The sequence below is a fragment of the Anas platyrhynchos genome, chromosome 10, assembly GCF_047663525.1.
Source record: "Anas platyrhynchos isolate ZD024472 breed Pekin duck chromosome 10, IASCAAS_PekinDuck_T2T, whole genome shotgun sequence".
Taxonomy (NCBI): Eukaryota; Metazoa; Chordata; class Aves; order Anseriformes; family Anatidae; genus Anas; species Anas platyrhynchos.
The window spans coordinates 23306970-23428865 of NC_092596.1; the positions used below are offsets into that span (position 1 = coordinate 23306970).

The 121896-nt window shown below is 48.8% G+C and overlaps 5 protein-coding genes and 1 long non-coding RNA gene across 9 annotated transcripts; 2 read left to right on the forward strand and 4 right to left on the reverse strand.

Annotated features, from left to right (window-relative positions):
* Positions 1-14052: 14052 nt before the first annotated feature.
* TBX22 (T-box transcription factor 22) lies at positions 14053-20663 on the reverse strand. Its single transcript, XM_038184645.2, has 8 exons — positions 20315-20663; positions 20074-20203; positions 19742-19843; positions 19492-19666; positions 19249-19413; positions 19088-19152; positions 18924-19009; positions 14053-16431 (listed from the first exon to the last, which is right to left on the reverse strand). Exons 1-8 carry the CDS (start codon positions 20448-20450, stop codon positions 15821-15823), a joined length of 1470 nt encoding a protein of 489 aa, XP_038040573.2. The 5' UTR covers positions 20451-20663; the 3' UTR covers positions 14053-15820.
* Positions 20664-58924: 38261 nt separating this feature from the next.
* ITM2A (integral membrane protein 2A) lies at positions 58925-68205 on the forward strand. Its single transcript, XM_038184377.2, has 6 exons — positions 58925-59090; positions 62174-62305; positions 62529-62717; positions 63218-63328; positions 64466-64616; positions 67098-68205. The coding sequence occupies exons 1-6, from the start codon at positions 59007-59009 to the stop codon at positions 67184-67186; spliced, it is 756 nt and encodes a 251-aa protein (XP_038040305.1). The 5' UTR covers positions 58925-59006; the 3' UTR covers positions 67187-68205.
* Positions 68206-72923: 4718 nt separating this feature from the next.
* On the forward strand, positions 72924-78522 carry LOC119717878 (uncharacterized). Its single transcript, XR_005268197.2, has 3 exons — positions 72924-76823; positions 77511-77615; positions 77848-78522. It is a non-coding gene; the product is annotated as an uncharacterized lncRNA (long non-coding RNA).
* On the reverse strand, positions 78498-86593 carry GPR174 (G protein-coupled receptor 174). The gene is made up of 2 exons (XM_038184375.2): positions 86435-86593; positions 78498-81678 (listed from the first exon to the last, which is right to left on the reverse strand). The coding sequence occupies exon 2, from the start codon at positions 81079-81081 to the stop codon at positions 80095-80097; it is 987 nt and encodes a 328-aa protein (XP_038040303.1). The 5' UTR covers positions 81082-81678; positions 86435-86593; the 3' UTR covers positions 78498-80094.
* Positions 86594-91362: 4769 nt separating this feature from the next.
* Positions 91363-98577, reverse strand: LOC119717898 (putative P2Y purinoceptor 10). Of its 4 annotated transcripts, none has more exons than XM_072042926.1 (2): positions 96195-98577; positions 91363-93592 (listed from the first exon to the last, which is right to left on the reverse strand). In XM_072042926.1, exon 2 carries the CDS (start codon positions 93236-93238, stop codon positions 92015-92017), a length of 1224 nt encoding a protein of 407 aa, XP_071899027.1. In that variant the 5' UTR covers positions 93239-93592; positions 96195-98577; the 3' UTR covers positions 91363-92014. The 4 variants fall into 4 exon arrangements, with proteins under 4 accessions (XP_071899027.1, XP_038040442.1, XP_038040443.1 ...); XM_038184514.2 differs by having other exon boundaries at positions 91363-93180; positions 96195-98572; XM_038184515.2 differs by lacking the exon at positions 96195-98577 and adding an exon at positions 94490-95700 and having other exon boundaries at positions 91363-93180.
* Positions 98578-100580: 2003 nt separating this feature from the next.
* Positions 100581-109238, reverse strand: P2RY10 (P2Y receptor family member 10). The gene is made up of 2 exons (XM_038184516.2): positions 108669-109238; positions 100581-103832 (listed from the first exon to the last, which is right to left on the reverse strand). The coding sequence occupies exon 2, from the start codon at positions 103828-103830 to the stop codon at positions 102814-102816; it is 1017 nt and encodes a 338-aa protein (XP_038040444.1). The 5' UTR covers positions 103831-103832; positions 108669-109238; the 3' UTR covers positions 100581-102813.
* Between the last annotated feature and the right edge of the window lie 12658 nt (positions 109239-121896).

The following is a 121896-nucleotide window of genomic DNA, read 5'->3' on the forward strand; positions in this document are numbered from 1 at the left end:
CGCTTGACCTTTACTACTCTTTATTAAGGAAGTCATGCTGAATCAGCTGTGATATACAGTTGGAGATAGGAAATCGATGGGCTGTAGGACCTGAGCGCTTTCCAGCTCTTTGGAAAGCTTTGCGGGGTCTTCCAGCAGTGCGGGGCTTAAAGAAGAGAGGCTGCTTTCAGGCTGTTACGTACAAAGGGGTGATTTCAGAGTGTAAAACAGCTTAAGCCTCACATTTTTAAACCAAAATGGTTTGCTGTTCAGACAGGCTGCGTGTATTGGTGAGAATGGTCTAAAATGGTTAATTCCAAATGAAGCAATTATTTCACAAAAGTCTAAAGTAATAAACGTTGCACAGTAACAAACACATATCTGAGGAGATAATAATCAGCTTAATTTAATTTCCCTGCTATCTGATTCCTAATACTTCATTATAATCAATTTCTGTCAGAAAGAGCTGTCAGAGGAAAACATTTCAAAACTTCATTTAAAGATATTCAATATTCTTTTTTTGTGCTTTTATTGTTCGCTTTTCAGATCTGTCTTTTTTTTTTTTTTTTTTTTCAGAGATTACTTCAAAAAGCTTTAACATAGCTTTGGAGCTTTTATAAGGGAGATTTCACTTGGTGCTTAGAGAAGTCAGGACTTTACTTTTTGTCTCTTGCTGGGAAAGGGGCTAACGCCAGAGCCACTCAGTGCTGTTGCTGTGATTTTGCAGTTCCAGGTACCCGCACGGAGCCCCAGCGTGGGACTTGAAGCTTGCAGGCATGGCAGGCAGGCCCGCTCCGAGTGTTGTAAATTAGTTCCAGTCTCCCCGAGACTGCTGTAACTAATTGATATGACCTGGAAGTGGATAAAGTCCATAACAGTAAGATCGACTTTTCCTCCAGTAATTTGACAAACAGAATCTTTTTTTTTTTTTAAAGCCCTGTGTAGATGACATCCCCCATTTGTTCACTGGTGATGGACGTTGTTTCCGCATGGAAGTGATAATGATTTTCCAGATTTCTGCTGATTTGTATAGCAGGTGCCTTAATTTATTAATGCCAGAAGAAGGGAAGGATTCAATAGCAACAACAAAAAAAAGGATTCCTGGCAGTGACCGTATATCAAAGCCTTTGCTGATCCAGTTACGTTGCTGTGAGCATTTTGCTGCTTAAAAGCTTGATATCTCTATACAAAGTGTGTGGTTGTAGCAGTTTCTTCTGCAGAGATATTTCTATTTGTAAAGACAGTTAAACATAATAATTACCACTAGGTAATATATATTAATAATTCTGTCGTTGCTTTTTTAAACAAATATTTAAAATATGTATTTTTTTATAATATATATTTAAATTATACAGTACTGGACAGGCTAATGCTGGAACGTTTATTGTGATGCCTGGGAAATCTGGATGTTTTCTCAGGATGCTGTTTACAGAATAGCACAAATATTCTGCCTCCTGCTACACAAACAGCCATGTAGGAAGGCTGCTGGGCTGTCACTGGAGCTCATTGACCATTTCTAGCTCGTGGTAATTAGGAAACCTCAGCATTTGTACAGGGTTGGACTTGCAGGGTACAAACTGATGAAACGGGACCTGTGTAATGGAAGCTATTAGGTGCTCAGCATTTCAGTGCCTCATTCATTTTAAAATGAATAATTTTAGGATGTCACACACAGGAAAGCACACACAGGTTTCTGTACGGGGCTTTCTGTGGTTTGGAGAATCTCTTGGCATGCCCACGGCCCCCCAGCAGCTCCAGCCGCCCCTTCCCCAGGGCTGGTGGGACGTGAACCTTGCTCTCCAGGGGTGAAAGGTTAGGGGACGTGTGTCTTGTTTACCTGCGCTTTTCAGATAAAGTTTTCGTTTAATCTGTTAAGCAGACACACCATTTTGTCCCGTGGCGTACAACGGGATCACTAACGATGCGCTTAATTACCACCAAACCCCAAATGAGTGACCGATGCCAACAGACAAGTGTCAAAACAGTTTGTCAGCCCGGAGGAATTCAGCGAGGCTTCTCTCCCCCCTCTCCCCTGTCTTTAATAGAAACATCTTTAGACAAGTGCTCTAGTGTCTGCCTGACTTACAAACAGCTTCAGCCGTGGGATTAAATCCTGTTGGGTGGCATTTGTAGGAACCTCGACTAATGACGAAGGGAGAAAACAGGTATTTAAGAGTAGGAATGAATGAGAGCATTAATTTGATTCTTGTGAAGGTTATTAAAGCAACAACACAAAACTGCACAAAACTACAGCTGCAAAGATTTAATTCAACCATTTTCTCCACTGCTGACTTTCAGCACTTTTGAGGCTTTTTTCCTTGCTGGAACTATGACGTTTCGACATTTGCATGTCGTTGCATACTGAAAGAGGCATTTGGACTTAATTTTTGGCCCTGCTGCCGAGCTGTTGTGTACATTAATCAGCCAAGGTACGGCTCGGTCGCATGCTGCGCCCGGGCTGCTCTGCAGACACAATAGGATGGAGAAGATACAGCAACACAGCTGCTAAGCATATTTAGCATCGAATAGTTAGTCACACTTCTGGCTTTTAATTGAATTACCTTTGACAGTGAACAGCAAACCTGGTGGGTGATCTCCTAAATTAAACTGATGAATGGGCTCCCTAAAATCAATTAGCATCGAGGGCTGCGAGCATGAACACATCCTGCTGCTCTGCAGGGACCCGAGCGGGGTTAGAATGACAGCAGCAAATGTGAGACAAAGTGAAAGCATGCAGCTCCTCCCGCTGCTGACCTCTGCTACCGACATGAAAGCAAAACAGGGGGCTAACAGGAGCTGAAAGAATCCACCAGTAAATCATTTAAGCTCTGGTTTGCAGAGCCGATACGGGATGCTTCCAACCCGTTTGATTAATGCCGGGCAGTATATTAGAAGCAAGACGTGGTGGAGCAGGGAGGATGCTGCCAAGCACCAGCCCTGGTGCACCGAGCCACAAAAAATTGCAGCCGGCTGCCCGGTGTGCTTCAGGTGCTCAAGGCCAGGAGGAACTGGCTACTTGCTTTTTTTCTGCTGGAGTGAGAGGGTCCTGGTGGGCGGCACGGAGCAGCGTTTGCTCTTTTGGCTGGCCGGTGTTGCTGCCTCGTGGCACAGCCGGGCTGGAGGCGGCTCTGACCTCTGCCTCCGCGCAACCTGACTCCGCGCACCGCTCAGCCCGAGCATGTAATGAGCTGCAGATGCTGCAGATAGGATAATTAAATACACCGAAATAGTCGAGGGGCTCTCAGGTTGTGACAAAGCGATAGAGGCAGCAGACTTGCTGGGGGATGCTGTCCTCCTTTCTGGGGGGGAGGCGTTGGAGCAAGCAGCGCCCTGGCCAGGGTGGCCAGGTGGGCACTGCCGTGGGACAGAGACCGTGATGAAGCTCGATTTATTTGGTTTGAGTATTGAAGAAGACTCACTTTGGGCTATAAGCAGGTGAATCCCCCTTCCCTGCAGGTTCCTGCCCCGCACTCCCCTTCCCATGGGTACCACCCTACGGGCTGTTCTTGGGTCCGTGGAGGGCACAGCAGGGCTTTGCTCCTCACCTTTGTGAGAGAAAAGCATGGCAATGCCTCCTCCAGATTTTTTTTTCTAGGTGAAATGTTATAAAATAGTGCTTCCTAAGGAAAATATCTCAGGGAAGCCCCTCTCGGGAGCTCTGAGGTGAGCACAGCGTGGTGCACACCAGGTTGCTGCCCCTTCCCTCCAGGCTGGCATCGCCTTGCGGCCCTGGCACGCTGCTCCAGGATAAAACCACGAGCTGTCACTTCGTGCTTCCCATGGCCGTGCCATCAGGACACAGTTGTGCCTGGAAGCCATCCCTGGCTCTGGGTTTCAAGCTGGCTGTGGTGGTGTGGGGAGAGCTGGAGGAACCTCAGCCAGGAGCCGAGAGGAGCCGGGACGAGCAGCCTTCCCCTTCCAAACGCAGCTCCTGGGGCCCGTCCAAGTATTTGGCTTAAAAGGGATAAATGGGAGCACGGAGCCGAGCAGCGGGATCAGCCCCTCAATAGGATTTCATGCGTTTTCGAGTGATATCTGTCTTGATTCGGAAAACAAAAAGCAACGAAAAGACAACAACCGAAAACCTTCGCGGTGCACAAAGTGAGAAATGTGGCTTTAATTTGGGCAACTAATCGCTTCCAGCTGAACCAGCCATTAAAAACAGTTGAAGAATTACAATGTAAATAGATTAATGCAGACAAAGCAACATGTGCACTATTCCATGTCTTCTTGTTACCTACAAAATACTTCAGCAGTGACACACTGTTAGTCTAAGCCACTTGTTAGGTTCTGTGCTAATCAGCTAAAATTAAATAAACATGACTGATAAAAACGAATGTTGTGTTTGAAAATTGATGCACCAACAGAATTTACTCCAGGAGATAATTACAGATGATTAAGTAACAAAGAAATAATTCCCCCAGCAAAGGGGAGAACCCTGCAGTGCAGCCAAGGGCCGCGTCTGCGTGCGCCTTTCCTTTTTTCCGAGGGATGACCCCGAGCAGGAAGCCCTGTGGGCAGGCAGCGGGGTGTGGGACATCGATTTCCAAAGCAGAGCCACAGCTGAAACCCTTTGGATGCTCTTCACTGGATTCTCAACCATCACTTGTTTTGCTTATTGCTGCCTCCTTGACGTGCTGGAGCTTTGTAGACCTTGGTGTTCACCTGCATATGGCATGCTTGCAATCCGTTCATTAAATTTTGTCCTTTTAAATTCTTGGCGTTGCATAGAAGTGAACACAGGTGAATCAGACAGGCGAGACATACAGCATATTTCTAAATAATAGTGTTAATTTTAAAAATAAAGCCAATTTCCTCTGTCTTCAGAAGGAGAGCAGATTAAGGTTGGTCTTCCAAAAGGGAAAATATTCTTCAGGCACTTTTTTTTTTTAAAGCATTCATTCTTAAAGCAATTTATTTTTAACACAATAATATTGACTGGATGTTTAAGAAAGGGCGTATTTTCCAAATTAAGGAATGAACTCTTTGTTTGTTTGTTTGTTTTCCATTTTTTTTGCAATTTTTTTTCCTCCCCACAAGGCGCCTTGGCAGTAGCTCGGTGGCGACAGAGCCATCCAAGCAGTTGTCAGGCTGACAGAAAGAAATAAATGCAAGCCGTCATTTGCAAAGCCCGGGCCCTTAATTAATTGAACGAAAAGGCCCTCATTAGTCACAAGTGAACTTTATCATCGCCTCCCAGACGAGCAGCTCGTCCCGGGAAGGGTAACAAGACACCCACCCAGGCTGGGGTCTGTGGAGGCGCCGTGATGTGAGCGAACTGATGGCAGCTGCACGCTTTGCTCTCCCCCTGTCCCTCACCAGGGGCCAGGGGCCAGGGGTCAGCTCCTCTCCCAGCAGCGAGGATGGGATGCTTACGGCCACCTCTGTGTGCAGCATCACCGATCTGCACGTTTGGGTTCAGCCCAGCCCCGTGGGGACACCGAGGAGCTTTGGTCACTCGGAGCAACCTCGATGTCTTCTCAAAGTTTGGCTCCGACCACGTGCTGACTATTTTGCTTAGGCTGCACATAAAAATATACATTATTTGCTGCTGTAGCACCCTAACACATGTGTGAATAAGATAAAAACCCTATTAGCATTTTTTTTTTGGTGTATTTTAGCTATTGACCCCCCTGAGGAGCCCCTTGAGATGCCCCCAAGCACTTGTCCAGGAGAGGGGGTGAGGAGCCAAGCCCCTGGCAAAGGGAGGTGTGAGCTGGGCACGTGCTGAGCACGTCGGTGTTTGCAGGGCTGGTGCAGCTGAACACGTGCTGGATCCGAGGGCAGGGAGCGGTTCCAGCTGCCGTGAGTGCCGCAGACACCAAGAAGGGTTTTTCACACATTTCACTGTGTTAAGTGAGATGTTTTGTCACAGCTCCCTGCTGCATTAAATCAGCTCCCTCGCAGAGCTTAACGCAGGCATTTCTGTGTCACTTCTCTGCTGTATTTTCTTTAGCACGTTCATATCCTTTAGCTTAGCACCAAAACTCATGTCCACGTTGAGCTCAGCCCCCATAAAATGAAAATCACTTGGGGTGCAGAGGGGGTAGTGGAATATTATTCTTCACCCTGAATGGAAATGCCAGAAGCTGACTTCTGAGCTATACTTTGGGTTACTGAGATATAAATGAGATTGAAACTGGCCCACTGGTCCTGGAGCAGCCCGAAAAGGCTCATTCCTGCAGGACCCATCCCTGCCTGTGCCGAGGAACTCCCCAGCCACCCCAAATCCCACCTCTCCCTGTAGGGCAGCGGGCAGGGAGCGGGGCCGGGCGGCGGGAGCAGCACGAGGGGCTCTCCCCGAGCTCTGATTGACGTGCGGGGTCAGGATGTGGAAAGCATTTGTTGGACCCTGTCAGATCCCAGGGAGCTGCTGACAGCTCGTGCCGCCGCTCGCTTCCTTCCCTCGCCGGCGAGATTTACGCCGCGATCGGCGGGCGCTAATTAAGCTCCGCTTCGCAGGGATAAGCACCCCCTCCAAACCCGCAATTGCACATTTAATTCTGGCCTTTTATTCTGCAGATTCTGGACAGTCGGACTTCTGGGGGGGAGCACTGCTCCGTAATGATTTGAAATATTAAAGCAAATCCGACGTGACGCGCTGCGAGTGTGCACGCCTGGAGCCAGCGTCACGCAGCGGCACTCAGCGCTCCTCTGCGGACCATTAGCAATTAGCAGTCAGCCCGGGATCGCCACGGATTGCCCATGACAGACGATATTAGGGGACATCTGATGCGAGGTGGGTCTCGTGCAGCTCCCGGGCTGGCCGAGGCAGAGCTGCGGGGAGAGGTTTTCGTGGTTTCTTGTCCAAGTGCAATTCAGAGCGTGCCAAAAACCCGTCAGCCGTGCCTGCGGACAGCGGGATGCCTGTGTGCTGCGGTGGGAAGGACGGGAGAGCTGCCCAAAACGGTGGGTTCACGGCTAATTTGGGCTGCTCCCTTTTCGCTTGATGGCGGCCGGGCTTAAAATACATTTGGGGAGGTGGTGGTGGTGCCAGGTAGGTTGGGGAGGGGGGATGCTGCTGCTGCTCCAGCTCAGACGGAGGCACCCAAGCTGCGAACTCATCCCATGGCACGGGGACATTTGGTCACAGGGACGCTTTGGGCCCATGCAACAGCACCCATGGGTGCACTGACAGTGGTGGTAGCCAAATGCTGCAGTCCCAAATGCTATGGTGCAATGCAGAGCATGGCAGGAGGCATTTCCCATGGCAGGATCAGGCCCTTCCCTTTGCCAGGAGCTTGGGGCCAAGCACAGTGGGCAGCCAAAAACAGGCTCTGAGCCCTCGCGTGGCTCAGGTCTGCCCTGGCTGCCTCTTGCCCTCACCTCGATGCTGGGACTGCTGCTCGTCTCGCAGAATGCCTCCAAATCTGCAGATGCCTCAAACTCCGCAGAGTTTCTCTGTGAAAAACAGAGCTCCTCTGTAAATCAGAGAAGCATTTACCTCTGGATTTCTGTGCCAGGGAAGGTAAAGGTCCTCTATGAAAAATCAATGCTGAAAGCTCGAATCAATATACTCCAAGCCTGTATTTCCAGGCTGCTCCTGCTTTAACAAATAAGTTGGTTTTATCTTTCATTTGCTAGCACTGTGGATAGATGCATTTTAACAAAATCGGTGCAAAAGAGCCTCTTAATAATAAACTGCTGCTTTTATTTCAGTGGACAGCGGTGTTAATGGTGTGCTGGGGGAGAGAGAATGGGACAGAGAGCTGCCAGCAGAAGTGCTGGGGGCAGGCAGGACTTGCAGACACCATTCCTCACCCTTCTGATGTCCCGGCTCCTGGGGGTGCCAGGTAGACAGGGGGCAGGTGCACACCCTGGGAGAATTACCAGCTTTAATTAATTTGCTGGAGCTCAATTTATCGATGGGTGCAAACAAGGAAAAAGTGTGTTGGGCTGAGATGATTGAATGCGATGGGGTCCTTTTTTTTTTTTGGAAGCGGTGAAAAATAGCAAAAGCATGACCAACGCATTAATATGCAGCTCATAAACACGCTGCGGGGAAAAGCCAAGGGGAAGCAAACAAAAACCGAAATAGATTTATCAAAAAATGTTCCGTGAAGCCAAGGAATCTGCTGATGTAAACACAGTAATTGAAACTGGCCACATGAAACAAAGCCTCGCTTTCAGTGGCACCTGGGAATGGTGAGATGGAAGTAATTCCTCTTTAATGAAGATATTGTTATGTGTTTGAGGCTTTCGACAGAGCAGCAATCTCCGCTGCCTGGGAAAAGCGTGGATTAAGTTACTGCGCAGTCCTGCTGGAGGAGGAACTCGCTGCTTTAAGCAAAACCTTAGCTTGCATTATCTGTTTAATGTGTTGCACGCCATTTGTGGCATAAACATTTCCAGTTCATTTTAATTTCATATCATAGGAGAATAATAAAGACAGCGGAGTTATTGGTCACAGCTGCGTGAATGTGGCAAATGTAACTTGAAGAATTGTTCTGTCAAAGAGACAGAGCCAGATATTATTGTGTTTTTTTTTTTTTTTTTTTTTTTTTTTTCCCTTACAGTCTTGCCAGCAGTTAAATGTGGGATTTTATTAAAAATATTTATGTAATTAAAATCTATATTCTTGAAAGTCTTTATAGCAACTGGAGTTAAACCAAAATAACACATTTACATTCAGATGTTGTCGGCTTGTAACAATATGACTCTGGTTTCGGTTTAGAAAGCAAAAGAAGAGCTTTTTAGCTGAAGTCTGAAGGTTAATATATCGGTAGCTTTGAAATGTGCAGTGATTCGAGCAGCTTGGAAGGATGGCTTTTCTAGGAAACGCTGAGTTTGGTTACAGAAAGCTGTGTCACTTGTGGTCTTGGGCACGGTGCGTTCTGAGACCAAAAAATGAGTTTTATCCAATGCCTATGGAGCTTAAAAACAAACGACCAAGATCTCATCCGCTGTCTGTCAGCACGATGCGTCGCCCTTTGTGCAGCCTGGTCCTTCCCTTTCCTACCTCATTTATTTTTAATTTATTTTTAATTTATTTTTAATTTATTTTTAATTTATTTTTTTTACCTCTAATTTTGGGGAAGGCGGCGGCCGGACCCTCCCCGCCTTCGCCGAAGCCGAAACAGGGAATTCTGCGCCGCTCCCAAAAGTGAAGGAAATTCCCCTGGCAAAAAAGCAGACTCAACAGCGATCCAGAGCCACGTTCTTCTTTCTTTTCTTTTCTTCTTCTTTTTCTTTTTTTTTTTTTTTTCTTGAAGCTTTGTCCAGTAATAAACAACTGTTTCAATCTGCTGCTCTGATCAAAAGAAATGTTTTAATCAGTCCCAGGCAAAATATCATGCTATTATGTTATCACTGGAGCAAATCATCAAAAATACAAAACAAAAATATCAGTTTAATACGCTCCAGATCAGGAATGTCTTGAAGAAACTCGCCTTCCTCGCAGGTGTGTCCTATTTTAAGAAAAAAGCCAGCAGAATTAGAGCGTGCGGGCTGGCTTTGGGGTGAGCGTGGCTGTCAAAGCAGAAACTGCGAGATCAAAACTGACCAAGCACAATTACTGGAAATAAAGCGCTCAGAGTGCTTCCCCCTGTCCCGTGTATGTTTTGATTATTTTTTTAAACTGACAAATTGTCTTAAAATCACCCATCCGTGTTTTCACCTGCTGCACAGCAAATCCTCCTCGTGGCGAGGCCTCTAATTTTCTTTCCTGCCATTAGACAACGAATTTGCTATTCCCGGGCTCGTTCTGCCTGTCAAGGGGAAAACGTTTCCGTGCTCTTTGGCGTTTAATCCTCCTGCTGATGCGCTACCAGGGGGTTCCTGATGCCAGCAGGAGGGAGGGAAAAGCTTTGGGTGAGCACCGGCTCCGTGCTGCCAGCTTTGGGGTCGGTTTCACCCCACGAGGGGCAAACCCACCCCCGTTTTTGGGAGCCATCCCTGCCACCGAGCTCGAGCAGAGCTGCAGCTCGTTTTCCTTTACGGGCTGTTCTGCGTCCAGGAGACCTACCCGGTGAAATTCCTCCTTTTTATGGCCCATGACTCCAGCTGCACGGGTGATACTCAAAAACAATTTAGCAGTACGTTATATTTCTATCACTGGGGGAGCGCTGGCTCGGAGCAGCCTCTCGCATGTGTCTTCGCTGCCGGGGAGCTGGCAAGGCCCGTTTTTGGGATCGGCAGCTAACAGGAAGGCTTTCGGGGGCTCACATCGTGCTGAAGGGCTCCTGACTCCTCTTGGGGTCTTCCCCACGCGGGGAGGCACAGCCCCCCAGCACCACACAGCATGGCTTGACCCAAAACCACTTTAGAAAGTTGGATTATCAGCCTGGGGAGGAGAAACCACCGAGGCGCCACAATTCTAGCCAAACCAACCCTTCCCCATCCTCCTTCTGAAATATCTCGTGGCAACGTCTTCTCGTCCACAGTTCTGCCGAAAAAAACACCCAAGCCAACACGAGGAGCGTCGGCGCTTCAGAGCGTGAAGGCCCTGGAGATGTTGGCTTTTGGGTTGAGATGAAGTCTCGGGGCTCGCTTTGCTTTGATTTGCCTTAATCTGGAAAATCTTCAGCAAATAGAGCTCTGCTTCTTCCAACAGCCCGCCGCTCACCCAAGCGCTGGTAGTGCTGAGCACTGAAGCAGAAGGGGCTGATGTTATCCATCCGAATAGCCCCGATAGAGACATTAGCCCGTTTTTATGAAAGCCAAAGGCCAAATTCATATTTATCTGAGCTGCAGCAAAACCTGGCTTTTATCCTGGACATTACAACATACTGTTTCAATCTATGTTTTTATTAGCAATATTGATAACGCTGGAAGAAATACGATACAGGAAACGGCTTATCAACTTCACTTAATTTTACAGTTAAGACTTTTAATGAAGATAAAGGAAGAATTTGGTAAAGCTCTGAATCTAGAAGTGTTGTCAGTGCACAGAGAGGAGGGGGATGCTGAGAGCGATGCTGAGCGGTACCTGCACGTCCCGGAGCAGGCAGCTGAATATTCATGACAGCTTTTACCTGATGGAAGAAAATTGGTTGGTGGTCAATACTTATAAGACCATTAGTTATCCACTTTAAGATTGCCAAGGTTTTACTAGGGGTGTACGCGATGATTTACTGGAAGACTGTGGGAATCAAGGTATTTGTGTGAGCCTGAATAAAAACTGTATGGTGTGGGGGAATTTGTACCTGGGGCTTGTATCTGTGCCTGTAATGCCCTGGGGAAATGTTCACAGGGGAGCAGTTTTTTATTCCCTCACAGGGTAATTTTTTTTATTTGTGTTTATGAATGATTTATACCTTTTTTTTTAGAGCCTGCATGGAGGGTTTGTGGTGCCGGTGGCGGATAAATCAGCCCAGCCACCTGGATTGCTCCCTTTTGTCCTGCTATCGAAAACACCCACAAAACACAATCCCACCCTCAGATTTAGCAAACCGCCATAAATACGCGGGGCCTTTTCTGCAGCACATTTTACATCTGTCAGGGGCAGGGCCTCCAAAGCATTTAAAGTACCATATGATGGAAGTTGATGCTTTCAGCTGCTGAGCGCTTGGGGTGAGGTGGATACGGCCAGGGCAGCACCCAAACAGGTATCGTGGTCCCTCTCTCAGCAACACTTCTGATGTTTAACCTCACATCTCTTTGACAGTATTTCACACCTTCCTGGTGAGTGCAAAAGCAGCAAGAACATCTTTCCAAATCTAAATAAATAGTGAATTTCTGCTGGCTTTAGGATGCAAGTCCATGGTGTAGGGCAGTGACCATCCCCTAGAGCATCAGCTGAGCAACAGCACGGGTATCTGCAAGCAACCCCACTGCTCCGTTGCTCTTTCCTCCCCTTTGGAGCCGAGGCCCCGTTTTGTTTGCAGCCTGACTGGAAGCAGATGGACCTGTCAGGGATCGCTCAGGCAGGTGAGCCGAATTGGGCTGATTAGCTGCTAAGTGCTCCCAGCTGCCCGCCGCGCACGGAGGAAATTGTTGGAGCTGGGACCCTGCTCCGAGAGGAGATCTGGAGCCAACGCCAAGAAGGAAAAAGTGGATTTCACTGAAAAGCTGCTCTCTCAAAATCTGAAGGAGCGAAGCTTTTATGATAACAGAAAATGTCTGAAAACCTCTTTAGTGCATCCAATATATCTTCAGACTTCAGAGAGGCAGAAACCATCCCAAACCCCTGCCCCTGTCTCTGGCTTTGTTCAGGAACTGCCTCTTCAGGCAGCAAATATTACTTTTACCTGGGGTTTTCCCTTAATGTCGGTGTTTTCCTCTCCAGAAACGTCTTGAATTTTACTTTCTGGTTTGTGTCATTTGATTTATAAGCTCAAAGGGTCCCTCGCGAAACCTGGAATACTTCTTCTGCTTAATTGCCACAATAAACTCCAAGGTCGGTGCTTTCGGAGAAGCAATCTGCTCCGTGCGGAAGGAAACTGTTTGATGTAAGGAAGCAGACGGTAGGTTCTCCTCATGAATGTCACCGGAGGGACACAGAGGAGAAGTGGATTTATAAATATCCATAAAATTCAGAAACTGCACAAGCTCGGAGAAAGCGAAGCTCTAGTAAGCGTGAGCGGCTTGCAGCGTAATACCCAACATCTGCAGGCGCCCTTGCAGCCAGGATGGATCCCAGCAGCTCTGAGGGCTGCATCCAGGCTGCCCGGCACCGCTGTAACTCCTCCAGGGCCAGGAGGCTGCAAATTGCACGCCCCAGCCACATACGGGACAGAGTGCTTGGGGTCTGCACCCTAAATCATAAATCGTGGGGTGGCAAAAGGTGACCAACATGTCACGGACTTGTGTACGGATAGCAAGGGAGGTGTTTTTTCTCATCTGCTGCAAAGTGACTTCACACAAGCTAGCTGCTGGGCTGGTGATTTCAAAATGATGTGGTTGGACGCAGCACCTCCTGTTCAACTTTGTTATCCCCATTTTACAGGAGTCGCTGCGCATTTTGTGCGTTCGGTGCACACAGATCTAGGAAGAAAGGACACACAAATACTGCGGAGTCATCTGTTTCCTATAGTGTGTGTTTACATATTAATGTGCAATACAAATTTGTAAACATGAACATTTGAAACTTTCGTAGGAACCGATACTGGCCTTTTCCCTTTCTGTAACTTTATTGGAACAACATGTCCAATGTGGCCTGAGCCACACATGTAAATAGTTTTAATACTGGATACATTTCAAATGTTCCGTGTGCTTATTTGTTCTGGTCTATATTGCTAGCCAATCCTCGTTTGTTTTGCATAATTGTGATACAAATTATCATCTAATTACAGAGCAAACCTCAAAAGAGCAAATGTAAACTAAGGCACTTCTATCAGTGCGGCTCCATCCAAGCTCCCTCTGTGCGTTTGGCCAACTTTAAACTTCTCCGGTGTGTCCACGAAATTTTGGTGAGGCTGGACAGTAAACCGCCCGTTGATTAAAAACATTATTGTTGTGTGTTTTTTTTTTTGTCTCCGTGGTTTTTAGATCAGCCTCTTGCTGTTTGAACACCAAGCCCATCCCACGTCCCAGTGCGGAGGACAAACGCGGCGCCTCCAGCGCTGCCGGTTTCATTTGCCGAGTGCTGTAAATGTGATCAGCGATTTGTGAGTAACTTCAGGCTTCTCTTGGGAAAGGTCAGGTGGCTAATAGCTGGGGTTGTTGAGCAAGTTCAATCTTTCAGAAAAACTTTTTTTTTTCTCTCTGTTCCCATTAAAACAATAGCACAGTAACGCTGCGTTTATGTTCTCATTCACCCCCTACCTCCAGAAAGCCGAGAACTATTGCAGTTGTCTCCAAATCACATTTAGCAGGAGGAAGCACAAAGCAGCACATAACATATGTGCATTTACAGGCACGTGGTCTCACCTGAAATGCTGACCTCGATTTCCCCACTTTCACATCTAATAAATAGCGATTTATTATACCGATGGCGATGGCAACATGCCCAACTTCCCCGCTAGAAAGCTCCCCACTAGAAAGTGCCATGCAGGCTACTTTGGGCATGGTTTGTCTCACATAAGCAGAACCATTACGGCACGGTATGAACAAATCCAGTGAATTAATTTCCACTGAGAGCATCGCTGCCTCCTCCCAAAACCTCCCCGGGTCCCCGGGCTCCTGCAGGACCTGCCCTGAACAGCGCCGCCGTGGGTCCCACCGAGTGGGAATTTGCTCAGCTGCAGTAGATGGGATTTATCTGATCTGAATTCAAACAGCTATTGTTATAAGATTGTCTGTCCCGAAAATAGCTATCCATCATCGGTCGAGTCTTCGGCTAGACAAACACGGGTCTGTTGGATCAGCAGCTCGTGGCCAGCAGCTCTGGAATATTTTACGCAACTGCAGCTATTTGGAAAATTGGACATTGCCCCCTGCATCCACCCACAAATCCGTAACTGATCGAGAAGAGCCTCCCAGCAAGCACGACCACGAGCAGAGCGCCCAGCCCCGGGATCGCCCCGCGTTTCACAGGATCCGTCCCAGCCTCCGCTGCGGGCTCACCCACCGGCAGTGAGTGATGGCTTGGAAATAAGGACTCCCAGAGGAAAAAAACATTTCATTTTTTTAATAAAAACAGTGAGATAAACTGCTAAGGAACAGCATGAGAAAGCAGGTTTGAACAGACTGTTTAGCAGGGCCGGTGTGGCTTATGGCTGCGTGCTGCTATCACCCGGGGCTCTGGCTGCTCCAAGCACGCTGGGGGAAGAAGTGTTGGCTGATTTTAGCAAAGTCTCGTGAAAGTAAAAGTGTGACTTTTTGTTATTTGAACCACTTGTTCTGTTCTTAATTTGATGTCTGCCGTGGATGAAAATAAAACCAGGACTCTGATACCGGTTTTGGTTCTTAAACCTACGTTTAATCCCTATATATTGCTGTGTTATGTTTGTAAATACAGGATTCTCTTATCTTAATCCCCAAATATGGCTGGCCCCACTCAAGCACTTTTTTCAAATCTCTGTCATATATTGAGTGATAAAACTGGCTTCAGATACGGACTGAGCACTGATCAAACAAAAAATATAATCTGTGCCCCGATTTATTGCGAGTTACTTTGCGCCCCTGGGACTAGAGATTATTTACAGGAATAACAAGAATATCCACAGGTTACAATAAAATAAACAGGACTTTTGGAAGGGATTTCCAGTCTCGTGCTTCGGGGCTGGTCGAGCTGCAGCTCTCCGGAAAGGACCCACGTTCTCCAGCAGCTTCGGGAGGCGTTTTTCCCTGCTGAGGTCTCTGAGCCAAGCCCCCTGGTGTGAACCAGACCGGGTGGCACACAGCAGAGGGGCTCCAGGCTCCGTGCCACAGCCCCTGGTCACTTGTCCTGTCCTCCTTCACCTCGGCAGCAGGGTCTTGGCTTCGTGTTCCTGCTCGGAGAGCCGAGTTGCCCTGGTCCTGGAGCATTGAGGCACTTCCACGTGGTTAATTGGGGCTCAAGGCAGCAGGAGAGGACACCCAAGTGCCCGGCCACGCACGGCACCTCGAGGCCTCAGGCAGCCCCTCTGGGTTTAGTGGAAAATCTCCAGCGGGATGAGCTCACAGGGCTTTGGGCTAACTAAAGGAAAGCTAGATAGTTTCAGGAAAACATACTTGGGGGAGTGTATACGGCTACGTTCCCGCTTCAGAGTGCAAATATGAACAAGGTGACTGTACAGCTCGCTCTTAAACCTACAACCACGACATAAATACCACCAACAGGTATCGCCTTGCTGGGATCATCGCAAATCCTCGCTCCCAGATCCTCCACACTCCCGGCGATACGACACCTTTGGCCACCAAAAATGAACCGCTCCTGCCCCACGCAGTATTTCGTACTCGGAAATTAGCAAGCCCCTGGGTATGGCTGCAGAACGGGCTCGCTTTACACGCCAATGCTTAGCGATATTACAAAATCCCACTAAAGGCAATGGTTAATTGTCGAGTGCCAGTTGGGGTGATTGCATCTGCCATCCCTCAGAGAAGCTGGAATGCTGTCACTCACTTTGAAATGGCTTGCTGCATTCATCAGTCTAGATGGCACAGAGAAGTTATAGCCGTACAAGCCATATGGAGGATGTAAAGAACAATTAAGTGCTTCCCGAGCAATGGGACTTGATGGGAAAATGTTTCCAGATGCATGTAATCCATACAGCATTTGACTAGCAGAACCGGGTACTTGAAGGCACTGCCCGTTTAAGTCTTCGGATTTACCATTTTTCAGGCTCGTTATGCCGAGGGCAGAGAGTTTGGGCATATCCACCATGAAGTGGGGCAAAGCCGGCGGGCTGGCGCCTCCCAGTTTCTCGTGGCTGGGGAAGACGAGGGACTGCTGCCTCAGGAAGCTCGCGGGGCAGATCTTGTAGTAGAGGGGCAGGCTGAGGCTGTGCAGGTAGGTCTCGGGGCACGGCACGCCGATGTTGCTGGCTGAGAGATGGAAGGCAGGCGGGGAGCACGACGGGGAAAGCAGCGGGTTGAGAGGAGAGGGCGTCCCACCGCTGGAGGTCACTGGAGAAGAGCTGGAGCTCCCACCTGAAAACAGGAACAGAAATCACCCACAGTGACGGCCGCAAACGCGGAGCCCTTGGTGGGCTCCTGCTCCCACCGCATCTCCCCGCTGCTGTGCTCCATCCCGACACAAAGCAGCCCCAAAGCCAGCTCCTGGAAAATGGGAAGACCTCTCCCTAAGCTACACGTTGCTGTTACTTGGTGCTCATCTAGGGAATATTCAGACCTGTCCAGTGCCATTAATTTGGCTGGGATAATGATGAGGTTCAGCTCCACGCCAACAGGTTCCTGCTGGGTCTGCGCCTCGCTGCACGACCGATAACCTCCTGTTAGACACACACACTTGCCATTTTCAGTTCCCTACTTTTTGTACAAATTATAGGCAGCTTTTCCCCACGTATAGAAGAACAAAAAAATGTATTCAGCCTGATGGAGAATTTTTTTGTACCTTCCTGCTCACAGGAATTGACTAATTTTGCTTGGCTTCCCATGCAATTTGAAACACACACTCGACTCCTCTCGGTGTCTGCCGGAGCCTTAAACGCACATGTCATTTTGACATTCTCTTCTCCGAAACGAATCAATGGACACTTTCATAATTTGGTCGAAAAGCGACACCAGTTTACTTCACACGTGGCGAGCGCTCTCGAGGCTGCTGGTGTGTGTACCACCACTGTTCGGCACCGCGCCTCCCAGCAGCGCCCGGAGCGGCAGCTTCACGTTCATCACCACGCTCTTTTAGAGGCTTTTCCCCCCACTTCTTTTCATTTCTTACTAAAGTCAGCTAATATATGAAATCTAATAGGAAAAAAAAAAAAAAAAAGTAAAAAAAAGTAAAAAAATTACCCACCAACAAGAGCAAAAAAACAAAACAAAACAAACAAACAAAAAACACACACACACAAAAAAAAAAAAAAAAAAAAAAACACACAAAAAAACCACACACACAGATTGAAGACTCAGCGCAAATTAATTTTTGCCAGCTCGCAGAGGATCTTCCAGGTCTGGTAAGCACCATCTTCGCAATAGCCCTGGAATGCTTGATTTTAGTGTCTCGCCCCTTCGCCACTGATGTCAGCGGCTGCTTGCGGACTGACATCGGTGGGAGAGGACGCGGGGAGCTGGGCTCCTCCTGGTGCACGCATCCCGACAGCCTCCCAGGATTTGTGGGCTTTCAGACATGTAAAAGGGTGCAGCAAAGCCAATATTTGTGAGCATGAGGCAGCAAATGAGTCCCTGTGCAGCTAGCTAGGCAATACTGACTTCAAGGTATCCTAAGCAGTAGCATCACACAGCTCCCAGTACCAGTTTGGGACTGGGGGTAATGGTGGAGAGCACAGAGCAGCCCGAATAGCTGGCCCTTTCTGCCATTTCTACGAGCCTTAAAAATCCCAAGTTTGTTGCCATTTTTTTCTTCATCATATCATTCATTCCTCCTTTAAATTTGTCTTCTAGCTTTAGGGATTCAGGATTTTTATTTCAGCTTTTTTTTTTTTTTTCCTTTCTTTCTTCCTTTCCTTTTCATTTTCTTTCATTTTCTCTTTCTCTCTCTCTTTCTCTTTCTTTTTCAGAAATGCAATTTTCTTATTAGTGGAAACGGGGATTTTGTTATATTTACATCATTCCAGAAAACTGACCCTTACAAAAAAATGCCAATTATGTTACAGTTAGTAAAAAAAAGAAATCCCAAGAAGCCCTAATATTTTAGCATCTGTATAATAAAAACTGCAAAAGCTGTGCTGGTTTTCTCATTCCTCACTGCAGCCTGTCCATCAGCTCCTCTCCAATCCACAGCCTGCCCAATAGGTTCAAAAAGAGCTTTTTAGTTTAGAAATGCTTTTTTTCTATTTAAATAAATAAATAAATAAAAATTAAAAGTAGCTCTCTTTGCAATCTGGTAAACCTCTTAATTTCTCCAGAGCCTGATTTTTTCTCTCTGCATTTTTACGCCCATACAGCACGATTTTTTTTTTCTTTTTTCTTTTTTTTTTCAGCATTTTCCTACAGAGACTGGAGTGATTCGGTGTACACCATTACAAATCTGAAGAGCTGGTAACATAAAGGAGAGCAAAACCGGCGACTTTAACCCCAAACCGGAGCGCTCCGGGGTGCAAAAGCTCTGTCGGCTTTTCCTTCGGCGCTAACAAAAACCACTTCACAGTAACACCTCCAAAGGCTGCGGGGGGGCTGTAAGAGCCCCCTGCGGGTGCCAGCCGGGGCACTTTGTGCTCAGTGCTCGGTTTCCCCCCTCCTTGCCCCGCTTTGAGGGGCTGCGGGAGTGCGGCACCGAAGCGGGCGGCCACTTTCCCTCCTGCGGGAAGCGCATTTTTCGGAAAAAAAATAAATAAATAAATAAATAAATAAAATAATAAAAGAGAGGCTGCCGGTGTCCCCCCTGTCCCCTCTTTGTCCCCCCCCCGCCCCGCGGCCGCTTCCCAGGGGCGCTCCCCGAGCATCGCCCGCAGCCTGCGGCCGTCGGGGGCCGTCGGGGGGGCGTCGGGAGCCCCGGGACTCACCGTGGCTGTCGGCGCCGAAAGCCTTGAAGTCCAGGGCGAGGGGGGGCCGCCACGGGTAGGGCTCCAGGAGCCCGTCCAGGACTCCCCTGCGGGCGACACGGGGCTGAGAGCCGCGGAGAGGCCGGGACCCCGACGGGGGGGGGGGGACGAGCGGCGGCCGTTACCTGTTCCTGCCGGGGTCCCGAAAACCTTTGGCGAAGGGATTCCTGTCGATTTTCAGCTTCGTGATCTGCGGGGGAAGGAGAACGAGAGGGGCCGTTTATTGGGGTGTTGGAGGGGGGGGTCCGGACCCGTGCCCTGCGCCCGTGGGGGCGGCCGCGGGTACCTGCTGGTTCTGGTAGGCTGTGACCGTGGTGAACTCGGTCTCCTGGAAGGAGAAGGTGTGCACCCCCTCGGCCGGCAGCGACTGGATCTGGGCCAGGTCGAAGCGGGAGTCCTGGGCGATAACGTGCACGCGGGGCTTGTACTTGTGCATGGACTGCAGGATGATCTGTGCGGCAGGGAGGGTCGCGCTCAGCCCCGACGGCCCCACCGGGACGAAGCCGCCGCTGCCCTGCCCAGCACCTACGTGGCCCTTGTCGTCCAGCTCGTTGTTGGTGAGCTTCACCCGGTCGAAGCTGACGATCTGCCGCATCCACGTCTCCCCCGAGCAGGGCGAGTCGGGGTGGATGTAGAGCCGCGGAGTGATGCACGAGTGGTCCGTGTTCCCCGCCACCATCCACTGCGAGCTGTGGTAGACGTACCTGGGCCGCCGGCCGCCGTCAGGATCCGCAGAGACCCCCCCTCCCCGTGTCCCCCCCGTCGGTGCCAGCCCGTACCTGTAGCGCTTGGAGTCCACGGGCACCACGTCGATGGCGATGTAGTACTGCTGCAGGGGCTGCAGCCCCTTCACCTTCACCCGGACCGACGGGAACATCCTCCTGCGGGCACGGGGAGGGCGTCAGAGGCGGGGGGGGGACGCGTTTGAAACGGCGACGAGGTTGAAAAATTAAAGGGAGATCGGAGAGGGGGGGGAAAATGCATGGAGAGAAAAATACAGAACGAAAAATATCGAACGAAAAAAAAAATAATAAAAAGGGGGGAAGCCCCCGAGGAAGGAGAAGCGGAGGAGGGAACGAGAGGGGTTGTGGGGGGGGGGTCCCGCCGCTACCTGCCGGCCTTGGTGATGATCATCTCGGTGCCGATCTCGTGGAACCTCCTCCAGAGCTCGGAGCCCTGCAGCTCCACCTGCACCTCGTCCCTCGCCTCCCGGCTCTCGGCGCCGGCCTTGGGCCGCTTCTCTGCGGGGGGAACACAAAGCGGAGGGGGCGCCGGGGCGGCTGCCGAGCCTGCCCCCCCCCCCCTTCCCCTTCCCCTTAAGCTCCCCCCCCCGACCCCCCGACGCTACCAACCCGGCTCCGGGGCTCTGCGGCTCTGCCTGCAGCCGGCCCCGACGTCCTCGTCGAGCCCGTCGGGCACCTTCCTCTTGGCCGAGCGCCCCACCAGGGCTTCCACCGAGAAGGCGTGAGCCCGGGAGCTCAGCGCCATGCCCCCCTCCCTCGGGCCGGGGCCCCCCCGGGTCGCCGAGGGGCTCAGCGGGGCGGCGGGGCTCCCGGCGGCAGCTCCATGCGGGGTCCCGGCCCTTGCCGTCGGGGGGCAGCGGCGGGGGCCGCCCGCATCCGAGCGAGGCGAGAGGAGGCTGCGGCTCCCGCTGTTTGTTTTGGGAAGTGGTGGGAGCAGGAGAAAGCCGGAGTGGCATTTCGTGGGGCTGGGGCGGGGGAGGGGGGGAGGGAGGGAGGGGAAAGCGGGCGGCGGAGGGGAAGAGCGGGGGAAGAGGAGCCGGCCCCGTCTAGGATCAATAAAAGAGTTACTGTTCTCCATTAAATTGTAAAACTCAAAGAAATTTGACATAATTGCACACTAGGGGCCACTTTTCCAACAAAAGTGCAAATAACGTTTAACCAGAACCAGCACAAAAAAAAAAAAAAAAAAAAAAAAAAAAGAAAGGGAAGGGGGGGGAATGAGACGGCTGCGGGACGGCTGCGACTCGGCTTTCCCGGCCCCCCCCGGCCCGGCTGCTCCGCTTCTGTCCCCCCCCCCCCTCCGTCTTTTTTTTTTTTTTTTTTTTTTTTTTTTCTTGTTTGTTTTTTAAAGACAGAAAATCCGCCCCAGCCCGGCCCGCTCTGGCATGACCCCCGGGATGTTTCCACGGCCCCGCTTCAAAGCGGCGGCAGCTGCACCGCATTAGGGGCACGAAGCCGGCTGATCCGCCCCCGGAGCCCCCCCAGCAGCCTCCCCCCCCCGCGTCCCGCAGCGCCCAAAGCCCTCGGGTGGACGGCCCCGGGCAGGGGAACGGGGGGGTCAACAGGCGGGACCCCCCCTCCCTGCCACCCTCGGGGCTGCTAGCCGGGCTGGGAGGCATCAAACCGACCCCAAAAGGAAGGCAGGTCTGTGGGAAGCGTTGGCACAGCACCGGGCAGGGCAGGTGAGCCTGCACCTGAGACCCAAACTGTGCCCCAAACCCCATGCCACGTCCCCAAATGCCCATTTAAAGGATGCTCGTTGCTCTGCTTATGGTGGGTTTTTCACACCGATGCTCATGTACACCCGTTTATTCCCATCCATGCATTTCCCCACACATTTACACACCAAACTCCAGCTTTTTCTTGCTAGGGCTGAAGGCCAGAGCTCGGCGCCCAGCTCCGCAGCCCGACCCGGGAGCTGTGAGCGAGCATCCAGGTCTGACAGCGATGCACAGAAAGATCCAGCTGAAATCACACTGAGCTCATCTGGGAAAACTGACAGCACTGCTTCTAATGCCCATCCCTGTCCCCATCCCCATCCCCATCCCCATCCCCATCCCCATCCCCATCCCCATCCCCATCCCCAACCCTGTCCCCATCCCCATCCCCATCCCCATCCCCATCCCCATCCCCATCCCCATCCCCAACCCTGTCCCCATCCCCATCCCCATCCCCAACCCTGTCCCCATCCCCATCCCCATCCCCAACCCTGTCCCCATCCATGGGGCAGAGGCTGGCAGAGGGCAGGGTGGGGAGGAGGCTGGGGTCAGCTGCACCTATGCAGATTTTTGTTTCTTTTTAGGAAGAGAAATGAAGCATTTCATAAACATCGTGATAATGAGAACGGCATCAGCTCGTGGTTTAAAGCCAGGTGAAGCCCTGGTCCTGCCTGCAGCACGGCTGCGCTCACGGCGCTGATAGAAGCCAGCTGAGGGCACCGAGTGTGAACTTTTATCTCTGCTGACATGACATATTATTAAAAAGTATTTCAAGTAATCTTTTATTTCCTCAGCATTGCAACACATTTCAAGAACTTGGACGAGGATCAACCGGCCCTTTTTTAATTTCCTACAATGAAAAATAAAACAAAAATAAAGCCCAACCGAGATGATATAATCAGGAACATTTTGGAGGTTTAGGTCAAATTAATATGTCAGGGAAGTGTTTTCAGGGGCCTTGGAGAGCTTTAATCCGTCAAGGACTGACTCAGAGCGTTCTCGGGCTTTGTAATCTTATTGTCTTTACCAAATTATGTGGTGGTATGTAATATATTACCGTCATCAGAAAATCGAGCAAATAATCATTTGGCATAAAGTTCAGATTAACTAACTTAATTTTAAAGCAAGCGTTATACAATACCCCAGAAATGTTTGCTTAACTTTAAAATGATCTTTTACTACTGACCATTAATCTGGTAGAGCACACAGGTAAACTCCAAACACAGACTTTTCTGGTCGTTTTTTTGGGCAGATTTTGAGACGTTTAATTATGTCCAAGCAGCGCTTGGTTCTGCCAAGATTTACTTTGCATTTAACAAAGCAAAACACACAAACAAACAAGCACCAAACTGAACTCGACTTGGGGCTTAGGGGCACTATGTGACGCTCAAAAGCCACGTGCTCTGCATTACTCGTCTAAAGCTTTAATCTTTTGTATCTCCACCTGATACGTCGTAGGTTTATGTAAAGCTGTGAATATAAATTTGGTGCTGAAACTTCTTCAGGTCCAATGGAAGGACTGGGAAGGACGGTTTGTTCTCTGCTTCAGGAACCGTGAGCAAGAAAATCTTTCCTTTTACGTTTTGAAAAATAAAACCCCTTTTCTTGTCTTTCAAACCTGTACATCCTTATGATGCTAATAGGAAAGATGCTTGCAGCTAATAGCAGAATGACAGAATACAAAACCCCTAAAATGGACTCAAAATCATATGCTAACAAATATTTTGACTATGAAAACAGAACTGGTAGCATTGTATCTTTCATCTGCATCGAACCCCTTCAGAACTGCCTGCTCTCCCTGTTCCTAACTGAGACCTTTAGCATGTCCTGGGGTCATTTTTTTTTTTTTTTTTGGCAGCCCTTTTGCAGCTGGTGCTGCCCTCCAGGTGGTTTCTAACCAGGGAGGCACAGCTTGGTGTCACCCTGTGCCTCCACAAAGCCCTCCTGTGCCTGCCTGCAGAGCCTGGGTCTTCTGACCCTGCTGTATTTTCCTGCCATGTCAACATAAACCAGGACCAGCTTCTGGCCCTGTTTGTTGACCAGGACCAGCTTCTGGCCGTGTTTGTTGACCAGGACCAGCTTCTGGCCCTGTTTGTTGACCAGGACCAGCTTCTCACCATGCTGGTGACCCGCAGGCTGCCACCCAAGCAGAGGTGGAGCTGAGCTGCAGCGTCTCCACCCTGGCTTCAGTGGCACTCACCTCTGTAAGCACCAAGCAGTAATTTTAATGAGTGTGACCGCCGCTTCATTGGAATCATTAAGTGATTGCTTATTAACAGAGTAATGAATATTCCTAGCAGGCAATCACTGCACAATACGCTCCCAAGGACGGAGTAAATCCCAGCAGGAAACACCCCTAGTAGCTCAGAGCGGCGCTTATGAGATGGTTTCCCCTCAAGTGCTCGAATGTCAGGTCCCACAGCACAGCTTTAATTTCGCTCTCGCTCTAATTTGGCCCCTGATGAACCCCGGCCTGGGATCTGGGCGAGGTGTGAGGACCAAACCGAGGCGTTGCAGAGCCCAGGGGTGAGGGGTGATGCTGAGCAGCAGGGTGCGACCACGCACTGGTGCACACCGTGAGCATGGCCAGGGCTGGAGGTTTTCCCCATTGATTTTGGGAATCAGGACATGGCACCCTCCTGGGATGGCCGCCTCCTTCCCCTCCTGCCACATGCACTGCGTTAGCTAAAGGTACATTAAAATCCATCTCCGTGATGTTGTTTTATACATAAGAATAAAACAAAAGGTTGTAGAGGGAATAGGATTAAGCTCTAAGGAAACGATTCAGTGAAGTAGAAACATTATATGTCGTATTTGGGGAAAGTTAAACCGAATTAGGTGCCTCGGATCGCTTTGTGGTGAGGGGAGGGTGGGTGGTGGTCCCCACCTCACCCCGGGAGGTCGAACGCTCACCTGCTGCCTGAGACCTTCCCGAGACCACCACCATGGTGGGGCAGAGTGGTGGGGGCTTCTGCCCCACATCCCACTGCAAAAACAGCACTTTTTTCTGGAAAAGCAACATTTCTTGGCTCCTTTCTGCGAGGAGCATGTGTAGCAGTGCCTTCCCTACCCAGCTCCTGCCTTCAGGCCGGTTTTGGTGACCTCTTCCAAGCCCTGCCATGCCTCCAGACATATTTATGGGGCTGGGGGAAGCTTTTCTGCCTGGTGGGAATGGGGGTCATGGTGGGCATCCCCGTGGGAGAGGCATGGAAGGAAGGAGGAGCATCTCCCCTAGGAAGCCTGCACCAGCCCTGCCCCTGTGCCCGGCTGTCCCAGCCCCGTGTCTTCTCCAGGGGTTCTCCAGAGCACCGAAATACATCCCAGAAATATCCCCTTCCCCCTGCCAAGGCAAGGGGAACATTCCTGCCGTCTTGAACTCCTCCCGTAATACTTAAAGAAAATACTCCAAGAATGTGTAATAATCGGGGATTTGGAGAGAGCAAAATTAACCACAGGGACGAAGCGGAAAACCTCCAGAATGGCACCAAAATGTATCCTGTCCCACTTCACCACGGGGAGGAGTTGTGGGGTGAAGGACGGGGCTGGGGGACCTGGGGGACCCCCCCCTCCGCCCCACGCTTCTCTGAGCACAGCAGGGACCAGCGAGCGCTCTCCATTTAACTGCCAGGGGAACCACACCGGAGAAGGGAAATTAAAAATAGTGCTGGGGAAGCTGATTTGGGGTTATCCTATATCCCTGCGCAGGAGAGGATTGCTGGGGCCGCGTTTCCTGCCCCTTGCATCCCGGGGTCCAGCCGGCCCCGGTGGGGCGTTACAAGCAGCCCGTCCCTCCACGGAAAGGCACCTGAAGGCAGAAAAGCCTTTTTAAGGAGGAAAGTGAGGTTATTTTATTTTTTTATGAAACGCAGCCTACATCCTGGTTTGCTTCACTGTAAATCCTAACGGGGTGCCTTGGGAGAAAGGCTCTTTGACGGTCTGCACCGCACTGCCTGAAAGCAAAGCTGGCCAAAAGCATCCTGCGACGGCCAAGGTTTGGGGCTGGGGAGTACGGCTGGGTTTGGTACCGAGTGGGTCCACAGCACACGTCCCAGCCAGGATCGGGCACCTGAAGTGGTGCTCATTGCTGTCGGGGCCAGTAGTTGCACCTCCTTTAATAGGATTTACTAAAACCAGGCCCTTTTATTAGGCTGTGACAGCTGCCTCTCCCTTACTGTTGCTGCCCCAGAGGCATCCCAGAGCTGCCTTTCCCTGTGCTGGCTGCCAAAATCCTTCTCGGGGATGTGTTTGAGTCCCTGGCCTGCTTGGACAACTGTCCCCAGTGTCCCCACCTGGGGTTCCCAGCTCCCATGCAGAGCCTTTCTGGGACAGTGAGCCTGGAGGTAGGCTTAGGAAAGCTTTCCTGGGGGATGCTCGGTTATTTATTGCTCACGCAGCCACCGCAGGTTACCGCAGCTCCATCTCACCAAATCCTGGCAGCTGCGATAGGTTTTGCTCCTCGGTCCTTCGCTGGGCCTGGTGAAGGTGCATCCGAACACAACACAAGGATTTATCCCCGATCCCACCGGCTCTGCTGCTCAGCGCTTTGCCAACGGGTTATTTCTGACCGATTTCTTCCCACCGTGCACCAACCGAGTGCTTTGCAGCCGCCAGTTCGAAGGCAGGTCGGAGACGTGGTGGCGGTGATGAATTTTCATTCCTCAGCTCTGTGTCGCTATTCTCTCCTCGGTTATTGCAGCTGATGACTGCTGCAAATGCAAACAATGCTGGGAAGAGAATGAAAGCTTGGAAAGGGGATTGCGTTCGGGAGGACAATAAATCAGAAGGTTTGCAAGGAAGCTTTCGCTCATCTTCTGAGCACTGATGTGCTTTTGAGTTGTTAGCTGGCACTTTGGTTAGGAAGAGGCTTTTGAAATTAAACAGAAAAGATACGATCTTAATATTTCACGAGACCTGCCAATACAAATATCTGTCAGCAGATGTGTAAAAGAACAGCTTTAAAAAAAAAAAAAGGGAAAAGAATCACACGCCATCTTCTAAGGAGAGTGATGTCACCCCCCGGCCAAGCTATATATTCTTTGTATTTGAAATTAAAACCTCATGAACTCTCATTGCGAAGCTGGGTGAAACCCTGTTTTTTCCGAGTTTCCCCTTAGGGATGAAGGATATTATTTTCTGCTTTTAATTTGAAGCAATAAATAAGCGAGGTTGGCTTGCCACCCGACGGCACCATCTGAGCTGTGCACAAGCAGGAAACGCAGCCCGGGCACCTTAACGTGCAGGTAGCTGCCGTGCAAAGGCTGCCAAAAAGGCTGTCTGAGGCTGGGGTTGCTGTCGTAAGAGAAAACCAGCGTTAGCTGAACTGGTCAGCAAGCTTCGCCAGGGATTTCAGATCAGAGAACAGGAAAATCTGTCTCCGTGGTATTATCCGCGCTTCCAAAATTTCCTTCTGGCTGCACTGGGTCACAGACCGCCGACTGTAAATTATACAGCAAGCAATCGAACGATCTTTTTCAATAAGGGAAGAAGAAAAACATGCAATGATTTAATATACGAAGCAGTTCGAGGTACGGGCTCCTTTTGTTCGCAAATGCGGACAGTCCTGTTGAGATCCCAAAACCACTCCAAACCTTCCAAATTAGCAAATAACCATCTGGTCCGGTGGCTCAACACCTTCCGTAGCCATAAATCCAAATCCCAGCCACGTTATCAGGGGATTTGCTCTGAAAAACCAGCTCGGGCCTTGGGTAATGTGAAAACAAGGTGGGATGGGGAAGGGCGCAGGGGGAGCTGCGGCTGGGGGCGGCGCAGGGTCCATGGGGCACCGCTGGGTGCCTGGGGCGAGCTGGGACACCCCGCTGAGCCTCCTCCTGTCCCAATACCATGGGTTGCTCCACGTGTGGCAGCTCCGAGCCTTGGAGCATGTTCCTGAGTTTGGCACAGCTAACACGGACATGGAGCAGTGCCCACCAGGAGGGCTTTCCTCTCTAAGGTCTAAGGTTTTAGATAAGATGCAATTTAAAAAGTAGCAGTAAAGGGGTAATATCCCTAAAAGGACTCATCTGCGGGCAGAAGAGCCCCCAAATCCTCATAGCGGCTGTGTTTCTGGCCACCATGCCCCAGGAACTCAAATCAGCCCTCGATCTATCGCATCTGCCTTTATTCATCCTCTGCCCTGCCAGTCCTGGCCACGAGTCGGAGTCACGATTGGAGCTCACGCACAAAAAATTTGCCTCTTCCTCACCCTCAAGACCTGGAATAAGCGGCTGAGCCTGATTTTGGACCTGCAGCAAGTTTTAGCCATCAGAAAAGTTGTGTATTCGTTGCACATCTGGTTGCGTTTGCGGTCGATATTGCCTTTCAGTGCTGCTCAAGCCTGTCCGTGCCCATTAGTTACCAGAGCAAGGAGCCCCTTCATGTGCACAAGTCCACTGTGGGAGACTTGGAGGCCATTTTACATTTAAATATTATTGGTAATTCATTACTAATTGTATGCTAGGAGCAAGTGTGGCATTAAACCAGACAGGGAGCAGAGCTGGCACCGAGGTTTTGGTGTGGGCACCTTCCAGCTGGTGCCCGCAGCCCCTTGCAGGCAGCTCGTGGAAGGGCAGGGGGGTTCCTTGAAGCTGCAGGGCGAAGGACTATGTATGTTATCTGGATTTCTTCCTACGTTCTCGCATCTGCTCAGTTTTATTATCCCATATCCCACAGACTTCAAGCACTTCCCCACACAGCGGAGTTAATCCCGCGCAATGGAAACCAAGGCGAAGCTCAGCAGCCACGCTCACAAACGCGTGCGGCCCCGCACATCTCCTCACTCGGGATCTTTGGGACCTCCCCAAGAAACTGCAAATGCAGTGAATCACGGAGGAGTCAGGAAAGCTTCAATTACAGCTGCGCTTTGCTGTTGGAGGGCAGGGAACGACTCCGTCCTTTATTTAATGTGCTTCCACCACCACTTCCCCAGCGCCGCGGCAGCACGTGCTGTGGCACTGCGCTGCCCGGCTCAGTGTGGTTTGTGTTACCCGGTCCGTGCAGCTGGAGGCTGGAGGTAAGAGGACTGAAAAATGCGTTATCCACTGGTCGTGAGAGTGCAGGGCAGAGCCACGGTACCTGGAGTGAATCTGCGCTCCACCAGCTAGAGAGAAATAAATACTCAGCTGACAGCATGGTGATTGATTTTCCTGTAATTTATATCAATAAAGCACAAGGAGGAAGGTTTGTAGAAAACGAATAGGAGAAATCTTGCCGTTTAATCTCCATTGCTGGCAAATAAAGATGATTCAGAAAAGTGGGTCGGAGACCTGGGGCTGAGCTGTGCGGGGCTGAGCACGGGGCTCCTGCTGCTGGCGTGGCAATCAGGACTGCGCGCTTCTGGGGCGGCTGCTGCACGAACAGACCCCACTTTGAAAACTGTCCTCCTTTGTTTACCTGCAGAAAAATGAGGAACACCTTGAGAATAATTCGTAAGGCAAAAAGAAAAGCCTTAATTTAGCAAGCGCCTGGTTCAGCAGCTAATATTAACTGCACGGCGCTGCCAGGAAAGCCTCCTGCCGGGGTTTCGCACGTGCAGGAGACGCTGCTGCTGCTGCAGGGAGCTCCCGGGCAGCTCCTCAGTCATGAAGTTACAGAAAAGTTCTCAGTTTAAAGGAAGAAAGTCAAATTACAAACATGTAATGCGTTCTGTCTTGCCCTCCGTGCCTACAAATTGCAGCTCAAATCACTGTAATCAAGTGCAGTCGAAGGCAAACAGTATTTGTTACTTTCTGCAGCTTGTTTCCCCTCGCCCTCCTGTCGGGGGGTTCTCAGGTTTTCCTCTGCTTGTTGCCCAGGGCCTCCTCTCGTGTTGCTGGAAGTTTAAAAGCGAGGAAGGGAAATAATGGTAAATATTATTGTTATTTGTTAATAAAGGCACAATAAATCCAGGGGCAACTACAACAACTGAAATCTTTTCAACTAAGATTTTTATCTGTGTTTGATTTTTTTTTATTTTATTTTATATTTTTTTTGTATTAAAATAGGTGCCTTGGATTAAGTTTTCCTTTGAGGCTGCTGAGCCGGTGTCATTGGGGCGCTCAGAGCAATAGCTTAGGAAAACAAGTGACAGAACTGCATTTAGTGAAAATCCTGATATTCACAATTTGTTAAATTATTTTCTTTCATTGTTTCCATTCTGTTTGTCGTTTGTGCCTAACCTGAACTTGTAGAAAGCTTTTATCCTTTGACTTCTGCAGCTACTGAAGGATTGGTGTAACAAGAGCCAGCAACTGCTTGTTACAGACAAATTCGGTGATTGCTTTCATAACGAAGTGATGGGGTTTGCCTGTGCTGGGATTTACCTGAGCTGTGGCAGTTAAAAGAAAGTCGTGGTTCTCCTGGTCCAGCCACATCGCGTTGTGTCTTGAACGTTTCTGCAAATAATTCAGGGAAGAGATTTATAAAAAAAATTAAAAATTAAAAAATAAAAATAAAAAATGTAAATGAATAATTAGTAATAATAATAATAATAACCTGTACTAAAATAGCCTTGTTGCTGGGGAAAAACAAACAACCAAATAGACTTTCAGCTCTCATATTTAGGAAGAGATTTAGGAAGGCTTTGGGCAGGGGTTAGGCTTTGGGCAGGACACCCAAACCCTCAGGGCGCACGAGCTGAGCGAGGAATCCCTCAAATTCAGCATCACTTCTGAGGCCACTGAGCTCTGAGCTGGGCTTGTTTGGATTTAGGGAGGCAGGAGCATGAGGAAAGCAGGTGAGCCCGGGGTCCTGCTCGTGGTGTAATGGGTTCCGTGGGTTACAGCACGCTGCACGGAGCCTGCTGCTGGCAGCCCTACAAACCGGGCTCCTCACCTCACGCCAGGTAGAAGCTTCCCCTCTGCGATCCAGGGGATTAGTCCAGAAGCAAACCTAAACCATCCGCCGTGTCCCCGACCTCTGAAATCCCCGGGGGTTTTGGCCCGGCTTTCTGGGCAGGCGGGATTTTGCATGAGGAGAGGGAAGGTATCAAAACCTGGCTGGTAGGCAGAGATTTGTTTGGGTAGGAAATATTTCTTACCCCCTCGCAAAAAAGCCCTGCAGCAACCGAACGGGAGGAAGAAAGCCTTCGCAATTAACCCCAGCCCAGAAAGCCTGCTCCAAACGAAGAAGGATTTTTAAATTCTGTTTAGATTTTTTTTAAAAAAAAAAAGGCATATCAGTTTACATTTATAACGTTGGTATCATCCAGTATTTTAAATCAAATTATAGCTGTATCAGGCTGCTTAACAATGTTTCTTTTTAATTAGGTTTACTAGTCCCACATGCATTTTTTTGAAAAATAAATTAAACAAACTTAATTAAATTACATGACAGGGGTTAGGTAAGACTGTAAAAAGCCCAGCAAGAATACAAGGGCTGATAAATGCTTTCGGATCCACTCACATCTTGCACTTTTCCTAAAACCCGTCTCCTTTAGGCCGATTTCCAGAGGTTGTGTTTCCTCCTTGTGCCCCCACCACCTGCAGTGCCTTACATCCACGGCACTGTCCGGGCTGTCTATTTTTTGATAATTTCCCTTAAACATGTTTTAAACGCTGGCTTGGCCGGCAGCTTGAACAGGAGCTCCTCAGAAGGCTGAGAATTGATGAATTTGCTTTAATTTGCAGACTTTCTCCACGAGAGGTGCGTTGTGCTTACAGGGAGGTTTGCGTGGCTTCAGCGGTGACCTGCGCCGGGCATCCCCGGGGTCCCAGCTTTGTAACCGCCTGCCCCAAAGTCAGAGCCTGTCCTCAGGGTTTCCTCCTCGTTGGATTGCAGGAACCCTATCAAGATGGGGATTTCTGTGGTTCCTGCAGCATTTCTCGCTTCGCAGAATCCCCTCATTTTCACAGAAAGCGAAAGTATTTGTGCAACGCTGCCGCTACCAAGAAAACGGCCCCTTTGCTTTCATACTGGAAAGATGTGGATAAAAATGTACGGGATGAGGGGAAGGGAAACCCCGAGGGCTGGGCAGGGGGCTGCAGGGAGCGGAACCGAACCCGCTGCTGGCTGCGGCTCAGCATCACAGGGCTCCTGTTGTCCCGTGCAACGCCACGGAGCACGAATATTTTGCTCATTTCCCTATTTAAAAGCGGTCTCAGGGAATTCCACAGCAGGGGAAAGCACCTTGCTGAGGAAGCACTCCATCAGGCAGATAGCATCGGGGTGGGTTCGCAGTTCACCGTGAGCTTACCGCGGGTTTTTAAGGGGGGGGAGGGCAACTTGAATAATCCCATCGAGGAACAGGAAAGCAGCAAAGCCGCCTGCCTCCAGCCACACGGGGCCGGGAGCATCCCAAAGAGCAGTGGGGCATCTCCCCGATGGAGACAGGCAGCTGTCACCGCGCCGCCAGCAGCGCTTGGGTCGTGCCGGTAATTCCCCCGGCTCCGAGGGCTCCGCATCTGGGGCTGCAAGGATGAAGTCAGCCCCGGAGCTGCTACGGGCTGGAAGTGATTTCACCGAGCTGCAATGCAGATGGATTAATTCCAGTACTGTAAAGTCAACATGGTCGAACACTGGCTACATCACAGTCTTCATTACTGTGGTCTGGATCGGGTTTTGATGAAGTAATTTCCCTTGAGTTTAGCACTTAGAAAACATATAGGGCGTCCTTCTCGGATTTGTCTGGAGAGCGGTCCCCCCCCTCCCGACCCCCCCCAAATTGGCCTTTATCAGTTGCACATGGACCCCTGCGATTTGGAGGGCTTTCAAACGAGGCCCATATGGCCTGTGGCACACCATGCCCAAACAGTCGGCTGCATGAAATGGGACGCGCTCGCGGTGCGGACCCTGGATGTTATTAATAACAAATGATATAACACTCCGAGCCGGCGTCCCCAAACGAGGGCAGATTAGTGATCCTTCATCCTTCCTCAGGGCCCTGGCTCCCAAAATGTTCCCAAGGAGCACGGAGGGGACCCACAGCACCACGGCACGGCGAGCGGGGGACACCGCGGGTCTCACCTGGCTGGGCTCAGCCACAGTGAGCGGCACCAGGAAGCCCGTGCTAATCATCCTGCCCAATTTGTAGTTCCCGAGACTTGAAGAGAGCCCTTCATGCAGAGGAGATGTTTATTTTGTATTTTTTTTTCTTGGCTATAAACTGTAATTGAATCCTTGTCATGTGCAATTTGCTTCCTTGGGAGAAACTCCTGGAAACGTGACCCAGCTCCGGGCACCAGGCTCCCACTGCCACCAGCGGCACCTCCAGGAACCTTCCTGCAGGAGCCGCCTCCCAAAAAGTAGCTCCAGCTCCTCCACTTGGCACCAGGCCTGAGCAAAAGATGCTCTGAAGGGTCAATAAAAGGGTGCCCCCAATACCAGCTCCTTCATCTCCAAAACCCTCTTCCCCCCACAGCTTGATGCTGGATGTCAGCACCCAGGTCCTGCTCTCCTGGAAGAGGGCACGAGGGGTGAATGACAGGGAGGAATGGATGTTTGCTGGAATTCTGGCTGTGCCTCACTGAAATCCTCTCAGAAATGCCAGCAGGCATCCCACTTCTCCTCTGACTTGCAGCAGGGGTTGCACTGAGCCTGTCCCCCCCACATTCTCCTCAGACAAATACCAAATACCTCATGGTCAAAAGTTTTTTCCTCCCTCCCCACCCTTGTTTTCCATTTTGCCTTTTTTATGAGTATGACCCCATGAAAATAATTTTTAAAAGCTCTATAAAAGCCTGCAGTGGGCTGGCAACAACAAGCAAACCCAGGGAAAACACTGGGGTGGCAGCAAAACACTAAAAAAAAAGGAGGTGAAGAGACACCAAACCTGGCCAGCACGGAGCTAAAATCCATGGGGCTGAGCCAAGTGACTTGTACGGGGTCAAATGCCAGCATTTGAGCAGTCAGTGCCATTCCTGGGGTCCCACAGCCCCCACCTGCTGCCTGCAGCCCCCCACACCCTGGGGTCTTCCTGGCCGGGGTCCTGTGGTGCTGAGCCTGGCGATGATGGGAGGGAAAGGTTGCGCTCTCTGCTCCCTCCCTGGTCTCTTTTTTGGGTGCTCTCTGGAGTGATAACGTGGAATTTCCTCTGAAACTCGAGCAGAGGGAAGGAAATTAATTTTCCCTTTTTATTTTTATTATTTTTTTTTTGTAAAGAAATTATTTCATATGCCTGAGATGAAATGCCTTAATAAGCAGATCCACTGCTCTCGCACGGCGTTAGGATACTACTATTAAATCAAGGTGTTTTTTTTTTTTAAACTTATTATAAAAAAATCACAGGGAAAAAAATGTTCCCTGCTTCCCTGATTTCCAAAGTGAGTGGTTTAGGTCCTCTGCAATGAGGAAGAGCCCGTGGAAGGGGCTGCGGGTTTACCAGAAGGACAGTAAATGGGAGCAGGAGTTCAATCACGGCGTCGGAAAGCGCCGCTCTCCCTGGAGCCGCTCCCCGGTGAGGGCGTGATTTACACCGCTCCTCTCCCTGTACATTAAATATTTCCAAACATTATTTCCCACTCGGTGCTATTTACCCTGTTTGGTTTAATTTAAGACAAGGGGAGGAAATGTGTGTCCGGGTCAGTGACCGAGGGCCTGATCTGGAACCGGCAGCAGCAACTTTTGTTATTTTTTTTTGTGTTAATCTTCAACTTTTGAATAAAACTTGTCCATCAAATCCTACCAACACTCAATTTTGGGTTATATTTGTCCATAACTAGCCACACAACCTTACATTACGTTTTGAGGCTGTGACAGAGGCGGCTGCTGCCATTAAACCCCCTTGCCCCCCTCTCCGATAGCTTTGCTTTTCTAACCCAACGCATTTATTTTATTTTCCAGGCGCTGTGGCCCGCTCCCTTCCTGCCCTCGCCGACTGGAAAAACGCTTTAACCTTGATTTGGCGCAAAGAAAACCGATACAAGGGCCGCGGATTTGTAAAGGTATAGCTTCCTCTCCTTGTTTTCCTTGTCAATCAGCGTCCCCGCGAGCCCGCAGCGCACGGCGGCAGCACTCGCTATTTCCCCGCGCTGTCACAAGTCGCACTCTCCCTGTTAGGTGTTTGCTTCCAGAAGCCGGCTCCTGTTTTATAAAGTGAGCATTCCCAAATAAGTTTGAATAATTTACATCTTTCTCCTACAATTAAAAAAAAAAAAAAAAAAAAGAAGTTATATGAAATGTTGCAATTTACCAAAACACCTGAGGAAACATCCCGATTTTTAGGAATTTGTTCCAGTATTTATTCACCAGCACACTATTTATTTCTTTTACCGCTGCTATTTATTTGCTCAACACCCCCGTGCACCCTGATGGTGGCAAAGGTGCAGGCAGATAATTTCCTAAAGCGGCCCCTGGGATTTCCCTGCGGGATTCGGATGCTGGACTTGCTCGGATCCCCTCCGGGGCTCAACCATCAGCTCCGCAGCGCGGGACCTCCAGCTCTGAACTCGCACATTTGCATCCCTGGAGCTGCAAAGCAGAAACGGCCGGGGCAGAGGCAGCTTAATAGCTTAAGTACAGAGAAAATTGTCAGGATGTGCAGGATTCAGAGCCTGCTCACTTGCCTTGGCTCTATGCCCTGCTAAAAAGGTTTTTCCTTTCATGGCCTTTCACAATACCACATTTCTTTTTTTTTTATTATTATTATTTTTTTTTTGACTGAATTGAGCCCTGAAAGGAGTAACCCTAGACAGAGTGAAATTTTCCAATCGCGGATCCCCCGGCTGCCCTGTAAGAGCTTCGCTGTTATTTTTGCCCGACAATGAAATATTTGGGACTGGGGAGAACAGAACACCCACCTTTTGCCGGCATCTGAAAAATATCATTTCTAGGAGCGAAACAGACCCCAGTTTTTGAATTATGGCCCCAAAACCGCGGCCTCGTCCCTGCAGCTCTGAGGTGGTGACACGGAGCCATCCGCGGAGGGCAAGGCTCGCATCGTGGGCTGCTGATAAAGAAAGTGCCGGGGCTTTTCTGAGCAGAAGCGGTTCTTTCAGATCTCTGCTATGCGAGTTATTTTACACTTTGCCGATACGTGTTTTTGGCAACAGGAAAACAGGAAAGCAGCTTGGAAAATATTAACTAAATGGAAACCGAGGTCGTAAAGTCTTTCGGTCTGGCCAGCTTTCGTTCCTCCAATCTGTGAGCGCAGCAGAAGCAGAACCGTAAACCAATTAAAGGCAATTTCTTTTCAGAGGCTTCTCACGGAGGGAAGAGCTCTGGCGTGTCTGTGGCGGGGCGGCAAGCAGCGAGGACACCACCAAGCCCAGCACCTGTGGGGATATTGCAAACAGAGACGGGGCTGGGGCAGAGCGGGATGCGACGCAGATGTTCCCAGCTCCCGCATCCCTCCCGCTAGCTGCAGATACCAGACATGGGCCACGCGGGTCAGATTCTCCCTCAATTATTAAGGGAATCCGATGCCGTTTTTTTAATACCACCAGCATGTATTTTGGACAGGTTTGGGCAATTTGAGAAGTCATGGAAATTTAGCACCACATGGCCCTGGGGAAGAGCAAACTCAAAAAAAAATAAAAATAAAAAAGGCCAGGAGCAAGGGGAAGCATGGTGCAGGGCACGGGCTGGCTCTGTCGTGTCCCTGCTCACCCCCCTGGCACCATTTGGGAGCCTTCCCCAGGCAGTATTTTGCCCCTTCTCTCAGAAATTCCCCGGCTGCAGCGATCTCCAGGCTGCCACGTCCTGCTCCCGAGCAGTTTTTCCCACAAGAGCCCTCGCAGCCGGAGGCCACGGACTCGTTTTTCCCCTCGGCACCCAAGCCGGCGGGCACTTCCAGCCCACTTTGCATCCTGAGAACTCACCAACAAATTGCTTCCACACTGCACCACAGCTTCAGAAATTGTGCAGTACAAGGGTTAACCAACTTAAACGTTTAAAGAGTCATGAAATGGACTGTTTCCGCTTCCCATCTGGCTTTTATCAATTTTAAGTCGGTTTCAGAAGTACTGCTACACAATCAAAACACACAATCTCCCTAGTCAGATAATTCAATTTCAGAAATGAATTACTTATGTGCCTATAAGTAAATACATTCCTATGCGGGGAGATATTGACTGCTGTCAATGAAATAATGAAGTCCAGGGGATGCGGCTGTGGCTGCGAGCACCGACCCTTTGGAGATGTCCTCCTGCGGTGCCGTGGGACCGACGGAGCCCCCGGCACGTGGGGATGTGCTCGGACAGGAGGGGCTGCCCCGTGGGAGGGGACACCTCGAGCCTCCTCGTGTGGACCACGAGCAACGTCACGGGTGTGAAAGGGGATGGACTTGGCCATGAGTTTGAGACGCGTGGTAAGGAGGGGGAAAATATGTTGGAGGAGATGGTTGGAAGGCACAGAGACCCTGCAGAGGGGCTGCAGGAGGTCCCAGCCTACCCATGCAGACACATCTCCTCCCCGTATGCTGTTTCAGCCCTGCCTTGTTCCACGAGGTGCTAAAACCCACCCTTCGACCTATCAAACCATGTGCAAGGAGACCTGATGCCGCAGGAGATGATTTCTCAGCCATTGCATTTTTGTTCGTGGGGTCTATACCCAACGGGGGCTCTGAGTGTGGGCGCAGACACAGACGTGCACCCACATTCGGCAGGGCACAGCCTGCGGGCACCCATTTGGGTGTTGCACAGCAAAATGCTGCACACGGGAACATGCAAACTGCTGGTACTGAGCCCCCGGAGAAATTAAATCTGTAAAATCTGACGGCCATACATGGTGCATATGATCTCAGCCCGGGGATGTGGCCCGGGGATTTTTGCTTCCTTCTGTTTTCATTGCTTCATTTAACAAGAAGCTAAAAGTGCCCCAGGGCCTGGATCGTGGTGGTGCTGGTGGAAAAGGATTCAACCGGGGAGCTGAACCTGTCTGGCTGCCAGGGCACAGGATCAGTCCCAGGGCAAACCCTTGCAAACACAAATATTTTGTGATTGACAAGCAAAGCACAACTCTATGGGGGCTGTGTAACTGCTGAAGAGTGTTGATCTTTTTATTTTTTTATTTTTTTTTATTTCCCCTCGCTATCTAACAGCATCAGACAGAGGTCTGGCAGGGCTGCCTGTCTCCAGCCAGCAGCTTTTCCCACTAAACCCCTGCCAGCGGGGGCTCAGCCCACGCTTTCGACCAGCTCAACACTTTCAGATGCTGAGATTCCAGCATCGTTTTCTATCAACACTTTTATGTTTTTTTTTTTTTTTCCCAACACTTTCCCAAGTAGCATTTCCCATTTTCTGCTCAGTTTTGGTGAGCGTGAACACCACGAGCTGTGTCCTCTCTCAGATCTCCGAGCCCAGCCTGGGGGCAGCGGCGTTGCCCATCGCCCAGCCCCAGCAGCAGCACCCAAGGGTGCTCTTTTGGGTCTCTCCATTCCTCCACGCTCACCAAAAAAGCTCCCATGGGCAAACAGCCCGGCCCATTGCACTGCAAGATGTGGAGGTGAATGATGAGGTACAACAGGAATCACTTCGTGTAGGCAGCCGTTGGGTTTTCTCTTGTCTTTTCGACACCTGTTTAATAGGATCCAAGTCAAAAAGTCAAATTTTGGATAAAACATCATTGAGTTGCCTGAGGAGGGGCTGCCAGGAGCGTGAGCTGGTACCGACAGCTGCCAAGAGCACGTGCAGCCTTTCCCACCCTGAACCCACGCCTCCTTGGGCTAATCTCTCACTTTTTCAGTTATTTCCTTTTTCTATAGCAGGGATTTGGCAGAATTTGAGCAGCCCTGGCTGACGGGTCCGTTTTGGTGGGAGCTTTGTGGGGTTTGCTGCTGGGGTTTTGTCCACATCACAGGGGGGTTTTGAAAGTGGTACCAAGCAACCTGTAATAAAAAACGGATATTGCACGTTTGAAGCGAAAATCAGAACCCTTTCCGTGATGACTGAAGCAGCAAAATCCCGCTCGTTCCATCTTAAACCATCACTGAGGCTCTTAGGAAAGAATGCAAAAAAAAAAAAAACAAAAAAAACCTGCTTTGAACAAAAATGGCGAGGATTTGCTGCTAAATAAAAGTAATCCTTGCAGGCCTCCTGCAGTGTCTTTTGTCTCATTGTCTCCATTTGGAAGCGCTCGGAGAAACACCCCTAATCCCCCCAAAAGCAGACGTCCCTGCCTTTGGAGTTGGTACGGGACTGGTGGCCTTGGGGACATGGAGCACTGGTGGCACATCTGTACCCTGGCCTCGTGGCAAAAATCCCGTCCCAGGCAGAACAGCATCACCCACGGGCGGTCCTGGTGATGGAAGTGGTCTCCTGGTGCCTTCTCCAATCCGGCACCCCGAACAAATCCGGCACATTTCTGCATAATCACCCCGCAGCCCTGCCCCGCTGGAGGGGACGCAGAGCAAGGGCAGCGCTCGCTCTCCTCTGCGGCGAGTCGATTGCTAAATAAATACGGTGCTGAAAGCCCGGCGAAATTCGGAGACAACTCTTCAAAAGGACAATTTTGGGGGGTACAAATTGTAACCGCAAAATCTGCATTTACATCTGCATCTGCGGGTAATTGTAAGCATCTGTAGGGCTGAGCGAGCGGGGATGGGGAAGGCACATCCCCGCGTTCAAGAAAATAAAATAAAAGCCCCATGTTTAATGAAATGAAATGAAATGAAATGAAATGAAATGATGAAATGAAATGAAATAATAAAATAATATAAAAATGAAAATGAAAATGAAATGAAATGAAATGAAATGAAATGAAATAAATAAAATAAAATAAAATAAAATAAAATAAAATAAAATAAAATAAAATAAAATAAAATAAAAATACCCATTTTAGTCTTAAATTTGAAGTCCAGGTGTGCTTAAATGCTTATGGAAAAGCCTTGTAGCATTTCCCATCTGAGTCCTCTCTTGCCTTGGAGGGAATCAACCTGCCAGACCGTGCCGAAGTCCCTGCTACACCGAGCTTTTGAAAGCAACTTCTTCACCTTAGCCTTAGAAAAGGCAAAGGAGCAGGGTCTGCTCCTTCTTCTTCTCCTTCTTTTGGCACAGGCCAAAAATCTTTGACGCCCAAGTCTTATTTTTTCACTTGAGAAATTCTTTGGGTGCTGGCAGCCAACAGGCACTTCGCAGCCACTGCGGCTTTGGAGGGTAACATGCGTATTTTGGCACCTTGAGTTAGAAGGGAACTGAAGCAAGTTCTTGCCAATATCCCCCGAAATTGCACCTTCCCAGCTTCAGCTCTTTTTACCTTTTGGAGGCTGGACTCTTCCCGTACCCGTCACCAGACAAGCCGTAGCACCAACACGGTTGGACACTGCCCGAAGAGCAGCTTCTGAGTAATCAGCTCTTTGCAAAGTTCAGGAGGTCCTTACTTTCATGGGGGAAGTGCTTTAATCAAGATTAATTTTTTCCAGTTTTCAGTAATCGGAGCTCTTCCTGAGTTTTCCTCAGCTCCCCTTTAGGATGAAATTATCAAATTTCCATGGCAATTAAAGGAGAAAGCTGGAGCACGCGGCTCGCTCCGTACAATGCACGAAGGGAACAAGTGGAAGGGGGCAGAGCAGCGACCTGCGGGGAGCATTTTGGTGCTGTGCTGTGTCCTGCGGGGTCAGCCCTCTGCTCACCACCCTCCTGCAGCTGCTGCATTGCTTCAGCTTCAATGCTGGCTGGTCCCAAACCAAGCAGGTGCTTGGCAATGGGTGCGTGGATGCCCGTGTTTGAAGCCCCTGCTCCTGTAGTGCTGTCCCAAGGTCTTAGGGAAGGACATCCCCATTCGGGGGTGTGCAGTTCCTGGATCCCATTATTATTTGCAAAACCACAATCAGTCCCTAGGGGTCACAAAACAGCTTGGGAATCCCAGGAAGCTTGTGAGCCAACTGGAAATGGGATCCTCAACACGTTCCTGACTGCACACCCAATTTTAAAAGGTTTGGGCAGTCCGTGGAGGCAGAAGCAACATGCAGCTGATGGGTATGGCATGCAGAGCAATCCATCCCAGTGACAAAAGTAGGGGATGGGCTGAGCAGATGGGGATGCTGAGTGCTTACAGTGGCCACTCATGCCCCAGGAAAGCAGCCCCGAACGCCAGCCCCCAGCCCGACCCTGCCCACGGCAGGCAGGGACGGGCTGTAAAACATCCAAAGCCCGGGGAAACGTACTCTAATTCTGTTATATGGCTCAGTTCCTCATTTCTGAAGCTGAAGAATAAACACTACTGAGAGCTCAGCAGCGGCAGCTGGAGGAGCTGGTGTTTGCAAAACACGGGCTGCTCCCAGCCGACGTCTTCTCCTGGGCTCCGCGAGGACCAGCAAGAGCCAGAAGGGGCAGTGCCACCTTGGAGAACTTCATCCCAGTGCTCTCAGGTGTTGCCCTGTGCCTCCCCTCCTTGCTCTCCTTCTCCTTGCCTTGAAGGAAGCCGATTCCCTGCAGGGACATGGGGCCCTTCCCCGTGCTGCAGCCCCAGCCCTGCCGCGGGCTCTCCCCGGCCATATGAAAGATATCATCCCTGCTCCGCAGGGTTGGGTTACCCTGCAGTAATTCACTTACAGTTAGCAAACAATAAATCCTCGCACAGTTGGTTGAGAAATCTGGGCTAAGAAGGTATGGAAGTGGATTATTAAATCCAAATGGCTCTGCAGCCCGCGCCTGTCCCACTCGCTTCGCAGCAGAATTAACAATCTCGCGGGGCATGACAAACTGCAGCGCTGAAATAGCTGCTCCCCGAGCACACCTGAAACAAAGCGACAGCTTTTTCAGTGAGGCTTTTAGCCTGATGCTAACTGAATTTTAGAGAGAAAGATAAATCTTCAGTATTTTTCTTCTATTTTGGTGCAATTTCATAACCTCCTGTCCCTTCTTGTTCCTGGTGGCAAAACCTTGGCTTAGAGCAAGCCTGGGGCTGCTCCTGACCCTGCTGTGAGCCAGAGCTTTGCAGAGCAAGGCAGAGCAGGAGGCAGCAATCTCTACTGCCAAAAATCCCTTTAAAGGTGAATTTTGGCTGACAGCACGGAGCTCACACCCTGCTTTCTGTTCTCCTTCCCAGTAGGAGCCCCCTCGCTCCCATGCACCCCAAACCAGACCTCTCTGGCTTGGCTGGGGCAGACTTCAGCACCAAGTTTCTCCTGGCCTCCAGCTGCCCTCATTTGTCTGGCTTTTAAAATTTTGTGCAGACTTGAATCAAAATTCCCCCTTGAGACCCGAGAGCTTTTTCAGTGCCTTTCCGACTGCAACAAGGCAAGGAGCAGCTGCTCCCCAGGGCCAGTGTCACCCCAGGCAGCCCAGAGCTTTGTGCAGGAGGTTTGGGACATTCTGGAGACCTGGGTGCAGGAAGCACCGAGATGCCACCTCCATTTTCCACGTCCAAAACCACGATGTGAGCCCTGATGTGCAGGCTCCACGCTGCCTGCGTCATACTCGAGTGATCTGCTTCCATCAGGGATTTACAAAATGTAGCAGAAAAGAGCAGAAAGCCACTAAATCCTGACATTTGCCCCTTAGCATCAGACATTTGCGCTGGCGTAGGACTTTTGTGTTTATCTCCCAGCAGAGCTGCTGGCTGCATTACCAAACAGTAACATTATCCACTTGGGCTTTCCAAAAATAGTCCGGGTTGTGCTCAGCAGGAGGACAATCGTGTTTTGGCCTCTGCTTTGGGCAGAGGCGAAGACTGAAGGAGGAAATCTCCGAGGCTGTGCTGGCCCTGATTTGCTGTCAGCAGCGCGATGCCTGTTTGTCCGACCTCACCCCCTGTGCCATGGCCATGTTTTATTTGTACGTGTGCTCCTTTTTTCATGCACGCATTCATTTCTTCACAAATCTATTTACTCTGTGCTTATGGCTCTCTGCTCCCTTGCTCCCAGGCCGGGGGCTGGTTTCTGGGTGTTCACTTTAAGGAGAAGCAGCGGCACTCGGTTGCTTGGCCCCACGTCCTGGAGCTCCATGAGAAACCTCTTGAGCCGTTTCATAGGAACTCAGACGAAATCACGGAAAACCCAGGAGCACTATTTCACACCAAGCCACATGCTTTTTTTGGGGGGGAATTGCCCAGGGACTGGGAGGCACAGCCACCCTGCCACCAACCCTGTTCAAAGCAGGTTTGGAGAGGGCACAGGACACCACCTCCCGGGGCCACCAAGCGGGGCGGCTCGAACAAGGACCCTTTTTGTGGGTAAGGCACTGTTTGTGCAGCCCCCTTCTGCAAAGCTGATGGCACACGTGTCCCTGAGCATGGCATTTATTTGTACCTTATGGCAAAGTCTGTCTGTGCAGCACAACACTTAACTGCTTGCTTAATTTTTAGCTTACATCTGCAGAGCTGTACCCTAAATCAGTGGGACATCCAATCAGTGGGACCTTGTCCTTCACAAGGAGCACCAGAACTTTACCATGGGCAGTCATGGTTTGTTTTTTTTCCTAAAGACTAAGTTTATAAAAATGAATATTGCAGCATTGCTTTCAGGCTTATTAGCTGTGTCATACTGTTATTGCCTCCAGTCATTTTTTTAGAAAACAAATAAACAGCGAGTATTTGTCAATCTCAGCAATAAACTATAGTGGCAGCAAACTTAATCTGGTGTTAATTAGGCTTGTGGAAAACTAAATCAAGCATCAGAAACCACAGATTATTTTAGGCTTCCTCTAGCATAAACACAAAGGCTTGAGGATCCATAACATATTATTTTTGTTGACAGTTTTCCACTTTTCCCCCAATTTATTTCATGTATCCGATAGGCTGCTCCTTGATTGCTTTTAGCTCTGTCTTCTTTTGGCCTCAGCGTGGCAGTTTGTTAATCCTTCCTATTTTTGTGTATTTAAGCAGGATTACAAACTTCAAATACATTGTAAAAGGAACCTGTATACAATCTTTCAAAATCACTTAAGTGGGCCAATGACAGAAGTACCAGCCTTGCAAGTAAATACAGAACATTTCGGAAATCATCCCCAGTGTTTATTTATAAGCCATTTTTAATTACTCAGTGGGAATGAATGAAAGAACTAGAAAATGGAAAACGACAGAGGGTTTTGCATTAAGTTACAGCTCACGGAGAACAAGGGAGTGATCACAGCGCTTTCAAGTCAGGATGGTTTGAGTGTATAATTACACCCTGCTGGTTTATTGACAACCTAATAAAATTAAACTGCAAACTATTTTTCAAATAGCAGGAGGAGGATCTCTTGCAACGCTCCACGCAGCACGGAGGAACAGCAGATGCCTTCCCTGGGGCAGCAGGTAAGGAAGGCAGGGAAATAGTGGGGCAGAACACTCGCCCAGGACCAGGACAGCGACTTTAGCATCACCAAGGGGGAGAGAGGCAGGCTCCAGCTTTTGGTCCCATCTGGGATGTGACAGCGAGGGGCAGCTGGGCAAGGAACCTGCAGGAGGTGGAAACTGTATGCAAAGCATGGCCTGCACGCAATGGGCATCACGGGGCTTCAGAGCGGGGTTGCACACAAAGCAAAGCTGTTGGAGACTTGGTCACTGAGCCACGAGGAGGTCGGGACTTCTTCAAACTATTTGCATGGTCCAGCCTCCAAAGCAGTCCTTGCCCCCGGGGCTGTGACTCCTTGCAGGTGCCACTCGCAGCAGGGTGAGTTTTCCTCTAGGAAGTGTCACTAGTGCAGGACTTCAAAATAAAAGTAAAATAAGTAGCATTATTCAGAGTATCTGCAGCTCCCAGGCTCTAGCTACAGGCTCGCCAGCGATTTGGTGATGCTGTGAGATCAAAACGGAGGTGTGGACAGCTTTGGAGGACAGCTCCAGGGAGGTGGGAAGCTGCAGCGGGGGCAAGGGAAAGATGTTCCTCTGGAAATACTCTGCCCATCCCCAGCACCAAACCGGAGAGTTTTGTGGATTGGTCTGAGGGCCAAAATAATGAAGTGGGCTTGCCAAATGTTGGCATTTGCCAGAGCGATGCTGTGGGGAGTCCCTGGAGCCTGCACAGCTCCAGCACGGCTCAGCAACAAGCAGAGCACGGTACGCTGCACCACAGGAATGCGGGGATCTGGAAACGGGCAGCGTGCGCATGCAGCTCCGGTTTACGTGAGGCTGAGGAACAATTAATCAGCAACACATAAAGGAGAAAAAAACACGTGAAGGAGACAATCTCATTTCTGAAAAGCCCGTCTCAGGGGATGAGCAGAAAAAGCAGCACACTGCGGCCAAGCTCGAGACAACCCTGCGAAAAGTCGCTCTGACCGTTAAGGCACAGGGATGGGAAATCTCTTACAGATGATGGCAGTTTAGTCAACAGCTTGAACACATTCCTTGTCTCATTATTCAGCTGAGGAGCTGGAGGTCAGCTTGTCTCAGACGAGCAGACGTGTTACGGAGACAAAAGGAGCAAAGTTCTCCGTGAGCCCCTGCGACTCGCTGGGAGAGCTCGAGCATGCTGGCTGCACACCAAAATCCAGCACTTGCTGTCCCTGCACAGCTCCTCCTGGGATGTTTAACTGCATTTCCATTGATCGCTTATAAATAAGTGTGCTGGTGGGGCTGTGAAGCGTCACTTACAGCTGGCTAGTAAAGAGTCAGTGCTGGGACTCCCTGCCAGAAGGGCTTTCCCCAGTGCAGAGGGAAATAGCAGCGGTACCCAAGAAGCACTGCCAGGAATCCAGGTGATGGAGGCAGGTGGCAATTTAGCATGTTTAAAAGCTTTTAAACTATTTATTTGATGGTCTGGGAAAAGTGAGAGGTCCCCACCCTACCCCAGGCAGCTGATCGAGGCCCTGTGGTCTTCCTAAAATCTCCCTTCGAGATTTTAGATTCTTAAAGTAGAGAGAATTCCGTAGAGATTAGGATGCACCAGAGGGGTGCCTCCTTCTGAGCAGCCCCCCAGGGAGGTAAGTGGCTGCCGTGACTATCTAAAAGCTGCAAAAAAATGATGCAAGCAGTAATTTTAGAAATATAGCTGCACGTTTGTGGTGTGCTCATCTGTATTTAGGGCAGTTGCATGGAAAACACTATGAGTTGTGCAACGCATGTCCTTAGGGAACAAATCTGTGAGTGCAGGAGGCAGTGTTAAGGGAAGGAGAGATGCTGTGATGCTACGGTTTAGCTAAAAAGTGTTTTATCTGCATTTCCCACAAGAACGCCCACGGCAGGGGAGGCTGGCTCCCCAGGCAGCTCGTGGTCACGGTAGAAGCACAGGGCCACGCCGACGGCTTTGTCCCTCCTGTCCTTTCCCGTCACATGGCTCAGCCCCACATTTACATAAAACAAAAAGGGATTTTCCTCATACTGATGAAAAACCGTGTTCCTCGCTGTATGCCGCATGTACACTGCGCAGTAGCACCTGCGTTTGGACACCACCAGCACCACCTTTACAGACCTCATTTTTCCCAGTGTTCATTCCTCCTCGAGTTTCTCTTCCAATAAAAGCTAGTGCTAGATGGCCTGAGAAAGAACAGCATGTTCATTTATCGGGACAAGATGATTTTCAAGCTGATTTGCATTAATTTTGAAAGTAAGATTTTTTGTTCCCATCTCTTTCCAGGAAAAACTGAAGTCATATGAGAGCAGACCATGCACTGCCTGGTTTTGATCACTTGGCATACTCCGAACCAAACTCCTCAAAGTAAATATTTCCTATGAAGATCATTAAGGGTGCGACCAACATGTAAGGAACAGCAACAGGAAAATACTGCTTTAAACCTAATACCACATCATGTTGCATTCATTAGTTGCTTGACATTGTAGCTGGAACAGGAAAAAATAAAAAGGCACGGAGCAGAAAGATACTTCAGTTCATTAAACGCTTCTGAATCAGTACAATTACCCCCAAAATTGCAGTAATTCCCCACACGTTGAAGAAATGCAGCAGCTGCTGCTGCCTGTGCACTGCCTTTTCCTGGTGGGCAAGGGAGCGAGGAGGTGTGGGAGCTCCGGCTCAGCTCAGGGCCACGCCACAGCTTGTTGCCGGAGGGACATCCCACATCCCCAAGACATTATCTGGGAGATGACACCGTGCTCCCTGCATCGCCAGAGGGAAATAATCATTTCACCAGGACACAGCCCACAGCCGGGACAGCCCAACCATGGCCCCCGGTGGCCCAGCCTGGATGTCCCAGGACAGCCAGCTGGCATGCTCGTGGGCCCACCCAGCCCTGGCCCTGCTCCTGGGAGCTCTTCAGCTTGTAACCAGCCTTACTTCACATTAGTTTATATTTAGCAAGGGAAAAAAAAAAAAAAAAAAGAAAAAAAAAGCTGACGCACTCTGGCGAGGTCCTGGCGGAAGGAAGATAAGGCAGTGGTTCTCCTTCCTCCCTGGCCGCCCGTGTGTTATCTGGTGGAGGCAGGGCGGCCCAGCTCCTGCTTCTGAGCATGGGGCATGGCACCGGGGAAGGGGTTTTAAGGCATACTGCAGCATTTTGGTAGCTCAGAGAGGCCAGCGGCCCTGATGGCTACGGCTCGTGCCGTGCTGCTCCCCACAGGGACCTGGCTGCCCTTGTGGGTTTCAGAAACAACTCCCAAGCTCTCTTCCCTTTAGTCACCATCCCTTCCTGCCATGTTGTGAATAAAGATAGTAAACAGCAAGAAACAACCCCCTGGAAAGTGGAGGGAAGGAGATGAGGTCTGAAAATATGCAAGAAAACAGTGAATGGGAGTGGCTGCCTCATGGCATTCAGCTGCAGGCCTGGTGCCCAAAGGGCCAGGCCTCATGGGGCCGGCACCTCAATCCTGCGGCCACCAGCGGCGAGGGGACGGCCCCACAGCCACCAGCACAGTGCTGGGCAAAGAGGACGACAGGCACGAGCAGGATTTTCCAGCATTTCATTTCTGCCCTCCAGAACATGAGCCATTTGGGCATTTCGTGAATGTCGCGGCCCTGTCTACTCCTCTGGGGTTCGCGATGGCGTTACACTGAACTTACCCTGCACATCAGTGAGCGACCCCTTTCATCACCTTCGATTTTTATTTCACCATAAGTGAATTTGCTTTTCTTTGCCACAAGATGGAGCCTTGAGATTAAACTCGATGTTTGAGGGTTGATTGTTAAGAAAATTAAGCCACGTTTAGAGATGCATGTGTTTAATTTTCTTAGATGATTATCTTTTTCTTTTTTTTTTTATGAATCATATTTTTCATCATCTCTTATTAGTCAGAGATGAGGAAACGAGGAAGGCTCTGCCAAAATAGGTGCCACTCTGGCACGGCTCAGCAGGGGAAGATGCTGAACAATGCAGCTTTTCTTCCTGAAGAAGAAATCAAACTGACACCACGCAGTATTCGGGGTGGTGCTGCAGGGACAGTGGGCAAAAGAAGCACATTGAGGAAAAGCCGAGGCATGAATGAAGGATAAGAGAGAGATTTGGGTGGCTTTTCTTCTCTCATATTTACCTCCTGCTTAAATATTACGTCTGAAAATCCCCTAGTAAGACACCCTACGGTGATTTCTGAAGGGCAATAGAGAAGCAGAGCTGAGAGGATTTTTCTGAGTGCTAGCATTCGCTGGGAGCAGAACTGCAAAGGCGCAGCCGTGCCGGCAGCACGCGGCTCTCCGCTCGCTGTTCGTCCATCTGTCTGTGTCACGTTCCTCCCTGACCTTTGCCAAGAGTTGCTTCCCCAAAATACAAAGCTTGTCTGTAGAAATTGTATTTCTCTTTTGATTTCACTTCCTTTCAGCCTGGAGGGATTGAACTTTGTGTTTTGCACAGTGCTTTTTTTTTTTTTTTTTTTTTTTTTTTTTTTTTTTTTTTCTTAAAGCTATTGTGGAAAACATGGGAAAAGAATTGAGGTCTGGATTTTTCTCTGACGGCACTAGGTCTCTAGAAAACTCTCTGAAGCCGGTAGGAGTGGGTTTTACAGCTGCCTCTTGGCTTTTAAGGGAAGAACCATCTCCTGTGTTTGGGCAGCAGCCCCGAGAGCGGCAGCTGCACAGCTCCAGTGCACCCCACCCCTGCTGGGACCTGCGCCAGGAGGAGGAGGTTTGGAGGAGAAAGACCAAAAGTTTGAATTTGATTCAGTGTCTGCCAGAAGGCAGGGACTGATAAGGCTTGCTGGGCCCTTTGCGTCCCCCTTCAGACTCAACAGTGACACGGAAATCGCTGAATTCAGCCAGGGGAAGGCAGATTGGCCAATACTGTGAGCAGGTAACAGGCTGATGAATGAACCTCCTCTCTCTGGCCTCCACTAAGCCCTGGCCCACCTGGCTTCCCGCAACACAGCAGGGTAACCTCTCTTGTCCTCCTCCATAGGGTGAGCAGGATCAGGGCACGGCTGCCCACAGCCTCAGAGAGCTTATCCACCAGGCAAGGGCAGCAGAGGACTTGGCTGGAGGGTGTGGGTGATCCTCTGCACGGATCCCAAAGGAATGGTCCAGCTCATGGCCAACCCAACGCCGTGTTTCACTCTTCCAAACTTTCCACTGCTCTGTCACTCTGAAGCCTGCTGCCATCCTTTCAGACAGAGCTTGGCACAATGGTTGGACGGCTGCTGCTCATCCTGTTGAGAAGCCAGCAAGTTCCGTGCTCCACACTAACATGCCCATCGCAGGCTGAAGGCACAAGCCCAGCAGCGTGGTTGTGCTGCAAGAGGCAGGGATGGGAGCGCAAATTCTGGCAGCAGCCACCTCTCCTGCCTGCGGCACGTCCAGGTGTTGGGCAACCCTCCCTGGGAGCTCCACCCTTGGAGAGCCCTTGGTCTTTTGAGATAGAAGCCAACGCCCTTTCACATGGCTTCTTGTACCAGCTTTTACAATATCTATTGTAAATAAATAAAAAATAAAAATATCTATTTGCATTTTACAATATCTATTATTTAAAATGTATTAATTATAAATTAAATATATACAATATATGTATATATACAAATACAGAGCTGAGAGCACACAATCCCCGAAATATTTGTCTGTTGAAGAGTTAAATACACACTGTGCTTCTGTTACATATGGGGTCTGAGCATGCTGATTTATGGCATCTTTTGTAATCTGTGACTGTCTACTTTGTGGTTTCCTGTCGAGAAAATACAGCTAGGTAGGCAGGAGACATCACAGGCAGAACCTGGCTGCAGGAACATGTGCGGTGGAGGACAGCAGCACTCTGCTGGGCCACGGCTTCTCCTGGGGACAAGGCAGGGGAAGATGCACCGGGGGGGCTGAGCACAACTGGGGAACGCTTGGCCATGGGGAGGGACAGCCAGGCAGAAGCCAGAGTGGCAGGAGAGAGGAGCATCGGGGCAGCAGCCGTGGGTCTGTAACATGTTTGTGACACGTGGCTCCCGTGAGCAAACACACACACGCACATTTATTGCTGCTGAGTTTGCAGCAGATCCTCTCATACCGGTACCAAACCTTCCGAGTCAGGTGTTGTAAAGAATTTCGTTATCTGTTTTCTGATTGCAAATGACAGTGCTCCCTCAGTAAGACTCAGAGAGACAGCGATGTGCTCAAGCACTGAGGCTGTACTTCCTCAGCATATGCAGGGCTCCAAATCCACCCTCAGTGCAGCGCTGCCTGATGGCTGCAATGCTTTGCACAGAGGATCAGAATGGGTATGTGAAGTGTAAAATGTTTTTAAAGAGCACTGGATTTTACATTTTAGCAAGCTCTTCCTTCCCCTTTCCTCCAGTGCCACTGTGCACCGCCTTCCCACCCATGCCACTTGTTCTTCTTTCCCTCCAGCTCTTTGTCCTGCACAGCGCTGTTCCAGCACCTCCTTTCTTGCTGATCAGCCTGATTAAAGCACAGAGAGCAAAGTCGTTATGAAAACAACAATCTGTGCTCTGTCGTCAGTGGAATGACCATTTCCAATGTCCGCATGATGGAAAACAGGACTGAAGCTGCATGCACCTCATCCTTCTGGTACAGTAATTGAAGAGAAACTGCCCCCAGTTAATATTATTTCTAATAGGTCTTGAAATGAACCAGACACAGTTCTGCTAATTAAGGTGAAAAAGAAGCTCATCCAAATAATTGAAGCAATGTTCTCACAGAGCAATTCCAAAGACACTTCTATTTGTTATATTCTGTCTACTTATTATTCTCAGGAGGTTATGCAGGATGTAAGTGGAAGAATTCTAACCTTCCCATTAATTTCAGTGACATCTTTTTGTATCACAAGACGCCATCCAACTCTACCTAATGAAAGCAGCTAAATTTCAGGAGAGTGGCGATGCACGCTTGACACAGGGTTAAATTTGGATTCAAGATAGCTCCATCGCCAGGCCTCCGGCAAATGACAGAGAGCAAGCAGGACACAGCAGGGGAGATCATGTCCTTCACTAATGGAAATATTCACTTGGGAAGAAGGAGGAGAAAATAACCTAGAAATAAGGTCATCGTTCTCCAGACAGCCCCCTGGGAAACCCACGTAGTGCTGAGACTGAGCTAATTTTCCTGCTGAGCATGGCAGGCATGTGGACGCCACTTCACTGGGCAGCAAGAGCAGCAGGCTGTGAGCAGCAGAAGCAGCCCTAATGTAGGCTTTGGGAAACATCAAAACCCCAAGAGACTGTGAAGAGTCGTTAGCCCTTCAGGCAAATGATCCCATGTGAATTTCCAGCATACGAATTTCAAGATTATTGTTGCACGAAGCCGGGACATAATTTGGTTCCTAGTGTATGTGGGCATTACCAAAGGATGAAGCATTGCAACATAACCGTCAAGAACTGTATTTCTCTGTGAGGCAATCCTTAAAGAAGTGGAAGTAAACACGCGGCTGCCTCTGCATGGCTCTTCCTGCAGGGCGACTGCATTGCAGGAAATGAAGCGCTGACACAATTCGCACCAGAAAGGCTACTCAAATTCCAAGGAATTTGAAACTGCAGGAGAACAGAGCTGGGTTTGCCAGGGCAGGACATGCACATTTCTGGAAACTCTCCATCCTATATGCTCAGTCTCATGACAGAAGAAGAGCCGAGAGTCAGAAGCAGGGCAGCAGGAACATGACCTCCTCCACATCACTGGAGCTGACCCCCTGGGCTCTGGCTGAGCGCTGCATCCTGCCAGCATCACCCTGCCCCTGCCCCAGCACGAAAGGAAAGCCCTGCTGGAAAGTACCTGGGGATTACAGCAGATGCCAGGCTGAGCGTGAGCCAACAGCGTGCTCGTGTCTTGAACAAGGCAAGCCACGTGCTGGGCTACATTACGATGAGGGAAACTTATTCCCTTCTACTGAGTGGGCTGCTGAGAGGAGTTTTGGGGGGGGGCCCCTAAGAACTGCCCGCAGCTATCTGAAGGGCATTTACAGAGATGCCAGAAGCAAACTCCTGCCAGCGGTGCCAGAAGACAGAAGCAAGGTGCAAAGGCCACAGATTGTGGCTTGGGAGACTCAGGTTGAATACCAGGAAACCAAAACTCGGTCGGAAGGCAGTGTGGTATGGGAACAGGTTACCAAGGCAAGCTGGAAAGTCTCCATCCTTTGTGTTTGTCACAATTCAGCAACACCAAACCCCATCTAATGGTGGTGGTGGCACTTCTCTGAGTTAGAGGTTGAACTAAATAACCAACCAAATTCCCCTCCAACAAACATTGCCATTTTTCCGTGATCTTAAATCTAGGCCAATACACATGCCCTTAACATTACTTTGGTGAGATTTCAGTATATCCCAAACTGGGGATATATTCAGTATATATTCTGAACTGGGGAGCTTCATACAAAAGTGCCATAGAAGAAAACACCTTACTTATTTATTTTTGTGTTTGTTTGTTTGTTTTTCAGGATTTCTTAGTTCCACTCCTTCAAAACCTGAATGCGATTCACTCTGCTGGCTGCTGGAGATTCAATGCGTTCAAAAATAGCATCGCACAGGGTCCCATCAAAGACTGCCAACATCACCAGGTGTCTCCTCAGCATGAAAACAAATTCTTTGATGAGATTTCTTGGAACAGGAAAATAAAGTACCACAAGTTATTTCCTGTATCGTGATGTGGTGTCATACGAACAGAAAACACCTTCTGCAGTAAAACCTGCAGTCTGCAAAAATGCTGTGGACGGTAGATTTCCTTTCCATTAGAATCAAAAGCCGTCTTCTCAAAACTAATAAAAAAGTACTGCTACCAGGATTTGTTCTGACAACATAATATTTCATATATGCATCAAACTTAGCATGTGTATGTATGTGTGTGTATAAGTGTGTGTGTGCACGTGGTTATGTTTCCTCCTCTCTTAATGCTTCTTCCTCTCTGCACTGTAAAGAGGAAGCTCAAGCTGGGCTTCGTAGCCTGCGTCTTACAGAATGAGCTTTCATCTTCGCCCCGGAACAGACACCACAACCTTGTTGAGGCTTTGCCTCTCAGAGCTCTAAGTCCCTTTGCTCAGAGATAAAGACCGTGACAGGATACCGCTATCACCTGTTCTGCTCCTTAACAGAACATCTCCAGCCCATTGCACAACTTTGCCTACAATCTGCAGGAAAAAAAAAAAAAAAGAGCAACAAATCTCTTTAACTGACAAGATTTGCACTCCAAGCTGCTGTTAGGACAGGTGTTCTGCGGTATTTCTATTTTTGACAGTACAGGCTTCACGCAGATGAAAAGGGACACCTGTACGCTAAAAAAATGCCCGGAGGAGTAGACGAGGGTGAAGACAGGTTCATTTTCCAAAAGTGCTTCTTTTCTGAAAATGTGTATTATATCATTAGTTGAAAGAAAATAAAACTGCAGAGCAACTGGCTGCAAAATTAGCAATGTGTTCTTACTTAAAGGCAAGTACAAGGGCAATTTTTGTCAGCAGTAATGGACAGCAGGTTGGTAAGTAAGGTGACACAAAATATTAGTTATATTGCTATCATCTCTAAAATATATACTTGCTCTTCTTCAGATAGACAAGTAACAGAAAACAGGGTGTATATCTGGAGGAAAGGTGTCTCTATAACTGTAGTATAGCTTTTTTTTACCAACTATATGCTATCAGCTCCAATTTTCATATACCTCTGCATGATTAATGAAACTCTGCTACAGCCCATGAAAGATCCACCTACGAGTTTTCACCCCAGCTCCGAAACCTCCTATAGTCTCTTAGTGCAGTGCTCGGACCGGTGCCTGATTATATCATCTTGTAAATAAGCCGAGTCTCCAGCTGGAATGTTGTCTAGCTATAAATCCTTTATTAACAGCACATTAACAGATACCGCTGGTCAATATGCAAACGGTATGCATGCGACACGTACGGATGTACACAATCAGAACAAACCCCGGCTTCTTTCAAAACTGCTTCCTCACTGAAAATCTGAACTAGCGTTAAGCTGATCACTCCATTTAGGAGTGTCCCAGCTCTGCAGGCAGTATTTTCATTATGCCAGACAAAGCTGTGTGCAGAGAGCCCTATCGACACTTCCCAAAGCACAACCACACGTAACGAGTCCAACGAGCTACACCAGGCGCTGCGCAGTTCTGACAGTGCAGGAGGGATCTGTGCCAACGCAGACAGCTCTGTTGATCTGGGAAGATGATCACACGGCTGCAATATATGTATGGCTCTGGCTTAACTGCATTTGTAGGCAAGCACACGCCGAGCTCGGTGCAGATCAGAAAACACAGCCAAACAAGCTGCGCCTGTGTCCGTGCTTGCCACAGAGCTAAGTTCAAGCTAAGCCTGTGTTCACAAGCACAGTCAGCGCCTGGTTGTTTTGCTGATGCTGATAAGCCAGGCTGGACATTGCAGCAATGCCTGCCAGGCCCCAGCTGGGGGGCGGAGGTGTGGGCTGTGCTGCTGTGCTGCATTCCTGCACGGGGGCTCTGCCACCGCCCCAGCCACCACGAGCAAGGCAAGGGGGGGTAGGCCACAGAGAAAATGCCAAGGATGGAGGGGTGGGGTTAACCCCAGCACTTTCCCATTTAGGGTGCCTAATAATAAGTGCCAGCCCCATGGTTCTTGCATAGGCTGGGGTCCCTCGCCCGAAGCAGCCCCAGGCAGGTGGACTCGCAGCATGGTGCCATCGAGCAGCAGCAGAGCGGACTGAGCCTCAGCAAGCCCACCTCGGCCAGAGGGAGAATTGCTGGGGCACAGAGTCCCTCTGGGTGGTTCTGGGGGAAAGCAAAAAGGGGGGACCAGAGATGACACCCCTCAATGACCAGGTAAACAATACTCTGTGTCCAAAAATGCCTATTCGGTCAGTTCAGTAGCAGATAGCTTGAGCTTGGAGTGCTTATTGCTTTTCCTCTAATAAGAGAGTTTAGCAATGCTTTTTTAGACCTGCCAAGATGCTGGGGCCCTCACATCCCTCTGGTGTAATTGTGCTTGCTTCACTGCAGTTACACCAGAGGTGAATCCGGCCCGATAGTCGCTGGGCTTGCTGATCACTCTGGGCGTGCTGCTTGCTTTGCAGATTTTCTGGAGGACTGGAATTTCTTGCAGAATTCTGCTCTGTGAGGCATCTGCTGTGTGGGCAGCCGGGTCCTCTGCGCTGCTCAGTCTGAGCACAGTCATTAGAGGATCTGCTGTTGACGTTGCTGCTCGGTCGGTAATCACCTCGCTGTCGCTGTCTCCTTGAGGCTCACTTTTCTGCTCATCACTTCTGCAGTTTGTCACTACGGAGAAAACGGGCTCCTGACTTTCTCCTGAATGCAAATAGGCTACTTTGCATTTAGCTAATATTCTTGTTATAGTATTTGGTAATGAGGTGATCAGTAGGAATGAGTAATGTTTGCTGGCTCTGCCACAGATATTAATCTCACGCTGCTGTAACAAAGAAAAGCACTCCGGGAAGTCAGTGGAGCAAACACAGTAATCTCTGTCCAGAAACTGGTATCTTCAGTCAAAGGCCCAAATTCATCACAACCCAGGGGGAAAACCTTTCCCCCGTGAAAGTTCATATTGGCAGCTGGCAGCGTGGCAGTTTCGTAGTCTAAAGTGCTGATAGATTCCTTATCAACAGCCTTACGAACACGAGTGAGGTAGAAATGCAGGGACCAAAAGAGGAAAGAACCACGATCTCTGATCTGAGAAGTAGTGAAGACAGCGAATATCAGAGCTAGCGAGTGAAGGAAAACAGGCTGAGGAGATGAGGAAGGAGGAAGTCTTACAAAGAGGGATGAAAAGGACCAGAGTTAAAAAACAGAACTTGAAGTATCTGGGTGACTACAAATAGTCAAAATTAGGGAAAGTTTCCTTTTGTAAATGTTAGCACCCTTGTAGCTTCTCTTTCATTTTTAATGGTCTTATGTGATGTACTTATTATTTCCATTTTGTCGCACTTCTTTCAGTGACTATGCTATTTGTAAAAAAAAATATATATATCTCTATATATCATTTGATGGATATAGTGTATATTTAAAACTGTTATTAATTACTTGTGTTAATTATTGTTTCTCTGTGTGCTACCTTGATTCCAGGCTGGGGCTCAGCAGAGCAATGCTCCTGTATGTGTATTTAATAAGGGCCTGTCCCTTATTAATAATAAGGGCCTGTCCCTTATTAAATACACTGTACACGTGAACTTGTGTAAAGGGCAGAAAGAGGACCAAGCCCCTGCTGCCTGAATGTGCACTTCAGTACTTAGCTACGTACATGGTTTGGAGTTTAACAAAAAACTTAAACACATGCTTAATATTAAGCCGTGAGTGACCATCGAAATGTAAAGCGTGTGCTTACATGTCTTGCCAGACTGCAGCCCTCTTGATCATACTTTTGTTTGAACTAGAACAATGCACATGACTGAAGACTGTGCACACACGTAGTGCCTTCTACTTCAAAGCCCGAGAATACGAGCTATGACAAATGTAATACCATATTGTTCCCAAAAGGTAAAAAAGCATTCTCCTGGCATACATGAGAAGGAGATAGAATAAACATGAACACGCTTTGAAGCTTGTGGTTTTTAAAAAGTGCATCAGAATAGTTTAAAAACTCCTACACATTGAGAATTAGTTTTAGTTCTATGGCAGGGTTGCTCAAAAAGATGGTTCAAGTGACGTTATCTGCTGAATCAATGATCGGCTCAATAAAACACACTACTGCACATTACAATTAATATTCTGAGACTGTCTGGTCTACTTATGTCATCACTACCACTAAAATGAGAGGTGTCCGTGTTTAATACCACTTTTAAGAGACGTGGTTCACAGCAATTCATGAGCAGGCCTAAAGGCAACAGAATCATAGCCAATCCGGCACACCTGTTCACCCTTCTTTCTGGCCAAATTCCTCCAGTCTCTAAAACAATCCAATCTGTACATTTGTTACAGTTTAGAGCACTATTGCTTTAACGTTACAAATCCAGAAGGATTAGAAGGATAATTAAGGATAAGGAGATTACCTCTTGCGTTTCAAGGTGATAAAGATGATCACCTGAATAAATACCAAAATAAATAAAGAAAGAAATAAGGCCAGAATGCTTTAGTAGAAGGAAAATCAAAGATATTACTAAATTTAAAAGAATAAGTGATGCTACTTGTTTAGATGTCTTGGAATTTCCAAGCCTAAACTATAGCCAACATGTGGGAAAAGTCTGAAAGAAAACCGGGCCAGTACTAAGAGGCTAATACAAAAGCATTTTACAGACAAAACGATGAAGTCACCCATGGAGATCTCTAATATTTATTCGGTAGAACAGCCTGATGATTTCAGGATGGCAAAAAAATTGAATTGCCTTATGTCTGTGCACCTCAGGGTGGAATTTGTCTTCCCAGGCCTGTTACTTCAGATTACAGCTGGTCTACAAAATACAATCAGAATGTTGTACAATGAGTTTTATATGGAAGGAAAAGTTACTGACTAAACTGACAGCTATTATCAGTGCATAAGGATAGGAAAAAATTGTCTGATGATACTGGAATAACATTTTCCTGGACATTGCATATTTTAAAGAAGTTTTGAATATACATATATTTTTTTTCACATGTAGGTTGTCACAGATGCTACAAATGGAAATGCAAAAAGAAAAAACAAAACAAAACAGGTGAATCTTATGACAGTTCCAGTTTTGCAAATTCAGTGAATTAAGGTTAAAAAAACAAAAAACTATTTGAATTGTTATCTGAGCACAGTCTTTCAAGGTTCATCCCTCCCTTGCAGTGCATCACAGGATGTAGAGAGTGAAGCAAGCAGGATATACAGACATTAGCCTTGATAAATAGCAAGGGTCTATTCCAGCTTTATTTCTGTGTCCTTTTCTTAAGTAAAGGTGTTGGGTAATTGGAAAATAAAGTCAATTTGTTTAAGCAGAAAATAATTAGCCTAGATTGAGATACTGAAATTTTCTCATATAATAGATAAACCGTCAGCTTGTAGAGCACAGATATTGCATTGGCCACGCAGGAAATCTATCTAATCTCTTTTAAAATCTGTGTTTTAAGGACTATGCTAATAGTATGCTTTAACTCATTCTTAACATGCTAAGGCTATGAAGTATGAAAATTAAATTTTAGCTGGTTTCTTGGCAAAATGAGGTAAAAGTGTTTTCTGTTACTAGACGAGTCAGGTTAAATAGACATAAAAGACTGTGCTTTGAACGAAGTCAAAATTCTTACTAACATGAAAGGCAGCAATATCAAACCTATGATCTTGAAAGGAAATAACAGTGATATTGCATCTGTAGAATAACAGGAACATGCTTTGAATGCTGGAATACACACTGCATTTTGTTTACACTTAGAAGAATTACTTATTGCAATATTTGCATAGTGTTCAGTTCTGTTTAATTACAGCTGTCTGCGGGGAAGAGTTCAATGGGATAGGCACCAGATTCAAAACAGATTTCTTTCAAGAGCCATAAAGTCAAATTCCAATGAGGCTGACACAGTCTTTCATCATCTGAAGGAGAAGATGGTTTCAGACGTTTTAGCACATGAAGCCTTTTCTTCTTCTCCCCCTTTGGAGACATTAATGACTGGTGAAGTCTTGTCTGTCTTCTTGGCTGCTAAAGCCTCCTCAGGCCGTATTTTGTAGGAGACGGGAGGTGGCTGTTGGTGCACTTGACTGAAAATATCCCAACATGGTGCCATGCTGAGTATGGCCCTGAAACGCCTCCTTTTCACCTGTGATGTGCTCCGCGGGCAAACACGTAATATGAGGCATTTGTGGGATTACCGATGTGAGCAATGTGCAAAGAGGGTCCCAGATAAAAGGAGGGAGGCTGTGGGATCGTGCAGCGGGTGCCATCTCCCTGCTGCTGTCCCCTTACCCCACGCTACCACATCACTGGTGGCCTCTCCCAGATTTGAGGCCATTTTTAGGATGCAGACATTTTAAGGCAGGGGTGAGGTCTATGCCCTTGCCTGCAAAGCCCCAGGTGTGGCTGTGGGGCTGTGTGAACCCCAGTGGGGATAAACCATGGGGCTTCTGGAAGGCTCCCTGGCAGCACGGGTTGCTCGCTGGGGTTTGTGCTGAGGGCTGGGGAGGCAGGTGGGCCTCGGCATGGGGGACAGGCGAGATCCTGTGGCGGTCTCACGACCAGATGCCCCGGTGAGAGGTTTTATCCCCGGGTGTTCCCACAGCACCCACACCGCCGCCTCAGGCACCCTCACAGCCATTACGGCACCCTGCCTAATGGCGCCTGCGCTGCGTGGAGCCCACAGCACCCCGCACAGTGCCGGTGCCTGTTCTTTGTTACCCTTCATTCCCCACTTTCAAGGACAAGATCATCTTTTTAGGGCTAAAAAGGGACTTTAGCACACTGATGGCCCCTCATCACCTCCCCCCCCTCACACCCCCATACCCCCCCCACCGCCTCAGCAGGGGGCGGTGCCAGCGGAGGCCCCGCCCCTCGGGGGGGGGGCGTGGCCGCGGCTCTGAGGCACCGCCCCGGCGGCCGGAGCCCGTTGAGCGGCGGCAGGCGGCAGCGGCGGCGGCGCCATGGTGAAGATCGCCTTCAGCTCCCCCTTCGCCCAGAAGGACGGCGCCAAGAAGGAGGCGGCCGAGGCGCTGGTGGCCGACAGGGTGCGGGCAGCGGGGCTGGGCTGGGCTGGGGGCTGAGAGGGCTGAGGGGGCGGTGAGGGAGGGCGAGGAGGAGGAGGAGGAGGAAGCGGCGGCCGCCATTTTGTGACGGCTGCGGGGCCCCCTCACGGTCCCCTCACGATCCCCTCACGGTCCCCTCACGGTTTCGGCCGCTCCGGCGGCTTCCAGGCTGCGCTGAGTGGCGCTGAACTGGGCCGATTTACTCGGGGTTTGGTTTTGGAGGCGTCGTGCTCGGTGCCGGCGGTGTCAGGCCGGCCGCTGGGTCAACGGAGCGGGAGCGCTAGGGCCGGGTTTGTTGCTCGTGGCGGAGAGGAGCCGCTGTGGTTGGGTTTTTAGCCAAATAATAGCCCTGCACGCAGCGTAAGGAGCCTCCCCTGGAATTGGGGAGGGCTGTGCTGTGGTGTTGCTGCCCAGCGGGCTCCCTCGGGCTGCCAGAGCCGTGCCCTGTACAGCTAACGGCACAGCAGGTCGAGGAGGAAGCTGAGGAACTGCACAGAGGGCATGCTCTAAATCAGAGAGGTCAGTCAGTTCCTTCATCAGCTGCTCCTCAGGCAGCTTGTGGTGTGCGTATCTTCAGCAGCCTCTGCCATGCAGCTGCTGAGCGCAGCCCTGGCGTTGCCCTGTGCCCTCCCTTCTGTTCTAAGGAGAGCTGAGCTCCTTCGGTTTAGAAGCAGCTTACATCATTGTGTTACACACACCGCAGTGTTCTCGGTCAGTCGCTGTGTGCATACACGTCTGACTTTGTTTCTAATACCTCTTCGCTCTGACTTGAGGGCATGCAAACAGCGAGTTCACAACTCTCCTTGAAAACAAACTTGTTCTAACGCTTATTCTTTAGATGGGATATTTGAGGAGAGCAAACAAGCTCAGTGGCTAACATTGGTTGAAACAGCACAGTAGAAGTCCCCTAGACTACCTGCAGCAAACCCTTGAGCTTGCAGAATTCTCTCCTTTCAGGTACTTTGGCGTGGACTGTGTCAACAGCAGCTCTTGACCTAGCTGCCCATGTTAACAGGAGTCATTTCTTTCCTCTGTTACTCCTTTTCTTTGCTTGTTACTGCACAGCTCAGAACTGCATTTTCCTTGCAGGTATTTTATTGCTCATATTGGTTTTAGAGGCTGTGTAACCTGTTGGAGCAAAGTCTTGAATTGTGTTCTCTTATCAGCTCCGTCAACTTGGTCTTCTGAGATCAGGCTTCTGACATTGCTTTTTAATATGATAAATAGCTTGGCTGTGTTTGAAACAAGTGTGGCGCAAGTGTAGCTACTTAGCCCTTGACATCATCCGAGCCCTGGGACGCCTGAAGTGCTGGAACCTGGTGCGGGCTGCTGCGTGCAGCTAATGAGAGGCCTCACTAACGATGAGTAAGGAGCGGCGAGGTGGAGGAGATGGCAGAACATGATGAGAACAGAACCAGCCTTGATCTTAAAACCAAGCTGGCTCTGAAAGATGGCTTCCACATAACGACATGTAAATGTGGCATAATTCTGACATGGAACTAGTTTAGTTTTTTGTTGTGACAAACACTTAACCAGCCAATTGTAGCGGCTTATGTCTTGCTGAACCAACGCTTTTCTGTTTGGAGGATGAGAGAGTGGAATGTAGGAGTGTTGACTTTCACTAAACAGTGTTTTTTTTGTCTCGTTAGTTGCATAGCTGATGGGTTTGACTTTTACACTGCCATATCTTGCTGAGCGTGGAAATAAGTGCAGCCTTTGTAAAAATACTGTGACTTGTTCTGATCACAGGTCGCTTAAACGTATTGTGTTGTACAGGAGTGCAAATAAGGGGACCAGAATTAGGAATGGCCATGGAGGCTGCTGTGCTAAATCTGGGTGCTGAGTCTAGGAGCAGCACAGAGGAAAACATTCATTTTATTTTTTTTTTTGCACCCCATGTGAATTCATCTTTTTCTACATTTTGAATTGAAAGAGCAGGTTGTGAAAGCAAACTCTTAAATGCTGTAGTCATGAATCATTAAACGGACTACGTGCCAAACATGTAGGTTATCTAAGTATTTATGGCTTTTTTCTTTCTTTGTAGACCTGAAGAGTTTATTTCTCCAGGTGAATGTCTATTATGATTGCTTAGGATTTGACAGTGCTTTTGTTCTTCTCTCAACTTCTCTTGTGTGGGCTTTTTGACTGAAAGCCTAGGAAGGCACGTAAAGAACAGGGCTTTAAATTGTGTCGTTCAGATACCGCCACCAACTCTGGATCAGCATTACACAAGTGATCACCGTGTTATGTAATGGTGAGAGTTGTTTCCTTTGGCTGCAGTCCTCTGTCTGCAAGCGCACCAGGAAAAAACAAGCCAGTGAACTACAGGCTTTTAGGCTGCTATATACAAAACATTACTCTTCCTTCCACCAAAGGAGCAGGATTTTGAAGCTCTAAGGTAGGATGTACCACAGGAGTTTGTTCTTATTTGACATAATTTGAAGCCGTGCTTGAGCTGATGGGTGGTTCTCCTTCACGGTGAATTTAACGTGCATATTCTGAGAAAGTTCTGAAACCCAAATGTGGGATTTATGTCAGATGCCTCTTTCCCGACTAATAGACAAAATTGCATCTTAGCTTCCTGTGTTAGTCCAGCTCTGCTAAGAACAGTAATGCTATTTTTCTTCCATCTGACGGAGGAGAAGAGGATAGGAAGTAGGCTTTGGGAACACTGTGTTCCTGAAAATGACCTTGCTCTACAAATCTTGCTTTCCTTGTACAATATTGTGGCTGCAGCACTGTATCAATTGTTACAGTTATTTAAATTTCTCACAGCTCAAGTAGTGTTTTTCAAACAGCTACAGTTTCCAGACAGAGGTTTGTCTAGAAAGATAACTGTAATGGAGAAAATATTCTCTATTCAGTGCTGTGTGAAAGCTCATCTTGCTATGATGCAGCAGTATTTCGTGGAAGTGCTTTCCTACTTCATGATACTTGACTTCTCAGCACACACCTAGAGGAAATAGAATCGTCGGGTTGTAGGTCAAAGTGAAGCACTTGGTAGCTGTCGACTTTAAATTGTGGGTGACTACACCTTCTCAGTTCTTCTCCTTCTCTGGTTAAAGGATCCGGAAGTTGCCACACACGGAGGTGAAAACTCCTCTGGAAGATGTCTGTTGACTCTGCTGGGCTTAGCGTTCATCTTGGCAGGCGTTGTCGTCGGTGGAGCCTGCATCTACAAGTACTTCATGCCTAAGGTAGTGTGAAAGTTCTTTTTAACCATCACTGACAAAAAGTGCAATTACAAATGGGTTACTTCTGTAATAGAAATCTTCTGGTAACTGGGACCTCAAGGCTTCTGTACCCTTTATAAAAGCTTCAGGTCTCAGACTTGCACTTCTTTGTAACACCCATGTTGGAAGTGTAGTTTTAAAGCAAAATTCACTGTAAAAAAATAACTAATCTTGCTCTTACTTTCAGCATAAGGTGTATCGTGGCGAAATGTGTTACTTTGAAAATGAAAACCGGGATCGTGCTGTGGAACCTTATTTCCTGCCTATTGCCGAAGAAGCTGACATTCGGGAAGATGACAACATAGCCATCATCGATGTGCCCGTCCCGAAATTCTCAGACAGTGATCCGGCCGCGATTGTCCATGACTTTGATAGGGTAAGTACACGTGCAGCAGTAAGGAACAACTGGTTCACAGCTCACTGGGAAACTAGAGTGAATGCTCATCATGATAGCTCCAAGGTTTTAATTCTTGAGACCTGTAAATGCAGGTGATTCTGGCTGAGTGCTCTGTGAAGTTAAATTTATTAAAAAAGGGGGAGGGGGCAGATAATGTTGGTAATTCTAGTCTCTGCATTTTTGCACCCAGTGGTAAGGATGAAGTGACTAGGAAGACCTTAACACTTTCTCTAAACAATTAACTTGTAGAGAACAACCACGTATCAGCTTAGTCAGCTCTCAGTTCTGATGTAAAGTATAACAACTTTGGAGAGGTGATAATAGTGAAGTTCTTACTTTGGACACCTGTATCAAAGCAGTGCATGCAGCTAGCTGTTCTTCATCTTTCTGAAGTTACTTCTTAGACTTTGTAGAACTGTGTGCTAATAATCAAAAAGCCGTGATTAATCAGTTGAAAACCTTTTTTCCCTCCGAAATAGCTTTTGACGGCATATCTTGACTTGCAACTGGGCAACTGCTATGTGATTCCGTTGAACACGTCCATAGTTATGCCACCAAGGAATCTGATGGATCTCTTTGCAAAACTGGCGGTATGTGGAGTCTTGATTGTTTAGTTATGCTGATGAGAGAATTCTTGATAAGAATGCTGGATGTTGCTCCTGAACTCCAATCTTTTGCTAGAACAGTCCTCTTGCCATCGAAGTACATAATCCCCCTGGCTCAGTCACTGTACTAAAGTTCAGGCCAGCTGTCAGTGTATATTATGTTGAGTAGATTCGTGGGTAATGCTCTTATTAATACGTAGCTTTATGGAAGCTGAAAGCAACTAGTAAATAAGGTTAAATTTAGCTATTATAAAGCAATTTGATGAAGCTCCAAGTGTCATTGAAAGCCTAAACCTGAAAGTTGCCGCTGGAAAGCTCACTTCCCCCCCCCCACGAGTTTTAATGAAAAGAACAATTGTTCTGTTCTACTGGCACTGTAGTTATGAGCTCACCGCAAGCATTTTGACTGTCCAATGACTAAAAGTGGTATTCTTCCAAGAAGGCTTATCTTCTGGGTCAAGCTGATACAGCTTGCTGCTACTTCCAAATTAAATGTGATACTGAACTATCGTGTGTCGAATGTACTTTTTTTAAAAAGTCATCGACTCCTCAGCATCTAATGCTAGGTGCCACCTGATGTAGCTAAGCTCATTTATTTTTTTTAGCTTAATGAAGATCAGCTTTGCGTGTCCCCTTGCCCCTGCTTTTAGGAGTTGAGGGGTGACAAGTTATTTCAATAGCATTATAACATTTTGGTGAAGACTTCATCTTTCAAGTTTGAGGCAATTATACCTAATACAAAGAATAAAAACAGCATGACCTACAAAAGTTAGGTATTATGAAAGTTTCCCTGTTTAAACTGCAAACTTTGTTGCATACAAATAAACCTGAATAGGTTCTCTTAATGCTTACTTCATATGAAGCAGGCAATTTGCAAAGCACTTGAAAGCAGAGTTAAGATTAACTGCACTCTACTTGAATGTAATTGCAGCTGTTTGACATGGCCTTTGTCAGTTTTTAACTTCTCTGGTGTGCAACTCTTCAAGACTAGCATATCTTTAATATTAAACAGATGGAAAGCTGAAATCTAGGCCTCAAGTCCTTCCAAAGCAAAGAAAAAAAAAAAAAGTGATTGTCCATTGTTACTGTTCTAGTGTATCTCAAGGTATTTTCTCTTTTTAGACTGGTTCTTACCTGCCTCAGACTTACCTAGTCCGTGAAGAAATGGTGGTTACGGAGGAGATAGATAACGTATCTGATCTGGGTATCTTCATTTACCAACTCTGTGTTGGAAAAGAGACTTTCAGACTTCAGCGCAGAGACCAGATAACAGGTAAGTTTCCTAGTTTCCTGCTGTTTTAAAAAAAAAAAAAAAACAAAAAAAACCACCTCCTGTTGGAGTAGGGAAAGGGTAAATACACAGTCAGGGTTTTTAGACCTGGAAATCTGAGTGTTCAGCACAACTTCTGAGCTGAGGCTGCTGTTAGAACTGATGGATGTTGTTTTCCCTATTTTCAAATACATGTCTAAGTTTCAAGCACAGTGAGAGAAGCTTTTGGTTACAGAGTTAGAAGTTATGTGTCCAAAACAGGCTTGAACATAAGTAAATGTGTTCCATTTTTCTGGTTGAAGCCATAGGTTAGTTTGGCCTAAAAACACCAACAGATTATGTGGGTCTCTGTAGATGTAGCTTACTCTTTCACTGTCCATTCTGAAAGTGGGTTGCAGGAGCATCAAATAACAACATTATCTTCTCGTTCATTTGCTCTGAGAAATACTGATCATCTAGATCTGGACATCCCAGACTTCTCCTCTGAAAGAGGAAGAGCACATCATGGGAACTTCTGAGCTCTGTTTCTGCTTCGCGTGTCTCTTTGTGGCACCCCTAGCCATTCTGTGAAAAGGAATGAATTTGTGTCAGAGGTTTGACACATTGGAAGGAGGCCTGAAGTACAGCAATGTGATGCTATGGATTTTAGTTCATTGTAGTTCTCAAACCATTTAGTCTGCTGCTCTCATCAAATGCATAGCAAACTAATCCTTTGTCAGTTACTGCCTTTCAGAATGCAAATGATGGGTTTGTCAGAACTCTCTGCTCCAGTTTTCCTGCCAAACTCTTGGGCAAGATTTTCCTCTCCCCAGTTACAGCTTGCAGCGTCAGGAGCCACATCTGCTGTTTGCTAGAGACTACGTCCTGTTACTACAAGACGGAAGGCTCTGTATGTGGCAACATAAAACAGTGGTCCTAAATAGCAAAAGCAGATGAAGAAACAGTAAATGTTCCTTTTATGGGAGGGAGAGGCATGTGTCTGAGCTGTTGTGAACAAGTCTGGGCTGACTGCTCTTGTGTCTGAAAGACTGTAGCTTACTGACAGTACTGCAGAGAGTGTTTTACGGTGTTTCCTTAAGATCATCTTGCTATAGCATGTTTCAATTCATGTTTCTGACAGCTCTGCTGCATGGTAAATGACTTCCACAGAATGCTTCCACAAAAGGATTCTAGCAAGCGAACAATGCCCCTTAGTACGGGTTCTTTCCTGTAACTGACCTTGTTTCCCTCTTGGTAGGGGGAGAAACTTCGAGTAAAATGGAGAACTGCTGCTGAGGAGAAGACTCTTCTTGCTTTCCAGATTAGATTTCTAGCACACCTTTCTTCAAGTATGCGCAAAACCAGGCCAACTTAAATAATTAGGCTGCAGTGGATAAACTCCTGAAAACTATGTGGAGGACTCTGTTCGCTTAGCTGCTGCTGCATTTGCCCTCAGATTTTGTGGAGTTGGTAGAGTGGTTTGTTAGATCAGACAGTTCTGAGGCAGTTCCCTCGAGGCCTAAGTGAAGGTGTGAGAGACTGGACAGGTCTTCGTGACTGTGCAGTGTGTGTATCCAGTTGGATAGCCGTTGGAAGGTTTTTAGCTAAAATAGAGGTGAATTGAGGAGCTAATAGTCCAGCTGTTAGTGTTTACAAAACAAAACAGTACCCTGCTGTGTTTGATTTAGGAGAATACTTGTAGACTTCTACAGATAGCTCTGCTTGCATACTCTGAACAATTCTGTGCTTATTAAACAAGCTTAAAGCTTTCTTCTCTAATTCTTTTATACCGGTGTGTTTTAGTTCATCAGCTTGTCTCTGACTGCAGGACTACCGTATTCTTGTCTCCTATTAAAGCTTCACAGCTGGTAGCGGTGAACTGCCTGTATCAGATCCAGTGCTGGCATGTCCCAGAATAGAGAAAATCACCTTAACAGTGTTAGGAAAAAACTTCAGTAAGATCATCAGCTGAGTGGTAAATCCTCATCTCCCCAGGTGAAGACTGTGCTGTAGAATTACACTCTTTGTTATTGCATACCGGAGTGGAGAGAAGTGCTGATAAAGAACTATTTAACTATTTTTTTTTACTTTTTTTTTTTCCCCTGCACCTTTTTAGTTTTTCACCTCTTTTCCTGTAATTTCAGTCTTCTTTGCCTTACTTTTCTTTGTGGTTAGGAAGGGCTATGAGAAAGTCTGTTCAGTGCTCTCTTCTGTCACTAAAGTAATTACAGGAAACTAGGTTAAATGACAAGATCTTGCTTTATCCTCTGTCTGTATCTAGCCCCCTCTGAAATTGTCACTGTTCTGAGAATGGGGGAGGTTTTCTGATGGAAAACCAGCCTGTATCCAGCTCAGATGGTAATTCCTGGGTGTAAAAACAATATGCACAAAGTGATTGTATTTCATTGTTGTTTGTAATGACTTAAACAAACAAACCTGTAAATGCTTGCTGCAGAGTTACAGATCTCTTGCTTTACTTAGGCTCTCATCTTGTCTCGTCCGCAGGTCTGCAGAAACGTTCAGCGGAGAACTGTCACTCAATCAGACACTTTGAAAACTCTTTCGTTGTTGAAACAAAGATCTGTCAACAGTGAAAGACGTTGGATGGGAGGTGACTAGTTCACACCTTCATTGAGAAGTCTCACCATTAGATGTCGACTTCTTAAATTAAAATGTGCAGTGATAATCAAAAGCCTTATGCATTTTCTGTGTATTGCTTGTATTTCAAGAAGACAGTCACCATTTCAGCTTTTTTTTGATCCTTGGTATACCTATTCTTAGTTTTCTGTAGAATTTAAATTTGAGTAAGGTGTTTTGGTTTTGTTTGTTGGTTTTGGTTTGTTTATTTTTGTTTTTTTTCAGAAGGGTAACATCAGTTTATCCATCGAATGCGTGTGATCTACAGTAATCTGGGAATGGCAGAAAAACATATATACAGAAATGTTAACCAACTCCTTGGCTGGAACCAGTTCTGTTCACCTTAACTTTCACAGGATGATTAATGTATTAATAATCTGTGGTTTGCACATCTTGTGTAGTTCTGTAGAGTAGCTCTGCACTCGGTCTCCTGGCTAAAAACCTCCTGATGCATATCATTGAAGGTTTATTTTAACATCCATGTGTGAAGCATGTAAAATCCAACCTCAGTGATCATAAACCTCTAACACTACCCTTTCTTTTTGTGCAATTACTGTATTGAATTCGTATGTATATTTGGAACCTTCCCTGAGCTTACACTTAATTCTTCTACCTTTGTTTGGTTTTGTGGTATTTAGTTCTTAGATTCAGATCAAGTTGCTCTTAAAGCTTGTCAGTATTTTGGTTATGAGTTGGTTTATCCTGTAACTTTCTATTTCAAGAATCTGTTCTGGTAATAGCTCACTTGTGAATGTGACTGTAGTTGTAAACTTAAACTACTGGCTTATACAAGCTTTTTAGATCAACTTTTTATGAGCAAGTAGCATTACTACTGCAGTCAGAGCATTGTTCCTTTTTTGAAAGCTGTAGTATAAAGACAGCGAAGACATAGCATCCTGCAGTTGATGAGAGTTTTATTAAGGGACTTTATATTGGCATAAATTCTGCAACCCTGTAATAAATGTTTCTCTAAAAATCTGGTGTTTGTGTGACTTCCTGGTGAGCAGAAGCAGAGGGCGCTACGCTGGTATATGGCCCATGAGGGGGAAGTGAGGGTTGTGGGTCTGGGCTAGTGTTTGGTGTTCTCCCTACCTCCTTCAGTCCATGAAGCCCCATTTCCTCTTCCTGTTAACTGTGGAAATGCTTTGTGGTGCAAAACAAACCGGAGGAACAGAGGGAGGAAAAGATGCATCACTACAAACTTGATCCCCCACGGTGTAGGTGTTAGTGAAGCTTAGTGCTACTATAAGTTGAATTCGTTGTGCAGGCTTCCTGGCATGAGGGCAGCAGCTCAGTTGTGGTATAGTTTAAAAAAAAAAAAGGGTGAATTCAAGGGTGAATTCTAGCACACATCTCTCAACGTTGTTGAGGAAGCTGGAGGCTAATAGTATGCTTGTGTTACTGCATTTATGGCCATGCTCATGAGATGAGTCTACATATTGTAACTCCAAGACAGCAGAGGATTAATCAAACATCTTACAGAAGCACCGTTCAGCTTTTACCAGCTTTAAGCACAGAGGTAGGAGACAGTGAGACTTGTATTAGTCTGATTGCTCAAAGAGTTAATGTACCAAACCCTTCTGGCTTTCCTGGAAAATATCTGTGACTTCTACAGCTGGAAGTAAAACAATAAGCAGGCTGTCTGTGCTGAGAACTAGCGAGTAAAATGCCACTAGAGGAGGAGCTCCTCTGTCATTGTGAAAGTGTGCAGTGGAAAGGAGTCGACCAGCTCTGGGGCAGTGGGGAATTTTGTTGTTGTGTCTTGGAAATTAACGCAGCTCTTCTCCCTACATGTAGGGCAATGCAGAGGACGTGTCCCAAAACCAGAGCTTTGTTCTCTTTGTAATCAGAGCATTTGTCTGTAAAACAGTAAGTGTAGCAGAGAATTTTGTGTCCTTAACTTTGTTACTGGACTACAGAGCTGTAGAAACCTCTTAATTCATTAGAGACCTAGGTATGTTTTACCAGGGGAAGCAGTAGAAACTTGTCCGTGCGGCTGCAGGCTTGCTGTGTGCTTGGACAAGTTACCGTGGGGAAGATTTCCGGCTCGTCTGAGAGGATATCAAGGGTGGGGTGGTTGTCTGGTTTGGTTTGGTAGTGGGAAGATTTGGAAATTAGTTAGCTGCAGAGAGCAAGAGCATCTGACTGCAGCGTTCAGCTTTGGCTGGGTTGCAAACGGAGATGGTAACTCTTCCTTCCAGCTCTGAGCAGCTGTGCAGGGAGGGCTCTCTGTGCAGGCCTTTAACCTGCTGGCTGTCTCCGGCCACGGAGCAGGAACGCAAAAAACGCTTCCAATAGGCTGCAGCGGTTGCTCTTACCTTTGCCTGCTAAAGACTTTAAACGAATGAAGTCAGTTCCTTAAAAACCTATTAGATGTCCTAGGCAACGAGCCAGCGTATTGAAGGAACACATTGTTCTCCTCACCTCCTCGGGGCTCTGTCTTTCAGAGAGTAGCTGCAGTTTCAGCCGTGCGGGCGGCGTGCTGGGCTCATGCTCTGGCCCTGATGGCTTTGTGCTGCGGACAGGCATTCTGATCAAAGGGCTGCCGCTGCAAGGTGGCTTCCAATAAGGTCCTGGGAGCGCTGGTTATTTCCAGATCGGTATCTTTGAGGAGCTGAATGCATCTCTCCGGTCTGCAAGAGCCAGGAGGCTGCCTTGCACCAGTAGGTGGCACAGTCAGCAAGCCCTTTGCACTGGTGAGTGACTCAAACTGACACTGCACCTATTTAGGCTGAAATCGAGGTTTCCAAGTAACTACTGTACCTAAACACAAACGTGGCTTGGGGCAGGCTTCCTTCAGCTGGTGTTGAGTCTGGTTTTGGGTGTAGCTTACCTTCAGTGAAGAGCAACTTTATAACAGTAATGTGTAAATGTATGAAATACTACTTAACACCTGAGTAAGACAATGCTTCAAACACGAGTATTGTAACTGGAGGGATAAATACTGCCAAGATGCCAATGCAAACTCCTTTACAGCAGTGGCTGGTTTTTACAAGTGTGCTGACTCAAAAAGTACTCGGCGTGCACAGGACAATCAGCAGCCTCTGTGCACTTGCGTACAGACAACTGTCTTTATGCCAGCTTGCAGATTATCTTTTATGATATTGTTTTTAAACTAAAGCTTTAAATACCTAAACAAATGTTAAAATGGATTCCAGTGCTTTGGATGATTCATCTTCCAGCACTACCTTTGAGTTTTTTCAAGTTTATTTGTAACTCTGATCAGGAAAACAGAAGAAAATGGCAAGGAAGAGCAAACACTTTTGTTAGTCGGAGCAGATGCTGTTGGCCACTGCAGAAGCCTGAAAGCTTTCTGTTTGAGTGTGACCCGTAAGATGCGGGTGTCTGGTGGTGGTGTGAGTGACAGACAGACATTGCCATTAGGGGAGATGCTACCTTACGCTAGAACTTCAGGTTTTTCTTCAGCCTGGTCTTGTGGTTAAAACAAAACAAAACAAACAAAACATAGGAATTAAGTTGTTGCTTGCTTATATAAATACCTTGAGATGAAGATCCAGGTAAGGAAAAACGGGGACAGTGATGAAACACTTAAAAGACATACAGAGGCCTCAGCATGATATGAAATTAGAGCTGTAGCACCTCAGACTTGTTAAGCTGTTTGGCTAAAAGTGGGGCGTATTTCACCATAAGCTCAACCCTGTACCATGGGCTGTTGCAGCACAGCCTTGCCAGCAAGGGTGTGAAAGGCTCACCTCACAGCTATACCGAAAGCCACGGCGTGCATGTAGGCACCCAGAAGAAAGGAATCTGCTCGGACTTCAGCCAGGACTGGGCTGATTTCTGTGGACTTTCTTAGTTCTTTGCATCACAGGGAAAGCTACCAAAAACACAGGCATGCTCAGAAGAGTTTCTGGTGGGTGATGGCAGAAATATCCCAGCTCTGAAATCAGCACTGCATTTTCCCAAGGAAGTTTGGTTTACTATATTTTTAATCCTCCTCCTATGCTTGGGATTCGTTCTTCCCCGATTGCTTTGGCTCTGCTTGCAGCAGGGTGAGCTAACTTGGACAGTCCTCTTCGTAATGACAGCAGGTGCCAGCTTTAGTTTTTGTAGGTGGACAATTTCATTTCTTGTCCCTTTCCAAAGTACTCAGGAGGGCTAGAAAGAAAGAAAACATTATGGTTTTTTGGTAAAAACGTGCACAATCTGATGTGTTTAATCTCACATTCTCCTAACGTGCCCCAGACTAAAAATCCTAGAGCAGAAAAGAGCACGTGGAGGGCCAGATACATACAGTGTGGAGTCCCTGCAGGGGTACATGCTGGCCGTGTGGCTGAATTACCACTTCTGGGAAGACTGCGCTCGAGGTAGGGCTTGGAGGAATTAAAGCTGCTCTGACTGTCCTCGTTTTAAGCTGGCTGGGGGATGGCTGGGCTGCCAGCATGGCACGGTGCCCAGATGCTAGCACTGATTGAAGCTTTGAGACTCGAAGCAAAATAATTACACGTATATATAATTATAGTCACACTATTTCATTAAAATGATTTCTTTATTATGTGTTTATCTGCGTTCTATTGCCTAGGCAATAGAAATGGGTGTATTTCCTGTCTTGAGAATAATTAAAGCCTTGCCACCTAGCACTCCACCTCCAAAGGAAATTATTTCTTATAGCTCCGACTATTTTGTTCGCTTAAGCTTGTTTTCTGTCATTTTGTAGGGTGGCTCCTCTCCCAGGCTTCACACCGACAAATGTAGAAGTGAATTCCCTGCCTTAAGAGCCGTTCTGACTGTGGGTGTAGGTGACCTGTGTGTGTTACCGGCGTGCTCAGCTTCTCTTGAGCTGTTCCATTTTAGGGCACGTTGACATTTGAAGTTGTTCCAGGTTAAGCCCGTATGTGGACACCTTCTTCTGGAACAAGAGCTTCCTTCCTGTGAGCCTAATCCCTGGCTGGAGAGGAGCCAGGAGCTCTTCTGCTGGCGTTAGAGTGCCTGCCTGTGGGATTCATCAGGAACAGCTCCACCGACAAATAATAAATAAATACATAAATAAATAAATAATAAATAAAAAATAAATAAATATTTATTTATTAATAAATAAACCCACAGTCTGTTTGATGATCACCAATCCCTCGTTTTGGGTCGGTGGCGTGTGTGCGTTTGCTTTCTTTGGGGAGGTGGGGCCTTTATTTTATTTATTCACACATATTTTTTAGATGATATCAGTTGTAACTCCGCATTCTCACGTGAAGATCAGTAATTCAGTACTTCGGCTTCCCTGGGCTTGACAGTGACAGCTGCTTTGTCACCTCAGATTCTCAGGAGCCCCTCTCACTCGTTAATCCTTAGTGCTCAGACAAATCAGAGAGAGGTAGGAGCCACCGTTCGGGCTGCCCTGTCCGCACCGGTGTGCTCATCACCGGTACAGCGTGAGGCTGGCAGCAGTCAGGGCTCTGCCTCCTCACCTAACAGTAAAAGAGGAAGCCAGGCTGCTTCACACGAAGTAAATGACAGCGCTTCCGTGGCTGCGATCTGCGCTTATGATCTGAGCCGTAACTGCTGTTTTTCACTCAAGTTTGCGCTCTGAAAAGAAATGAAAGCATTCAGCCTTATCTCGTACATCTGCGCGGCAGTATAAGCTGCTTTCCTTGATGTCCTGAGTTCTGCTCTCACCAAGGCTCTGGTATTCATGTTGGACAGTTTGCAAGGCACGGCTGAAGCAGGTGGGTAGCTGCCAAGCAGAAGTGGCCCTCCAAAGGTGCCACCTCCTTCCACTGCTGACGGTCTGAAGGCGGGATCTGTGGTGTGGGTTTGCTTGGCTGGGGGTGACTCGGAGGTAAAACTGTCTGCCAGCTAAGAGGAGCTTGCATCTGGAGGTGCTGACTGCCACTGTATTTCTGGGGCCCTGTTTTGTGGTAGATTACAACCCTAGATTTTTGGAAGGGAAGTGACTCATGCTAACAGGAGGGAAAACAAAGTGTCTGGCTGAGCGCCCCGAGTGTGAGAGAAGGAGCTCCATATCTCAACAGCTTCTGTATCTCTTATTTATAAATACCATTGGATAATAACATGTCCTAGACTAATATAATAACATGTCCCTATACAAGACTTTCTCTCTCTCTCTCTTTTTTTTTTTTTTCTTTTTTGCTTGATTTTCTACCTTTTATACGTTTTCACACGTGGAAGAGGCTGCACAGGCTGTGCCATTGCACTGGGGAGCATGGACGCGTGCTCCAAAGCCCTACTATCAGCCTTGCAGTGTTGCTTCTGTGCTCCTCCTTTTGCCTTTGGATGGATGGGGTTGCAGTCCCCATTTGCTAATCCTACCAAGAGCTTGTCGTGCACAGATCAGATCTCTGAGAACAAACACCCGAGCCCCCAAAGTGATCTCATTCTGCTGAATGGATGTGAATGAAGGCAAACTTGCCCTCACACGGCCCTTGATGCTAACAAATCCCTGGTGCTCACCTGGGGGTTGGCACCACGCACACCAGGGCCCTGCTCTGGGATCAAACGTGGCCGTGAGCCAGCACAGGAGTATGTTCCCATTATGAAATACAATCCCAAGTAAGCTTCAGAGGTGTGTGGATATTCAATGGGAATCTGAGGGCGAACCCCATCAGAAATGAAGTCATCGGCAGGATTTCTTGTGCGTTTAGTTCAGCGCTCACATGCCAAATTCTCACTTATTTCCCTGCTGCTCGCCAGGCTGTCCCTTAGCCCGGTGAGTACCAGCACCATTTGCCCCACACCAAACCATCCTGGGCAGCTCTGGTGGCTGTCTCCTGCCTCTGCGACAGGCAGAAGTTCAAGATAGTGCCTCTGGCCCTGGGGCTGAGGCACAGAGGGGTCCTCTGCCCCCCGGGGAGACAGCGCCAGCTGCCTCACATCCCTTTTACTGGTAAAAAGGAACTGCTTGACCCTTGCTTGTAAAAGATTTCCTGGAATCTGTGGCGTTATTTCTAAGGACATCCCTATCCTGTGGCCGACGTGTCCCCTGGAACCTTTTGTAGCCTGTGGCTTGCTTTAAAGATAGCAACGTAATGGCAGGGTGGAGGGAAAATGCCTCCCTGACTGTCCTGCAGAGAGAACCTGGCCCTGTCCTCGTGTCCTTGTGATGGTGCTGGGACGGAGGCTTTGATGGTTGGTGTTAACTCAAATAAGAAACCTCTCATTAAACTAGAAACTCAAAGCCATGTGATTTTTAGCTTCTGTTTTACATAGGTCTCCTGGGAACTTTCTTTCTAGCTGCGCAGCCCTCTGTCTGACCACAAGGAGTTACCATTTCTTTAAATACCAGCCCTGTCATGTAATAGTGGGGTTTGGGCAACGTCTCAGCCCTGTGATTCAGTGCCGTTATGCAGCCTTCCAGCAGATTAGAGAACCTAGTCAGCAAAACAGACCTCAGGGGACCTGCGAGTTTGAGGTAGATTTCTTCCTTTGGGACATCTGGAAGGGGAGCAGGGAGATGAAGCTGGGCGTTTGGTGCTTGCAGCAGACTACAGATGACTGCACGCTGTAGCTGGTAAAAGCCATGGCCTTTCCTCACCTGGAGCCCCAGTGATATTTTTCCTTCTTGCATCATGGTTGAGCTCACTGGGAAAATGGGTAGGCAGAAGGGAGTTGTTAATTCTCATAGTACAATACAGGAACCATTATGTTACGTTCATCCTGCCTTTGATGGTTTGTTTTTTCATTTATTCCCTTGTTTTCCACTCCCTGAATTCTAGATTTAGGGGGGAAAAAAAGTCAGGGGGAGAAAACTTCATGAGACCTGCGCTGAAAATTGTAATCCTGACAACTGTAGCTCAGCCACTTGCTGACCGTGGAGGTCGCCAATCTCCAGGAGCCTTCATTCTCCCCCTCACTTTATCTTGGTGCTGCCACCTCCGTGTCTGCCCAGAGCTGAGCACGGGTTGTGACCAGGTGGAGAACTCCTTGACGTCCCCTGGTGCCGCAGCCTGAAGGGGCTGTGGGGACATCTGTGCGTGTTGCCAGCCCGGCTTCCTTGGGTAGCCACCGCTCGGTCGTCACGTCCCCAGGGCAGGGTGGAGTTCCCTTATCGGGGAGTGCCAACTGCCACCAGAAAAACCCCACATCAGCCTCCCAGCAGCTGGGGGTGTTTACGGATTGTATCCAGTGTTGGTTTGACGCAAGGTACAAAAATAGAGCGTGCAGCAGGAACAAGCACCTTCCCCTTTGAGGAGACAGCACTAACCGCTGAAAGTCATGTTTGGGTCTGTTCCCTGTACCCAGCACCAGCTTCTGGTTTGTCACCTTTTCTTTTTTCCACTGCTTTGAATCACCAAGAGCATTTCCATAGCAAGAGGAAAAAGGAAATTAAATCCCCTCCTGGATTGAGCAGGAATTTTGACCATTCTTCTTCCTGTACTTACAAGGAGGGGCAGTGACAGCTTTATCCCTTTGCCGTGTTTTGGGACCAGGATCTGCTCCTGCCAGTGAGATTCAGGTGATGCTAAAACCTCTTTACAATTAAATCTAGGCCTGAGTATATCAGATGGATACGCCTGGCCCTGGGCTAGGCACCTCCTTCTGTTGCTTGAAGATTGCTCTCTCAGCAGCAGAGGGACGACAACCACAACGGAAGGTGTACCAATGCCCCAAAGTAGTCTGTAACAGCTGGAGATTATTCCTAAATGCAGTTCAAGGCTTTAATAAAGCAGGAAGCAATAAACACCAGAGGAAAGATGTGATAAGAAAAGCAATGATCCCTGTCTCTGACTGCATATTTCAACTGGAGTGTCGTATTTTCACCCCAAGATCCTCCTAGGGCTGCCCAGCTTCCCAAATGATCTCCTTTTTGGCACGTTTTTTTTAAATTTTGAGAAATCCTTGTGGCCTTCTGCTTTATATCAGCAGTGTTACCCCTGCAACTTAATTCATTAGTGCAAATCACTGTAGAGAAGGGCCAGTAAAGCAGTTTACTTCCCAACAAAATCATCACAGCAGCAAGTGGTGCTACCAAAACTGCTGTGAGGATGTGCTTTTTGGGGCTATTTTATCCTGGATAAATAAGAGAACCTTTTTCAAAGCTGGATCTGGAAACTCTGTCTTTTGGGCCCTGGTGTATAGCATATGGCTTGTATTTGCATAGAGGTTGGTTTATCAGCCCAAAATCTGGACCCCAACCACACTTGGTGTTAGCTGGCCATGTGAACCCAGGCACTGCTGTGACCACTCCAGCTTCTCTGTTCTTTGTCAGGGTATTCATCAAACCATCTCTGATGATAGTTTATCTTCTTTCTTGTTTTTTTTTGTTGGATGGGGTTGATTTGTATCTGGCTCGGCCACTGTGGTTTTAGGGTATGGCCGTGAGCTATGTTCCAGGCTGCCCGGCCAGCGGTGCGGGCTTTCTGCGCGGGTGCCGAGCTGTTCTGGGGACACCGGGGGCGATGCTGATTTTTGGCCTCTAACAGCAAAGCAAAAAAGGAAGCGAACAGCGAGGTGTCGGAACTTGCTGCTGGTGCTTGCTTGATTGCATCAGAAAAGCCTAACGCTGAGTACAGAGAAATGGGCAGCGTTCGCTGGGCACTGACAACCCGATGGCAAAATAACGAATAAACGCAGCGCTGATGGATGGAGAGAAGCACATGGGGGAACAAAAACCATGCTTAGGTAAAGAACTGTAAGAAGGGGGATCTTTGAGTTACGTGGAGAGCTCCCAGTGCTTTTTTCAAGCCCACCATCAGCAACAGGCTCCTGGCTCCTGTGGCCTCCGACCTGGCTCAGCCACCTCGGGAAGGTCTGAAAAGGAGGACAGGAAGAGGGGAGGGCGCACGCTCCCCCGCTGCTGCAGCAGCCGTGGCTCACAAGTACAACTGTACGCCTCGAGATGCAGAAACCCCGTCACGTCTCTTCCTTTGTGCATTGTTAGCAGGGGAAGCTGTGCGAGGCGGCGCCGGGCTGTGATGAAACGGGCCACGGCTGGGGCAGGCGCTGCGTGGGCTCGGAGGCGCGCGGCGGCGGGGGGGCTGGTGGAAACAAGGTGGTGAGACGCTCACAAACCAGCACGGCCAGAGCTGAGAGCTCTGCTTCAACCCACGAGCCTGCCATGCTCTTCTCATGCAGGGCTTCCCAAAAAAACCCCTGCCTTGGTGCTGCTCTTAACACTCAAAGGTCCCCAAGCATACACTAGCTTTACAGGAAAAATGCTTTACCTGGCCTTGTGATTTATTTATTTTTTTTTTTAATTTAACTATTGTTATTGTTATTTATTATTATTATTTTATTTTTACTTTTTAAAATGAGAAACTGTATTTTTGACAAAATGAAAACTTCCCAGGAGGGTTTGATTTTTTTCAGGGTGATGGTGAAGGCTCCAAAGCTTCAAAGTTGAGAATAAACTTAATTCAACAATCTGAAGAAAAAATAAAATGTGTGGCAGGAACCATGCCTTCCAGCCTCGGGGTGAGTCCTTGGAGGAGTCTTGTTCCATTGCCAGATGAAGAAAAACTCCCCTGAGATGTAACTGCTGGAAAGAGGATGCACCTTTCCTTTGGGCCTAGCACGAGCTGGGGGTTTTGGGTTTTGGGTTTTGGGTTTTTGGAAGGACACTGGAGCATCCTTCTGCTCTGAGCCACCCCTGGGCACAACGTATGCCTTCTGCTCACCTAAGTGAGGCAACATTTTTGTTCCCCAGGCGTCTGCAATGCTGTTGGCCAAGTGCTACGAGGTGATGGAGAGGGCAGCTGAAGCAAACCCTGCCTGGAGCAGAGCTGCCACGGATGGCAGGAGAAGGCAGGCAGAGCACCTGAACCCGGCTCACGCGAGCTACCGCGACCATTGCAGCAGACTTCCTGTAAAAAGAGACCGTTAATAGTAATATGAATAAACCACACCGTGGAGGAAATGGCTGCTCTTGCGCCTACGGTATTTTCTAAGTGGGAAAATTGAAGCACGTCGAGTTCTTCTCGTCTGATTATTTCTGAACTTCTGACAACCTTTCATGTGATTTCTCTCCCCGCTCTGAAGCTAAAAGTGGCTCTGTGGGGTCGTGCTGGGCTGTCCTGCTGCCTCCCACACGGCTGGGGGAAGGAGACCAGTGGTGGGTGCACATGTGGCTGGCATAGCAGAGGTCAGGGACTCTCCCTCTGGTGCTGGGGGCTTCATTCCCATCCCCCAGAAAACACCACTCAATTCACAGCCTGATGGACCTAAGGGAAAACACTCCATTTAGGGTGGGTCTGAAACGTGTAAGTGTTCATAAATGGCAAAAAAAAGCTTAAAATTGTGCATTATCTTCAAATATGACCACTGAACTGATTATATACAACAGGAAATGCAAGCAGATACTGGAAAATAAATAGTTTTTTTTTTATTGTTGTGAACAAATTACAATGTGCTGCTCGTTTTCTGCAAATTAGTGGTGCATACTCAGCTGAATGCATGTACAGACACAGGCTGGCAGTGTGGGCAGGGTGGTTTATTATACAGAGGGATTTTAAAAGTTTTTTAAAAAAGGTCTTTCTGTGTTCCAACAGTCTCTGGAATTCACATCATTTTTCTACAAAATGTCTTCATAAATAAAATCTATAAAACAGTATTTGCATTAAATAAAATCTAATATCACAGTATTTTTACAATTCAAAATGTAACATTTCAAATGTTCACGTAACAACAGATTATACAAGAAGGTGCAAATAAAGTACCAGTGGAGCATGAAGCTTCTGTTGCTTGATTTTACAGACCTTACTATTAAAAATACATCCACATTTGAATATTTCTCTCAGATTTTTAAAGCCACCTGTGAGGTAGCTCCTTGGACTCGGCATATAGTGAGTTCCCATCACAGTAAACTGCAGAAAGCTCAGCTTCCTGTGCCCCATCTTAACGAAACTGGTGCTAATGACTTGAACTTCACTAAGGTGGATTTTTTACAACTACAGAAAGTTATCCCAGCCCCAAAATCGTCGACTCCTGGACTCAGGGGCAGTTCACCGTAATACTGATGATAACACCACAGCAGGTGTTATGGTGCAGAGTCTCTTGTCAGAGAAAGGGGAACCATTTACTCCATTTTTGGAGAAAAAAAGGACCTGAGAGGCTCACTGGGCCCTTACCCTGACTAAATACACTCAAAGCAGGGCCCTGTGTTTAAAGCTTATCACAGGCAGTAAAAAGGGCCGCTCGTGGCATCTTGCTACTTCTTACCCTGATCCAGAAATGACCTGATGGTAAAAAAAAAATGGCTGATGGTAGAAAAAAAATAGTGTCTGGGCACTTGATTGGCATTGTGATTTGGGGAGCTGTCAACTGATGCACCCCCAGAATCGAGTCCTGGGTGTTTATGGATGCAACCAGGCCTTTGGGGTGACCTGAGGCCTCAGGCACATGCAGATATTAAAGATGCTGTGCCATCGCCCGTTGCTTCAGAATAACATAATACTGGGCCACGTGCTAACTTTAGGACTGAATTCTTGCTGGATAGGGAAATCCCAAAGTCTTGGCAGCTTCTTGTCTGGTGCCAGGGTGTGAGACTGGGCTATGGGTGGGTGGCAGCGGGGCAGGGCTGCGTGGCCTGCTCCTGCCAACACCAGCCTGCTCCTGGTTGCCCAGCTCGGGAGTGGGGCCTGTGGGATTTACACAGTGGTGCTTACACAGGGAAGGCTTGCAGCCAAAGTATTAAAACATCAGGGGCTTGATCGGGCTTTTTTGTTGTTGTATTTTTAGCTCAAATCCTCCTGGGGGCCAGCAGAAGCGTGCCTGAGGAGCGGCTCTCAGTGTGACAGAACCACAGGGCGGTTGAGTTGGAAGGGACCTCCAGAGCTCATCGAGTCCTGCTCGAGCAGGGTCACCTACAGCACGTGTCCTGGGGAAGCAGATCGGCCACGGGCCAGATCCGCACGAGCACCTGCGGTAGCCGGGGCCGTGCCCGGGGCAGCCAGCGCTAGCAGTCGGTGGCCTCCTCCTGCAGCGTGGCCTGGGAGTGCTTCTTGCCACAGCTGTGGCTGTGCAGCTGCACGCTTTCCTGCAGCTCCTGCCGGGACAGCCGCCTCCGGAACTCGTCCGTAGTGAAGTAGTAGAGGATGGGGTCCACGCAGGAGTTGAGGCTGGCAAGGCACAAGGCCACGGCGTGAAACAGGGAGATCACCTCCTGGACGCGGCAGTTTTTAATCTTTTTGGTTTTGACGAAGAAATCCAGCGGGAAGCTGATATGGTAAGGCGCAAAGCAAATCAGAAATACCAGAGCGCAGGTGAGAATCATCTTCAAAGCCTTTTTTTTCTCTCCAAGATCAGGCGAAGCAACATTTTTTTCTTTTAATGACAAGATGGTTTTCCACGAGCAATATACGATGATAAAAAGGGGTGTTATGAATCCCACCAATTCCCCTAGCGTCATCATTGCAATGGCAGTGGGAAGGTCAACTTCCCGCACGGGGAGGTCCACAAAGCACTTGTTTGCACCTTTTGCTTCTTCGCTTCTCAGCAGAGGGAAAGGCAAACAGCCAATGCAGACCACGATCCACCCAGCAATGCTGATGTACACATCACAAATGCGTTTGCAGTCGCTGAATCTGAAGGGGTACATAAGAAACAAAAGCCGCCTCACGCTGATGCAAACCAAGAAGTAGATGCTGGCGTACATATTGACATACTTCAGGTAGAAGCAAAACATGCAGAGGCCTGATCCAAACTCCCACGTCCCAGTCAAGTAGTAGAAAATCCTCAGAGGCAAGGATAAAACCTGCGATAAGTCAGCAATGGCTAAATTGATCATAAATATTACGGCCCGTTTAGTCTCTTTCATGTACCCGTAGAAGACCCACAAAGCCAATACATTTCCTATTAGTCCAGGGATGAGGATGAAAGTGTATGTAGCTGCATAGTAGGGCTTGAGGTTGGTGCTGTTGGAGCAGGTTGAGCTGTTCTCCATGGCTGGGCTCTAGATTCCTGCTCAGCTCTGGTTCCTTCCCCCAGAGCCCCCAGGAGCTGTGTGTAGATGGCGAGCAGAAGAGCTGTGAGCTCAGTAGCACCTCTGTCCCAAGCCGTTGCCTTCCTGCCTTTCGGGCACTGGTCACCTTTGCTCTTCATGAAGTCTTCTGCTGTGCCAACGCAGGCGTGTGCCGTCAGCACTCCGGCACAGTAACATGGTCCTCACCGGCACCCCGCAGCCAGGTTGTCCTGAGGTTTTTGGTTCCTAAATAAACAGGTGTAAACCTCCTTCAGCCCTGATGTTTGTGCACGAGGCTTCAGCTAGGCGATCCTGTCCCATCTGGTGAGGAGCTCTGCTCTGGATTCATTCAAGTCCTGCTTGTATTGTAGGTGTCCTTCCTGCTTTTTCAGAAGTTACCAGACCTTAACGCATCTGCTTGCGGTGCTGGTAGAGCTGGGATCCCCATGGAGAAATCCATCTTTACGTGTTGAAGCAGTCAACAGTCCGGCGCCAGGTCTGCACCCTCGGTCACCTTTTGGGTGGCATTGCAGCCCCTTCCCTCAGCGCAGGAGTCTGACGGCAGGCACGGTCCCACAGCTGAAAGACAGAGAGGTGCAGTTACAGCGCCGCACAGAGCCGCGGGTCGCACGCAGCAAAGCCTGCAGGAGGACTGCAGGAGAGGGAGGAAAATCTCTCCTCGACAGCAACCCCTCGCTAGAAGAGGTCAGCTCTTCACCCCTCTACCCAGCACCACCTCTCGCCCAAGGGAAGTCAGGGACAAACCACTGAGGAACGGATAGAAAATGGGTTTAATTGCACAGCCCACCCTGCAGTGGCTCCATCACGGGGCAGATTCAGCTCATGCCTGCAGCCCACAGCCCCAGCACCATCCTCCCCATGGGTTTGATGCTCCCGTGGCCTCCGGGAAAGTCCTTCAGAAACTTCCCACACTCACCACGGCTACAAAGAACCGAGAAGATGATGGAAAGAAATGCGCTGCTCATCTGAATGGCCCCGTGCATTTTCATGTAAATCTTCCATCAGCACAGACACTGGTGCTGCACCTCGGCGTGGGAGCCCCAGGACGGTGGCTTTCACCAAACCGTCAGCATTTGCAGGCAAAAGGGCAGCGTGGGAGGCGCGGACAGCAGCTGTCAGCTACCTGCCAGGGCTTTCTCTTGGAAAGGTAAAGAAAAAGCTCAGCCTCCACCACTTGTATGGTGCATCAGCACAGGTGCATCAAAGCAACGCGCATTTTTTTTGGGGGGGGTCAACTTTTTCATTTATTTTTTGAAAATAAGACATTCGTACTGCAAGCAGGGACAAGTGGCCTGTTTATTAACTGCTTTTTGCCACAGAACAATGCACACTTTCTCCCAACAGCTTTTTCTGAGCCTTTCCATTCGCCACCTTGCGAGCAGCCCTGCTGCAGCCATGGGAAATACCAGGAGTCATTTCCCCATAAACTAAGCTGACTGTAGGAGGACTTTGTTTAAAAATTGTTTGCATAGTGGGCAGCTGATAATATCTGAATATGTCAGACCAAAAACCAACCAACCAACCAACCAACCAAAAACCAGATCTAATAAATATAGAGGGAATTCAGATCTCTGATCAAACTTTCTCCAGGTCACCTTTTGCTTCAGCGTGAAGAACCAAACCTACAGGTCCAAGTGAGAAAAGTGTGGTGCCACATGATGTGCCCGAGGCACATTTATAGATTAAAAATTTCACCCTGCTGCAATCCGTGATGCTTTTTTCCTGTACTTTGAGGCACAGGTGCTAAAATATGAAGCTTTTTAGTGAGGCTGATGTTCAGCACTTGTCGGTGTGATTGCACTGCAACTTTGGAGCAGCTTTCTGTAAAACTACAAAATCTGCCAAAGGAAACTGTTCTCAAGACAGCTTTTATGTGCCCATTCATTTTATTTCTCTTGCCATACCCCTGAGTGATGAGTCCAAAGAGACCGAGATGTTTTCCTTTTTCCAGGGAGCCCACATCCAACTCAGTCAGGAGAGCAAAAGGGCTCGAGAAATAATCTCATTCAGCTCCAGAGGCGCCCATTAACGAGCCGTGGGGTCAGCTAGCCTCCTCTGTGAAGACTTTCCAGTCCTGCTATTAATTCTGAGGCTGACCTCTAGGGCACAATTAATTCTAGAAATGTGAGTAATCTCTCAGTCACGTAGGAAAACTGGTGCTTACCTACTCCTTGGTTTATCAGTCATGGGAGGGGAACTGGGGCTGAGGGCTTCAGTTTCCATTTGCTTTACTGGCACCAGTAACCGAGGGGCGTGCGGATGGGACAGGGTTTTGGCAGCGCTTGGTGCACTCCCGTGAGCTTCCCGGGGAGGGTTCAACATCGTGTGGTGTGGGTACAGACCCCTCCAGGACAAACCATCGCTGGGTACACAAGCTGCCTCCGTAGCTGCCCGTGTTTCGCCCTCCCCACTGCCCAGGGACTTTCCTGCTACCCCCGCCTGGGCAGAGATGCTGCTGCGGCCCCGGGGGCCCCGAGAGCCCCGGTGCAGGGGGCAGCATCACCCGCCCAGTGGTGGTGAGAAAGTGCACTTTGGAAATCCCGGGCAGTCACATTGCACAGCGCGGTGGTTCAGCCAAAAGCGCTGCGTAAAAACCAGCAGGAGGCTAAAAAAAGCTGCAGAAAGAGGAAATTTTGTTTCACGTCATCTGCACTCGTCTCTCGTCGGCTCAGGGCGCGTGTTGGGGGGGTGAGGCTCTCCCCAGGCACGACTTCCTTCTTCCTCCTGACCTTTTTTCCCCCTCTTCATTTTGCCAAGGAGACCCCACAGCTGGTTGCTTTAGGGTGCTTGATGAAGACAATTTGTTTGTCCTTAATGAGCCACGAACACCAGGTGAGGTTTGCAGCCAGCTGTTTTAGGGCCAGGACTCAGTAGAGCCGGGCACATGAGTCTGCCAGCTCCATCAGCAAGCCCTGCAGCCTTCACCCCAACAAGCAAAGAGACTGCAGCTCCTAAAGCCCAGCTCAGCTCCTAAAGCCCAGCTCAGCGGGGATTTCAGCTGGAAGCTCAGGGTCCTGATGAAGCCGTGTGGGTGGAGATGTTGGGGTGTGCGCATCCTTCCCGTGGGTACCAGCGAGGGGGCACAGCATCACTGCCCGGTGCCCAGGCTTTGTACAGCCCTGGAATTGTTGCTGTCCTGTTGTGGCAGTGGTAACAACCAGGCATTACAGTTAAAATAGTAATCATCAGCATCAGCATCATCATACGTAATAAATAAAAGTAGAAGTTATGCAAATATAAACCACTAATTACATAGGGCTGCTTTCAGGTTAAAAAAAATAATAATAAAAAAAAGTCTTCTTTCTCCTGAAGCAGCTTTCTGGCAGACCTTTGGGTTTTTACCTTCTTCCCCAGGGGGGACACTTTTGCCTCTTGTTGTGTTGATCGTGGAAATTTCTCTCTTTACTTCTTTGGTAGCATCTGCCCGCGGAAGCCACAGTGCGTTTTTGTTGGCCATCCTCATGGTCTCGTTTACTTTGCCTCTGCTGAAACTTCACCGTACTTGGCACGAAGCAGCACAGCCCCTGCCTTTCTGCATTCCTGGCTGCCCTGGCACAGAGCAGACACCTCCGGGGTTACATCAGGAGCTGTGTGGTTCATCCTAACCCTGGGTACCAGTAGCCTCCTGAGCATCCATCCGCTCGTGCAGCACCCGTTCTGCACCGAGCACCAGCTGCGCCTTGGGTTGCCAGAATAAATTTGCCAACGCCGTGTTTGCGAGGCAGTCCGGACACAGCCAGCTTGTTTTGCTTCAGCTGCAGAGAAGCCGAGCAGGTGCCTGTTCATCATCGTCTGTGGTTACTCGAAACATGAGTCACTGAAGTGCTGAATGTTCATTATGGGGAAAAAGCAGGGAAACAGCCAAGATGTTACAGGTTGGGGCTGTGGGGCCTTGGCACAGCAGGATGAAGGGGTTTCTTTCTGTTGTTCATCCTTAATCTTGTTTGCTCCTGCTCAGGGTATCGGTGCTTCCAGCCTTGCCTGCGCTCCCCGCGTTCCCAGCCTGTGTCCATGCTGGCTGGGTGTGGGGGATGGAGAGGTTTTGGCTGTCAGGTAAGCCAGCAAGGTCCCAAAACAACCCCGAGTACCATAAATCCTCACCACACACTCCTGGGACTCCTTCTGGGAGGGATTGGGCATTTCTTCTACCCCCAGAGAGCTGGCTGGAGCCATGGGTCTGCCGTGGGACAGTCAGCCGGGCCAGCAGGGGGATTTCAGTTGGGTAAATCCCCAAAATGTGCAAGAAAATGTAAACACTCTGGTTTAATTCCTGATGACATACACTGCTTTTACCTTTTAGCCATCTGCCCAAGCTCTTCTCCTTTCTTGATGGTATTTATCCCAGCTAAAAATGGAAAATGTACCCCAAGGAGCAGAGCCAGCTGTCAGCCTGGTGCCCACACCCCTGTGTCCCTTCCCTGGCACACGCCGATGGCCATGGTAGAAAGGTGTGGCATCAAACACCAAAATCTTGAATTTTCCACCCAAACTGTTGATGCCCACCCTCAGGGCACAGCCACATGCCCGTGGCATGGAGCTGGGGCAAGCGGAGCCAGCGCTCCCGTGGTGCCCGCTCCATCCCATCCCACGCACACCAGGTTCACCAGGGCACCAGCAGGGACAGACACCCTTTTTCCTTTTCCATGAGTTTTTGCCATTGAGTGGCAAAAAATTGCTGGTGGAAAATCAGCACACTGCCTTCTGCAAAGAGCAGCCCATTTAGTAACACTCCGACATGCTGAAGTGGGACGGGAGGCAAGGAGTAAATACACCACTTGTATGCACGTGCCGGTGGAGCCTGTGTCGCACGGTCCCCAAAAGCGCCCCTCCAGCCACATCCCTGCCCCAGCACCCCATCCCCTTTTGGCACCCCATCCCCTTCTGGCAGCCACCAGCTCTGCCCAGGCTGGGGATCACCCACACTGGGCACGGGACCTCAGGGTGCTCTTGGGGCAGCACCGGGGAACGGGGCTGGGGACCCGGCACCTGTGCTGGAGCCGTGCCCCTCTCGCTGGCACACTCGGGGCCTCCGGCCAGCACTTGCTGAACGGCTGAAACATGGAGACAGCGAGCGGCTCCTCGTCCTGCCCAGGGTCAGTTCCAGAGCACCAGCTCGACCTGCCCGGCACCGTCTCCTTCAGTTAATTTTGAGGACCCATGGTGGTTAATTCGGAGCCCCACCCGCCTCTCTGCTGGGCACCCCCAGCCCTCTTATAACGCAGGAGGCACAAAACCCACACGGCGATAATAACTAAAGAAAGCACAATCTAAACCTTGAATCGAAGGCAACAGGGGATAAAAAGCGTGCTCCTACCTTGGCAGGCTCGGCTGGCTGTGCCCGTGGAGCCCCGCTGCGGGCGCGCGCTTCCACCCCTCCCGGCACACAAAGCAAAAGTGCAACTTCTGCGAGCGTGCAGCCTGCGCCGGCGCGGGGCCCTCCCCGTCAGCCCTGGTTTATTTCTGCTCATTGTGCCAACAGGTCAGAGCTGGACCTGCTTTTTTTTTTTTTTTTTTTTTTTTTTTTTTTGTGGTGAAGAGAGATATCGAGGCGCCGCTGGGTTTGGTGTGTTTTGGAAACTGCCGCAGTGGCACGGTGGTTCCTGCTCAGCGTGGTGGGGCTGTGGCCCCAGCGGGGCTGGGGGGACCACAAGGGCTTGAATGGCCCCAGCAGTGTCCTGGTGGCATCGTGCAGGCACCCGTGGGCACCAGGAGGGGCTCTGGGAACCAGCAAGGGCCCTGGGCCAGCTCCTCCTTGCAGAGCCCCCCTTCTGCAAGGACACCGAGCTGATGAGACCGAAAGCTGTGCTAGATGTTTCATCACTCAGTTTCCTTTCTCTTTCCTCATTCTCTCCTCTGTCGAAGGAGATTATTTCACTCTTTTTTTCATTCCCCACCATGGAGGTTGTGGGCACGGGCCAGGGCTGCTGTCCCCATGGGCTCCCAGCACCACTCCGCTCACTGGTGCCCAGCACAAACCCGCCTGGCCAAGGACAAGACTTGTGGATTCACACGTTTCTAACGCAGAAACACTTGCTCATCTCTGTATTTAGTGCTTCTTCCCCCTGCTGATGACAAATACAGAAATGGAAGAACTGAAAAGCCATGAGAAAAACGAGCATGTGTGCTAATTGCTAATTGACATCTTCGTGGCCCTGGGTGGGCGCACGCTGGGGTCAGTGGGCAGAGGGCCAGTGATGAGGGTGCGATGGGGATAAGATCTCTTTAAGGAAACTCAGCGTTAGCAAAGGGATCCCTGCCCTGGGGCAAGCAGTGCCAGGGCCAGATGCTGTCGGGAAATCACAGCCTGGTGCACGAGGAGGTAACGTAGTGTCACCCCTGTGCCCTCCTGTTCTGCCTCTGCTTCTGGTGCAGGGCACCCAGGAGCCCTTCCCACGTTAGCCACACGGGACGTTATTCTGGGAGGCTGCGAGTCCACACAGCTGCTGTTTTGCAGGGATCTGCCAACACTGGGGTGGCCGTCAGCTCGTCCATGTCCACCTCCCAAAGCAGAAAGGTGGCGGAGCCCAGGTCTGAGCCCCTGTCACCCATGGGCTCACCAGAGAGGACAGTGCTGCCATGGAGGTGGATGGAGAGGGGCTGCTGGGGCAGGAGACCCCCGCTGCAGGACCCCGCACACCCTGCATCGGGGGATGCTTCACAAACTCCATCTGGAGCTTATCACAGCCCCATTTGGGATTCCCCAAAAGTAGGAGGCTCTCCGTGGTCATTGCTCTGCTCTGCAAATGCTGTGCTGAGAGCAGCCTCAGGGACACAGGGACACAAGGTCACAGGGACACAGGGACACAGGGACACAGGGACACAGGGACAATGCTCCGGTCCCTGCAGTGGCGCAGCTCCTTGCTGGGGAGCATCTCCCAAAGCACACAGGCACTCGCCTGTTTGAGCAGCTCACGCTCCTGCTATATAAAGCATACAGCCATTGTTTTGGAAGCCTGGTGGTTGCTTAATGTGGGATAATTAATCTTGTGTGGGAGCCGCTGCTTTCAGCGCCGTGGTATCTTCACCACAGAGCTGTTCTCTTGGGCTCTGGGATGCATCAGGCTGCTGCTTCTTTTAGAATAAAAGCACCCGGGGGGTTGGTGCTTCAGCGGGGCTGGTGGCCTTGTGGCATTGCCCCGAGACCCTGCTGAGATGCCGGCTCATTCGCGCTGGTCCTGTGGTGTTTCTGTAATTGCATCGGGCGATGGGAAGCTTCCCTGAGCGCGCTGCGCCTCCTGGCAGCTGCCTGAGCACGGTGCTCTTCACAAAGGGCTTTCACCTTAGCAGTTGCAAGATAACCCTTTTTCCCTCCCCAAAATCATGTGATGTACAACCTGGCAGTCCCCAGGCTTCTGAATCATAAGGCTTGCCAAATTGCTACCTGAAAACGGGGCTCGCTGGGCAAAGTGGGAGCCAGCCTGCAGCCGTGTGCCGCAGCTCAGCTGAGCTGCACCCTCTGCAGAACCTGCCCGTGGTCACATCACGGCTCTGCCGCCTCGTGCTGTGGGGTTTGCTGCTGCTGCAACAGCCAACAAAGCGCCAGGAACAAAAGCAGCACCAAAAACCTCCCAATTCCTGAACAGAGACTGGCTTCCGAAAACTTTACCTTTCCTTTTCCTGCTCAGATGCGCGGCGGGTGCTCAAGTTTGCACTTTCATTTCTGCGGAAGCCGGCCCGTTTATAAGAAAGCCTGGCCTGCGTTCGGGGTGGCAAGAGTGCTTACTGTACAGATCGGCTGCTTGTTTCAAAAACACCTTTCGGAGCATAACCATATCCTGTTTTGCCAGTGCCCCGCTCGGCGCACAGCTGGCGCTCGCGCTGCGCCGCGCTGCGGTCGTCCTTCCCATTTCATGTCGCGCTGCAGCCGGCGCAGCCTCACCTTAACCAGCAGCTGACTGCAAGGCTGGAAATTAGGGTGGCTGCCTGCCTGTTTGCCTCGCTGCTGGCCCAGCACACCCAAGGAGGAGCCCAGGGAAGGGCACCCACATGGAGCTGGCAGGGCTGTGACTGTGCCGCAGCAGAGCCGACCCGTGGCAGCCCTGGGCTTGCCAGCGCTGGCACAGCCCAGGCTGGGTGGGCACCAAGGCATTTTTCAGGTCCTTTCCCTTCTGCATGAGCAGGCATTTGTGGTTTGAACTGCATCGCTCCGGCCCTGGAGCTGCCAAACGGCCCCATATTTCTAAAAGAGTGCCACCCCGATAACCATCAGTGACCTGATCTTCAGCAGCTGGCTGAGCCGTGAATCAAAAAATTGGCCTTGGGTGGGATGAAATCACTGCTGTCTGGGAAGCCACTCCCTGGCAACAACATTTGCTTGCTGTGCATCTGGGTTACCCTCAGCACTCCAGCCTGGCTGTGTCTGTTCCCGTGCCAGCCACGGCACTTTCCCCTCGCCGCAGGGCGAGGACGGGAGGATCACCAAGTGGCCGGGAGCGGCGGCAGGGAGCAGAGTGCCAGGACGCACTGTGCCAGCACTCAGCGAGCCAGCACTCACCCTGCCTGGGGATCAATCCTTCCTGGGTGTGCAGCGCAGGCTCTGCCACCAGCGGGGTGGTTTTGCCGAGGTGAGGTTGGGGGGCACGCAGTCCCGGAGGCAGGACAAGGTATTTTTAGCAGAGCAGAGCGGAGCAGAGCGGAGCAGAGCAGCTTTCCTTCCCTTCCTGCAGTGCCCTAGAAAGCGTTGTGCACGAAGGGCATCATTTTGGAGAGCCTTTATTTAGGTACTGGGGAATTTTGTGTGCTTAATTAACTGCGTGTGAGTAGAACAATTAATTGCATGTGAGATTTCAGGACACTGCACTGCTGCAGCTGCAGGCAGAGTGGCCGTGGAGGTGAGCCTGCTGCTATCAGCCCTCGCCCTCGCCCCTTCCTTCCCTTTCTCTCCAACACTTCACTTTCCCATTTTAGCAGTTCTGGTCCTAAACCTTGCTGGGGATGCCGCAGTGCTGTCGGCTGTGGGACAGATGGGGCTGGCAGCCACCCGGGCTCCGGCAGGCAGGAGGCAGCAGCCTGCACAAGAAGGGAGTTTCCTTGGGTTTGGGCCGGGTTTGGGTAAAACCCAGCGCAGCCTTATCTGCTGAAGCAGAACCAGCAACAAGAAAACTTTCACTTAGTTCAAGTTAGGAACAAGATCAAGTCCTTTCCTGGCATAAATCTGGTCAGGGAGTTATTAAAGATGTTATCCAACAGCGAATTCATCACTAACCTGTGCGGGTAACCCCAAAAAAGGGGGTTCTGCTCTATTTCCCCTGCAAGCTGCGGTGCAGGCAGGGCTGCCCGCAGGAATGGCTGCTGCTATCTGCACGTGACAGCTTGCTGCGAGTTTTTATTTTGCTTTCTTTTTCCTGTTTTCCTCTCGGAGGCAGGGCTGCGTTGCAGAAGCTGCCGTGAAGCTGCGCAATCTGCAAACAGACTGGTGAAGCCCCGGCGGTAACTGGGGCTGCTGGGGAAGCTCCATGGGGTCGTGCGGGCTTTGCCTTCGCTCAGCAGGATGCCAGAAATGCCCTGAGTGGTCACCAAGGTCGACCTGGACGTCCACCCCCTGCACTCCAACGTGCCCCTCTGAAGCAGCTCTTTGCAGCCCTAAAAAGCCTTTTTTTCCCCCCAAACCAAGCAAGGAAACCACACCCCTTAATTATTCTTTTCTTTCGTGAGAGGAGGAGGCTCAGGCCAGCAGGGGACGGTGTGAGCTGGAGCACGGTAAGCCCCAAAAAGCATTTCCCCAGGTTGTGTGGGTCTCCCCTCGTCTGCCTTTGGCTGGCGAGCAGTGAACTGCACCGCCTGCGTGCACCTCGCCAGGAACGCCACATGGGCTGGACATGTGCACCCAATTATCAGTAAATCTGTTCTCTATTTAAAAAAAAAAAAATCCTCTGCCTACATTTACTTATGTAATCCTCTGAGGGTTTTTGGCACGGCAGTCACCAACGCCTTAGTGCACGAGAGCAAACCCCACAGCCCACGGGGCTGTGGTGGTGGTGGGGATTTTTGGGGCCGCTGGCAGCCCAAGGGGGGCCAGGAGCAGGACAGACACCCCCTGCACCTTGAGACATTGCTTTGAGAGTGATGCCAGTACCGAATTAGCTGATAAATAGAAAAAATGCAGCTGCCCAAGAAAAAGGTGCTATGGAAATGCTGCCCGGGGGTGGCCGTCGGGGCTCTTGAGGCTCTTTGGGAGTGGCTCGAGTCAGTCCCTACAACCATGGGAGGGTTTGCTTGAAATAACACCCACAGTGCCCAAAGACGTGTTGAGAACATTTTATTTCCTCCCAAGTTTGAAGCCCGAAGGATGCACTCGGGTCAGGTTTGTAAACGTTTCTTGGTCCCAGCGAGGGCTGCACCCACCCCTGGTTTATGAAGCAGACCCGAGGGGCTTGTGTGACATCTGTATCGATGAGCAGAGGCTTTAGCAACACCCCAAATGGCACAGGCTCCTAGATGGCAGCGCCAACTTCTCTGCTGCAGTCCCGAGGTCCAGATTTAGTGTTGATTTTCTCGGAGGGAGAGGTTTGCTCTGCATGCACACCATTACCCGTCCTGATCTGGAGCCCGTGGCAGGATGCAGAAGGGCTGCCAAACACGACAAATAGGTACAGACACTGACACGACAGCAAAGGCAGGGCACCACACCTAGCTGCAGTCCAGCAGGGGAGAAACACTGACGGTTGTGGCGGCTGTTTGCGATATTTTAGCGATAACACGAGAGAGAACACTGTAGGGCGAACGGTCCCTGACACCTACAACACGGCACCCAAACCTCCTCCACCAAAACATCCTCCTGGGCCCGATCCCAGCACCTGCTGCACACAGGGGGAATTCAGCACGGGTGTGGAGACCCAACGGGACCTTCACTCAAGCTACGGGGAGCACCTACGCGGCGGGGAGCGTCTTCTTTTCAAGAGATGGACTCCAGGAGGAGCTCGTCGGGCGGCACCGGGGGGATTTCCATGCTGTTTATCCGGCCGAAGAGCTTGGGGAGGGACCAAAGCCCGAAGCGGGGCAGGTTTCTCGGCTTGGTGCGGATGTCGTGGCCGGCATCCACCACGGAGAAGCTGCTGCGGCTGCGTGCGAGGCGAGCCCGCAGGGCGGCACAGCCGTGCCGCAGCAGCTGGTCCTGGAACTCGGAGGTCATGAAGTAGTAGAGGACGGGATCCAGGCAGCAGTTGAGGCTGGCGAGGCAGAGGGAGATGGGGTGGAAGCGGAGCGTGCTCCTGTGCACGGCGCAGTCTGTGATGATGTTCTCGATCACCATCATGAAGAGGGGGAAGTTGATGTGGTAGGGGGTGAAGCAGATGAAGAAGACGGCGGCGCACATCAGGACCATCCGCAGCGCTCGCTGCTTCTCGCTGGCGTTTTGCAGCTCTGTCTGGCACTCCCGCAGCGACTGCCTCATCTTCCATGTGCAGCAGGCGATGATGCCGAAGGGGATGACGAAGCCAAAGAGCTCCGCCACCGTCACCAGCGCGATGGAGGCTCCCGGCGCCAGCTGCTTCACGGCCAGGTCCGAAAAGCAGGTGTTGGTGCTGTTGGACAGGGCCGGGCTCCTCACGATGGGCAGGGGCAGGCAGGCGGCCCCCACAAAGAGCCAGACGGCCGCGCTGATGGCCGCGTCGTAGCGGCGCTTCCAGTCCTTGGCTCTGAAGGGGTGGAGGAGGAAGAGGTACCGCTGGATGCTGATGCAGGTGAGGAAGCAAATGCTGGCGTACATGTTGAGGTACTTCAGGTAGAAGCAGACCTGGCAGAGGAAGCTCCCGAAGGGCCACGTGTGGTTGATGTAGTAATACATCCGCAGCGGCAGCGAGAGGACGTGGGCCAGGTCGGCCACGGCCAGGTTGATCATGAAGATGACGGCTTTGCTCTTCTTGCTGATGAAGCGGCACAGGACCCACAGGGCAGCGCTGTTGGCCAGCAGGCCGGGGATGAAGATGATGGTGTAGGTGGCTGCGTACAGCGTGGACTGGAAGGCCATCTGCGGGTGGGTGCAGTTCCCAGAGGACGCGTTGCTCTCCATCTCGGCCGAGTTTCCTCGCTCCGTGGTGGATTCAGGCGGGTGGAGGCTTTCTGCAGGGAGCAAAAACAAGTGCTGTGATGCCCCAAACCTCCCAGTGTTGCCCCACATTCAATAAATGCACTTCAGGGTAGAAGGACAAGCTCCATATATACAGGTGATTTCCGTGGGGCTTTGAGCGGGCTGATAAAATTGTCCTTTTGGATCCGCGCAGAGGTTCAGTGTAATTAGCCTCAGCAAACGATGCTGCTGGCAGCAGAGCGGAGCAGAGGCCAGCCAGGGAGGTGCAGACAGATCTATCACAGCCCTGGCTCCAGATCCAAGGCTGCTTTCCTAAGCTAATAGCCAGCCGAACGCACACCAGTCCCTCTGTCGGTCCTGCTAACTCAATTTGGGCGCTCCCGGCACGCTGTGCAGGCATCGTGTTGTAGCAACAGACAGGATCTGCCAGCAGCAGCCCAGGCCCTGCAGGAAGACAAATACGCTTGTCTCAGAGCTGCAGCAGGATTTTATTTTTTCCCCCATTTGCCTGATTCACCTCCCACTGCCAGCACGGGGGCATTGGCAAGTCCTGCGGGGCTCAGGGGTACGTGTGGGTCTCCGGAGAGCGGTGGATTTGCTATCTGGGAACAAAGCCCCACGCTGTGCAATTTGCCTCTGGGAGATGTGGTGCTGGAAACAGAGCCACGGGCAGCCTGCAGGGTGTCGGGACGCCTGTGGCTTCCTTCCAGCAGCCTGCTCTGGGACAGCCCCAGCAGCTCTGCCCTTGCCACCGAGCCCCTCAGCAGTGGCATTTAATTAGGAAGCAGCTTCCCACAGCCCTGTGCCTGGTGTTTGACACAAGGACGGGTTTCCCAAAGCTAAACTAACTGCAAAAGGGAGCACGAGGTGTCAGGGTGAAGGCTCTGACCCTGCTCCTCCTCGGGAGGCAGCTGTGCAGGGGGCTGGCATGCAGGAGGAGGGTGCTGCAGAGCGGGGTGCTCTAGCTGTGTACGGGATGCTCCCTCTCTATAGGTACATACAAGGAGAGAGAGAGTGAGAGAGAGAGGATGCTCCCTCTCTAGATATGTCAGATTATAAATATATATATATAGGATGTTCTTTCTAGATTTATAGGATGATATATATACACAGAGGATGCTCGCTCTAGATATATAGGACGATATAGGATGTATATCTAGATATACATATAGGCTGCTCCATAAAGATATGTAGGATTATATATATATATATATATATATATATATATATATATATCCCATATTTGTATCTTAGAGGCTCCAGATCTTACAGAGTATGAAGGCAGCAGCCTCTCTGCTGAGCTGCACCTCTGCTCCCAGGAGGGTCGGGGCTTTCACCCACCTCTGAGCCGAACCTGGCCGTGGTGCCGGCTGCCGTTTGCTTTCTCCAGGGCTTGGCTGCAAGAACACGAGGCTGAAGTGAAAGCCCAACTGCTGCACTAGTTCACTTTTTGGCTGCTGACCACACTTAACCCAGCAGCCCTGGGTCAGGACGTTTCTGCTTTCTCTGCTGAGCTCTGGCAGGGCGTGGGGGTGATCCTGAGATGTGGGGAGCCATCTCACCCATTTTCTCCGTTTTTTGGCTTTCCCTGGAAGCCCAGCAGTGGGTTTCTCAACGTGGGGCCGGGACGTCGCTATTTCAGTGTTTGGTTGATGCCTTTCAGCACCTGGCAAGAGTCAGTGGGGAGCTTTCTGCAAGGCACCGCCACCTCCAGCACAGCTCCTCCTGGCAGAGCGGGGATTTTAACTTCTTGGTGCTGGTTCCCTGTTTTCATTGTACGAGGAGCACTCACTGCACCTTGCCCCAGCCCCCTCTGGCCCTCCCTGTCTTTCACCATCAGTGATGCCAGTTTTGGGGCAGAAACGCTCCCGTGCTTTGGCAGGGCTGTGCCTCAGCGACGGCACCAGACTTTCACAAAATATTCCCTGCCATTCCTTCATCATTTTGCTATTCCTTATTTATTTATTTATTTATTTGTTGCTATTGGTGTGATGGTAAAGCCCTCTCCCAGCCCCAATTTACACACAGCCAGGAGCTGGGTGGCTTTTTTTTAAACAGCAAAGCTGAGTTTTATCCAGCTGCGTACTGAAATTAATTCCTGTCCTAATGGGTTTACGGGCTGGAAACACAGAGAGGGGCAAGGCCGTTACTCGTGGATGCAGCATCACTGAGCATCAGTTAACTTTGCAGTTCTATAGGATGCTAAGGCAGCTATTACAACACCCACGTTGCCGTTCCTGAGTGTGTTAGCAGTATATTTTTCTGGACGCATACATGGCTGTCATTATTGGAAATTGCCTGGCTACTCTGAATCACTGCATGCCCCACCCAGCTCTACATTTCTGCGGTATTGCATTTACTGCTCCCAGAGCCCCTGGCAAAGGCACCCTCATCTTTTCCACGGGTTTTTTTGGACCGACAGTGCTGGACGGGGCCCTGGCCACAGCGGGATGGGACGGGACAGGACAGGATGGGACAGCAAAGCCTCGCTCTGGTCCTGTCCAGTGCTGGGATGCTGGAGGGAAATGCAACCAAGTCCAAAAATAGAATAAAATAATAATAAAATAAAATAAAATAAAATAAAATAAAATAAAATAAAATAAAATAAAATAAAATAAAAAAAAAACAAAAAAAAAAACAAAAAAAACCACAATTTTGGCTTGAAATAAGTTTCAAATTTCAAGTAGTGGAGGCTTTTTGGAACTTGTTCTTTAAGCAGCAGTTTTGTTTGTTTAATCCAGGCACTGATAGGAAACACATAAACAGAGCTGATGGGTTACAGCAGCTTCTGTCCGTAACGACAAAGTTTTGCTATTTTCTGCAAAAGTGGCTTTGCCCCGCGCACTGCCACACGCAGCAGCCTCCTGCCCTCATGCACACCCCCTGCAAGGCAAGGACACACACACCGACACTGCTGAGGATGTAGCACCAGGCTCTCTGATAAGATCTCGTGAAAAGAAAAAAAAAAGCCCACCGTGACAACGTCGCTCGATACTGCAAGAGCTTCTATCTGCTGAAGAAAGCACATAGCAGAAACCAAGCTTACCTCCCTGCAGCTCCCATCCTTCAGGGGGAAGACATCCATGCTAGAGAGCAGGAGGAGCGAGCCCTCTGCTGCTGTTCCCTACCAGCTTTCGCAGCAGTCCCAGCCCCAGAGGCTCCCCTCTGAACTTCCACATGTTTTCGGAGCGCTGGAAGCCTGCCGGCATCTGCAGCCCAGCACGGTGGCTGCAGAGCAGGAAATCCTGTAGTTTGTTTCTCTTCGCCACACCAAATGTGAACAGCAGTGACGTTAAAACAGCTGGAAGGGCGATGACATCAGTGCATCCAGTGCCGCGGGACCGAGCCCGCGGACAGGGATTTCTTTCTGCCTGCTCAGAAGTTGAGTTGCACGAATGTGCCCTTCAGGCTGGCTGCTTCTCCTTTTCCCTGCTGTCACTCGCTTGCAAAAAAACTAAAAAATATAGAAACTTTTTTTTTTTTTTTCCAGTAAGTACTCACTAAAGGAAAACCAAAAGCTGTATCAGTAGAAACTTAGTGGAAGGTAGCAATTTTCTTGCATTTTCTTGGAAGTTTTGTTAACCTCAGACTATTTAGCCTAGAGGCTACATTTTCCAAGGGTTTGGACTTTGTTTCTGAAATAATATAATGGTTTCAGGTTGAAATTTTCCCCAAACTGTATTTTTTATAAAACATAATGTTCATCATTCCCAATTCCTTTTTGCTTTTTCTTTCCTTTAATTCCTTTCCCATATATGTAAGTATATATATATAATATATATATACACACACACACATACATATATATATATATATAAATTCTTGTACTGCCTGCTGAGAATGACCTTCCTCTTTTGGATTGCTGCAAACTGGCCCGCCTACAGCACAGTGAGACTCCTTATGAGCTGCCTCATTTCCAGCTGACCGATTTTACATGATATACAGTGCCGCAGCTCATGGCCCAGGGCTTGGGAAGATGACACGGCTGCTGGCATGCTTCCCTTTCTTGTTGTACATAATGTACAGTAGAATATAAGTGTTCTTAGATAATCTCCATCAGTCCCTTTCAAATATCCTATCCTATCCTATCCTATCCTATCCTATCCTATCCTATCCTATCCTATCCTATCCTATCCTCTCTTTTTTTTTTTTCTTGAGTTGGTCCCATGACCCTGCACCATTAACAAGAACATAACTGTGGAAGAGAAGTGAAAAAAGGGAGCTGTCCTAACACATAACTGCAGTGTAAGCTCCAGCCCAGGCGTGGTGACCTTTCCCCATGGTGTCTGAGCCCTGCCACGAAGCTTTGCTTTGCCACAGCAACGTAGCAAAGGGAGAAGAGGACCCTTCACCTGGAGCTGCCTTCGGCTGGTGGACGTGCACTTAAATCCATTAGCCAACGTCCTCAGGAAGGCAAAAGGCAAGGCCACTTTCTCCACCAGCCTTTGCCTATGGACCATGGGCTACCTCATCACTTGAAGGAACCTTTGAAAGAACCCTACCAACAAATAAACACCCGAGAAGCCCCATGTTCATTGTCTCAGGTGAGAGCAAAGTGATTTGGAAAATGCAAGAGCTGCTTATCACTTGTTTTCAATTCCCGTGCATCTTTTGTCAGCAGCTGATGCTGATCCTAGGAAGAAATACTGAGGTATGAGTGTCTGCAAAATGCTGGCAGATTTGTAAAAGAGAAGCTGGCCTTCCGCCAGCACATCTCTCTCCGGAGGTGAAAGGTTTATCCCGAAGCGAAGCGGCCGCTTTACCAGGATATCCTGCCTAGGACATCCTCCTTCTGAGACCGAGGCACACAGCCAGCCCCATACCCAGCCTCCGTGGCCCTATTTTTAGGAAGGTGCCTGCAGGGGGTCCCTGGTTCCCGACCAGAACAAGGGCCAGGCACGTCGGGGCCTTCCCCTGCTCATCTCTCGGTGCTCCTGCAGGACACAGCAGCCTTCCTCCCTGCCCACCAGGGCTGGCGGGTCAGCAAACCTCGAGCCTCTGCCTCGACCACGTTATACTGCACCTCTTTGCTCTTCTTTCAGCTGCCTGTGTATTTTTGTCTAGCGTTTCTGCCTCTCTGGCTCATTAACAATACCAAGCATGCCTTTTACGCTACGCACATTTATGTTTTTAAAGGCAGCAGGCACAAAGGGACTTTTAAACAACTGCGAGACTTTATCTAAGGCCTCCAGATAAAGGCTGTCTTCACCTTTAGACTGGTATCCTGTGGGCAGAAGGCCAAGCGCAGATAATCAGCACCTCTTTGAGCGCTCGGCGTTTAGAAATATCTGACAGGATGCACCTGAAGGATGTATGAAAAACAAGCGTGGGCCATTCGGGAGGAGGAGAGGAGGAGGAGGAGGTTTTACTCACACAAAGGGCACCTCGCCCTGTGCTGCAGCGTGCCCGGGGCCATCAGCTCAGGGTCCCTGGGGCTGGGTGAGTCCATTTGCTTGCCCTACAGAGAAACACATTTTCTTTTGCTTTGGGGTGAATTGCTCATGCACTAGGGGAGGAGCATGCCATGCTCTGGTGCTGCCCATTTTTCTGTGCCTGCAGAGAGGCTGGAGAGAAGGAGCCCTCCTGCTCTGCCCTCTCAGCTGGGACACAAACCAGCAAGGAGGGGTGAAGGAGCCTTTCCCCATCACTGCTCACCTAAGACCCGGCTCAAGCCACGCTGCTGCTGGCTGGGTCTGCTCTCATCCAGGGGAAATCCAGCAGGGAAGGGAGGGCACGAGGCACGGCACGAATCTTGGGCTCAGACCTTGGTGCGGGTGGCTTGGAGACCTCACCACATTTCCACCCTGGGCAGCTCCCCTTCAGGATGAGGCCTCACGTTCTGGTGGCTCCAGCACTAGGCCCCAGATCCAGCCTTCAAAAGCCTGTAAAGGCGCATCCAACCTCTTCATCTGCTTAACTTCTGCCTTTGTGGCATCTCTTTTGGAAGACTTTTCTTCTGTTTGTTTGCCCAAGAAGCATGAAGACATCTTCTTCCTCACTTGCTGGCAAGTCAGGGCAGCGGGCCCAGCGCAGGAGATAACCCAGGAGCAACACCACGAAATGATATTTCTTCCTGCCAAAATAATGAACACATTGTATGGTCACAGGAAACGGGGTGAATTACAGGAACTGGAGCTGGGCACATTGTGCCTTGGGTCGTGTGGGAGCGCTGGCAGGCAAAGCCAGCACCTGCAGCACCTCCCAGCCTGAGGGCAGCCAAAATGCTGCCCTCCTCCACCGCTGCCTCTTCTCTTGAAAGACGCTTCTGAGAGTTCGGAGGGCTTGAACTAAAAGCTTTGAATTTCCCACATGAGTATGCAGAGGACACACTGATGGCCTTTGGTGTGCAGATTAGACAATGCGGTTAAATGGTCTCTTCTGGTGTTGGTGTGTAGGAAAGTTAGCCAAGAAGGTCATGGCAGCCTAGAGAGCAACAGTTCAAAGTGAAAAGAGATTAAGGAGCACTTGTAATTTTCTGAAATCAGATAGGAAACCAAAGAGGCCTTAATTTGAATGGTTGCAAGTGTTGAGAGTGTGGCATTTCTGGGCTGGGGCTGCAGTATGTCACAGAGACCGGTTTTGTGGGGGCCTGAGGGGGCTCAGAGAGAGCAAGGCAGGGGAACAGAGTGACAGCATGAGCAGTTGAGGCTGAGGTGCTCAGGGATGCCACTGCGGTGACTGGTTATGTTATCTCTTATAGACCTACCAAACTTGTTGCTGGTGTCAGCACTGACTCACTTGGCACAGAAGTCAGGGGACATAAATGCAAAGTGGCCTCAGAGCAAGCGAGAAAGGAGAGAGCGTGCTGCTCCTCATGTTGGGAACCTCAGGTCTTGTATTCCCATGGCATTCCCCAAACAAGCCTTTCCTCCTGAGATGCAAGGTTAATGATGGGAGAGCCACCCTCATGCTTCAGGAACGCAGAGGCTGGAGCAAGCATTCCCCTGCCAGCTCCACCCTACAACTTGCAGTACGTAGACGACTATTTTTACCAAATTTTTGGCAAGCAATTTTTTACTTTACCTTAGCACCAATCCCATCTTAAATGATGTGAGTGCTTCTTCAAGCTGCACAGATCTGGCTGCAAAGTGATGGCTGGATGAGATACAGAGAGCTGGTTTCCGCGGTCCTGCCTGCATGTAAAGGCGAGAGCAGCCACTCCTCCTTACCCGGGTACATCAGGCAACAAAGGATGGGCTGTCCTCTGCGTTGCACCCTCCTGTCTTCAAAACACACTTAAATCCAGTGTAAGTGTAATTAAAAATAACAATAATAATTAACCACAGTCAAGGGGGGAACACCGTTCTGTTTTGTATTTAAGAATAACAAAAGTTGCTAGTAATCAATGCACTGCCCCACGTGAACTCTGATCCATGGGAAGGAGGAAGCAATCCCATTCTGTTCTGTAGGTGTGACAACTATGAAACTCAGCTTACACTTGCAAAAACACGTTTATTTTTTAAGCATCAGTTTTGGGAAAGAACAATGTAGGACAAGCTACACAGTTGCCATAACAGTGACTTCAACTTTTTTTCACCTGATAAATGGAGGTGAATAGCACGAGAGTGAAATCACAGTAAACACCTCCCAGTCACGTGCTAGCTGATCAAAGCCTACAAGCATCTTCAAAACAACAGTTGCAAGTAAAATCTCCTTCATTGATGACATTGTGCAGCGCCTAGCTTATGAGACAATTGTTACCTTGACAAAAACTTTATTATGCATGTTTGATTGTGTTCCTGAGTCAACCCTTGCTCACATTTTTCGACAGACCACTTGCAACATGTAAATGTGAATGTATATCATTGCCATAATCACTGCCAGTTAAATTGGTGAAAATATTTCCATTGACTTCAACAGCAGAGGGACTGTTTGCTTATCCTGCAGCTTTCTCATCAGAAAACTAGAGAAGCCTGCCATAATACTCTCTTCATGAAAGGTACTTCCTTCAGATTGGCATGTTTTGGTATTCTCACTTATCTACATGTAAGATTAAGTTCATCATACTGTAGACCATAATTATCGTTTCACAAATGGGAGGAGAATTCTGATAGCTTATTGTATTTAATTAATAGGGTTTTACTGCCATTTCGAGGAAGTCCAGCATTATGGATTTCTAAACCTGTTTGCTTTTTCCCACTTTACTGTGAAACAGTCAATTAAAAACCAGCAATGTTCAAAAAAAATTTGATCAAGTCAAAATTTAATTAGGTGGAATTGAGTAGTAAGATTTCAAATATATCCAGCAAGTGTTTCTGGTATTTTTTCTATTTTGTACTGACATATAAGATGCTGCCACTGGTGCTTACTGAGAATTTTACATGCTTGCTTTGGAAAGTCACCAGTTTCAAAGGGAATAAATCAGTTGCCTGTGTGTCTCTAGATATCATGAGGAAACCCTTGAAGTTATACAAAGTGGGTGAATTTGACCCACTTATTAAAATAAGGGGTAAATGACATCGTTTCTTGTCACTGCTTTTAACATCTTTATAGCTGATGAAAATGTAAACATTAAGATCAGCAGAGGAGCTGATGGGAAAAATCACAGCAAACAATTTGCTGAAGAAGTTAGCCTTTGCTCTCCTAGTGAAGCCACCTCGGCAAGGGCACCTTTCTCTTTTAAAAGATGCGTCGGTGGAAGCCACTGAGAAGAGCTTTCACAGCATGGTTCCATCACAGGTACCTCTGGGCTGAAGAAGCCACATACCCAAGAGGGCGAGGACCTAGATGGTACCACTGGGGGCAACAAATCTAACGGGAACTGATGCTGAGTCTGGCTGCACACAGCCCATGGTAGTGGCAGTGCTGCTCCTTGGGGTCTGAAGGTGAAGGCTGGGTGCTGAAGCCCCCCTTGCTGATGGGGACAGCTTGGAGGGGAAGACGGTCACTTGGAGCAAGGAAAAGTCCCACTCTACAGAGTGTTTGAGGAGCCATCAAGAGAACTTGTAGAGGGTAGCCCCCCACTGCAGTACCAGCTGTAGGTGTAAGGTACAGGATGTGTCCGTAATTAAGGAGCAACTTAGAGCTGGGTGAAGAGGAGGAATTGATGGACAAGAGTGGGAAAGAGCAAAGCAGAGGTAAGCACGGTGACCACTGGACTTCACTACAAGCCAGGAGCAGGCAGCAGCAATCTGGGGCTGCCGGGCCGAAGCAAACAGCCACCCTTCATTTGTCTGCATCCCTGAGTGGGGAGACCAAAACTGCCATTTTTAACTACTGGCCACCTTCACATTCTTGCATGCATTGTGCATTTTTAGAAGAGAAGATATTTCAACAGATGTCGCTGTATGGATGAGTGACTGTCTTTGGTTTGACCATAGAGTCAGCAAAGTTGGAGTTAGAGTTGGAGAAATGGGGAAAAAAAAAAAAAAAAGTTCCTTGTATTTTTCCACCATTTCCCAGCAAAATCTTTGTCACTCCCTTCTGTAGGTTTTCTGGTCCTGCTAGGTCAGGCATGGGCATCACAGTGATAGGTGTGGTCACTCATTGCCTTCCAACACATTGGTCTTAAAGTTTTATCTTGTGTGTATCAAAAGATTTCCACTGCCACAGAACTCCCCTAAACACACATGCAGGATTTTGGCACTGGAGCTGGTAATTGAGTATCACAGAACAGTCCTGGATTTCAGATGAAATATCTTAATTGCTTTAAGCTGTCTTTCCTTTCATTCCTTAATTGATGAGGCACTCTCTTTGCTCATGAGCCGACTCCTGATGACCATGCTGCTATGTCTTGATATCTGGTCCTGAAACTCTGAAGTCATAAAAAAATACAGGATTGGATCCAAACAGCAGTCCAGGCTTGCAAGAGCTAAGCAAAAGGGTTGGGTGTGGAGCGTGATGCTACGCAGGAGGCAATCTGTGATAACGTTCTCTTTCACCATCATGTAGAAAAAGAAGTTGATGTGATACGGTGCAAAACACACAAAGAACACAATGGCACACATGGAAACCATCCTTAAAGCTTTCCGCCTCTCGTTGTTGTTTTGCAGTGGTATCTGGAAGTCCCGAAGAGAGTCCTTTGTTTTCCAAGTACAGAACAAAATAATGATGAGGGGGCCAATGAACCCAAAGAGCTCCGCTGTGACCGTCATCGCCACAGTGGCCACATTGCTTTGAATCTGTCGGACCTCGAGGTCCGCAAAGCAGGTTTCGGAGTTGTTTACGTAGCTCCGCATGATGGGGAACGGAGAGCACGCCGCCCCCACGAAGAGCCAGACGGCCGCGCTGATGGCTACGTCGTAGCGCCGCTTCCAGTCCTTGGCTCTGAATGGCTGGTACAGGAAAAAGTACCGCTGGATGCTGATGCAGGTGAGGAAGCAAATGCTGGCGTACATGTTGAGGTACTTTAGATAGAAGCACAGTAAGCAAAGGAATTTCCCAAAAGGCCACATGCGGTTGATGTAATAGTATATTCGCAGCGGCAGCGAGAGGACGTGGGCCAGGTCGGCTACGGCCAGGTTGATCATGAAGATGACGGCTTTGCTCTTCTTGCTGATGAAGCGGCACAGGACCCACAGGGCAGCGCTGTTGGCCAGCAGGCCGGGGATGAAGATCATGGTGTAGGTGGCTGCGTACAGGGTGGATTTGTACGTTACATTGGAATCAGAGCAGGTCCAGTTGCTCTGCGTCATGTTGGGGCTGCTGGAAACATTTGGCGCAGTAAATGGAGTGTGGGTCATTCCTGTAGAGAACAAAAATGAGAGCTGTAACAGCAAAGGCAATGCAAAAGTTGTCACTACTCACGTTTCTGTTTCCGATTTGACTATTCAGTATGAAGCAGAGGCTCAGAAATGTCCTCTGTGAAACATCCTGCTATCTTCTTCAAAGCTGCCCCCTCAGAGGTCTCCTCTTGTTCGTGCAGAGGAGGTGGGGCTGTCCCCATGCTGTCAGTCCCCTTGCCATGCTTTCCAAATTCCTCGTGGAAAAGGATAGCAGGCCTGAAAAGTTTGACAGGTATGAATGCAACTGCTGCTCCTGAAGTGTGCTGCCACACAGAGACCTAATCCGATCACCAACTTCCATTTCTCACCAGCCTCAGACCGACACTTTTTCTTACCAAATAGTTTCATTCTTAGCTACTTCTAATTTCTGGCTCTTCTTTAGTTCAGATGAGCAGAGATGTGCCACAGTCTAGGCCATCTCTCTTTTGCCAGCTTTTTTAACTGGGACTTCTCTTCAGGAAGGCAACACAAGCAGGCGTTCTGTTTTATAGGGTATTTCCCCCTAGGGTTACAATTCTTAGTATAGTGATTTCCTTCTATGTCTCATAAGGTGTTTAAAACTGTATATCAGCTTCCTATTTCATGTGATACTGCAGACACTGATTCACTGCTTCTGACTCATTTCCTTACAGCCCCACTTGCAAGGGGCATTTGCCAGAAAAAGTGTCTCTGTAGGTAGATATTAGTAACTCAGCCCTGCTACTGATGGTTCTTTTCTTCATGTTATGAAGAGAGAGAGAGAGAGGGAAGAAGTTAGAGCCCTCAAATGACAAAGAACACAAAAAGCTTTTTGTTCTCAGCTTGTTCATCACAGCAGCACCTGAACTTGGCTGCTTCTACAGACACTGTTTGAGGCTGCTGTGGAAGTGTTTTAATTCAGGCCCCCAAAACTCCCAGATGTGGCAAGGTCCCAGCAGGGGACAAAGGCCACCCTTGCTGACTCTGGCTGACACGCTGATGGTGAGCAGGGCCACCGCTTAATGTCAGCATCTGCAGGCTTTCCAAACAGGCACTGCTGACAACTTTCTTCCTTTTCTTTTTGTCTCCTTCAGCAAGACAGCACGAGTGCACCAAGTCATCCCAGGGCACACCTCCCAGGTGCCTTGTTCCTCTCAGGCAATCTCTCCAGTCTGTAATTCACTGCTTCTCAGAGCAGTAAATATGGGTTACATCCCATTTCTTGAGAGGGCTGTGAATTTCTAGAGCTCTAGAGGTCTGAGATCCCTTTCCTTCTGGTCCATCTGCAGCTCTAGCTGGACGCTCTGCCTGCTGCCCCTGCCTCTGGTGAGAGCACTGCTCACTACACCCAACTTCTCTCCCTTCAGGTGATCTCCCACCTGCCAAGAGGGCATTACGCAGTCACTTTCAAAGTTCCTAGCTGCCTGCATTCCTCTGGATGACAAGGTTAGGCTGCCTGGCCTGTCCTCCAAAGCACAAGCACCAGCTGACCATTGACACCACAGAGGGCTAGGTGCATTTGCAAAAGTTTCCATTTTAAGGGCATGCTCATATTCAAATGCTGGCCAGCAGACACATGTTCTTCAGTGAGCCTGAGTTCAACTGAGTCATAACTTCGCCTGTAGAGGTTCCCAAATGCATTCGTCCTTTTTTACGTTTCATGTGACAAGTCAGGACAAGACTGCACCATCAGCTCTTAGAATAACCAGGCTCAGGCTGCTGACTCAAAACTGGGCTCTGAATGGAGATCTTTAGGGTCAACGTACATGTCCAGGAAGTACCTGCTGAGGCTGATGAGGCTGATGCTGTGTGCACACACTTGACCTCATCACTCAGCCTTTGTTCTGATGGCAGATAACTGCACCCAGGCCTGCAGATGAGCACAAGCCTGAGCCGCAAAGACTACAGCGTGCCTGAGCCCACAGGGGAGTCCATGGCATGGAGACATTCCCCCTCTGGCTTCATCTTCATCTGCTAATTGTCCACAAGGTGTCAGAGTTAATCAAGAGTTTACTCCTGTGGCCTCCTCGTTAAGCTTTCCAACTTTTTTTCTCCAGCTTTCTACCCCCTGCAGGGAGAGATGAAGGGGCTGGGGCTGGAGGCGGTGGTGGTGTGGCGTTCTCATGACTTTGTGCTGCTATCTTCTGGGGTGATCTCAAACCGAAAAACTCGTGTGTTGCTGATATTAGTGAAAAAGCACTCCCAGGAATAGGCCTCATATTGCTGGTGCTTACATGGAAGAGGGTTCTGAGAAGCTGGAGACCACAGCAGGCTGCTTTGAAGCCCTGAAGCCAAATGGTTACGGAAGCCACCCCATGGAAAGGCAGGGGATGTCTGAGCCCCACCACCCCGAGCAAATATAACCCAGTGACTTGCGGGCAGGGGATGTTTGGTCATTAAGCAGGGCCCATGGAGCCAGTAAAAAGCCTCTCCTGTGCCTTCAGTGACCCCTGGGTCAGGCCATTTATGAAGTGGGCTGAGCAGGATGACCTGGCTGAGTGCAGAAGCATTAATGTAATTAATATACACATGGGCGATGTCTGCTGCCCATCAGCACAGGGTGCTTTCTGAGAATGGTGACTTCATTACAAAGTCATAAAAATATAATGACATTAATCCTTCCCTTTAACTAAATTGCATCCAGGCACATGCACAGAGGACCATAAAATGGCCGTATGGCTGCGCTTCCTCCCACTTGTTCAGATGGGAGATAAGTCCTGCCCTGTCCCCCTTATCTTCCCGTCTGAGCACAAAAGCAGGCACACAGAGATGCCACTGAATGTCTGAAACCAGTCTTTCAGACTTAAATCAGAGTCTGTACTTCTGAGGCTGTTGCAATAAGGAATGAATTAAGCATGCACATAATTACTTGTAGCTGGATGTTTGGAAACCAAACAAGGCATTTCCAGGAAAAAAGATGCTCATCTTGATAGAAATGAGAAACACAGGAATGTCATTGCAGAGTCCTGTGTCTTCCTGGTGCCTCCACCAGCAGGCTGGTTGATTTGTTTAAGACATAAATGCTTCTGAACTCTGCCCTCGTTGTATGGCTGTGAATATCTCAGGCTTTTGCACTCACGCTTCAATCTGAAACCTCTGAAGTCAGAAGTGGAAAGTTCTACAGTTATGGGTACTTTTTCTGTTTTTCTCCTTCCACAGAAAAAAAAAAAGAAAAAGAAAAAGAAAAAAAAAAAAAGCAGATCTGGGTTGCGTGATCTGCTGCGATGTTTTCGTTTCGATGTTTCGTTTCATTTCGATTCTCACTTCTGCAGCCCTGGCAGCTGAAGAAGCCGGGCATGCCCCGATGGCAGGAGGCTGGCAGCCGGGTCAGGGATGGGGATAAGGGCTGTCCCACGCATGGACCAGCAGCACGGATGCTGCTCCCTGGGCTGCTGATGCTTGCACCAGTCCCAGGGCTCCCATTGACACATAACCTGACAGCGGAAAACCTGCTGTTGAGCAGCACTCTTATTTCACACAGCCCAGGGTTCCAGATGAGCTCTTCTCCTACGCAACCCTGTGGCAGGGTGGTTTTGGCACTGACTCACCCTCGGTGCTATTCCCTTCTGATTTGCTTTAAGAAATCTTAGATTTAGGATCTACCCAAGATTTTGTCTATAACTGCCGTGCCTCTGAGCTGTTTTGCTGTGCTCCCTTCAGAGCTGAGCTGCGAGTGCGGGTGCATGCTATCCCACCGGCAAACCACCTTTTACAAAATATGGTTTAAAAGCGTCAGTCGATGAAGTAAGCTATGTTTTAGCCAGTGACTGCAGCCTGAACTACAATTCGAATCTGTCTCAGGACTCTTGAGAACAAAACCACATCCAAGCCACCTTCTTATATTGTCATACTGACTCAAACAGTAATGTCCCACTATTGCAACCGTCAAAGAGCAGAGCGGATGGCACAAGGCAGCATGTAAATTATTTATTTGTTTGTTTTTGGTGGCAATATAAATTGCTTTTAGAAAAAAAAAAAAAAAAAGAAAAAAAAAAGAAAGAAAAAAAAAAAATTGCAGCAGTGCAGTTGTTTACTTGCCTGTTAAGTATGATTTCCTTAAAGTAAATCTTACTTTTAAGTAACAATTAAGTCTTGCTGTCAAATATGATTTTGAAGTAAAGGATATCACAGAATCACAGAATTGTCTAGGTTGGAAGAGACCCCAAGATTATCGAGTCCAACCTCTGACCTAACACTAACAGTCCCCACTAAACCATATCCCTAAGCTCTACATCTAAACGTCTTTTGAAGACTTCCAGGGATGGTGACTCCACCACTTCCCTGGGCAGCCTGTTCCAGTGCCTCACAACCCTCTCGGTAAAGAAGTTCTTCCTAACATCCAACCTAAAACATCCCTGGTGCAACTTTAGCCCGTTCCCCCTCGTCCTGTCACCAGGCACATGGGAGAATAGACCAACCCCCACCTCACTACAGCCTCCTTTAATGTACTTATAGAGAGCAAGATGGATAGGATAGAGGATATAGATAGAGGATATAGATAGAGGATACAGATATCCTGAGGAATCATGAAAAAGAAGGAATCTGTGCCTACAGTGACACTGGAGAACAGTCAGAGAACCAGTAATTGCCCACGCTATAACATTTTGCTTCATCTAGTGACAGCAACTTCATGCAGCCGCTGTTTTCACTCCTCCATGTGTTCACACAGAGGATTGGCACGCGAGGAGATCTGCTGTTTGGAGATGCAAAGCTCCACAGATCTCCTCCTGGCTCCTACGCCCTGATGAAAAGCCCAAGAAGGGCAACACGTTCACAGGAGGCAGTAAAGGCTCATTATTGTTCTAGATCAGAAAAAGAGAGCTTAAAATCAGCCTTACCTTGTCGGGCAGAACCCCAGCGGAGTGCAGCCCTGCAGGCAGGAGGAAGTGTGCTGGCTTGACAGCTCGGCGCCAGCCTTGTTTACAGCAGCGTGGAAGCCTGCATGACATCGCTGGGTGCTGCAAGGTGCTGCCCTGACTGCGCCCACTGGCACACGTCTCTGCTTGGGTGGGATTTGCTTGCCCACACTCCCAGCCCCGCCGAGCCGAGCCCCGGGCAGGCGCACACGATGTTGTGCCGAAATCAGGTCCGTGTGCCTTCGCCCCTGGGGTTTTGTCTGCTGCTGCTCCACCAGGACGGCTCAGCTCCCTTGGTTTTCTGCAGGAAAAGGTCCCGAGTGGAGCCGCGCAGGGCTCCCCTTCCTCCTCTGCCAGCCGCCCTGCTCTGCACCCTTCCTCCCTCCAAGCACGACTCCAGGCTAACCACGGAAAGCCTCAAAGGTTTCTGCTCTCAGCTTTGCCCTCGCCTCCCGACCCAGGGGCTGCGCACACGCATCGCTGGGTGTGAGCCTCTGCTGGTGGTTGCTCTCTCGCACCACCTGCTAACTCCTGCTGCCAGTGGAGTCCAACTTCCCAATGGCTTTTTATAGCGCTCTTCTGAGCCTTGCTTGACATTTCTCCTGCACTTAATACGCCGGCTGCTCAGATTACAGATGCTGGGGCTGCTGCCAGCAATGTCAAATGGTGGCACTTCTTAAAATGTTTCAAGCAATGGGGTTAAGGCTGGCTTCACCTAGGGGTTAAACACTTCAGTGAGGCTCGGACCTCACCCCTAAGAGGGGGTCTAGATTTTCAAAAACCCACCAGCCCCCTGCTTGGTCCTCTCCACATCCCAGGAGCAGGGAAAAATGGGACCAGCCCCTAGCAAGCCCTTTGGTTTGTGGGCCATGCCTTGGAGTCCAGCATGGGCAATAAATTCTCTAACAGGACTTTTCAATTTCATTTTTCTCTAACAGGACTTTTCAATTTCATTTTTCATTACCACTACTGTGGCCCTCTGGGCATCAAAGGATCAAAACCTAATGGCTCTAATCAAACAAGAATGACCCACAATGAACACCCCTTAAAATGCATTGCTGTGCTTTATAGGCTGCCCCGCTTCCACGAATTGTCAAAGGAACTTGCTAGAAGTTGGGAGATTGTCAGGTGTTTATTTTAAAACTATTTAAAAGGGCTTCATGAAAAGCAATAGTGAGCTTTTGGCCGATATTGCAGTGTTTATCAGTACATCCTGTTTAGCTGATTTTTAAGTTGTTCGTCAGCAGTGGGAACGTATTTACTGGAATTTATCCAGCCTCAGAGCTGTCTTTTGCATTCAGTCACCTAACAGTAGCACAGCAAGCTAAGCAGAACCTTACTTGGGAACAGCAATTCAGAAATAGGTCAGTGATTGACCTGAGTAACATTTATGAAAACAAATATTTTCTCTTCTGCAGATGTTCTGTGGTCTGCAGGAGCTTCTGCATGTAACTCTTTCACCCCTCATTCAGTTGCCACTGATGGGCTTGATCAATTTGAGCAAAAGCCATATTCTTTGGAAAAAGGAGAGATGAAGTTACCCATAGCTGAACTTGTCCATGTTGGTATGGGAAACGCATTGACGAGTTGCGAAAGTAAGCCCTAACGATACAAAACCTGGTCACAATGCACTGCATGCTTGTGAACAGCTCTGCTTACAAAATAGGGGCAGCCACTGCTGCTACCCTATGCCTACGCACACAGATTGTTCTAAGTTTAGTGCGGACGGTTATACAAAAAGCCTGGTAAGAGGACAGATTTAAAGGCGCAAATCACAGCACCTGCAGAATAGTTCTGCCGAATTTCTTCATGTTTGAGTTTGCCCATCTGTAAACAGGGATAACATTTTCCTGCCTGAACCACAAGGCTGTTTGTTGTCTGGGCTTTTGGAAGAGTTGGCTAAAATAATGTATACAGCCAAAAACCTCCTAAGTCACCTGCCCAGTACCAAGCTACCACCCCTAAGGTATGTTTGGCACTAGAAGAGGACTGTGGCATAAGCAGCCTGGAGGACTCAAGTATTGCTTGCCTGTGTCACATATCCATTTCCTAAGCATGTTATCCTGCAGGCAAGGAGTGAGGAAGTGGGGTTTTTGCTGATAAAACCAAACTCGCACTAGGGATTTTGCAGACAGTTACACTGGTTACAGATGTACTTCCCCCATAGATCTATTTGTCCTAATTATGTTGTTAAAATTTCAATTTGCATACCATGCCTAAAATTGTTCCTGCTCTTGGTTCTTGCTTACCAGAATGATGTGCTTACCAGAAGCATTTGCTCTCAGAAGTACCTACGTGAGAGGAGAGCTCGATTCCTGCAAAATGGCACGAGCAATAGCTGCAGGAATTCTGACCCGCGGCTCAGCCTCAGCCATATCTGTGCCTCCTGGGGCTGGCTACTGGTGGTGCAGGGTGCTCTGCAGCACGGCTGGCTTCTGGGTCCTCCACTTCAGAGATGAGAAACCTGTGTGTGGAGCAAGGTCCCTGGCGAGGGGATCCCCTAGGGTGCTGCAGCCACGGAGCTACCTGCCTGCTGGGTTTAACCACAGAACCAGCCTGGACGTTAGAGGCTGCAGCTGTACGTGCCTGAGCCGCCGCCGCCACACGGTGCTTCAGGAAGAGTTGAGCAATACCTGCTCTTACTGCTTGATGCAAAAACTACTTTCAAATTTGCCTGTTTGGCTACTGGGAAGTTTGTTTCAACGTGCAAGAATGACCACATGCAGAAGCATGCTACCGCACCTTCTCCATGCTTCTCCTTCCTTTCTGAGCTCCTTTCCAAAATCCAAAATAAAGCTGGTGCTGCGTGGCTTACTGGGCAGGAACAGTATTCAGGTATTTTGCTTCACAAAACATGCGAAGCAGTTTTTTTTAGATAAGCATGCTTTCTGCACACAAGGAAAAAAAAATCAGTCTCTGACAAAACAGATTACAGCCCTTTAGTGGGAGCCAAGACAAAAAGCAAAAACATGTCTAAATGATTATTAGTATTATTATTTTACATAATTACTATTTTTATATATTCATTATAAAGGCTACAATATCCTTATGTATATATTTATATATAGTATATAGAAAATATATAATGTATGTGATACTTAACATGCAATATGCAACATATACTATTTAATATATAGTATATAATATTTGTTTGCATTGTACATAACATTATATAACTTATATTTTTATCTCTATATAATTCTTATATATTATAAAGATTTATTTAAAGAAATAGTCACTTAGGAAGTGAAAAGCATATGTGGACTCTGAAGTACATAAATGTGTTGACGATTCTAAAACCCTCTCGCATGCTCTGAATCAGATAAGAAAAAGAGGAACACGGAAGGACAAACATTTCAAAATTTTCTACTCCCCCTCCTCCCTTCCTCCCCCTCCCAATGATGATAATTTTTCCTTTGAAGAAGAAGAAAAAAAAAAATATAAAAGAAGGTAAAAACTGGGTGTACTGTGAGAAATAATTTCTAATTGCCTGACTGTATTTTTACAGCAACTCGAACACGACTGCTCATTATTGACTCTTTTGCTGTTACAGAGCTAAATTACATAGCACAGTTACATCATGTAGTTAATAATTTCCCCTGGTCCTAGTACCAGCACACATGTTACTTCAGTCCCAAAGGAAAGCAGATTCTGTTGGAAATAGGTTTTTAATTCAAAAAAGGAGCATTTGTTAATAGAGAAGCCTGCAAGCTCTGTCTTAGTTCATCACTTACAACATCCCACAGCACTCATTCCCTTCGGTAGAATATTGAAAAGGTTCATATTTCAAGAGTTTCTACAGTACCAAAAAAAAAAAAAATCTTCTCCAATAGCAGAAAGAACATCTTGCAACATCTTTGAGACGCACAACCTTAGAAGCTCACCCCAGGTTTTATTCAGGGCTGCTGAGTACCTTGAATCTCTGGAACTGAACAAAACTGGGAAGATTTTCTTATGACAGTTTTGGGGTTTGCTAATACCAGCCACAAATAGTTACCTATCAGAACAGTGTTTTTTTATTATTTTTTTTAATTATTTTTTATTATTATTGTCATTTGCTTCTAAAGTCCTGTGTGTTTTTTTCAGCAGAAACTAAAAAGGAGGAAACATGTCTTATAATCTAACACACCACAGCCTCTGAGAAGTATTTTCCATGCAGCTGATACTAAAAATAGGTTCATCCGTTGTCTTTGCTAAAACTTCTTTGCCATCCTAAACAACTCAGAATCCCTCAATGTGTAGAATCCAGTAACCTCTGGCATTTTGGAATGGATGAGAGAAAATTTGTGTGTTGGAGGGACCTGGGGGGAATGCTTGCTTGTATTTCACAACGTGGTGATTTTAATTGCTTTGCCCACTTTGTCCAAGAGGATGGAAGAAGTTCTCTTTCCAAAGGTGTCTACATAGCATTAAGTAGCCCATGCTCTGGAGGTGAGGAGGAAGACTGGCATCGTCTGGTGAGATCCAGCTAACTGTAAATGTTACACAACTAACAGGCTTTAGAGTCCTCTGCACAAGGATTCAGCTCTTCCTGGACTTCTGCAAGGAGTTTTTCCTATTTTTTTTTCAGTACCACGTCATCAGACCAAGGGAGCCAAATCAACTTTGAAGCAATCATCTGCTAGAGTTGTGTCAACTCTTACATGCCTGTTTTTTTGTTGGTAAGCTAATTGTAAGAAGCGTGGTAATGAACATATGCAATGCTGGTGTGCAGTTGTATGCCCCCAGGTTTTTGCCATTGGGAACTTATACGAATATAGTAGCTGGCTTTCAGAAAACAAGGCTTTCAACCTGTGTTGGAACCTTTGGGGCATTCCCGTGCCCACAGCTCATACTCTGCCCAAGCCAGCAGGTGTGATAACTGTAAAGAGAGAGAGTGCCTGGGTCTCTTGTGGAAAGCTCATGAAACCAGTGTGGGAAGATCCACGGCTCTGAGTTCAGGTATTTGCATGCTTGCATTACTTCCTCTCAGCAAAACAGGCCAAAGAAGTTCCCATCCTTTATGTGACACCACCTACAAGAGCACACATGGTGTTTTTGGTATGCATGGAAAGGCAAAGGAGTGAGCAGCAAGGAGGTTGGAAGGAAAATGGTGCAGCTTCAAAAGCCGTTGTCCCATACACCATCTGTGATGCTGCAGGCTGCTGCACCCCGCACAGGACAGCTGCAAGGTGAAGGGCAAGCATTTTCATGTGAACTGGAACACAAAAACAATGCACTCCACAGGGGATTCCTGAGGCTGGAAAACACCCTCCTAACAAATAAGAGCCACATCCACTCATGTACTTCATCACGTAAGGCTGTGCTTCCCCTTTCACTTCAGCTGGGTAGACAGCAGCAAGGGTTTCAGCTGAGAACTCGAATACATTTTAAAAAACAGGAATAACTTGATGAGAATGAGGTCAAACGGCTAACATACACAAATGAGGTCAGTACGCAAATCAAACCATACAAGAGCTAAAGTCAAAGCAAGTCAACTAAATGGAATATATCGATGGTAGGGGCATGACACTAAAGCTAATTCCCTGTAAGAACCGTTTATATCTTCTGCCCTAAACCAAAGCCAGCTGCAGCTGAAGGAAGGATGAAATCCTTCCTAACTCCACTGACTGTCCTTCAAAGTAATATTCAAGTGCATGCAGCCAGCTGTGCATGGGCTAAGGCCCAGCAGCCATACGTGCTGCTGGCAATCCATAGGATCAGCAGGAGTCCAAGCTGGAAAGCTCTGCCCAGGGTCAGCAGAAAAGGGGTTGATGGCGTGCAGAAGGGCGAGCAGATACAGGGATGGAGAACAGTAGGGCTGCAATGGAATCACCTTGGCTTCATGCTCTGTGGGGCAAGGCTGAGCTACAAATGAGTTATTTCCCAAGGGAGGCTGGCAGATCCCTGCATCTCAGGCACTGTGCAGAGCTGGCAGCAGCACGCTGGATTTGTGCCATGCAAGGGCTGTCAGGTGAGGTGTAGGACAAAAGAGGCGTATTGAGAACATGAACACACATCTAAGCGTGTGCCTAGCTATCAAGATGTAAACCTCTTCAGAGAAAAAAGAAAGAAAAAAAAAAAGTTAAAAAAGTTCAGTGACATCAGCAGCTACCACAAAGACATCAGCAGCAGAAGTTACACTTCAGCTCTGCTTTGAGCAGCTGCTGTCTGGTGAAGGTCTCTAAGGAGAGTAATTCATGTGAGAAAACAAGTTCATGAAACAAATAATTTGTTGTTTCATGAAGATCAGAAACAGCACTGACAACACCTACAAAACAAAGCATCTACCAGAAGGATGTCACTGGTGGGTGGGAAGAATGAAAAGGCAAGGTTTGAGAAGGTTTTGTTCCTATCAGTATTTTCAATGATTTCAATAAAGTCTTGGGAGCTAGTTTAATTTCCAAAGGTAGAGGTGCAGGGATGTGTGTACACAAAAACAGAGTGGCTTTATCTCAGCGTTTCCTGAGAAGCATTATATTATCTAAGTGTACTCTGATGGTGTTTTTGCTTATAAAGAACTTATATAAGCTATCACTGGCACTGTGTGTAGCAGACGACCAAGCTGCCTCGCTGTGCTTGGACTCCACTGATGCTGAGTACTGCCCCTGGGAACGCCAAGGTTGCTCCTCCCTGTGGGTACGGAGGGAGCCCTGGTTGAAGAGCCACAGTACGGCAAGTTGTAGGCAGCCAGGCAGAGCAGAGCTGGGAAGAGGCTTGGAAAGGGGCTGTGGCATCCCACAAGAAGGTGAATTTGATCTTCTGAAAATGGTGGGAGGGAGCAGAGCAGGAGCCAAGGGGAATGAATGCGTGTCGGACCTGGGGCCTGCTTCCCGTTCTGGCGAACGCTGTCCTTCGCCTGCATCTCAGGAGGGCCGTTAATAACTCCAGCTGTGTTTTGGAAGGAATGAATAAGCCAGTGCTATTACAAGCAGTTTCATATGGACAGAGGAGTCAAGATTTCCTTGGCAATGACAAATCATTGGCCCTGTTGATTTTTTCAGTTGCTACTTCTACTTTTGATGATTTCTCCAGTACCTCGATATTTAAGTTGTCTCTCTCTATTCTCTCTCTCTCTCTTTTTTTTTTTTTTTTTTTTTTTTTTTTTCTGTTTTCTTGTTTTAACTTGTCTTTCACTCACCAGGCACTGCTTTTCTGGAAATGCAGCACAATAATATCTTAATTACATCAGCAGTATTCCACAGTTTTGCCATGGCTTGAACAAACAGAAAGCATCCTTCAGATGCTGGGATGATACATTAACACAGATACACCATGCTTTTCTAAAATTTCATCTCTATTTTCTCACTTTTTTTAGTTTCTCACCTTTTATTAAGCTACTAATTCCTTAAATAGCATGGCTGAAGATTGGGTATTTGTTGCCTTTAAGTCAGCCTAAGTTTATTTTTCACTCTGCATTACAGTTGTGTCTGGAGAGGGAAAGTGCAGCTGCCAGTTGCACTATACCTGAACCACTATCTCAAAACCCTTATCCTAGGGTTTCAAGACAAGCTGTAACTGCCAAAATACCATGCAAACACTCCACACAGGTTCCAGGGCTGGTACAGTGTTTACGTTTTTGCACAGAAATCAGGTCTGCTTGAAGTGCGTCTGAGCTGTGTGTGCAAATATTAAGAGCATTTACCACAAACATGTCTTGCAAACAACTTCCCACACACCCTGCGCACATTTAGCTAAGATTAGGGAGCCGGGTGACAACAGTTCTACGTCCCCTTGAGGAACCAGGTGTCCTACAAATTTCTAACTTAATTATAACATTCAGTTTATGCTGCTTTAAAATTGAATCTTTTGAGAATGTTTGGGGGATTTGAAAGAAAGCCTTTGAGACTGGAATAATCCCTCTTCATTTAAAGCCTGTCAAGAAACCGAAGAATATAGTCAGGGAGGCTCCACACATAGAACATCCCAAAAAAATAGGCAAAGAGAGAAAAAATCCAGAACTGGCTTCTTAAATATAATTCCAGACTGAAAGCAAACATTCTTATTTCCCCTCCTCCCTGAAATCAGTGGAAGAATGCCTTGTGGTCATGGGGACACTGCCTTAGCTCCACATTTCCAAGAAGCACATCAGTCCTACGATGCCCCATAAAGCAAGCCAGAGGGAACAACAGGTTTTTTTGGGGCTCTGACTGAGAACGATAATTGGCTTTGCACAAGACCATTTACACTTTCTCATTTCAGGCTGGGAAAGTGCAGGTGGTGTGTTTGGTTGTGGGGTTTTGTTTGTTTGTTTGGTGTGCTGACCTTTCTTGAAACACTTGGTGCTGTGTTGTTTTTTTTTCTGTTTACTCTGTAAGCAGAACACGGACATTTCACAGATCTGTTAGCAATTCTCAGGTTCCTCTTCCAGATCAACATCACCCCCATCTCTGTTTCTCCCAGGGCTTCTTAGCATCTTTGCATCTAGATAATTTTTTTTTAGCCACAGTAGATGTTAAAATATATTGTCTTGTACAGCTGCATCTCCTAAACACATGCTGCAGCCATTTTTTGTTCTGAGAACTATTAGACAGTTAAAAAAACAACACTGGTTTGTGGTCAAGGCATGCACAGTGATATGCGAACTTTTCTCAATAGAACAAAGGTGTCAGGGTGCAAAGATCTGCCCTGATGATTCTTTTTGCTTCCTTGCTTTCTAACTGGAAGGAGAGTAATAGCTGGAAGAAGCACTGAACAGTCGCTGTATCAGGAATTTCAAGTTAGCTCCATTAATGTGTATTTATTAGATTGACATGGAGCAGAAGACATCAGCCTTCCTCAGAGCATATCCTGCCTTTTGTCAGCAGTCTCAACAGATGCTTCAGAGGAAGGAAAGAAACACCTTCCTCAGTGTGTGTGCTGCAAGACAGCATGTATTAAAGTGGGAGGAAAATTCCAATGAGAGCATGAGGGGGATGTTGTGAGGGCTGGGGAGGGTTTCACAGCTCCTGCTGCAGCCTTGTGGTGGCCAGTGCATGGTTAGACAACTCAGGCGAGAAGTGCTGTGCCCTGAAAGGGGGTGCTGTGGGAGAGGTGCAGGAAACAGAAAGGGATAAGCACATCCTGAGCAGTTCATGGACCAGCTTGCATGAGGACGGAGGGATGGTGACCACACAGAGTCTGGTGCTGAGACAGGCGAACCACAGAACAGGCATGCAGAGCACAGAGAGAGCACAGGACTGACTTCATGCGCTGTCCGGCCAAATCTGCAAGCAGGAAATGCTCGCTATTTGCTGGCAATATGTTTTCTTGTTAAAACTGGCAAAAGTAATTAAACCTACTCTCCTGGGTGGTGAGTGGGCAATGGCAAAAAAATATATTTTTGCTTCCTGAAACTTAGATTTAAGCTACTGCAGAAGCCAGAGGAGCTCTGCAGCTGTGGGAACTCATTGTTTTTCTGTCCTAATTTAATCCTCTCTGTTGAGAAAAGATTACCAAAAGATGGAGGGAGGGCATTTAAATTCCACTGCTGTGCTACTAAAATGTGAGCCTTTTCACATCGAGGTCTGAACTCATCTTCTCACATATCCAACAGCCTCCTCTGTTACATTTGTATGTTGAAAATTACATGTTTAGTGCCAAAACTCAGCTACCCTTCATCTCATAGCTATTTCTTCAGACACAGCTATATATAACTTTCTGCAGAAACCAGCCTAGAGCATATATGACTGCTTCCTGCTCATGTATGCTGGGGCTAAAGCCAATGCATCTACATACCCTTGGGCAATAGGCAATGCCATGCCTGATGTTAGAGCACTGAAGGAAATGCAGAAGCTCTGTTGTGGCCCATGGGCTCTCCTCCTGCCCCGGGGCAGCAGGCTCCACAGGAGAGCAGGCGCTGCAAGCAGGGAGGAGCTCAGAGGAAAAGCTGAGTCCATGATGTGATCTTTCCCTCCTTCCTTCAACTCAGTGTATCTTGTATTCTTGGCCGCACAAGCGGAAGAGCTGAGAAAGGAAGGGTGGAGAAGGCGCCCTTCGTTTTTACAAGGAATAAGTGACAAGCACAGTAGTTAGGGCAGTTTCCCCTGAGGTATGAGACATGGGTGGGAACCCACATTAAATGCCTGCTCAGAGCCTGAGCAGGTTCTCCAGCCACGTGGACATTACAGGCAAGGGGCAGCAGTAGCACCACCGCAACTGTGCATGCATTTGGTTTCTGGCTGTTTATTTTAAGCACCTCTGCAGCTGCTGTTTGAGAATAGCCTGTTCCCAGCAGTGCACTGTGAGCGCAGAGACTGGGCCAACTAAGCTCTTCGTGAGGCTTGAAGGAGCAGCTCTTTTCTGGATTCCAGCTGCACTGAGGCAGGAGTTGAGCTGGACAGGGGCAGCTCCAGGCTTGTGACACAGTTCCAGGGCCATTTGGTAGCACAAGTGGATTGTAAAGCAGCTGCAGCACTTGTTCTGATCCAGGGAATTGGTGCCTGCATGAGACTGCAGTGTTGGTACCTTTGTTCTACCAAACCCACTCTAAAGAAGCCCAAATCCTTTGTTCAAGCTCATCTTTGAGTGTTTGGGAGTGGTTGCTGACAGAAAGCTGATCATTGGTGAAGACAATCAAGAGATCTCCCCTTGTGGGTCACCAAAGAAAACTTTGAGGGGAACAAAACACTTATCTCAATCTATTTCTCATTAAGATCTCAATGTATTTCTGATCAAGAGAGTAAATTTGGACAAAAGGCTGCTAATACTCGAACACCAACCAGGCAGCTGTATGACGTGCAGCATTACCCAGTACAAATTCACGGAGGTTTCACATTCTTGAAATTTTCACTTTGGAGCAACATGGTTGGGAACTGTTTGTCCTCTTGTATAAACTTGTCCTCTACTCCCCACTGCACGTCCTGATTGATTTGACTGAAGTGTGACTACCCCAACCAGCATCCAAACCAATGTTGGCCCGCTGGATAATCCCATGGTGTCCAAGTCCCCACGTCTTCCTTCACGCAGTCACTGCAGCATGCATTACCTTCAGACCTCTTAGCTCCAGCATGGAGAACAGTGTGGTTGTAACAGCGTAGTTCCTTGCATGAGCTGTCTTAATATTTACACAGCTTTGTGGGCAGGTTTTATAGCCCACACTGTTTCGTGCAGCTGCGACTAGACCGTTATTAGTTCCCCAGACGGCAGGTCTAAAGGCTCCTGAGGTATGAGATGAAGCACAGACTCGTTTGTATATTTATGTAACTTCACTGATGACTTATTTGAGCACCCTGTGGCCTTTAACATGTTCAGCATTAGGCAGGTCAGTGATATTAGCTCTGTTTTATAGAAAGGGGACCAAGAAACAGGAACAAATAAGAAAAAAAGGCTTCTGATTTCTCATGTTGGTCTTGGTCCCTTTACCTACACAGCCCTTTGTGTCAGTTTTTATTCAGGTCTGCCTCTGTAGCTGCCTGCCCTAGCCAGAGAAATCCATTTGCTCTGCAGCTCTGCTGATAGGCACATCGGCCTACTGCCCTCCAAAAAGATACTCATAGATTTTAGGGCCTTTTACTCTTCATAAAGACTAGAATGTGTCCTGCACTCCATGGCAGTCTCAAACACTTTGAGTGTTTCAAACCTCACAATCACTAGGGCTGGCTCCACTTGGCTAAAGCTTCTTTTTTTTTTTTATATATATATATATATATATATATATATATAAAGCAGTCATGGAAAAGAGTGTGAGAGGGGTAAGGCCAGCAAAGGCAGCTGGATAGAGAGCTGAAATGAGCACTCAGTGCAGCACACTGCTCACATCCAGGGCCTTGAGTTCAGTAGGGTGAACTTCTGTTACATCAGGTGAGGCTGCTCCCATCACCTAGGACCTGACTTTTCAAGCAGTCCATGTGAGAAAGGGCTCCAGATGAGGTGGATGAAAGACTCATGACAAGAACCACTGAATTTTGGGAGTTGCTCAGAGGTCAGCCCTGGCGCAGATGCGTTGGCCAGGAAGATGCGGGGTGGCCAAGGGAACCACAGCCAGCCACCTCTCATGGACCTGCTCCTCACGCCAACCTCACCGCTCTTTCAGATGCTGCTTGGGCCTTGGCTCTTGCCTCTGCCAAAGCTGTGGTTGATGGCTGCTGCAGTGGAAATCCACTCTCCGCTTTTGTAGGCCCTCCTCACCACCATGGGGCCACAGGGCACACAGGGTGCACACCAGCATGCAGATGGGCTGCAGAGACACGGGGACAGGAGGTGAAGACCATCAGCTGCTATCTCCTGTCCCTGTGCTTGCAGAAGGCCAGCAGAGACCTGCTGAGGGGAAAGGATCAGACCAGGATTTTCAAGACCACATTCCCACACTGCGGTCAGCAGTTACGGTGGTGGTGACGAGAGGGAAGAGGCCTCTGCTGTGCAGACAGAGCACTGGTTTACTGGTAAAGGAAGAAGGGTTTTCAGGGGCCTGCTGAAAGGAAGTTTGGTGTGAGAGTGACTCGGTGTCTTACTACACAAGTCTGGAAGGCTGCAGGGCTCCACAAGCAACAACCTCAGAGCAGCATGATTTGCTAGCAGCTACATGCAGTTACTCAATCATTACACGAAGTCAATACTCCTTAACAGCCCTGGAACAGTTTCACCTGGGCTCCCCACACCTGCCCACGGCTCCATTTAAGCTCAGGCCAGCGGCCTCTGCTCTTTTCTGTGCTCTGTGCAGGCATGCCTGCCTCCAGCCCTCCTCTGGCTGTGCCTCTAGGATGGACACCAGCTGTGCTATGCAGGTAATTCCTCTCTGAGGAGGGTCCTTGGATGCACATTGTGGCTTGTCTTGAGCCTTGTCTTTGGCCTCCTGAGGGAGGGCTTTGTACACAGGCTGTAGCCTGGTCTCCAGCCTTGCCCCTGGCCCTGGTTCTTTGCTCTTGCTTGGGCTTGCTCAATTAGCTCCAGGCCTGGCTCAGTGCTTGCATTGTCTGGGACTGTGGGTGGGATGAACAGCATTGCCAGAAACCCCCTGTGCCTGCCCTGGGGGGCTGCACCCTGTGGGTGTGGGTGCTGGGGCTACCCCTGGCTCAGCTGACCTTAAGGAATAGCCACCCTTGTGTCCTCTGTAGCTTGAGGTTGTACAGCTCCCTGAGAAGGCCTGAACATCTTCTGCTTCTCAAATAAAGGAGCTAGAGCAAACAAAGGACTTAAGGCTTTAAATCTCGCTGTTAGAGTGACTAAGAGTCTTTAGGGATCTTGCTGGAGCCCAAAGGAACATTCTGCACTTGATCAGGATTACCATGCTTTAGGCAATGCTGAGTTGGTC

Bases quoted from the DNA above. Each gene is read 5' to 3' on its own strand.
- TBX22 (XM_038184645.2), bottom strand. From the start codon at position 20,450: ATGGCGCTGAGCTCCCGGGCTCACGCCTTCTCGGTGGAAGCCCTGGTG. The intron at 19,010-19,087 runs GTAACGGCCGCC...TGTCGCCCGCAG, and splicing joins CGGGACCCCGGCAGGAACAG to GGGAGTCCTGGACGGGCTCC. The intron at 16,432-18,923 runs GTGAGTCCCGGG...TCCTGTTTTCAG, and splicing joins TTTCGGCGCCGACAGCCACG to GTGGGAGCTCCAGCTCTTCT.
- ITM2A (XM_038184377.2), top strand. From the start codon at position 59,007: ATGGTGAAGATCGCCTTCAGCTCCCCCTTCGCCCAGAAGGACGGCGCC. The intron at 59,091-62,173 runs GTGCGGGCAGCG...CTCTGGTTAAAG, and splicing joins AGGCGCTGGTGGCCGACAGG to GATCCGGAAGTTGCCACACA. The intron at 63,329-64,465 runs GTATGTGGAGTC...TTCTCTTTTTAG, and splicing joins ATCTCTTTGCAAAACTGGCG to ACTGGTTCTTACCTGCCTCA.
- GPR174 (XM_038184375.2), bottom strand. From the start codon at position 81,081: ATGGAGAACAGCTCAACCTGCTCCAACAGCACCAACCTCAAGCCCTAC.
- LOC119717898 (XM_072042926.1), bottom strand. From the start codon at position 93,238: ATGTGGGGCAACACTGGGAGGTTTGGGGCATCACAGCACTTGTTTTTG.
- P2RY10 (XM_038184516.2), bottom strand. From the start codon at position 103,830: ATGACCCACACTCCATTTACTGCGCCAAATGTTTCCAGCAGCCCCAAC.